General features: G+C 43.9%; 1 protein-coding gene across 1 annotated transcript; it reads right to left on the reverse strand.

Moving 5' to 3' along the window:
• Positions 1 to 24,313: 24,313 nt before the first annotated feature.
• Positions 24,314 to 95,425, reverse strand: snapc3 (small nuclear RNA activating complex, polypeptide 3). Its single transcript, XM_063040132.1, has 9 exons — positions 95,161 to 95,425; positions 83,256 to 83,333; positions 61,767 to 61,851; positions 49,883 to 49,987; positions 42,855 to 43,004; positions 40,265 to 40,347; positions 37,940 to 38,104; positions 32,964 to 33,071; positions 24,314 to 26,179 (listed from the first exon to the last, which is right to left on the reverse strand). Exons 1-9 carry the CDS (start codon positions 95,406 to 95,408, stop codon positions 26,032 to 26,034), a joined length of 1,170 nt encoding a protein of 389 aa, XP_062896202.1. The 5' UTR covers positions 95,409 to 95,425; the 3' UTR covers positions 24,314 to 26,031.
• Positions 95,426 to 144,179: the final 48,754 nt, after the last annotated feature.

Below are 144,179 nucleotides of genomic sequence, written 5' to 3' on the forward strand. Positions count from 1 at the left end.
CCTCGGGGTGCGTCATTCTATATAAACACACACGACAGCGATGAGGACCCTGAGGGGCATTCTATGTAAACGCACGCGACAGCGAAGGGGACCCTGGGGGGGAGCATTCTATATTAACGCACACGACAGCGACGAGGACCCTGTGGGGTAGCATTCTATATAAACGCACACGACAGCGACGAGGACCCTAGGGGGAGCATTCTATATAAACGCACACGACAGCGACGAGGACCCTGGGGGAGTATTCTATATAAACGCACACGACAGCGACGAGGACCCTGGGGGGCATTCTATATAAACGCACAGGACAGCGACAGGGACCCGGGGGGGGGGCGTATTCAACATAAACGCACACGACAGCGACGAGGACCCGGGGGGGTGCATTCTACAGAAACGCACACGACAGCGAAGGGGACCCTGGGGGGAACTTTCTATATAAACGCACACGACAGCAACGGGGACCCTGGGGGGGAGCATTCTATATAAACCACACGACAGCAACGAGGACCCAGGGGGCCATTCTATATAAACGCAAACGACAGCGACGGGGACCCTGGGGGTGATCATTCTATATAAACGCACACGACAGCGACGAGGACCCTGGGGCGGAGCATTCTATATAAACGCACACAACAGCGACGAGGACCCTGGGGGGGGAGCATTCTATATAAACGCACACGACAGCGACGAGGACCCTGGGGGCCATTCTATGTAAACGCTCACGACAGCGACAAGGACCCTGGGGGGCCATTCTATATAAACGCACACGACAGCGACGGGGACCCTGGCGGGGAGCATTCTATATAAACGCACACGACAGCGACGGGGACCCTGGGGGGGAGCATTCTATATAAACACACACGACAGCGACTGGGAACCTGGGGTGGAACATTCTATATAAACACACACGACAGCGACTCGGACCCTGGGAGGGAGCATTCTATATAAACACACACGACAGCGACGAGGACCCTGGGGGCCATTCTATATAAACGCAAACGACAGCGACGGGGACCCTGAGGGGGATCATTCTATATAAAAGCACACGACAGCGACGAGGACCCTGGGGGGAGCATTCTATATAAACACACACAACAGCGACGAGGACCCTGGGGGGGAGTATTCTATATAAACGCACACGACAACGACGAGGACCTTTGGGGGGAGCATTCTATATAAACGCACACGACAGCGACGAGGACCCTGGGGGGGAGCATTCTATATAAACGCACACGACAGCGACGAGGACCCTGGGGCGGAGCATTCTATATAAACGCACACGACGGCGACGAGGAGACTGCGGGGGGATCATTCTATATAAACGCACACGACAGCGACGGGGACGCTGGGGGGAGCATTCTATATAAACGCACACAACAGAGACGGGGACCCTGGTGGGGAGCATTCTATATAGACGCACACGACAGCGACGGGGACCCTGGGGGGGAGCATTCTATATAAACATACACGACAGCGACGAGGACCCTGGGGAGCATTCTATATAAACGCACACGACAGCGACGGGGACCCTGGGGGGAGCATTTTATATAAACGCACAGGACAGCGACGAGGACCCTAGGGGGCATTCTATATAAACACACACGACAGCGAAGGGAACCCTGGGGGGCATTCTATATAAACGCACACGACAGCGAAGGGGACCCTGGGGGGGAGCTTTCTATATAAACGCACACGACAGCAACGGGGTCCCTGGGGGGGAACATTCTATATAAACGCACACGACAGCGACGAGGACCCTGCAGGCCATTCTATATAAACGCACAGGACAGCGACGGGGAACCTGGGGAGAGCATTCTATATAAACACACACGACAGCGACAGGGACCCTGGGTGGATCATTCTATATAAACGCACAGGACAGCGACGAGGACCCTGAGGGGCATTCTATATAAACGCACGCAACAGCGATAAGAACCCTCGGGGTAGCATTCTATATAAACGCACACGACAGCGACGAGGACCCTGGGGGGAGCATTCTATATAAACGCACACGACAGCGACGAGGACCCTGGGGGCCATTCTATGTAAACGCTCACGACAGCGACAAGGACCCTGGGGGGCCATTCTATATAAACGCACACGACAGCGACGGGGACCCTGGCGGGGAGCATTCTATATAAACGCACACGACAGCGACAGGGACCCTGGGGGGGAGCATTCTATATAAACACACACGACAGCGACTGGGACCCTGGGGGTGAGCATTCTATATAAACACACACGACAGCGACTAGAACCCTGGGGGGGAGCATTCTATATAAACACACACGACAGCGACGAGGACCCTGGGGGGGAGCATTCTATATAAACGCACACGACAGCGATGAGGACCCTGGTGGGGAGCATTCTATATAAACACACACGACAGCGAAGGGGACCCTGGGTGGGAGCATTCTATATAAACGCACACGACAGCGACGAGGACCCTGGGGGGCGTCATTCTATATAAACACACACGACAGCGACGAGGACCCTGAGGGGCATTCTATATAAACGCACGCGACAGCGACTAGAACCCTGGGGGGAGCATTCTATATAAACGCACACGACAGCGAAGGGGACCCTGGGGGGAGCATTCTATATAAACGCACACGACAGCGACGAGGACCCTGTGGGGTAGCATTCTATATAAACGCACACGACAGCGACGGGGACCCTGGGGGGAGCATTCTATATAAACGCACACGACAGCGACGAGGACCCTGGGGGGAGCATTCTATATAAACACACACGACAGCGACGAGGACCCTGCGGGGGAGCATTCTATATAAACGCACACGACAGCGAGGGGGACCCTGGGTGGATCATTCTATATAAACGCACAGGACAGCGACGAGGACCCTGGGGGGCGTCATTCTATATAAACACACACGACAGCGACGAGGACCCTGAGGGGCATTCTATATAAACGCACGCGACAGCGACTAGAACCCTGGGGGGAGCATTCTATATAAACGCACACGACAGCGAAGGGGACCCTGGGGGGGAGCATTCTATATAAACGCACACGACAGCGACGAGGACCCTGTGGGGTAGCATTCTATATAAACGCACACGACAGCGACGTGGACCCTGTGGGGGAGCATTCTAAATAAACGCACACGACAGCGACGAGGACCCTGGGGAGAGCATTCTATATAAACGCACACGACAACGACGAGGACCCTGGGGGGCATTCTATATAAACGCACACGACAGCGACGAGGACCCTGGGGCGGAGCATTCTATATAAACGCACACGACGGCGACGAGGAGACTGCGGGGGGATCATTCTATATAAACGCACACGACAGCGACGGGGACGCTGGGGGGAGCATTCTATATAAACGCACACGACAGCGACGGGGACCCTGGGGGGGAGCATTCTATATAAACGCACACGACAGCGACGGGGACCCTGGGGGGAGCATTCTATATAAACGCACACGACAGCGACGAGGACCCTGGGGAGCATTCTATATAAACGCACACGACAGCGACGGGGACGCTGGGGGGAGCATTCTATATAAACGCACAGGACAGCGACGAGGACCCTAGGGGGCATTCTATATAAACACACACGACAGCGAAGGGAACCCTGGGGGGCATTCTATATAAACGCACACGACAGCGAAGGGGACCCTGGGGGGGAGCATTCTATATAAACGCACACGACAGCAACGGGGACCCTGGGGAGCATTCTATATAAACGCACACGACAGCGACGAGGACCCTGGGGGGGAGCATTCTATATAAACGCACAGGACAGCGACGGGGACCCTGGGGGGAGCATTCTATATAAACACACACGACAGCGACAGGGACCCTGGGTGGACCATTCTATATAAACGCACAACGCACAGGACAGCGTTGACGGACAGCCTGGGGGGGGTCATTCTATATAAACACACACGACAGCGACGAGGACCCTGGGGGGGAGCATTCTATATAAATGCACACGACAGCGACGAGGACCCTGGGGGCCATTCTATGTAAACGCTCACGACAGCGACAAGGACCCTGGGGGGCCATGCTATATAAACGCACACGACAGCGACGGGGACCCTGGGGGGAGCATTCTATATAAACGCACACGACAGCGACGGGGACCCTGGTGGGGAGCATTCTATATAGACGCACACGACAGCGACGGGGACCCTGGGGGGGTGCATTCTATAAAAACGTACACGACAGCGACGAGGACCCTGGGGAGCATTCTATATAAACGCACACGACAGCGACGGTGACCCTTGGGGGGAGCATTCTATATAAATGCACACGATAGCGATGGGGACCCTGGGGGGCAGCATTCCATATAAACGCACACGACAGCGATGGGGAGCCTGGGGAGCATTCTATATAAATGCACACGACAGCGACGGGGACCCTGGAGAGCATTGTATATAAACGCACACGACAGCGACGAGGACCCTGGGGGGGAGCATTCTATATAAACGCACACGACAGCGACAAGGACCCTTGGGGGGTGCATTCTATATAAACGCACATGACAGCAACGAGGACCCTGGGGGGTGGCGTTCTATATAAATGCACACGACAGCGACGAGTACCCTGGGGGGCATTCTATATAAACGCACACGATAGCGACGAGGACCCTGGGGGGCAGCATTCTATATAAACGCACACAACAGTGATGGGGTCCCTGGGGGGGAGCATTCTATATAAACGTACACGACAGCGACGAGGACCCTGGGGAGCATTCTATATAAACGCACACGACAGCGACGAGGTCCCTTGGGGGGGATCATTCTATATAAACGCACACCACAGCGACGAGGACCCTTGGGGGGTGCATTCTGTATAAACGCACATGACAGCGAAGAGGACCCTGCGGGGGGGCGTTCTATATAAACGCACACGACAGCGAAGAATACCCTGGGGGGCATTCTATATAAACGCACACGATAGCGACGAGGACCCTGGGGGGCAGCATTCAATATAAACGCACACAACAGTGATGGGGTCCCTGGGGGGGAGCATTCTATATAAACGCACACGATAGCGACGGGGACCCTGGGGGGGAGCATTCTATATAAACGCACACGACAGCGACGAGGACCCTGGGGGGGAGCATTCTATATAAACGCACACAACAGCGACGAGGACCCTGGGGGGGAGCATTCTATATAAACGCAGACGACAACCACAGGGAGCCTGGAGAGCATTCTATTTCAATGCACACGACAGCGACACGGATCCTGGAGAGCATTGTATATAAACGCACATGACAGTGACGGGGACCCTGGAGAGCATTGTATATAAACGCACACCACAGCGACGAGGACCCTTGGGGGGTGCATTCTATATAAACGCACACGACAGTGACGAGGACCCTGGAGCAGTCTATATTAACGCACATGACAGCGACGAGGACCCTGGGGGGGGGAGCGTTCTATATAAACGCACACGACAGCGACGAGTACCCTGGGGGGCATTCTATATAAACGCACACGATAGCGACGAGGACCCTGGGTGGCAGCATTCTATATAAACGCACACGACAGCAACGGGGACCCTGGAGGGGAGCATTCTATATAAACGTACACGACAGCGACGAGGACCCTGGGGATCATTCTATATAAACGCACACGACAGCGACGGGGACGCTGGGGGGAGCATTCTATATAAACGAACAGGACAGCGACGAGGACCCAAGGGGGCATTCTATATAAACGCACACGACAGCGAAGGGGACCCTGGGGGGCATTCTATATAAACGCACACGACAGCGAAGGGGACCCTGGGGGGGAGCTTTCTATATAAAGGCACACGACGGCGACCAGGAGACTGCCGGGGGATCATTCTATATAAATGCACACGACAGCTAAGGGGACCCTGTGGGGGAGCATTCTATATAAATCCACAAGACAGCGACGGGGACGCTGGGGGGGAGCATTCTATATAAACGCACACGGCAGCGACGAGGACCCTGGGGAGCATTCTATATAAACGCACACGACAGCGACAAGGACCCTGGAGGGGAGCATTCTATATAAATGTACACGACAGCGACGAGGACCCTGTGGAGCATTCTATATAAACACACACGACAGCGAGGGGGACCGTAGGGGGGAGCATTCTATATAAACGCACACGACAGCGACGAGGCCCCTGGGGGGGAGCATTCTATATAAACGCACACGACAGCGAAGGGGACCCTGGGGGGAGCATTCTATATAAACGCACACGACAGCGACGAGGACCCTGGGGGGAACATTCTATATAAACACACACGACAGCGACGAGGACCCTGGCGGGGGGAGCATTCTATATAAACGCACACGACAGCGACGAGGCCCCTGGGGGGGAGCATTCTATATAAACGCACACGACAGCGAAGGGGACCCTGGGGGGAGCATTCTATATAAACGCACACGAGAGCGACGAGGACCCTGGGGGGAAAATTCTATACAAACGCACAGGACAGCGACGAGGACCCTGGGGGGCGTCATTCTATATAAACACACACGACAGCGACGAGGACCCTGGGGGGGGAGCATTCTATATAAACGCACACGACGGCGACGAGGAGACTGCGGGGGGATCATTCTATATAAACGCACACGACAGCGACGGGGACCCTGGAGAGCATTGTATATAAACGCACACGACAGCGACAAGGACCCTGGGGGGGAGCATTCTATATAAACGCACACGACAGCGACGAGGACCTTTGGGGGGTGCATTCTATATAAACGCACATGACAGCGACAAGGACCCTGGGGGGGGGGGCGTTCTATATAAACGCACACGACAGCGACGAGTACCCTGGGGGGCATTCTATATAAACGCACACGATAGCGACGAGGACCCTGGGGGGCAGCATTCTTTATAAACGCACACAACAGTGATGGGGTCCCTGGGGGGGAGCATTCTATATAAACGTACACGACAGCGACGAGGACCCTGGGGAGCATTCTATATAAACGCACACGACAGCGACGAGGACCCTTGGGGGGGATCATTCTATAAAAACGCACACCAGAGCGACGAGGACCCTTGAAGGTGCATTCTATATAAACGCACATGACAGCGACGAGGACCCTGGGGGGCGGCGTTCTATATAAACGCACACGACAGCGACGAATACCCTGGGGGGCATTCTATATAAACGCACACGATAGCGATGAGGACCCTGGGGGGCAGCATTCTATATAAACGCACACAACAGTGATGGGGTCCCTGGGGGGGAGCATTCTATATAAACGTACACGACAGCGACGAGGACCCTGGGGAGCATTCTATATAAACGCACACGATAGCGACGGGGACCCTGGGGGGGAGCATTCTATATAAACGCACACGACAGCGATGGGGACCCTGGGGGGGAGCATTCCATATAAACGCACACGACAACCACGGGGAGCCTGGGGAGCATTCTATATAAATGCACACGACAGCGACGGGGACCCTGGAGAGCATTGTATATTAACGCACATGACAGTGACGGGGACCCTGGAGAGCATTGTATATAAACGCACACCACAGCGACGAGGACCCTTGGGGGGTGCATTCTATATAAACGCACACGACAGTGACGAGGACCCTGGAGCAGTCTATATTAACGCACATGACAGCGACGAGGACCCTGGGGGGGGGAGCGTTCTATATAAACGCACACGACAGCGACGAGTACCCTGGGGGGCATTCTATATAAACGCACACGATAGCGACGAGGACCCTGGGTGGCAGCATTCTATATAAACGCACACGACAGCAACAGGGACCCTGGAGGGGAGCATTCTATATAAACGTACACGACAGCGACGAGGACCCTGGGGATCATTCTATATAAACGCACACGACAGCGACGGGGACGCTGGGGGGAGCATTCTATATAAACGAACAGGACAGCGACGAGGACCCAAGGGGGCATTCTATATAAACGCACACGACAGCGAAGGGGACCCTGGGGGGCATTCTATATAAACGCACACGACAGCGAAGGGGACCCTCGGGGGGAGCTTTCTATATAAAGGCACACGACGGCGACCAGGAGACTGCGGGGGGATCATTCTATATAAATGCACACGACAGCTAAGGGGACCCTGTGGGGGAGCATTCTATATAAATCCACAAGACAGCGACGGGGACGCTGGGGGGGAGCATTCTATATAAACGCACACGACAGCGACGAGGACCCTGGGGAGCATTCTATATAAACGCACACGACAGCGACAAGGACCCTGGAGGGGAGCATTCTATATAAATGTACACGACAGCGACGAGGACCCTGTGGAGCATTCTATATAAACACACACGACAGCGAGGGGGACCGTAGGGGGGAGCATTCTATATAAACGCACACGACAGCGACGAGGCCCCTGGGGGGGAGCATTCTATATAAACGCACACGACAGCGAAGGGGACCCTGGGGGGAGCATTCTATATAAACGCACACGACAGCGACGAGGACCCTGGGGGGAACATTCTATACAAACGCATAGAACAGCGACGAGGACCCTGGGGGGCGTCATTCTATATAAACACACACGACAGCGACGAGGACCCTGGTGGGGGGAGCATTCTATATAAACGCACACGACAGCGACGAGGCCCCTGGGGGGGAGCATTCTATATAAACGCACACGACAGCGAAGGGGACCCTGGGGGGAGCATTCTATATAAACGCACACGAGAGCGACGAGGACCCTGGGGGGAAAATTCTATACAAACGCACAGGACAGCGACGAAGACCCTGGGGGGCGTCATTCTATATAAACACACACGACAGCGACGAGGACCCTGGGGGGGGAGCATTCTATATAAACGCACACGACGGCGACGAGGAGACTGCGGGGGGATCATTCTATATAAACGCACACGACAGCGACGGGGACCCTGGAGAGCATTGTATATAAACGCACACAACAGCGACAAGGATCCTGGGGGGGAGCATTCTATATAAACGCACACGACAGCGACGAGGACCTTTGGGGGGTGCATTCTATATAAACGCACATGACAGCGACAAGGACCCTGGGGGGGGGCGTTCTATATAAACGCACACGACAGCGACGAGTACCCTGGGGGGCATTCTATATAAACGCACACGATAGCGACGAGGACCCTGGGGGGCAGCATTCTTTATAAACGCACACAACAGTGATGGGGTCCCTGGGGGGGAGCATTCTATATAAACGTACACGACAGCGACGAGGACCCTGGGGAGCATTCTATATAAACGCACACGACAGCGACGAGGACCCTTGGGGGGGATCATTCTATAAAAACGCACACCAGAGCGACGAGGACCCTTGAAGGTGCATTCTATATAAACGCACATGACAGCGACGAGGACCCTGGGGGGCGGCGTTCTATATAAACGCACACGACAGCGACGAGTACCCTGGGGGGCATTCTATATAAACGCACACGATAGCGATGAAGACCCTGGGGGGCAGCATTCTATATAAACGCACACAACAGTGATGGGGTCCCTGGGGGGGAGCATTCTATATAAACGTACACGACAGCGACGAGGACCCTGGGGAGCATTCTATATAAACGCACACGATAGCGACGGGGACCCTGGGGGGGAGCATTCTATATAAACGCACACGACAGCGATGGGGACCCTGGGGGGGAGCATTCCATATAAACGCACACGACAACCACGGGGAGCCTGGGGAGCATTCTATATAAATGCACACGACAGCGACGGGGACCCTGGAGAGCATTGTATATTAACGCACACCACAGCGACGAGGACCCTTGGGGGGTGCATTCTATATAAACGCACACGACAGCGACGAGGACCCTGGAGCAGTCTATATTAACGCACATGACAGCGACGAGGACCCTGGGGGGCATTCTATATAAACGCACACGATAGCGACGAGGACCCTGGGGGGCAGCATTCTATATAAACGCACACGACAGTGATGGGGTCCCTGGGGGGGAGCATTCTTTATAAACGAACACGACAGCGACGGGGACCCTGGGGGGCAGCATTCTATATAAACGCACACAACAGTGATGGGGTCCCTGCGGGGGAGCATTCTTTATAAACGCACACGACAGCGACAGGGACCCTGGGGGGCAGCATTCTATATAAACGCACACGACAGCGATGGGGTCCCTGGGGTGGAACATTCTATATAAACGCACATGACAGCTAAGGGGACCCTGGGGGGGAGCATTCTATATGAACGTACACGACAGCGACTGGAACCCTGGGTGGAGCATTCTATATAAATGCACACGACAGCGACGAGGACCCTGGGGAGCATTCTATATAAACGCACACGACAGCGACGGGGACCCTTAGGGGGAGCATTCTATATAAACGCACACGACAGCGATGGGGACCCTGGGGTGCAGCATTCTATATAAATGCACACGACAGCGACGAGGACCCTGGGGGGGAGCATTCTATATAAACGCACACAACAGCAACGAGGACCCTGGGGGGGAGCATTCTATATAAACGCACATGACAGCGACGAGGTCCCTGGGGGGGAGCGTTCTATATAAACGCACACAACAGCGACGAGGACCCTGGGGGGGAGCATTCTATATAAACGCACACGACAGCGACAGGGACGCTTGGGGGGAGCATTATATATAAACGCACACGACAGCGATGGGGACCCTGGGGGGGGAGCATTCCATATAAACGCAGACGACAACCACGGGGAGCCTGGGGAGCATTCTATATAAATGCACACGACAGCGACGCGGACCCTGGAGAGCATTGTATATAAACGCACACGACAGCGACAGGGACCCTGGAGAGCATTGTATATAAACGCACACCACAGCGACGAGGACCCTTGGGGGGTGCATTCTATATAAACGCACACGACAGCGACGAGGACCCTGGAGCAGTCTATATTAACTCACATGACAGCGACGAGGACCCTGGGGGGGGGAGCGTTCTATATAAACGCACACGACAGCGACGAGTACCCTGGGGGGCATTCTATATAAACGCACACGATAGCGACGAGGACCCTGGGGGGCAGCATTCTATATAAACGCACACGACAGCAACGGGGACCCTGGAGGGGAGCATTCTGTATAAACGAACACGACAGCGACGAGGACCCTCGGGGGGAGCATTCTATATAAACGCACACGACAGCAATGGGGACCCTTGGGGAGCATTCTATATAAACGCACACGACAGCGACAAGGACCCTGGAAGGGAGCATTCTATATAAACGTACACGACAGCGACGAGGACCCTGTGGAGCATTCTATATAAACACATACGACAGCGAGGGGGACCGTGGGGGGGAGCATTCTATATAAACGCACACGACAGCGACAAGGACCCTGGAGGGGAGCATTCTATATAAACGTACACGACAGCGACGAGGACCCTGTGGAGTATTCTATATAAACACACACGACAGCGAGGGGGACCGTGGGGGGGAGCATTCTATATAAACGCACACGACAGCGACGAGGCCCCTGGGGGGGAGCATTCTATATAAACGCACACGACAGCGAAGGGGACCCTGGGGGGAGCATTCTATATAAACGCACACGACAGCGACGAGGACCCTGGGGGGAACATTCTATACAAACGCACAGAACAGCGACGAGGACCCTGGGGGGCATCATTCTATATAAACCCACACGACAGCGACGAGGACCCTGGGGGGGGAGCATTCTATATAAACGCACACGACGGCGATGAGGAGACTGCGGGGGGATCATTCTATATAAACGCACACGACAGCGACGGGGACGCTGGGGGGAGCATTCTATATAAACGCACACGACAGAGACGGGGACCCTGGTGGGGAGCATTCTATATAGACGCACACGACAGTGACGGGGACCCTGGGGGGGAGCATTCTATATAAACGTACACGACACGACGAGGACCCTGGGGAGCATTCTATATAAACGCACACGACAGCGACGGGGACCGTTGGGGGGAGCATTCTATATAAACGCACACGACAGCGATGGGGACCCTGGGGGGGAGCATTCCATATAAACGCACACGACAACCACGGGGAGCCTGGGGAGTATTCTATATAAATGCACACGACAGCGACGGGGACCCTGGAGAGCATTGTATATAAACGCACACGACAGCGACGAGGACCCTTGGGGGGTGCATTCTATATAAACGCACACGACAGCGACGAGGACCCTGGAGCAGTCTATATTAACGCACATGACAGCGACGAGGACCCTGGGGGGTGGGGCGTTCTATATAAACGCACACGACAGCGACGAGTACCCTGGGGGGGAGCATTCTATATAAACGCACACGACAGCGACGAGGACCCTGGGGGGCAGCATTCTATATAAACGCACACGACAGTGATGGGGTCCCTGGGGGGGAGCATTCTATATAAACGCACACGACAGCTAAGGGGACCCTGGGGGGGAGCATTCTGTATAAACGCACACAACAGTGATGGGGTCCCTGGGGGGGAGCATTCTATATAAACGCACACGACAGCTAAGGGGACCCTGGGGGGGAGCATTCCATATGAACGTACACGACAGCGACTGGAACCCTGGGTGGAGCATTCTATATAAACGCACACGACAGCGACGGGGACCCTGGGGAGCATTCTATATAAACGCACACGACAGCGACGGGGACCCTTGGGGGGAGCATTCTATATAAACGCACACGATAGCGATGGGGACCCTGGGGGGGAGCATTCCATATAAACGCACACGACAACCACGGGGAGCCTGGGGAGCATTCTATATAAATGCACACGACAGCGACGGGGACCCTGGGGTGGAGCATTCTATATAAACGCACACGACAGCGACGTGGACCCTTGGGGGGTGCATTCTATATAAACGCACACGACAGCGACGAGGACCCTGGAGCAGTCTATATTAACGCACATGACAGCGACGAGGACCCTGGGGGGGGGCGTTCTATATAAACGCACACGACAGCGACGAATACCCTGGGGGGCATTCTATATAAACGCACACGATAGCAACGAGGACCCTGAGGGGCAGCATTCTGTATAAACGCACACAACAGTGATGGTGTCCCTGGGGGGGAGTATTCTTTATAAACGAACACGACAGCGACGAGGACCCTGGGGAGCATTCTATATAAACGCACACGACAGTGATGAGGTCCCTGGGGGGGAGCATTCTTTATAAACTAACACGACAGCGACGGGGACCCTGGGGGGCAGCATTCTATATAAACGCACACGACAGTGATGGGGTCCCTGGGGGGGAGCATTCTATATAAACGCACACGACAGCGACGAGGACCCTGTGGGGGAGCATTGTATATAAACGCAGACGACAGCGACGGGGACCCTGGAAGGGAGCATTCTATATAAACGCACACGACAGCGACAAGGACCCTGGGGGGGAGCATTCTATATAAACGCACACGACAGCGACGGGGACCCTGGGAGGGAGCATTCTATATAAACGCACACGACAGTGACGAGGACCCTGGGGGGGATTCTATTTAAACGAACACGACTGCGACGAGGACGCTGAGGCAGGTTTTGGGAAGGTGTAAAAATTGTTATAGGTGGCTGTCATGGGTGACTTCAAATTCACGAAATTCATTGGCACCTCCTTACTACAGAAGGATTACAGGGGATGAAATGTGATAGGTGTGTCCAGGAAGGATTACTGATACAATATGTAGGCAGTCTGACTAAAGGAGAGGCCATACAGATTCCTGAAAGATGGGCATTTTAACAACAGTAACTTTTACTTTAGCCTTGGATAGGGATTGGTGAAGGTGAATTATGATGCTATTAGGTAGGAACTTGAATGTAAATTGGGAACAAATGTACTCAGGGAATTGTGGAGGTTGATTAGGGAGTACTTGCTGCAGGTTCGGGATGAGTTTGTCCCACTGAGACAAGGAAAGTTTGATGATGTGAAGGAACTATGGGTCTGCTCCCATATCTCTTTAGTTTGAGGAAGCAAAGAGCAGACAGGGCTCCAACAACAAGTTGCAGTGTTACCAGGAAAGAGCTTAATGGACTGAGGAGAGACAGGGGAACATTCAAAGGACTTGGGAAGTAGGATTAAGCCAAACCCGAAGGCATTCTAGACGTAAGTGAAGAACAGAACGATGACTAGAGTGAGGATAGGATTGATCAGAGAAGAGAAGAAAATGCCTGGTGTTAGGAGATGAATTTGCTTCAGTATTCACCAGTGAGAGGAACTTTGAATATGAGGTTAGCATAAAACAGCCTGATATACTGGAACATGTCAAAGTAAGAAAGAGTATGTGCCAGAACTTTCAAAAACCATTCCCATAAGACTATAAGCTATGGGACCAGAATTAGGCCATTTGGCTGAGGGTTTCCCACCATAGGAAACATCCTCTCCACATCCACTCTATCACAGCCTGTCACCATTTGATAAGTTTTAATGAGGTTACTCCTCATTCTTCTGAATTCGAGTGAATACAGGCCCAGAGCTGTCAAATGCTCTTCACATGACAAGCCATTCAATCTCAGAATCATTTTCGTGAACCTCCTTTGAACCCTCTCCTGTTTCAGCACATCCTTTCTAAGGGGCCCAAAACTGTTCATAATACTATGAGGCCTCACCAGTGCTTCATAAATTCTCAACATTACATCCTTGCTTTTATATTTGAGTTCACTGAAATGAATGCCAACATCGCATTAGACCCAACCTGCAAATTAACCTTTAGGGAATCCTGCACAGGACCCAAGTCTCTTTGCACCTCAGATTTTTTGTACTTTCTTTCCATTTAAAAAATAGTCAACCCCTTCACTTCTTCGATCAAGATGCATGACTAAACCCTTCTCAACACTATTCCATCTGCCATTTCTCCAAATCGAAGTCCTCTCTACTTTCTCAAAAGTACCTGCCCCTCCACCTATCTTCATATCATCTACAAACTTTGCAACAAAACCATCAATTCCATCATCCAAATCATTGACATACAATGTAAAAAGAATCAGTCCCAACACAAACCCTGTGGAAAAGGCTCCCTTTATTCCCACTCTTTGCACCTGCCAATTAGCCACTGCTTTATCCATTATGATAGAGAAATCCCCAGGAGTGAGGGAAGAAATTGCTGTGTTTTTTCTTGTTATTTTTCCTTGTTTCCATTCCTGTAGAATTAGGTAGCATGCCTGCAGGGTTAGTGCTTTGTTCAGGGTGTCAGATGTGGGAATCCTGGGAGGTCTCCAGCCTCCCTGATGGCCACATCTGCGCCAGGTGCACCGAGATGCAGCACCTCAGAGTTAGGGATCTGGAGCTGCAGCTTGATGACCTACTGCTTATCAGGGAAAGTGAAGAGGTGATAGACAGGAGCTACAGGGGTCAGAAAACTGGGTGACTGTCATCAGAGGGAAGGAAAATGCCCAGATAGTGGAGAGCACCCCTGTGGCTGTCCCCCTCAGCAACAAGTATCTTGTTCTGGATGCTGTTGAGGGGGATGACCTGACAGGGGACGCCCACGGTGACCGGGTCTCTGGCACTGAGCCTGGCACTGTTGTGCAGGAGAGAAGGAGGGAGAAGAGGAATGCGGTAGTTGTAGGGGATTCCATAGTCAGGGGAACAGACAGGAGATTCTGTGAGCCTGATAGAGATACCCTCATGGTGTGTTGCCTCCCAGGTGCCAGGGTACGGGATGTCACGGATCGGGTCCTGAATATCCTGAAGGGAGAGGGTGAGCAGCCAGTTGTTTTGGTACATGTTGGTACCAATGACATAGATAGGACAAAGGAGGTGGTCCTGAAGAGAGATTTCCAGGAGTTAGGAAGGAAGCTGAGAAGCAGGACCTCCAGGGTAGTAATCTCGGGATTGCTACCTGTGCCACGTGCTAGCAAGGGCAAGAATAGTCGGATCAGGCAGATGAATGCGTGGCTGAGAGACTGGTGTAGGGGGCAGGGCTTCAGATTCTTGGATCATTGGGATCTCTTCTGGAGGAAGTATGACCTGTTCAAAATGGACAGGTTACACCTGAACCCGAAGGGGACCAATATCCTGGTGGGAAGGTTTAATAGAGCTGTTAGGGAGGGTTTAAACCGGAATGGGAACCGGAATGATAGAGGGGAGGAAGGGGAAAACAGAAATAAATCAGGGTCCTTTTACCCCTGCTATTTCTTAGCTCAACCGTAAAGATTCTGCACCTTCTGATCCTATTTCTAATGATTTAATATCATTTCTTACCAATAAAGCCACGCCTCCCCCTCTGCCTACCTTCCTATCCTTCCGATACACCGTGTATCCTTGGACGTTCAGCTCCCAGAGACATGCATCCTTTAGCCACGTCTCAGTGATGGCCACAATATCATACCTGCCAATCTGTAGCTGTACAACAAGATCATCCACTTTATTCCTTATGCTGCGTGCATTTAAGTACAACACCTTAAGACCAGTATTTGATACTTTTTTCTTTGATTTCACTGCAACTTTATTGCACTGCAACTCATCCCAATGGCTACAAATTTGCCCCATCACCTGCCTGTCCTTCCTGCCATCTTTACTGCTCACTATCTTAGATTTCTTTCTGTTTTCCCCTTCCTCTGCTCTATCATTCCGGTTCCCATCCCCCTGCCAAATTAGTTTAAACCCTCCCTAACAGCTCTATTAAACTTTCCCACCAGGATATTGGTCCCCTTCGGGTTCAGGTGTAACCTGTCCATTTTGAACAGGTCATATTTCCCCCAGAAGAGATCCCAATTATCCAAGAATATGAAGCCCTGCCCCTACACCAGTCTCCCAGCCACGCATTCATCTGCCTGATCCTACTATTCTTGCCCTCGCTAGCACGTGGCACAGGTAGCAATCCCGAGATTACTACCCTGGAGGTCCTGCTTCTCAGCTTCCTTCCTAACTCCTAGAAATCTCTCTTCAGGACCTCCTCCTTTGTCCTATCTATGTCATTGGTACCAACATGTACCAAGACAACTGGCTGCTCACCCTCCCCCTTTAGAATATTCAGGACCCGATCCGAGACATCCTGTACCCTGGCACCTGGGAGGCAACACACCATGCGGGTATCTCTGTCAGGCTCACAGAATCTCCTGTCCATTCCCCTGACTATGGAATCCCCCACGACTACCGCATTTCTCTTCTTCCTCCTTCTCTCCTGCACAACAGCGCCAGGCTCAGTGCCAGAGATCCGGTCACCGTGGGTGTCCCCTGTCAGGTCATCCCCCTCAACAGCATCCAGAACAAGATACTTGTTGCTGAGGGGGACAGCCACAGGTGTGCTCTCCACTATCCGGGCATTTCCCTTCCCTCTCTTGACAGTGACCTAGTTTTCTGACCCCTGTAGCCTAGGGATGACTACCTCCCTGTAGCTCCTGTCTATCACCTCTTCACTTCCCCTGATAAGCAGTAGGTCATCAACCTGCAGCCCCAGATCCCTAACACGGTCTCTGAGAGCTGCAACTCGGTGCACCTGGCGCAGATGTGGCCATCAGGGAGGCTAGAGACCTAAGGATTGAAGGACGCCCATTCAGAACAGAGATGCGAAGAAATTTTCTCAGCCAGAGGGTGGGAGTCTGTGGAATTTGTTGCCACGGGCGGCAGTGGAGGTCAAGTCATTGGGTGTATTTAAGGTATCTCTGGATTGATAGGTATCTGAGTAGCCAGGGCATCAAAGGTTATGGTGAGAAGGCAGAGGAGTGGGACTAAATGGGAGAATGGATCAGCTCATGATAGAATGGTGGAGCAGACTCGATGGGCTAAATGGCCAACTTCTGCTCCTTTGTCTTATGGTTTTTGGTGATGATGTTTCCTCCCTCACAGGCCACAGTAGTAGTAGAAGACTGGAAAGTGGCAAATTTTATTCCTTTGGTGAAGAAAGGGAGTAGAGATAATCCTAGAAATTATAATCCTATATGGGCAATCTTGGAGAAATTCTTAGAGACAGGATTTACAAGCATTGGGAAAAGTACAGCTTGATTAGTGATAGTTGGCAAGGCTTTTGGGGAGGGGTGAACTTAACTGAATTCTTTGAAGAAGCAACAAAAAAATTTGATGAAGATAGAAGAGTGGATGTGGTGTAATGAATTTTAGTAAAGCATTTGACAAGTTTCCCTATAGTAAAGCAACACACGTCAAAGTTGCTGGTGAACGCAGCAGGCCAGGCAGCATCTGTAGGAAGAGGTGCAGTCGACGTTTCAGGCCGAGACCCTTCATCAGGACTAACTGAAGGAAGAGTGAGAAAGGGATTTGAAAGTTGGAGGGGGAGGGGGAGATGCAAAATGATAGGAGAAGACAGGAGGGGGAGGGATAGAGCCGAGAGCTGGACAGGTGATAGGCAAAAGGGGATACGAGAGGATCATGGGACAGGAGGTCCGGGAAGAAAGACAAGGGTGGGGGAACCCAGAGGATGGGCAAGAGGTATATTCAGAGGGACAGAGGGAGAAAAAGGAGAGTGAGAGAAAGAATGTGTGCATAAAAATGAGTAACAGATGGGGTACGAGGGGGAGGTGGGGCCTTAGCGGAAGTTAGAGAAGTCGATGTTCATGCCATCAGGTTGGAGGCTACCCAGACGGAATATAAGGTGTTGTTCCTCCAACCTGAGTGTGGCTTCATCTTTACAGTAGAGGAGGCCGTGGATAGACATGTCAGAATGGGAATGGGATGTGGAATTAAAATGTGTGGCCACTGGGAGATCCTGCTTTCTCTGGCGGACAGAGCGTAGATGTTCAGCAAAGCGGTGTCCCAGTCTGCGTCGGGTCTCACCAATATATAAAAGGCCACATCGGGAGCACTGGACGCAGTATATCACCCCAGTCGACTCACAGGTGAAGTGTTGCCTCACCTGGAAGGACTGTTTGGGGCCCTGAATGGTGGTAAGGGAGGAAGTGTAAGGGCATGTGTAGCACTTGTTCCGCTTACACGGATAAGTGCCAGGAGGGAGATCAATGGGGAGGGATGGGGGGGGGGCGAATGGACAAGGGAGTTGCGTAGGGAGCGATCCCTGCGGAATGCAGAGAGAGGCGGGGAGGGAAAGATGTGTTTAGTGGTGGGATCCCGTTGGAGGTGGCGGAAGTTATGGAGAATAATATGTTGGACCCGGAGGCTGGTGGGGTGGTAGGTGAAGACCAGGGGAACCCTATTCCTAGTGGGGTGGTGGAAGGATGGAGTGAGAGCAGATGTACGTGAAATGGGGGAGATGCGTTTAAGAGCAGAGTTGATAGTGGAGGAAGGGAAGCCCCCTTCTTTAAAAAAGGAGGACATCTCCCTCGTCCTAGAATGAAAAGCCTCATCCTGAGAGCAGATGCGGCGGAGACGGAGGAATTGCGAGAAGGGGATGGCGTTTTTGCAAGAGACAGGGTGAGAAGAGGAATAGTCCAGATAGCTGTGAGAGTCAGTAGGCTTATAGTAGACATCAGTGGATAAGCTGTCTCCAGAGACAGAGACAGAAAGATCTAGAAAGGGGAGGGAGGTGTCGGAAGTGGACCAGGTAAACTTGAGGGCAGGGTGAAAGTTGGAGGTAAAGTTAATAAAGTCAACGAGTTCTGCATGCGTGCAGGAAGCAGCACCAATGCAGTTGTCGATGTAGCGAAGGAAAAGTGGGGGACAGATACCAGAATAGGCACGGAACATAGATTGTTCCACAAACCCAACAAAAAGGCAGGCATAGCTAGGACCCATACGGGTGCCCATAGCTACACCTTTAGTTTGGAGGAATTGGGAGGAGCCAAAGGAGAAATTATTAAGAGTGAGGACTAATTCTGCTAGACGGAGCAGAGTGGTGGTAGAGGGGAACTGATTAGGTCTGGAATCCAAAAAGAAGCGTAGAGCTTTGAGACCTTCCTGATGGGGGATGGAAGTATATAAGGACATCCATGGTGAAAATAAAGCGGTGGGGGCCAGGGAACTTAAAATCATCGAAAAGATTAAGAGCGTGAGAAGTGTCACGAACATAAGTCGGAAGGGATTGAACAAGGGGTGATAAAACAGAGTCGAGGTATGCAGAAACGAGTTCGGTGGGGCAGGAGCAAGCTGAGACAATAGGTCGGCCAGGACAGGCAGGTTTGTGGATCTTGGGTAGGAGGTAGAAACGGGAAGTGCGGGGTGTGGGAACTATAAGGTTGGTAGCAGTGGATGGGAGATCCCCTGAGCGGATAAAGTCGGTGATAGTGTGGGAGACAATGGCCTGGTGCTCCTTAGTGGGGTCACGATCGAGGGGTAAATAAGAGGAGGTATCCGCGAGTTGTCGCTGTGCCTCGGCAAGGTAGAGGTCAGTACGCCAGACTACAACAGCAACCCCCCTTATCGGCGGGTTTAATAATAAGGTTAGGATTAGCGCGGAGGGAGTGGAGAGCAGAGCGTTCCGAGGAACAACACCTTGTATTCCGTCTGGGTAGCCTCCAACCTGATGGCATGAACATCGACTTCTCTAACTTCCGCTAAGGCCCCACCTCCCCCTCATACCCCATCTGTTACTTATTTTTATGACGGGGGATCTCCCATCCACTGCTACCAACCTTATAGTCCAACATATTATTCTCCATAACTTCCGCCACCTCCAACGGGATCCCACCACTAAACACATCTTTCCCTCCCCGCCTCTCTCTGCATTCCGCAGGGATCGCTCCCTACGCAACTCCCTTGTCCATTCGCCCCCCCCCCATCCCTCCCCATTGATCTCCCTCCTGGCACTTATCCGTGTAAGCGGAACAAGTGCTACACATGCCCTTACACTTCCTCCCTTACCACCATTCAGGGCCCCAAACAGTCCTTCCAGGTGAGGCAACACTTCACCTGTGAGTCGACTGGGGTGATATACTGCGTCCGGTGCTCCCGATGTAGCCTTTTATATATTGGTGAGACCCGACGCAGACTGGGAGACCGCTTTGCTGAACATCTACGCTCTGTCCGCCAGAGAAAGCAGGATCTCCCAGTGGCCACACATTTTAATTCCACATCCCATTCCCATTCTGACATGTCTATCCACGGCCTCGTCTACTGTAAAGATGAAGCCACACTCAGGTTGGAGGAACAACACCTTGTATTCCATCTGGGTAGCCTCCAACCTGATGGCATGAACATTGACTTCTCTAACTTCCGCTAAGGCCCCACCTCCCCCTCGAACCCCATTTGTTATTTATTTTTATACACACATTCTTTCTCTCACTCTCCTTTTTCTCCCTCTGTCCCTCTGAATATACCTCTTGCCCATCCTCTGGGTTCCCCCCCCCCTTGTCTTTCTTCCCGGACCTCCTGTCCCATGATCCTCTCGTATCCCCTTCTGCCTATCACCTGTCCAGCTCTTGGCTCCATCCCTCCCCCTCCTGTCTTCTCCTATCATTTTGGATCTCCCCCTCACCCTCCAACTTTCAAATCCCTTACTCACTCTTCCTTCAGTTAGTCCTGACGAAGGGTCTCGGCCTGAAACATCGACTGTACCTCTTCCTAGAGATGCTGCCTGGCCTGCTGCGTTCACCAGCAACTTTGATGTGTGTTGCTTGAATTTCCAGCATCTGCAGATTTGCTGTTGTTTCTCTATAGTAAACTCGTTCAGAAAGTTAGGAGGTACAGAATGCAGGAAAACTTGGCCATAGGTGGCATTCTGCCTGGGAATTGATGATGAATGGTGTTCTGCAGGATACCTATTCTGGGTCCATGTTCTTTGATTTTTATAAGTAACTTGGATGAGGTACTGGAAACATGGGTAAGTAAGGCTGTGAGGGTTGGTGGTGATGTGGCTAGTATAGAATGTTGTAGGTTACAATGTGATATTGAGAGGATGCAAAGAAGTGTTAGATGGAGCTCAACCCAGAGAAACGTGAAGTGATTCAATTTCTACCTTCCTAATTGAAGTCAGAGTACAGTTAACAGCAGGATTCCTGACAGGAGAACAGGGAGTATGGGGTCCACATCTTTAGATCTCTCTCAAAGTTGCAGTGCAAGTTCACAGGGTTGTTAGATTGAGAAGGGGTTTAGTGTTTTGTCCTTCATTAGTTGGGGCTTGAATTCAAGAGTAGCAAAGTAATGTTTCAGCTCGAGAAACTCCGTTTAGAGCAGACTTGATTTATTTGTGTTCAGTTCTAGTCACCTCCTTATAGCACAAAGGCTTAAAGGTAAACATCCAGAGGTAGATTGTATGCAGAACAGTGAATGATTCAGATCTTCATTTGCCATTGTACCCCCAAAGCTTCATCATGATTAACACTACTTCACCCTTTTTCCAGATGTCAACCTGATAAACTTGCCTGTGCTGGTTCCAATACAAGTATGTTGCCACTTACCAGCTTTGTCACCACCTTCGTAGAAACTTGTTTTTAATCTAAATAATGCATATTCTGCTTCTTTGTTATATATGTTATTTAGCTGGAATTTCAAATTGCACAGATCTTTGTATATTGTCTTGATAAGACCTTTTGCAATGTGGTTATTTCTGCTTCCAGCTTTTTTATTTGCTTCGTACTTTTCTTCCTTTTAGATGTTTGTGCTATTAATTTTCCTCTTATATACACCTTGGATGCCTCCCATACTGAGGACAGCTTTACTGTGGTCCCTACATTCAATTCAAAAAACTAAGTCAGATATTTAAATCAATTTGAATTTCAATTGGTGCATGGTCTGATAATGCTATTGGGCCAATTTTACCGTCTATCACCTGTTCTACAATGGAGTTGGATATTAGAAAAAAAATCTAGAGTTCTTTTCCGGATGGATTCACCAATTGCCATATATCCAGCAGACCGATATCCTCAATAAGTTGATGCAAGGCAGCCTTGTCCCTAGGTACTGGTGATGGTTGAAATTTGCTTTTTATCAGTAACAGGATCCATTACTTGGTTAAAGTCTCCTGCTAAAATTATTTTTCCTTCCCTGGTACCTAAAATTTCATTCACTTTGTTAAGAAAGTCTGGGTCTTCCTTATTAGGTGCATATATGTTACAAAGTACTACTTTCACCCCATGAATAAGTGCATCTATATAAATTATCCTGTCTTCCTTGTCTTTAAATTCCCCAAGCAATACAAAACTAAGTTTTTTGTTAACCAAAATCATTGTCCCATTTTGTTTGCTATTAAGTGATGAATAGAATACCTGGCCCACCCAATCTGTTCTAAATTTCAGTGCTTCAACATCTTCAAAATGTGTTTCCTGGATAAATGCAACATCAATTTGTTTACCTTTAAGGTATGATAAGATCTTTTTCCTCTTGATTGATTGATTGGGTTTCCACACCCATTAATGTTCCATGATATGAAATTAACCATTTTCATGCACACATGTTCAAAAATATACATTGACCGGGATGGCTGAATCTGGAACGCAATAAAATGAAAACTCCAAAAAGAAAACCTGCTGTACTCTATCCCCGTGCTCAATTATTGTCAACAAACACTGCAAATGCTGCGCTCTCAAACAAGTAAACGAACATAACTCAAAAACATAGAAATAATATATTCCTGCCAGATTAACTAACAAATAAAAACAAACAGGCAGGATAAACTCCACAAAGAAACAGAAAAGAGAAAGACATGACATGGTTCGCAAAGTGCCGTGCCAGCTAGTAAGCCTAGCCCTAATCAGACCACTTTAACCAGCTCCCCACCCACCCTGTTATACCTGAAAAGTTATCTCCACCTATTACTGTAATCATATCCTGTCTCTCAGTCAGTGCCAGCACCGCAGTTTTCCTGAATGAATTTCTCTGCTTCTGCAGCAGTAGTAAGGATCTTGTTTTTTCCTTTCCACATGAAGCGTAGAACTGCTGGATAACCAAGTGTATACCTCAAGTTGACTTTTTGCAGCATTTTCCGAGCTGTAGTAAATGCCCTCCGTTTTTCAGCCAATTCCCTGGACATATCTGGAAAGAAGGAAACTTTGCATTCCTCCCACTCAACTCTTCTCTTTGCTTTGGCCGCTTGCAGCACTTTCTCTCTGGCCGAAGAGCACAAGAATCGTATTAGGACCTAGAAGCCGAGGCCCGATGCGCCCCCTCAATCTCAAACTCTGCGTTCAGTTCGATGCCAAATCCTTCGGACATGATTCTTTGCACACACTTAATCAGACCACTCGTTTCTGCACCCTCCTTTAGACCGATCAGCCTGACGTTGCGTCTGCTCCTATTCTCAAGCTCCTCAACACGGTCCAAGCAGGACCAAGCGTTTATTATTTTGCTCGCTAGCACCCACCAGTTGCACTGTGGTGTCCTCCACACTAGGGAGGCGGCCCTCGGCTTCTGTCAGCCTCTTTTGAATGGCATTGACTCCGTTGTCATTTCCTTAATCGTAGATACATTAGCAGCCACCGCGGATGGAGTGGAACTCATATGACTAATGTTACGTACCCCGTAACTGGGTTGCCAAACCAGCAGAAATGGATCACTCAGTTGGAGTCTGGAGTACTAGAACTAAGAAAGTTTTATTAAAGAAACAAGCAACACAGTAATCGAAAGGATAATAAATGCAACAGTTCAGCGATGATAAACACACGTGCACAGAATTAAGATAACAGCATCAATCAAGCTCTATCGTTGTCTAGGGGTAAATGACCAAATTTCAAAGTGACTCAAAGTTCAGTCAAGTTTAGTAGTTCAGTTCGCAGTAATCGTTGCCATGGCGATGGACAACGTGGGGGAAGAGAGAGATAGAACAGGAACAACTGATCATTCAGACACTGCTTCACTCACAGACCGGCGAGATTGCTCACAAGCAACTTTTGGGCGGGTCCTTGGTGATGTCACCTGAGGTCACCGACTGTGACCCCTCTTCCAGATGCGGTCGATCCTCTGCAGTGAACCCGGCACCCAGGCAAAGGCGGACACACACCGGGTTCCCGCTGATCGCACCTTTCCACCCTTGTCGTTGTCTGGTGCTTCTCACCCACTCGTGAGAGGCGCACCGCTTCCAGGGTCTCGTTACCTCGGGTGGCGTGTGTCCCTGTCTTAGCGAACCAGTCCCTTTTTATCCCCCTGCTGGGGTATCGCCTGTCCATCACTTTAAACAGTTTAAGGTTCAAAGGGGGGAGCCGCTCCAGACAGCTCTCTCTCCCCCGTTCCTTCATTACACATCTCCAGACGCTGCTCCATTGTTCCTTATCTCTCCTTCCCCTGAGGGCAGGTGGCAGACCACTTGCTGATGTCACTGATGCTAACCCAGGCCAGCAAACATCTTAATTTTATGTGTATTCTCGTCACACTAACCTCAGCCAGTAAATTCTCCATGTTGGAGCCTTGGTCCGCCTGTGTCGTTAGTGTGGCTTGAACTTCGGATTGTGGGCTCTGTCTTGTAGCCACGCAGCTCGTTGTAGCGCTCTTAGAAGGTCTTGACATTGTACAGTTATCTCACAAAGTTTTTATTAGCACTTAGTGAAGAAAACAAACAGTTTCTAACTGCAGGACAGCTGTATCCGGACAAGGCGGGATAAATATGCTCTAATTTACAGAATTTCATGGTGGGTTGTAGGAGCTCCGCTAACGTGCGACCATCTTGCCCGGCGCCCACATGGTATTATTTTAGATACCTCCCCATAAGGCAACTCGGGTAACATTTTCTCTACTTTTTAAAAACATCCTTCTACCTTGGTTTCAAAGGAATAAATAACTGAAATGGTGTAAAGTTCGATCACATCATGCTTGAGGTTTTTGATTACAGAAATATACTGGCCAGGCCCTGCAGAGGGTATGATCCAAAATCAGTTGACAGATGCCTGCAGTCCAGGCTGGGTTGACCGCTTATGACCCTCCTTAGATACTCCCTGACTTGCAGAGTTCCTTCAGCATTTACTGTATTACTCTGGGTTTGAAGCTTGTAGCACAAGTTAAATATGCTTCCAGCCCACTGTTAAATCCAGTTCTTCCAGCAAATATTTTTGTAAAATTAAGTTGGTTTGATGAAATGACAAATTTCCTTCAATAATACTTCAAAATCTGTCAGTTTAAAATTTTCAAGTTTACTACAAGAACAGTTACTCTGTAATTTAACATGAGCATTTATGCCATGTTGGCAATACTGAAGGTGGTTACATGCACGAGTGTTTAATTTTTTCACTTTACACTATTTGGCACAGTCAAAAGCTTTTCACCAGTCAGATAATACTTCATTATCCCACAGTAAACAGACTCTTAAGACAAGGTTTAATTAAACACTCCAGGATCAACATAGGGATATGCAAGAAATTCTCCCAATTTATTCCCGTCAGTGTCGTAGTGAAGCATTCTGAAACACGTGTCACAGAAAAAGCATGGATCCTGAGGGGCAAAACTATCATTGTTGGTCACCCACCTGAAGAAAAGAAATAACAAAATTATTGTTTATTAGAAGACTAACAAACTATTTTCTATATCCACAACTGAAAAAGCACCTGTAGTCCAATGAAAGAGATGAGGAGCAACTTCTTTCGCCAAAAGGCGGTGAATCTATGGAGTATATAGCTATGGACAGCTGTGGAGGCCAAGTCATTGAGTAGATTTAAAATGGAGGTTGATAGGTTCTTGCTTAGGGCATAAAAGGTTACAAGGAGAATGGGGTTGAGAAGGATAATAAATCAGCCATGATGGAATTATGGAACAGACACTTAGTGGCCTCATTCTGCTGCCATGCCTTATGGTTTTATAAAGACCGACTCTCACAACAACCATTTTCTCTTCCTCGCACCAATTAAAATGCAAAAGCAATATGGCATTACAGCTTTATTTCTGATTTTGAGGGTTTTTTTTACATGCTGTTGAAAAACATCCACACTGATGATCATCTGATAATCACAAGACAGTTTTTGAAACCTCTGCCTTAATTTCATAGATACTTCATGGTTTAACTGCAATGTGTTCTTAGTTAACAGCATCTCCATGAAGTAAAGTTTAGCTTGTAGGTTGATGTGGGTTACTGAGCACTACAACCAAAAGTTATTTTAATGTCTGAGCAAGCTAGATTTATTTGCTATTAAAAAAAATCAACCACAATAGCCTCTTCCAGATGAACTTTACATATCCAGGTGAAGCGGTTTCATTTAGTGTGATCATCCATTTGCAAAAGGTTTAAAGTTATTTGACAATCAAATTGTGCATCAAGGTTCAACACAATTTGAAGCAGAAAAGAATTGCTCCAGGAGTGATATGCTGTGTCCTTAAAAACACAGATGTATTGAGTGTGTTAAAGTTACTGATCTGGCATTCTCAGTATCTGAACCATAGAAAGATATTTTGGGTCGCCCCATCATTTCAGAATTCACTCCCAAGAACAGTATATCTTTCACCAAAATACTTTGCCCACATCCTCAGACCAAGCAGTGACAGTCATAAAAGTTGCTGGTGAATGCAGCAGGCCAGGCAGCATCTCTAGGAAGAGGTACAGTCGACGTTTCGGGCTGAAACCCTTCGTCAGGACTAACTGAAGGAAGAGTTAGTAAGAGATTTGAAAGTGGGAGGGGGAGGGGGAGATCTGAAATGATAGGAGAAGATAGCAACTTTTATGTGTGTTGCTTGAATTTCCAGCATCTGCAGATTTCCTTGTGTCAGTGTCAGTCATGTAGCATTTTGCTATACTATGATACCATCCTCCAGTACAAACCACATTTCCAGAAAAGTTGGGACATTTTCCAAAATGCAATAAAAACAAAAATCTGTGATATGTTAATTCACGTGAACCTTTATTTAACTGACAAAAGTACAAAGAAAAGATTTTCAATAGTTTTACTGACCAACTTAATTGTATTTTGTAAACATACACAAATTTAGAATTTGATGGCTGCAACACACTCAACAAAAGTTGGGACAGAGGCATGTTTACCATTGTGTTACATCACCTTTCCTTTTAATATCATTTTTTAATCGTTTTAGAACTGAGGATACTAATTGTAGTAGATTTGCAATTGGAAATTTTGTCCATTCTTGCTTGATGTAAGACTTCAGCTCCTCAACAGTCCGTGGTCTCCATTGTCTGATTCTCCTCTTCATGATGCGCCATAGATTTTCAATAGGAGATAGATCTGGACTGGCAGCAGGCCAGTCAAGCACACGCACTCTGTTTCTACAAAGCCACGCTGTTATAGCCCGTGCAGAATGTGGTCTGGCATTGTCCTGCTGAAATAAGCATGGACGTCCCGGGAAGAGACGTCACCTTGATGGCAACATATGTCTCTCTAAAATGATAATATACGCCTCAGAGTCAATGGTACCTTCACATACATGCAACTCACCCATGCCGTGGGCACTGATGCACCCCCATACCATCACAGATGCTGGCTTTTGCACCTTTTGCTGATAACAATCAGGATGGTCGTTTTCATCTTCGGCACGGAGAACTTGACGCCTGTTTTTTCCGAAAACTAGCTGAAATGTGGACTCATCTGACCACAGCACACGGTTCCACAGTCTTTCGGTCCATCTGAGATGAGCTCGGGCCCAGAGAACTCGCCGGCATTTCTGCATAGAGTTGATGTATGGCTTCCTCCTTGCATAATACAGTTTCAAGTTGCATTTCTGGATGCAGCGACGGACTGTGTTGAGTGACAATGGTTTTCCGAAGTACTCCCGAGCCCAGGTGGCTATAATTGTCACAGTAGCATGACGGTTTCTTAGGCAGTGCCGCCTGAGGGCTTGAAGATCACGTGCATTCAACAGTGGTTTCCGACCTTGCCGTTTACGCACTGAGATGTCTCAGAATTCTCTGAATCTTTTCACAATATTATAGAAACATAGAAAATAGGTGCAGGAGTAGGCCATTCGGCCCTTCGAGCCTGCACCGCCATTTATTATGATCATGGCTGATCCTCCAACTCAGAACACCGCCCCAGCCTTCCCTCCATACCCCCTGACCCCCGTAGCCACAAGGGCCATATCTAACTCCCTCTTAAACATAGCCAATGAACTGGCCTCAACAGTTTCCTGTGGCAGAGAATTCCACAGATTCACCACTCTCTGTGTGAAGAAGTTTTTCCTAATCTCGGTCCTAAAAGGCTTCCCCTTTATCCTCAAACTGTGACCCCTCGTTCTGGACTTCCCAACATCGGGAACAATCTTGCTGCATCTAGCCTGTCCAATCCCTTTAGGATTTTATACGTTTCAATCAGATCCCCCCTCAATCTTCTAAATTCCAACGAGTACAAGCCCAGTTCATCCAGTCTTTCTTCATATGAAAGTCCTGCCATCCCAGGAATCAATCTGGTGAACCTTCTTTCTACTCCCTCTATGGCAAGGATGTCTTTCCTCAGATTAGGGGACCAAAACTGCACACAATACTCCAGGTGTGGTCTCACCAAGGCCTTGTACAACTGCAGCAGTACCTCCCTGCTCCTGTACTCGAATCCTCTTGCTATAAATGCCAGCATACCATTCGCCTTTTTCACCGCCTGCTGTACCTGCATGCCCACTTTCAATGACTGGTGTATAATGACACCCAGGTCTCGTTGCATCTCCCCTTTTCCTAATCGGCCACCATTCAGATAATAATCTGTTTTCCTATTTTTGCCACCAAAGTGGATAACTTCACATTTATCCACATTAAATTGCATCTGCCATGAATTTGCCCACTCACCCAACCTATCCAAGTCACTCTGCATCCTCTTAGCATCCTCCTCACAGCTAACACTGCCACCCAGCTTCGTGTCATCCGCAAACTTGGAGATGCTGCATTTAATTCCCTCAGCCAAGTCATTAATATATATTGTAAACAACTGAGGTCCCAGCACTGAGCCTTGCGGTACCCCACTAGTCACCGCCTGCCATTCTGAAAAGGTCCTGTTTATTCCCACTCTTTGCTTCCTGTCTGCTAACCAATTCTCCATCCACATCAATACCTTACCCCCAATACCGTGTGCTTTAAGTTTGCACACTAATCTCCTGTGTGGGACCTTGTCAAAAGCCTTTTGAAAATCCAAATATACCACATCCACTGGTTCTCCCCTATCCACTCTACTAGTTACATCCTCAAAAAATTCTATGAGATTCGTCAGACATGATTTTCCTTTCACAAATCCATGCTGACTTTGTCCGATGATTTCACCGCTTTCCAAATGTGCTGTTAATACATCTTTGATAACTGACTCCAGCAGTTTCCCCACCACCAACGTTAGGCTAACCGGTTTATAATTCCCCGGTTTCTCTCTCCCTCCTCTTTTAAAAAGTGGGGTTACATTAGCCACCCTCCAATCCTCAGACACTAGTCCAGAATCTAACGAGTTTTGAAAAATTATCACTAATGCATCCACTATTTCTTGGGCTACTTCCTTAAGCACTCTAGGATGCAGACCATCTGGCCCTGGGGATTTATCTGCCTTCAATCCCTTCAATTTACCTCACACCACTTCCCTACTAACAAGTATTTCGCTCAGTTCCTCTATCTCACTTGACCCTCTGTCCCCTACTATTTCTGGAAGATTATTTATGTCCTCCTTAGTGATGACAGAACCAAAGTAATTATTCAATTGGTCTGCCATGTCCTTGCTCCCCATAATCAATTCACCTGTTTCTGTCTGCAGGGGACCTACATTTGTCTTTACCAGTCTTTTCCTTTTTACATACCTATAAAAGCTTTTACAGTCAGTTTTTATGTTCCCTGCCAGTTTTCTCTCATAATCTTTTTTCCCCTTCCTAATTAAGCCCTTTGTCCTCCTCTGTTGAACTCTGAATTTCTCCCAGTCCTCAGGTGAGCCACTTTCTCTGGCTAATTTGTATGCTTCTTCTTTGGAATTGATACTATCCCTAACTTCTCTTGTCAGCCACGGGTGCACTACCTTCCTTGATTTATTCTTTTGCCAAACTGGGATGAACAATTGTTGTAGTTCATCCATGCAACCTTTAAATGCTTGCCATTGCATATCCACCGTCAATCCTTTAAGTGTCATTTGCCAGTCTATCTTAGCTAATTCACGTCTCATACCTTCAAAGTTACTCCTCTTTAAGTTCAGAACCTTTGTTTCTGAATTAACTATGTCACTCTCCATCTTAATGAAGAATTCCACCATATTATGGTCACTCTTACCCAAGGGGCCTCTCACGACAAGATTGCTAATTAACCCTTCCTCATTGCTAAAAACCCAGTCCAGAATAGCCTGCTCTCTAGTTGGTTCCTCGACATGTTGGTTCAAAAAACCATCCTGCATACATTCCAAGAAATCCTCTTCCTCAGCACCTTTACCAATTTGGTTCACCCAATCTACATGTAGGTTGAAGTCACCTATTATAACTGCTGTTCCTTTATTGCACACATTTCTAATTTCCTGTTTAATACCATCTCCGACCTCACTACTACTGTTAGGTGGCCTGTACACAACTCCCACCAGGCTTAGTGTTACGCAGCTCTACCCATATCGATTCCACATCTTCCCGGCTTATGTCCTTCCTTTCTATTGCGTTAATCTCTTCTTTAACCAGCAACGCCACCCCACCTCCCCTTCCTTCATGTCTATTCCTCCTGAATATTGAATATCCCTGAACGTTGAGCTCCCATCCTTGGTCACCCTGGAGCCATGTCTCTGTGATCCCAACTATATCATAATCATTAATAATAATCTGCACTTTCAATTCATCCACCTTATTACAAATGCTCCTTGCATTGACACACAAAGCCTTCTGGCACTCTTTTACAACTCTCTTAGCCCTTACACAATTATGTTGAAAAGTGGCCCTTTCAGTACAGTACAGTAGATGTTGAAAGACCTAAATTCTCTGCAATCTTGTGTTGAGAAATATTCCTTTTGAACTGATACTTGAATATTCTGTGCACTTTCCAATCTTACTTAACTCTGTCCCAACTTTTGTTGAGTGTGTTGCAGCCATCAAATTCTAAATTTGTGTATATTTACAAAATACAATTAAGTTGGTCAGTAAAACTATTGAAAATCTTTTCTTTGTACTTTTGTCAGTTAAATAAAGGTTCACGTGAATTAACATATCACGGATTTTTGTTTTTATTGCATTTTGGAAAATATCCCAACTTTTCTGGAAATGGGGTTTGTAAATATACCTTGAATTCTCCTGGCTTTAGTTAAGTGTGTCCTCAAAGGGACATTGAACTAAGATTAATAAAATTCAAACTGACTCTCTCCATGCTTCAGTTTGAAACATCTGAATACCCCAAGGTTTCTGTACATGTCATACGCACACTTGACAAAAGAATAAAAAATAAATAGGTTCATAACCAGTGACGAGAGGTGTGCTGCAGGGATCAGTGCTACGTCCATTGTTTTTGATCATCTATATCAATGATCTGGATGATAATGCGGTAAACCGGGTCATCAAATTGGGGTGCATTGGAGAGTGAGGAAGGCTTGCGGCGATATCTGGCCCAGTTGGAAAAATGGGCTGAAAACAGCAGATGGAACTTAATGCAGACAAGTGGGAGGTATTGCACTCTGGGAGGACAAACCAGGGTAGGGCATTGAAGAGTCTGGTAGAGCTCTTCGTGGGAATACAGATCCATAATTCCTTGAAAGTGGTATCACAGGTAGGTAGAGCTTTTGGCACACTGTCCTTCATAACTCAAAACTGAGTATAGAAGTTGGAGTGCTATGTTGAAGTTGAATAAGACACTGGTAAGACCAAATTTGGAGTTTTGTTTGCAGATCTGGTCATCTACCTAAAAGAAAGATATCAATAAGATTGAAAGAGAACAAAGAAAATTTACAAGGATGTTGCCAGGACTTGAGTCATAGAGAAAGATAAATAGGTTAGGACTTTATTCCGTGGAGCATAGAAGAATGAGAGGGGTAGATTTGTTAGGGGTATATAAAACTATGAGGGGCACAGCTAGATTAAATGCAAGCAGGTGAGATTGGAATTAGAGGTCATAGGTTACGGGTAAACACTGAAGGGAACTTGTGCACTCAGAGGGCTGTGCGAGTGTGGAATGAGCTACCAGTGGAAATGGTGATGCAAGTTTGATTACAATTTTTAGGTTTGGCTAAGTACATTGGTAAGTGGGAGGGGTATGGAGCAGTATGGTCCAGGTGCAGTTGATGGAACTAGATGGAATAAGAGTTTGGCACAGACTAAGTGGGCTCTATGAGTCAATGACTTATTTTTCTGAGAAATAAACTGTAGATTGGCTTTAACAATGGCATACAACTCACCTGACTATAAATAACTTGCAAACTGAGCACTTCCGAGTCCACATCCAGGGTTTTTTGATAACGCACGGGTACAATGTCTTATCTAGGCAATCATCATGATGGACAAGTCTGTGAGCACAAATAGATGTAAATAAAACTTCATCACATAAGCACCAAGTATGGCCCTACTAGTTCTTTGGTGCCTTATTACATTCTATGTACTGTCTAGTGAATGCTTAACAACGTCTGAAAGAATCCCTAGATCTTTGTTGTCATTTAGCGTAATGGTTATCAGAGCACAGAAACAGGCGCTCCGGCCCACCCTGTCCGTGTTGACCATCAAGTAGCCATTATATTGATTCCTTTTATACAACACTTGCTCAGTAGTGTCCCATGCCTTAGAGATTCAAATGTAGGTATTCTCAGCTCTCAGCCAGTGCGCACAAATATCAATCTATCACTGGGTGAAAACAACTCTTAATAATATCCTCTTTGAACCTCATACCTTAACTCAGGCCTTCTTATTATAGGTCACACTTCTATGGGTTTATACATCACTATCAGATCTCTGCACTCAAAGGAAAATAAACTTAGCTTATATGGCCTCTCTTCATATCTGAGGCAGATTTATTAGTGGATTTACTTCACACTTCCTCCAAAGCAATTTTTTATATGGTAGCATCAAGATCTACACAATATTTTATAAGTTCCCTGCTCTTATATTCTATGCCCCAGCAAATGAAGGCTATCATTCCACACTGCATGATTTATCATTCTGTCTAGCATATCAACCTTCAGGGATCTGTGAATTTGTACCCCAAGGAACCTCTGATCTTCATGAATGGGTCCCATCATTCACCACACTTACTTTGCCTCCAAAGATGCATCACTTTGGAATAAACAGGATTAAATTACTGATTGGCGTGGCAGTATTCAAGAAAGAAAAAATCGATGAGGCAGCTGAAGGGAAAATACAAAGTGACATGGCAAATTTTCATCGTTCTGCACAAAGTTACAGAAAGGTTAAGTCGAACAATGCCACTCTAATTCCACGAGAGAGAGTCTTTGCCTCTTTTTAAAATTTAGTATGTTATTAAGTACTGAAGAGAGTAAAGACAATCTAAGAATATTGTTGAGCCTGCTGAATTTTATTTAAGAAGAAAGATCTTCTGAGATCTTTTCCATCAGCCGGAAGAAGCTGAGAGGAGCTTTAATGGTTGCATATAAAATCATAGGAGGCCTAGGATAGGATGAACAAGAAGAACCATTACCCTGAGCAAAAATTTTAACAAGAAAATATTCAGGATAAGATGTTGTAATTTGAGAGATCCAATGTAAAGTGAATTACAGTCCCTTAACAGTACTAATGCCCAGAGGGATCTTGGGTCCAAGTCTGTGATTCCCTCAGGTAGCTGCATGGGTTGGGCATATGTTTCTTGTGCAGCTGCATCAGGAAGACTTTAAAGCTCCCTGCTTCTTTCTATACAATAGACCTAATCAATCCCCCTCCGCCATCTGGCAGAACTGGTTCTCAAACGACAATTTTTCTTGTCTCCTCCCATGTTTTCCAAACCCAAGTTGTTGCCATGGCACCTGCATGGGCCCAGTTATACCTGCCTTTTCATTGGCTACATTGGTAACATTCCTCAGCTCTTCCTGCACTACATCAATGCCTGTATTGATGCTGTTTTCTGCACCACTTCTGAGCTCATCAATTTCATCAACTTTGCCTCCAACTTTCACCCTGCCCTCAGATTTAGAACCACAACTATTGTTGACTGCAGAACAGTTTTGGCTTCATAAGCTGAATCAAAAGGAAGGGTAGTCCATTTCAGCTTAATGATGCACTGACAAACCGTTTAGTTTACAAGAAAGTATTCAAAAACAGCCCATAACTGGAGGTCAACTTACAATTAAAAGAGCAGTGAAATAGCTGATCAATGGAAACAGCAGACAAATTGCAATGTCTAAACAAAATCCAGCCTGCCCAAACAAATTCTGTTATCATTGTGGCAGGGGCTCACATACAGCAGACAAATAAAGGCACTGCACAGAGAAAATAAAAAAGTCAAGCTGCAGTTTTAGTAAGAGCACTAAATCTGCTTGCTGTTGTTGAAAGTGTGATAATGATGAGAATGACACAGGACTGCGAAGCCTTGAGATTTACAATGTGAAAACTGCCAAGAGCCGAACCACAAGGCTTACAACCAGGATTAAATGGGAAATTAATGGTAGAGGCAGGTTCAATTTTGTCATTTAAAAAAATAATTGGATAGGTATATGGACAGGAAAGGTATGGAGGGCTATGGGCTGAGTGCAGGTAGATTGGACTGGGTGAGAGTAAACGTTCGGCATGGACTAGAAGGGCCGAGATGGCCTGTTTCCATGCTGTAATTGTTATACGGTTAATTAAAATGGAATTGGGCATGGTTTGGCTGTTTCAGTCATTCAACAAAATGAGCTTGAACTGTATTTCAAAAATACTTAACTGAAACCTGCAGATATCCAACTAAGAATTTATATTGGAGAAAAGATTAACTCCCACGGGAATGGCATTTATAACAGTGAAATACAACAACCAACAAGCCACAATGGCACAAATGTGGCAAAAACAAGAGGGTCAGCATTGTGGGGACGCGGCTGGCTGAGGCAACTCCAACTTAATTGGAGATCCATCCACTATTTGCAAGCCATAACCCAGTAAGTCAACTGAAGGTGAATTTAAAAAGGTACTGGATGATGCCACAAATGTCTCAATGCTGTACACCATGAACCGTTTCCCAACAGAAGGCAACAGGTATTGGTACCAACTTCTGTGCCTCTGGTTGGAAAGCATAATGGACCACACTGCTCGAGGAAATGTGAAGGTGATGAAAACACTGGTCCAACTACAACAGTTTTTGAAGGAAACATATCCAAAAAAGCTTCTGATATGTTAATCAGGCAATTACTTACGGAATGTGCCTTGTTTTTAAACTGAAAGAGAGTTCCAGGTGCTTCAGGAAATTTGCAAGCATTCAGCTTTTGTGAGTATAAAGACCATAAGCATAGGAGTAGAATCAGGCCATTTGGCCCATCAAGTCTGCTCCACCATTCAATCATAGCTGATCCTTCTTCCCCACTTCCTAACCTTGATCCCATATCCAATCAAGAACCTATGAAGCGCTACCTTAAATACACCAAATGACTGGCCTCCACAGCTGCCTATGGTAATAAATTCCACAGATTCACCAACCTGTGGCTAAAGAAATTTCTCCACATCTCTGATTTCAATGAAGACCCCTCTATCCTGAGGCCGAGCCCGCTTGTCCTAGACTCCCCTGCAATGGGAAACATCCTTTCCACATCTACTCTGTCTAGGCCTTTCAACATTCGAAAGGGTTCAATGACCGCACTCCCCCCCCATCCTTCTAAATTCCAGTGAGTACAGACCCAGAGCTATCAAACGTTCCTTGTAATGATAACACTTTCATTTCTGGAATCATCCTTGTGAACCTTCTCTGAATCCTCTCCAATGCCAACACATCTTTTCTTTGATGAGGAGCCCAGAACTATTTATAATACTCAAGGGGAGGCCTCACCAGTGCCTTATAAAGCCTCAGCATCACATCCTTGCTCTTGTATTCTAGACCTCCTGAAATGAATGCTAACATTGCATTTGCCTTCCTCACCACTGACTCTATCTGCAAGTTAACCTTTAGGGTGTTCTGCACAAAGACTCCCAAGTCTCTTTGCATCTCAGATTTTTAGATTTTCTCCCCATTTAGAAAACAGTCTGCACATTTATTGTTTCTACCAAAGTGCATGACCATGCATTTTTTAAGTGCATTTCATTTGCCACTTTCTTACCTGTTCTCCTAATCCAAGTCCTTCTGCAGCCTACCTGCATCCTCAATAGCACCTGCTCCTCCACCAATCTTCGTATCATCTGCAAACTTGGCAACAAAGCCATTTATTACATCATCTAAATCATTGATATACAGCATAAAAAGCAGTGGTCCCAATACTGACCCCTGCAGAACACCACTAGTCACTGGCAGCCAACCAGAAAAGGATCCTTTTATTTCCACTTGCTGCCTCCTATCAATCAGCCAATGCTCTAACCATGCCAGTAACTTTCCTGTAATTCCTTGGGCTCTCAATTTGATAAGTAGCCTCATGTGGCACCTTGTCAAAGGCCTTCTGAAAATCCAAATATACAACATCCACTGCATCCCTTTATCTATCCTACTTGTAATCTCCTCAAAGAATTCCAACAGATCCTTCAGGCAAGATTTTCCCTTAAGGAAACCATGCTGACTTAGTCCTATCTTGTCCTGTGTCACCAAGTACTCCATAACCTCATCCTTAACAATCGACTCCAACATCTTCCCAACCACTGAAGTCAGACTAATGGGTCTATAATTTTCTTTCTGCTGCCTTCCTCCTTCAAACATGAAGGTCCCAAGATCATTCTTGCATCAAACTACTACACACAGGATTATAAAAGCTTCTACATTCAATTCAAAAGGAAATATTAGAGAATTCTTTCTTTAACTTCTATCTGATAGCCCGTGCTGGTTACAGCATAGTTATGGATATTGCATGAGGAGGTGATCTATGTTAACTGTGAAAAATTTTGACAGTAGTGAACAGCAAATCAGAAACAAGCTAATAGAAAGCACTTGGTACTTCTGGAATTATATTTCATGTTGGGAGTGAGTGGATGAGAGAGGAGAGGTAACAAGGAAATTAATCTCTCTAAACATGCATCATTGTTTAAAAATAATTCAGTTTATAACTGAACTGCTTTTCACTGAACGCTTCAGGGAGAAATTAGTTGTGAGAATATTATTATAAGATAATCATCGCGTGAAGGGCATTTTATTTTCTTATGGAAAAAAAATCAAATCAAAATAAAAACTAAGGCTTATACATAAATGTTCTTGAGCCTTCAACATCTTGAACATTATGAAATTCTTTATAGAATGTGTCAGAACAGGAATTCATTAAAATACCTGATATCTGTGATGATGACGAGATGCTCACAATCACCTTGGTGACAATACAAGTATGGGTAGCCAACTTTAATACACATTTCATTGAAAGTGTAGTTCTCCATTTTAGCTGTACGAAACTTGCCATAACCTCTGTCGTGAGACTCTACCCAGTCAATAATGGTTCTAAGGACAGAAAGTATAATCACTACAATCAAGAAATTGTTGCTGTTTAAAATGAGGACAGCTATATTTAACCAACTGCAAGATGCTTTCATCCAAAGGAGTTGCTGGTTTGCATCAGTTATGAAGGAAAAGCACTTCGAATGACCAAACATATTTCCCACAAAAACCTAATTATCTATGGTAACAACTTTCACTTTCCAGGCACTTGGTATCAGCTGTCAGTGTCTCAGATATCCAGAAGTTATATCATCAAGTTAACTGCACAGTCAAGTACATTATAAATAATTCAGAGGAAATAAGAAGGCAAATTTTAACCTTTAAATCAGAACACATTAATGAAATAAGATGTTAAAAATGAAAAAAAAATTAGAAGTTGTTATTTTATTCATAAAAAAACACATCATTCTTTAGACCTCCCTGAATGTTTGTTAAACAACATTTATGGTCAAGGATATCATTAAAAACTGATAAGGGCTCTACGTTATGTGATGCATATTTTTATAATACTTTACAGTGGGACTGTTAACAGATTAAATTTTTGCCAGGTCAGCTGATTTCAGCTTCATTACCGTTAAGAAAGATGAAAATAGTGCTGTTTATTCTGGACTATTGATAACTTCAGAATTTCTACTGAAATTCAAATATCCCTAAGATTCTGGCAATTTTACAAAGTAATGAGTATAAACACACTGTTAGCTTTGCTGTCAATATTACTACAAAATCAGTACAATTATTATGACAATTCTAATGGAAATTAGAATTGGGCAGAATGAAGATGGCACTAGACAGCAACTTCTTTGAGCTCATCTGCAGAAACAGCTTATTTCAATCTTTAATGTCTCTTTTTTTCCTTTTCAAGGGGGATGGGGATCTGTAGGAGACCCTAACCTACAGTCACACTCAAACATTGGTTCTTTGCGGCGAAGGGACCCGCTTGTGGGGCTCAGCGATTGGCAATTTTTCGATATCTCAAGAATGTAGCCTGGAAGACGAGTGTGCCTTTAGGGTTCTGAGGTTTTTCAGCCCTGGGGACGGCTGATTCTATGGCAGCGCTGCCAAATGAAGCATCACAGGAGAAAATGGAACATCAGATCAACTGTCGGGGGCTCTGTACTCAGATCATGCTCTCTCTCTCTCTCATTGGTGGGGGAAGAGTTTGTTGCCGATTTTCGAGTCGGAGAACCGGGGGTAAAAAAGGGGAAAGTTTATGTGGTACGGTCTTTCTTGGGGTCTTTACTATTGCTTGCTTGGTGGGTGGAGGGTGCTAATGCATTTTGCTGAAGTAAATGGGGAGGGGAAGGTCAATGCTTGCTGCTGCTTGTGGGTGGAATGAGGGAAGTTAAGGAGACTTTGGGGTTCTAACATTTTTTACTATCACTCACTCTTTGGGGAATTCTGTTTTCATGGATATTTGAACAACAAGAATTTCAGGTTGCATACTGTATACATTCTCTGATACTAATTGGAACAACTGAAATTGTAACCATAACTTCAGTTTATTGAATCATCAAAAAGAGGTTGTGAAGGTTGAATGTGCATATTCCAGATATCCTAGTCAATAATTATCCATCATTACATTTAAAAAAATACTGATGCTCAAATTGCCAATGTTTGTGGAATTCTCCTGTGCAAGACCAATATTATTCTTTTGCCTAGGACTGGTGGACGAAAGAATTGGATGCAATTACCTTTAAAATGAATTTCAAGGTGACTGCATTTAATTAAATCACTTAAATTACCAACATCTCATAAATGACTGGAGTGCAAAGGAGTATATTAATTTTCTCCCTACATTTCCTCATATCCTTAAAATTCTGACACTGTTCAGTGCCACCTAACATCTCTTCCTGATGAAGGGCCTTGGCCCAAAGTGTTGGCTGTTTAATTCTCTCCATTTATGCTGCTTGACTTGTTCAGGTTCTCCAGCATTTTTGTGTGTTGCTCAGTATTTTGTACATTCCTTTCAAAATTCACTACATAACCAGATTTGTCTACAAATATTACACTTGGATGCACTGGACATATCAATTCCTTAAAAAGCAGATTGATGCAAAAAATAGGTCAGAAGTAGCTCATTTAGAACTTGAGCAAACTAAATCACAGACTTGTTGTGATTTGATTGTACATTCATACTATAGAAGCAATTATTGCAATTGATACCTGCTCAGATCTCTGCATTCAGAATATCTCAAGTCATTATAGAAGGTTTCTTCAAAGAAGAAAAATGCTGATTTATACAAGTCCTATTTAAAAAGAAAGCAGAAAATTTTGATCATTATGTAGCAACTAAAATAGCAACTGAAATGCCTAACATTAACCTTCTTGCTAGCAAAGTTCAAACAGAGATATAGAATAATACCGCACAGAAAAAGGCCCTTAGAACCAACTGATCAAGACCAAACACAATATGCTAGTCCTGGTTCCCTGGTTAGGCCCAGAAACTTTCAAGTCAATCCCATACTCATCAATACCTCTTAAATGCAGCAATTATTCCCACTCAACCACTTCCTTTGAAGCTCATTCCAGGTACTCATTACCCTCTATATAAAGTTACCTCTCAGATCTCTTTAAAATCTTTCCCCTCTAATTTTCTACCTGCCCTCCAGCTTTAGACTTTACAGCTCTGGGAGAGTCAGTTCAGCGTGAGGCGAATAAAGCCTCACAGAGTAGCAAGCTGAACACTGGCTCATCCTTTGCCCTCAGCCTTGATGCCTTAATCTTTTTTATCTGGCTTGGTGCCAAACATTGGTTCGTTATCTGCCCTCGGGCCAGGCCTTGCCATTTCAATCTGGCTCCAGGTATGGCTGTTGCAGTCGTATCTGCAGTCTTCAGAGTCCAATTTGCTGAATCCTTCAAGATACCACAAAAATACCAGGTTCAAAAGCACACCTCCCGAATGGAAATTACCAGCTGCAGGTTATAGTGATCGTAGTCCCAGAAATGTATATTTGGTAGATTTGCTAGTTGCCACAACTCTCCAGCACTATCCTCGCGGACCTCAGATCCCCCTATGCCATAACACTTGCCAGTGCCCTGCCATTTATCTTACAGGTTCTACCCCGGTTTGAAAATACAAAATGCATCACCTCTTACCCATGCTGAAAACTATGTCATTCATTAGTCCATCTCTCTAATTGATCAAGAACTCTTTACAGTTCCCTGTAACCTGCATCACCATCACTAAAAGCCCCCTAATTTAGTATCATCAGCAATCTTGCTAAATGTACTAAATACAATCACATCCAAAACATTTACATAAATAATAACAGAGGACCCAGCAGTGAACCCTGGGGCACCCCACTAGCACAAGCCTCCTGTTGGAGAATCCAGCTTCAGACATAACCCTCAGCTTCCCATCATTACACCAATATTAATCCACCTTGCTAGCTCCCCCGAATCTCCTATGATCAGCTTGTCATACTAAACCTTGACAAAGGCCTTTATAAAGTCTGTAGAGACAACATCCACTGCCTGACCTTCATATATTCCCTTACATACCTCTTTGAAATACTCCAAAAGATTTGTCAGACATGAACTCCCATGCACAAAACTATGATGACTAGTCCTTATCTTGGTTCGTAAAGGTTGTGATAGTCTGGAGTGGTAATGGGGGCAAGCTCCCACTACCTATTAAATGCTTCCAATGGCGAATGACTCAGATAGCCTCGGACAACTGAGTCCAGCTCCTGGCCTTCACGTGTGGCTTAGCTACTAAGAAAGGAGAAGGGGCAAAGGTGAGCCACTGGCGCCTTAAAACCAGTCGCTTTGGGCAGATGGGGCTCGTCAGCTGAGGTTGACAGCTCATCTAGGAGAAACAGAACTCTGATCTCAGACCTCTGCTGCCTAGTGGCTATACCCACTTATGGGGAAGGGTTTGCGAGTAAACCCCAAGGGAGAATTCCAGAGCCGGAGTCACTAAGGCAGTCCTACGTTGAGTCCAATGCTAACTAGCAACTCCTGCGATGCTGCTGGTGCCAAACTGTATTGGTCTCTGCCATTCCTTTGCGTTCATCAGATGTCTGGAGAGGGGGAGCTTGCTACATGAGCTCCACATTGTACTACCCCGGCTTGCATATTTATTTATTTCCTCTTCTATATTATGTATTGCATTAAACTGCTGCTGCTAAGTTAATAAATTTCACGTCACATGCCAATGATAATAAACCTAATTCTGATATCTAGACAGCTAGGACGTGACATCTGTTGTGGTTGACTCTGATCAACGGGGGCCTCAGCTCATTCCTAATCAGGCCTTGATTATCTAAGTGATGGTAGATCTTATTCCTCAGAATTCCCTCCAGTAATCTGCCTACAACTGAAATCAGCCTCACCAGCCTTCTAATGCTAGAACCAGAACAAGAATTTTGTTAAACTTTTGCCTGTACTGCTTCTGCTCTGTCTGTTGAGCATGAAATAATTGAACAGCAGGACAATGAAACACACGAGCCTGTTTCATTGAGAAAACTAAGTACAATTAGGGATTTAAACAAATATCAATGGCTGAAAACAGACACTAAAAAGAAACTGCTAGCAAAATCAGCAAATTAAAGTGGGCAGCATCTGCAGGGAAAGATTTTAGTTGAAAACCTTGAGAAATTATCAGGGTGGTTTGTTTTATAATCGCACTTTCAATACTTACACATGCAAGGTATAAATACCTGCAACAATTTGACATGCCTCCTTGTTTGGAACTTGATCATACATTTCCCTTCAGCTTTTACATTTTGAGTCTAAAATAAGAGAAACATACCTTGCTAATATGTTCTGGAGCTAGATCTGGTGTGTTGCTGCACTCCCCACCAATCTGAAGATCACTGACACATGAAATAGCATCCCTTAGTTCTGTAAGTTTCTGACTACCCAGAACAAGCATGGTATGATGGGGTTTCTTCTCTCTGTGCTGTCAGAAAATAAATCAAATATTTCAGCTCATTACAGTATCTTTAAACACCCCATGTCCCCAGTGAGCTGCTGATCACAGTAAGTAAGTTGTCCTTCAGGATCTCTGCTAAATGATCAAGTCAGCTCATGGTGACAATAGGGTACAAAATTCAACCTCAGTATTCAGCAGTAGTTTTACAGTACAATTGTAAATGTTAATTTGGATGTACTGTATAAAACCCAACATCATCACAAGTGGTACTCGTGACATTTTTAAAGTCTGTTATTAGAAAACTACCGTATATCATTGTAATATAGAATCACTTAAACAAACTTAAATGCTAAATTCAAGCTTTTGAATCTCTTCCAATTAAATACTTTCATATAAAGAATGTGTTTTCCCATTTTCTACTTCAAATAACAAAGTTTCTTCTAAAGTAGATTCATTAAGCTATCATCTGCAGCTATTAGGTAATCTTAAATAATTGCATAGAAAATACCCGCAAAATTTTGACACCCAGTGCACTTCACATATGAATGTTTCCAGTCAACAAAGTGAAGCATAAATTACTTCCCTCCACCACACCAGAGGTTTGCTGTTCATAAGTTGATTTTTCCAGCATGATGTGCATTTAAAGCCTTTGTTGCTTAACACCAATTACTAAACCAATATTTGAGCATCGCCTAGTAAGACCGTAACACCATAAGACACAGGAGCAGAATTAGGCCATTCAGCCCATCGAGTCTGCTCCACCATTCCATCATGGCTGATCCCAGATCCCACACAACCCCATATACCTGCTTTCTCGTCATATCCTTTGATGCCCTGACCGAGAAAACTATCAACTTCCGCCTTCAATAAACCCACGGACTTGGCGTCCACCGCAGTCTATAGCAAAGCATTTCCACATCCTTTCCACATCCACCTATCCAGTCCTTTCAACATTCGGTAGGTTTCAATGAGATCCGCACCCTTCCCCCAACATTCCTCTAAATTCCAGTGAGTACAGACCCAAAGCTGCCAAACGCTTCTCATACGTTAACCCATTCATTCCCGGAATCATCCTCATGAACCCTCTCTGGACTCTCTCCAATGACAACACATCCTTTCTGAGATATGGGGCCCAAAACTGTTGATAATACTCCAAGTGTGGCCTGACTAGTGGCTGACAAAGGCTCAGCAGTTCTGACGAAGGGTCTCGGCCTGAAACATTGACTGTACCTCTTCCTAGAGATGTTGTCTGGCCTGCTGCGTTCACCAGCAACTTTGATGTGTGTTGCTTGAATTTCCAGCATCTGCAGGATTCCTCGTGTTTACACTCAGCATTAATTCCTTGCTTTTATATTCTATTAAAATAAATGCCAATATTTCATTTGCCTTCTTCACCACAGACTCAACCTGTAAATTAACCTTCTGGCTGTGTTGCACAAGGACTCCCACATCCCTCTGCACCTCTGATGTTTGAACCTTCTCCCCATTTAGATAATAGTCCGCACTATTGTTCTTCTTTCCGCAATACATTATCATACATTTCCCAACGCTGTATTCCACCTGCCACTTTTTTGCCCATTCTTCCGCTTTGGTCCAGTTTACACCATCTGGTCCAGCTGACTTATGAACCTGCTGTCTAGTTGTGGTAACTTCACACATTTCATGATCTTAATTTGCAGGTTATTGTTGGTAAAGAATGGATGTAATACTAAGAGTTTAGAAGGCATTGGTCAGATAACACTTGGAGCATTGTGGGGGGGGGGTCTCATTGAAACTTTGCCCGGAAAGAATAGATGTGGAGAAGTTGCATCTATTAGTGGGGGAAGTCCAGGACCAGAGGGCACAGCTTCAGAATGGAGGGATGTCCATTTAGAACACAGTTGAGGAGTTTATTTAACTAGAGGGTGGTGAATCTGTGAAATTCATTGTCATAGATGGCTGAAGAGGCCAAGTCATTGGGTATATTTAAAGCGAAGGTCGATAGGTTCTTGATTAGTAAGGGCAACAAAGGTTATGGAGAGAAGGACAGACAGGTGGGGCGGGGGGGGGGTGGAGTGGCTCTGTTGCTGAAGAATGAAATTCAGTCCCTTGCGAGGGTGACATAGAATCAGGAAATGTACAGTCAGTATGGATAGAACTGAGAAATTATAAGGGTAAAAAGACCCTAACCGGGAATTACCTGCAGGCCCCCAAACAGTAGCCTGGATATAGGGTGCAAGTTGAATCAAGAGTTAAAATTGGCATGTCGCAAAGGTAATGCTACAGTTGTTATGGGGGATTTCAACATGCAGGTAGACTGGGAAAATCAGGTTGGTACTGGACCCCAAGAAAGGTAGTTTGTGGAATGCCTGCGAGATGGATTCTTACAGCAGCTGGTACTGGAGCCTACCAGGGAGAAGGCAATTCTGGATCTAGTGTTGTGTAATGAACCGGATTTGATAAGGGAACTCGAGGTAAAGGAGCCTTTAGGAGGTAGTGACCATAATATGATAAGTTTTAATGTACAATTTGAGCGGGAGAAGGGAAAATCGGAAGTGTCAGTATTACAGTTGAGCAAAGGGGACTATGGAGCCATGAGGGAGGAGCTGGCCAAAGTTGACTGGGAAGATACCCTAGTAGGGATGACAGTGGAACAACAATGGCAGGTATTTCTGGGAATAATACAGAAGGTGTAGAATCAGTTCATTCCAAAGAGGAAGAAAGATTCTAAGGGGAGTCAGGGACAACCGTGGCTGACAAGGGAAGTCAAGGACAGTATAAAAATAAAAGAGAAGTATAACATAGCAAAGATGAACGGGAAGCCAGAGGATTGGGAAACTTTTAAAGAGCAACAGAAGATAACTAAAAAGGCAATACAGGGAGAAAAGATGAGGTACGAAGGTAAGCTAGCCAAGAATATAAAGGAGGATAGTAAAAGCTTCTTTAGGTATGTGAAGAGGAAAAAATTAGTTAAGACTAAAGTTGGGCCTTGAAGACAGAAACAGGTGAATTTATTATGGGGAGTAAAGAAATAGCAGACGAGTTGAACAGGTACTTTGGATCTGTCCTCACTAGGGAAGACACAAACAGTCTCCCAGATATAACAGTGGCCAGAGGGCCTAGGGTAACGGAGGAACTGAAGGAAATTCACATTAGGCAGAAAGTAAACACAAAATAATCTGCAGATGCTGTTGTCAAAGGAACACTCACAATCCGCTGGAGGAACTCAGCAGGTCAGTCAGCATCAGTTGAAAAGATTAGTCGACGTTTCGGGCCGAAACCCTTCAAAGGACTGAAGGAAGAACTTTGGGGAGGGTTTGAAGAATGCTGGTAGTTGAAAAAAACAGTAATTTTAAAGACAAAGGGGTGGGGGAGGGGAAGCAGGGAGGTGATTGGCAGGAGAACAATGCGAAGTAGTAGAAGGAGGCGGAACTATGAGGGAGGTGATGTAAAATAGGGATAGAGGAAGGGAGGAGGAAGGAATTACTGGAAGTTGGAGAATTCTATGTTCATACCAAGGGGCTGGAGACTACCTAGACGGTATATGAGGTGTTGCTCCTCCAACCTGAGTTTAGCCTCATCATGGCAGTAGAAGAGGCCATGTATGGACATATCTGAATGGGAATGGGAAGCAGAGCTGAAGTGGGTGGCTACCGGGAGATCCTGTCTGTTGTGGCGGACGGAGTGGATGTGCTCAATGAAGCGGTCCCCCAATCTGCGTCAGGTTTAGAGGAGGCCGCACCGGGAGCACCGGATGCAATAGATGACCCCAACAGATTCGCAAGTGAAGTGTTGCCTCACCTGGAAGGACCTGAATGGTGGCGAGAGAGGAGGTGTAGGGACAGGTGTAGCACTTATGCTTACAGGAATAAGTGCCAGGTGGGAGATCCGTGGTATGAACATAGAATTCTCCAACTTCCGGTAATTCCCTCCTCCTTCCTTCCTCTATCCCTATTTTACATCACCTCCCTCATAGTTCCACCTCCTTCTACTACTTCGCATTGTTCTCCTGCCAATCACCTCCCTGCTTCCCCTCCCCCACCCCTTTGTCTTTAAAATTACTGTTTTTTTCAACTACCAGCATTCTTCAAACCCTCCCCAAAGTTCTTCCTTCAGTCCTTTGAAGGGTTTCGGCCCGAAACGTCGACTAATCTTTCCAACTGATGCTGACTGACCTGCTGAGTTCCTCCAGCGCATTGTGAGTGTTCCTTCAAATTAGGCAGAAAATAGTGTTGGATAGACTGATGGGACTGAAGGCTGATAAATCCCCAGGGCCTGATGATCTGCATCCCGGGGTACTTACATTGGTAATCATTTTCCAATGTTCTTTAGATTCAGGATCAGTTCCTGTGGATTGGAGGGTAGCTAATGTTATCCCACTTTTTAAGAAAGGAGGGAGAGAGAAAACAGGGAATTATAGAACAGTAAGCCTGACATTAGTGGTGGGGAAGATGCTGGAGTCAATTATAAAAGATGAAATAGCGGCACATTTGGATAGCAGTAACAGGATCGGTCTGAGTCAGCTTGGATTTACAAAGGGGAAATCATACTTGATTAATCTTCTGGAATTTTTTGAGGATGTAACTATGAAAGTGGACAAGGGACAGCCAGTGGATGTAGTGTACCTGGACTTCCAGAAAGCCTTTGATAAGGTCCCACATAGAAGATAAGTGGGAAAAATTGGAGCACATGGTATTGGGGGGTCCTGACATGGATAGAAAATTGGCTGGCAGACAGGAAACAAAGAGTAGGGATTAATGGGTCCCTTTCAGAATGGCAGGCAGTGACTAGTGGGGTACCGCAAGGCTCGGTGCTAGGACCGCAGCTAGTTACAATATACATTAATGATTTAGATGAAGGGATTAAAAGTAACATTAGCAAATTTGCAGATGACACAAAGCTGGGTGGCGGTGTGAAATGTGAGGAGGATGTTATGAGAATGCAGGGTGACTTGCACAGGCTAGGTGAGTGGGCAGATGCTTGGCAGATGCAGTTTAATGTGGATAAATGTGAGGTTATCCACTTTGGTGGCAAGAACAGGAAGGCAGATTACTATCTGAATGATGTCAAGTTAGGAAAAGGGGAAGTACAACGAGATCTAGGTGTCCTTGTTCATTAGTCACTAAAAGTAAGCATGCAGGTACAGCAGGCAGTGAAGAAAGCTAATGGCATGTTGGCCTTCATAACAAGGGGAGTTGAGTATAGGAGCAAAGAGGTCCTTCTGCAGTTGTACAGGGCCCTGGTGAGACCACACCTGGAGTATTGTGTGCAGTTTAGTCTCTAAATTTGAGGAAGGACATTCTTGCTATTGAGGGAGTGCAGCGGAGGTTCGCAAGGTTAATTCCCGGGATGGCGGGACTGTCATATGTTGAAAGATTGGAGCGACTGGGCTTGTATACACTGGAATTTAGAAGGATGAGAGGGGATCTGATTGAACCATATAAGATTATTAAGGGATTGGACACGCTAGAGGCAGGAAACATGTTCCCGATGTTGGGGGAGTCCAGAACCAGGGGCCACAATTTGAGAATAAGAGGTAGGCCATTTAGAACTGAGTTGAGGAAAAACTTTTTCACCCAGAGAGTTGTAGATCTGTGGAATGCTCTGCCTCAGAAGGCAGTGGAGGCCAATTCTCTGGATGCTTTCAAGAAAGAGTTAGATAGAGCTCTTAAAGATAGTGGAGTCAAGAGATATGGGGAGAAGGCAGGAAAAGGGTACTGATTGTGGATGATCAGCCATGATCACAGTGAATGGCGGTGCTGGCTCAAAGGGCCGAATGGCCGACTCCTGCACCTATTGTCTAAGGCAAAATAGGGTTGAGAGGCGTAATTAAACCAATCATCGTTTAATAGGCTCAGCAGAAGCGAGAGGCCAAATGGCTTAATTCTGCTCTTATGTCTTATAATCTTAAGGTCTTAATTGCCTATGCATAATGTAATCTTCATAGGAAGTGAAGTGCAGTGCTGAAAGCACACACAAAAAAATTTACAAGACCAGAACTGAAAGATTACAGTAAAGAAGAAAGGGGAGCTAGAGAGAGATGGAACTGGAGTTAATAATTCAGATTGAAGTCCTCTCATCAATGACCTATCATAATATTTTCTAGCAGTTTTCTTTGGCTTTCCAACAAGCAATTTTTCAGCAGATGTGAAAGGTTCTCAGGTGCACAATGATCAGTAAAATAGTGTAAATAATACAATTGGGGGTTAATTTATTTCGCATGGTTAGAATGAGAAACTCTGCTATACAACAACTAAGTTAAATATCCTCAATGCTAATAAATGTAAAGTGGTGAACTTAATGGTGAAAAAGAATTGGAACAATTTACTTGAAGGCTGTGATGACACAGAGTTAAAAGGGGAAAAAAACACACTACATTCAGAAGCCACTGTATTAGACATTTCCTGAACCAATAAAGTGGCCACTGAATGTATGCTTCTGGTCTTCTGCTACTGCAGCCCATGTACTTCAATGTTTGACATGTGTGTTCAGAGATGCTCAGCACACCACTCTTGTAACGTGTGGTTATTTGGGCTACTGTTGCCTTTTCTTCCCCAATCTGATGTTTGGTCTGAACAACTGAACTTCTTGACCATGTTTGCATGCTTTTATGCATTGAGTTGCTGCTACATGATTGGCTGATTAGACATTTGCATTAACAAGTAGGTGTACAGGTGTACCTAAAAAAGTGGCCACTGAGTGTATAACCACTGGTATTAAATTAAGATAAATGGTCCACAGAATACCTTTTATCAAACTCACAAATTCAACTTTTGTGTTTTAGCATTTTACAACTGTGCCCACTTACAAATATTGACATGCACAATAGCTTTGTCTATTATTCATAATTATTAATCAAAACTCTATAATAAACCAGTGGCATGAACCAATAGATGGAAACCACTAGTTTAGACACACAAACGCACCTTGGTACATATAACAGGGGAGTACACATTAATAGTTAGGATGATCTCTCCCACTGGAACTAAATCTTCTGGATTATTGGGCTTCCTTCCCACAGTCCGCATTTCCTGAATTACATAAAAATAAAATCCACATAGTAAACAATGGCATGTTATTCTTATAAGTAAATGGAAACATGGAAAATTCTAGTTATATTTTGTCTCTCATTTAGATCATGTATATTGTATATAGTAACATTGAAGGCCACTTCAGTTCTGCCTCTCATAACCTTATATTCCAGCTTGCTTGATTTAAAATGCAGAAGATTTAACAAGAAATTTTTGAAAATTAGTTAAAATGTTATTTATGGACAGTGATATTGTTCTCACCATTGGTAAAAAGACGGAAGCCTCAAGGACACAGTCTTTATAATTGAATATCAAAATGAAGACAAAGAATACCTTCACTCTTGTGTGACAAAACTGATCCTGAACACCTAACACACTTCAATATAATAATGGCTACATAAAAGTGCTCCCTCCAAGCATGGTGATAATGGTATTGATAATTTCTTCAGCTTTCTACTGTTTCTGTTAAGCAAATGGATACACCGAAAGACAAACTGGCTGTGGAAGAACAGCTTGTTGTTCTGGCCTTGTTTTAACATGAAATACAAAACACAGTGGGATTATTGATTACTCATTTAAAAAGTCATCTGTTATAGTCATAGAATACAACAGGACAGAAACAGGCCCTTTGGCCTATGCTGAGTTATTTATCTATCTGGTCCCATTGACCTGCAACCGGATCATAACCTTCCATAACCATGTACCTATCCAAATCTCTCTTAAATGTTGAAATTGAACCTGCATCTACCAATTCTGTTGTCAGTTCATCCCACACCATCACCAACCTGCATAAAGAAAATGCCGCAATGTTCTCCTCAAACATTTCACCTTTCACCCTAACCCATGGCCTCTACTTCTGGTATATCCCAACCTTAGTGGAAATAGCCTGCTTGCATTTACCTTATCTATATCCCTCATAATTTTATATACCTCGATCAAATCTCCCCTCACTGTTCTACGTTCTAGGACAGGGGCTCCCAACTTTTTACATGCCATAGTCCACTATCATTAACCGAGGGGTCTGTGGATTTCAGATGGGAACCCCTGCTCTTGGGTGTAGTCTTAACCTATTCAACCTTTCCCTATTGCTCATGTCCTCAAGTCCTGGCAAACTCGTAAATCCTTGTAAATTTTCTCTGTACTCTTTCAATTTTATTGACATTTTTCCTGTAGGTCGATGACAAAAACTTCACACAATACTACAAATTAAGTCTCACCAACGTCTGATACAGCTACAACATATCACCCCAACTCCTGTACTCAAACTTTAGATTTATGAAGGCAAATAAGCCAAAAGCCTTTTTTTGACAACCCTATCTACCTGTGATGCCATTTTCAAGGAATGATGGATCTGTACTCCCAGATTTCTCTACTCTACCGCACTCCTTAGTGCCCTATCACTCACCATGCAAGTCCTAATCTGGCTTATTCTCTCAAAGTGCAACACCTCACGCTTGTCTGCATTAAATTCCATCTGCCATTTATCAACCCATTTTTTCCAGGTGGTCCAGATCCTGCTGCAAGCTTTGATAGCCCTCCACACTATCCATTACACCCCCAAACTTGGTGTCATCTAAAAATTTACTGATCTAGTTTACCAGATTATCATCCAGATTGTTGATGGATCTAGGATTGTTCCCTGTGGCACACCATTAGTCGCGGGCCCCCAGTCAGTTATCTACTAACGCTCTCTGGCTTCTCCCACAAAGCCAATGTCTAATTGAATTTACTATCTCATTTTGAATGAGAAGCTATTCAACCTTCTTGACCATGTGGGACTTTGTCAAAGGCCTTGCTAAAGTCCACGTAGACGACATCCACTACCTTGCCTTCATCAATTTTCCTGGTAACTTCCTCCAGAATCTCTATACAAGATTCAGAATCAGTTTTAATATCACTGGCATGTGATAAAGTTTGTTGTTATGTAGCAGTACACTACAATACATAATAATAAAAACTGTAAATTACAGTATATATTGCAAGAAAAAGTTTGTGATCCGTTTTCAATTACCTGGTTTTCTGCATTAATCACTCATAAAATGTGATCTAATCTTCATCTCAATCACAATAAGACAAACACAATCTGCCTAAACTAATAACACACTTCTTCTCGTCAATAATAGATACACTATTTAAATAATCATAGTCTATGTTCAGAAAAATATATGAACCTCGGGGTTACAGGTATCCCCTACTTTTCGAAAGTTCACTTTACGCCACTTCGCTTTTACAAAAGACCTACATTAGTACCTGTTTTCGCTAACCGTAAGAAATCTGAAGAGGATTTTTGCTTTTACGAAAAAAGGCGAAAAGCGAGAATACTGTTCAGCATTTGTTTTGCAGCAAGCCGTTACAGAGGCAGCGTGCACACCGAGCAGCGAGAGTGGCCCTGGGCACTACACTCAGCATCAAACCGCTATAGCTTTGAACTGCGTGAGATTTTCGCTACAATTGACAGTGCTGCAATGATTGCAGAAAAGTATGACTGTAACTTTGAAAGTGCACGTAGGTTTAGGGCAGGTTTGCAGGATGTTTTGAGCGCTTACAAAGAACTGTATGATAAAAAAATGCATGAACCTTCCAGTGTGCTCGCTGTCTTCCCAATTCTGGTAAGTGAAACTACACTGTAAGTACATTATTTCTACTTTATATAGGCTGTGTATTTATCATATCATTTTTGCTTTTACTATATGTTAGCGTTATTTTAGGTTTTATGTGTTATTTGGTATTTGGTATGATTTGGTAGGTTATTTTTTGGGTCTGGGAACACTCAAAAATTTTCCCCATATAAATGAATGGTAATTGCTTCTTCGCTTTACGCCATTTTTGCTTACGAAAGGTTTCATAGGAACGCTCTACTTTCGGATAGCGGGGGAAACCTGTAATGCCTTCTGCAAAAGATATTTGGATTCAGATATTCCAATCAGTGAGATGAGATTGGAGGTGTGGGTTGTGGAGGTGTGGGTTGTAGAGGTGCTTGCCCTATAAAAAACACACACAAAGTCAGTTACTGACAGAGCCTGCTCTTCTCAAGAATATATGTGGACCAGGCCTCAATCAAAATAACTTTCAGAGGACCTTAGAAGAAGAATTGTAGAGATGCATGAAGCTGTAAAAGGGTACTAAAACATTTCTAAAGAACTGAGCGTTCATCAGTCCACCGTAAGGGAAATTGTAAGGGAAAAAGGCGGCACGCCTGCGTGTGCACAGCCCTCCAGTGAAAAATGATATTGTATCTGTTAAATAGGGGCCATGGACAATTCTGATTTGGTGGAGAAAGCACAGAGGAACATCTGGAGAAATTTCTGAAACGCCCGTTCGCTGTTGTCATTACTGTGTGGTCGGGAATCTTTCGGAGGGTAGCCTCAAAATCCCCGGCCTTGCCTGCTTTTGGCGACTGAGAAGGAGGTCGAATCATTCGGACAGAGATGGCGCTCAGTACTCCGTGTCGGAGAGCTGATCAGAGCTCGAAGTTTTCGGATGACTCAGAGTCGGATTGAGGTCGGCATGGCAGATAGAGTTTTTCTTCCTTCTCCTGTCTGCATGAGATGTGGGACATTTGAGAAACTTTGAATTTTACTGTGCTCATGGACTTCATCAAGTTATGGTATTGTTGCACTGTTGTAACTATATGTTATAATTACGTGATTTTGTCAGTTTTTTCAGTCTTGGGTCTGTCTTGTGTTTTGTGATATCACACCGGAGGAAATAATGTATCATTTCTTAATGCATACATTATTAAATGACAATGAAAGAGGACTACATGTCTTCATAATCTAAATGGAGGAAACTCAGTAGTGTTGCTACTCTTTCCTAGGAGTGGGCATCCTACAAAGATCGCATCAAGAGCACAACATGCAATACTAAAGGAGGTGAAAAAGAAGCCAGGGTAACAGCAAAGTACCTACAGAAATCTCTAGAACTTACTATGGTCTGTTCATATATCCACAATAAGAAAAATATTGAACAAGAATGGTGCTCATGGAAGGACACCATGGCCACAGAGGAAACCAATGTTCTCCAAAAAAATACTGCTGCACTTCAAGTTTGCAAAAGACCACCTGGATGTTCCATAATGCTTCTGGAACAATATTCTGTGGACAGATGAAATGAAAGTTGAACTTTTTTTCACCAGAAATGCAAACCTCTATGTTTGGTGGAAAAAGGACACTGTACAGCAACACCAAAACCTCATCTCAACAGTGAAGCATGTGGAAGGAGCATCATGCTTTGCTGCCTCAGGGTCTGGACAGCTTGCAGTCATTAAGGGGATAATAAATTCAAATTTGTATCAAGACATTTTACAGGAGAATGTCAGGGTAGCGGTAAGTCACCTGAAGCTTCATAGAAGTTAGATGATGCAACAAGACGATGATGCAAAACACAACAGTAAATCAACAACAAAATGGTTGAAAAAGAAGAAAATTCGTGTTTTGGAATGGCCAAGTCAGAGTCTGGACATTAACCCAATTGAGATGCCGCAGGATGCATGACCTGAAGAGAGCTGTTCAGCAAGCTATTCCAGAAATATTGATGAACTGATACAGTTTTGTATGGAGGAATGGTCTAAAATTCCTCCTTGCCACTGTGCAAGTCTGATCAGCAGTTACAGGAAACGTTTGGTGGTGGTTATTGCTGCTAAGGGAGGTTCTACCAGTTATTAAATATAAAGGTTCATATACGTTTTCCAGCCTGGACTGTGAATGATTAAACAATATTCAATAAAAATATGAAAAGTACAATTGTTCGTGCTTTATTCATTTAGGCAGATTGTGTTTTTCTATTATTGTGACTTAGATGAAGATCAGACCACATTTTAAGAGTAATAAATGCAGAAAACCAAGTAATTGCAAAGGGTTCACAAACTTTTTCTTGCATATAAAAAGTTGATTTAAATTAGAATAAAAATAGAAAAACATAGTGAGATAGTGTTCCTGGGTTCAATGTCCATTCAGAAATCTGATAACAGAGGGGAAGAAGCTATTTTTAAATCATTCAGTGCATCTCTTCAGGCTCCTGTACTGCCTCCCTAATGGGGCCATACTCGTGGCAATGGGATCCTTAATGATAGATGCCGCCTTTTTGAAGCATCGCACCTTGAATAAAGTCAATTCAATTCAATTGAAGATGCTGGTGAGGCTAGTGCCCGTGATGACTGAGTTCACAGCTGGAAAGTTGGAAATTGGCAGAGGGATGCTTTATTCCAAAGGAAGAGGATTCTTCCACAATTGCCCAGTTTAGGACAATTTCTCTCCTGGATGTGGAATGTAAGATTTTCTTTTCTGTGCTCACAAGAAGGCTGACTTCTTATATTACGCAGAACCGTTATATCAACACATCCATCCAGAAAGGCGGTATTCCAGGCTTTTCGGGGTGTCTGAAACACACCTCAATATTTAGCCATTTGATCCATGAGGCCAAGCAGAAAAAGGGCAACCTAACAGTTGTCTGGTTAGACCTCGTGAACGCCTACGTGTCTATTCCACGTGACCTCATCCTAGAAGTACTCGACCACTACTACATCCCAGTGGCTATTCAAGACATGATCACCAGCTACCTAGGAGGATTCAAACTCAGACTTACATCAACCCATTTCACAACTAGTTGGCAGGACCTCCAAAGGGGATTCCAACAGGGTGCACCATTTCCCCCATCCTATTTATTATGGGAATGAACCTCCTATTATCAGCAGAAGATATAACCCGCGGCCCGATGCTGGAGTCGGGTATTGTTCAGCTGGCAGGCTCTACGAGAGTTCAAGGACAAGATCACTGTAACAACTGTGTCACATGTCCAAGCAAGATGGGTATTGGAAACCCTGGGTAATGTAGCCACTTGGGCGAAGATGTCCTTCAAGGCCAAGAGGTCCAGGTGCATGGTGATCAGAAAGGGTAAAGTTACTAGCAAGTTTAGCCTCCAAGTTCAGGGTGAGGTCATCCCTTCCATCGAAGATTACCCGATAACATGCTTGGGGAAGTGGTTTAATGTGTCACTGACAGATGGAGCCAATGTCACCAATGCTGTGAAGCAGACAGACGAATGGCTGAAGAAGATTAACAAATCTCGACTTCCTGGTAAATTCAAGCCCTGGCTGTACCAATACGGCATTCTGCCCAGGCTTCTGTGGCTCTTCACACTTTATGAGCTCCCCATGACTGCCGTAGGGGGCATCGAGAGGAAAACCAACAAGCACCTGCGGAGATTGTTGGGAGTTCCCCCAAGCTTCTCTTCAGTGGCCTTTACATTCGTTCTGGGCAACTGCAGCTTCCCCTGTCAGCTGCTGTGGAGGAATTCAAGGTGGCAAAATGCAGAGCCTTATTAAGCTTGAGCGATTCTAATGACATCTTGGTAAAGCAAGCAGGCGTTACAACCAGATCTGAGCTCAGGTGGGCAGCCAACGCAGCTGTGGAGGAGGCAGTGTGTTCTCTGAAGCTGCGAGATATCATCGGCAACCCCTGCGTCGGGCAGCAAGGCCTCGGCTCAGTTCACTTCCAGCAGTGGGGAAACGCAAGCATAAGGAACAGGCGAGGCATGGTACAGGCAGAAGTATGGATCCGTGAGGAAGAGAAGCGGATGTCACAAGCAGTGGAACAAGGGTCCCAGGGTGCCTGGACAGAATGGGATCTGCAAGATCTCATGGGCAGAGTTATGGAGACTGGAGCCCTTCCATATTTCCTTCCTCTTGCAATCCGTGTATGACACCCTTCTTTCACCATTACATCTGTACACATGGGGGATGAGAGAGGACCCGAACTGTAAGCTCTGTGGTCAAAAGGAGACACTGGCTCATATAACACACATCAAAGTTGCTGGTGAACGCAGCAGGCCCGGCAGCATCTCTAGGAAGAGGTACAGTCGACGTTTCCGGTCGAGACCCTTCGTCAGGACTAACTGAAGGAAGAGTTAGTAAGAGATTTGAAAGTGGGAGGGGGAGGGGGAGATCCAAAATGATAGGAGAACACAGGAGGGGGAGTGATAGAGCCAAGAGCTGGACAGGTGATAGGCAAAAGGGGATATGAGAGGATCATGGGACAGGAGGCCCAGGGAGAAAGACAAGGGGCAGGGGGGAACCAGAGGATGGGCAAGGGGTATAGTCGGAGGGACAGAGGGAGAAAAAGGAGAGTGAGAGAAAGAATATATGTATAAAAATAAATAACGGATGGAGTACGAGGGGGAGGTGGGGCATTAGCAGAAGTTAGAGAAGTCAATGTTCATGCCATCAGGTTGGAGGCTACCCAGACGGAATATAAGGTGTTGTTCCTCCAACCTGAGTGTGGCTTCATCTTTACAGTAGAGGAGGCCGTGGATAGACATGTCAGAATGGGAATGGGATGTGGAATTAAAATATGTGGCCACTGGGAGATCCTGCTTTCTCTGGCAGACAGAGCATAGGTGTTCAGCAAAGCGGTCTCAGGAAGATCAGCGCAGACATCTAGTCTAGCTAATGGACTGCTTTCAGATAGTGCTTTTGACAACTGAATTCTGCTGCTTTGCCTCCCTATTATAGATGCTGCATCCATCTCCTGAGTAAGTGCGGTTGCAAAAAATTGATTTAAGTTCAGCTGAACTCTTTTGGCTCCATTCAGAGATGGCCACTCTGATCTCCCAGAGGATCATTTCTGTCCCTTGCTATCCTTTTACTCTTATCTCGGGATTCTCCTTCACCTTGTCTGCCAGAACAACCTCATGCCTTCTTTTAGCCCTCCTGATTTACTTAAGCATTCTCTGCATTTCTTATCCTCAAGTATTTTATTTGCCATTCCTATCTTTTTTTTCTATACACCTTTTTCTAGTCAGGACCTTAATATCTCTCGAAAACCTAAGTTTCCTAAGCCTTTTATTCTGCACTCAAAATTTCACTTTTTAAGGCCTCCCGCCAACCAAGTACAGCTCTGCCAGAAAACAACTTTTCCCAATGTTTGCTCAATCCTTTCTGATACCATCAAAATTGGCCTTTCTCCAATTTAGAATCTCAACCCAAGAATCAATCCTATTTTTTTTTCCATATTTATTTTGAAACTCTTGGCATTACGACTACTAGATGCAAAGTGTTCTCCTACACAAAATTCTATCACCTGCCCTGTTTCATTCCCTCATAGATCTTGTATCACACTCTCTCTATCTGGGACCTCTATGTACTGATTAAGGAAACTTCCCTGAAAAGATCTGACAAACTCTATCTCATCCGGCCCTTTTACAATGTGGGAGTCCCAGTAAATATGTGGAAAGCTAAAATCACTGTTATCACAACCTTTTGTTTCATTGCAAGTGTCTGCAATCTCTCTACAAATTTGCTCCTCTAAATCCTGTGGATAGTAGGGTGATCGATAAAATCCCATTGATGTGGTCATGTTATTCTTATTACAAAGTTCCACCCATATAGCCTCAGTAGATGAACTCTCCAGTGTCCTGTCTGAGCAGTGGTGTGACATATTCCCTGTCTAGTAAAGCCTCTTCTCCCCCCCTTAATCCCTCCCACTCTATCACGTCTGAAGGAAAAGAACTCAGGAACAGTGAAGCCCCTCCTGCCTCTCCTACAACCAAGTCTCACTAATGGCTACAATGTCCCATGTGTTGATCTAAGCTCAGCTGCCTTTCCCACTATGCTCCTTGCATTGAAGTATACACAACTCAGCGTTAGCCCCACAGTGGTCAACCTTTTGATTCATGACTTTGTATGTAGGCTTAACATCTTTCCCCACAAGCACTCTATTATCTGCTCTTGCACCCAGGTTCCCATCTCCCTGCAACTCCAGTTTAAACACACAGCCTTTGCAAGACTAGCAAACCATGCTGCAAGGATATTCGTCCCCCCCCCTCCAGTTCAGGTGCAAACCGTCTCAACTGTACAGGTTTCACCTTCCTTTGAAAAGTCCAATGATCCAAAAATCTGAAGCCCTCTCTCCTACACTTTCCCCTTAGCATCTATGGAAAAGAGTAAACAGTCGATGTTTCGGGCCGAAACCCTTCATCAGGACAGATAACTGATTATTTCCATAGATGCTGCCTGGCCTGCTGGGCTTCTCCAGCATTTTGTGTGTGTTGCTTTGGATTTCCAGTGTCTGCAGATTTTCTCATGTTGTGACCCAACTCCCTGAACTCACCTTGCAGGATCTTGTCACCCTTCCTAGCCATTTCATTAGTCCTGATGTGGACCATGACCTCTGACTACTCACCCTCTACTTCAGAATGTTGTGGATTCACACCTAGATGTACCGCGGGAGGCAACACACGATCCGAGAACCTTGTTTTCATTGACAGAACCTCCTGTCTGTTCCCCTAACCAGGGAATCCTCTTTTACGACAGCTTGCCTCTTCTCCTCCTTCCCTTCTGAGCCACAGAGTCAGACTCAGTGCCAGAGACCTGACAGTTGTGGCTAGTTCATCCCCCCCACTCCACAACAGTATCCAAAGTGGTATAGGTTGTTGAGAGCAATGGCAACAGGAGTACTCTGCACCGGCTGACTATCCTCTCCTCCACCTCAATAGTCACTCAGTTTCCTGTGCCCTGCTCCTACGGGGCAACTAACTCTCCATATGATCAATCCCTCAGCCTCGCAAATTTTCTGGAGGTTATCCAGTTCCAGTTCCAGTTCCAATTCCTTAACATGGTCTGAAAGAAGCTGCAGCTGGATGTATTTTTTGTGGGCATAGTCGTCACAGTTTCTAGAGGTCTCTCTGCCTTCCCGCATCCTGCAAGAGAAGCATTCCACTATCCTGCCTGCCATCCCCAGTGTTCCAACTGTGCAGAAAGAAAGAAAAGTTAAACAAAAAGTCTTCCTATAGCCTTCGCCTCTCCTCACCAAAACCTGAACTCTCTGCGGCTCTAACACTGGCCCACTCCCAAGATGGTCATTCTGTTGAAACACAAGCTTCTTTTTATTGGCTTTGCATCTGTCCTCACTGTGGAAGACACACCAGTGTGCCAGAGGTCTGTGAGTGTCAGGGGGCAGGAGTGAGTGCCATTGCTATTACAAAGGAAAAAGTGCTAGACAAACTCAAAGGTCTTAAGGTGGATAAGTCACCTGGACCAGATGGACCTCATCCCAGAGTCCTGAGAGAGGCTGGTGAAGAGATAACGGATGCATTGGTCATGAGCGTTCAAGAATCACTTGATTCTGGCATGGTCACAGAGGACTGGGCAATTGCAAATGTCACTCCACTCTTTAAGAAGGGAGGAAAGCAAAAGAAAGGAAATTATAGGCCAGTTAGCCTAACCTCAGTGGTTGGGAAAGTGTTGGAGTCTATCATTAAGGGTACGGTTTTGGGATACTTGGAGACTAATGATAAAATAAGTCAAAGTCAGCATGGTTTCTGTATAGGGAAATCTTGCTTGACAAGGAAGTAACAGGCAGGATGGACAAATGAGAGGCAGTGGATGTTATTTACTTGGAATTTCAGAAAGCATTTGATAAGGTGTGACATGAGGCTGCGTAACAAGATAAAATCCTATGGTGTTACAGGAAAGATATTGGCATAGATAGAGGAATGGCTGACAGGCAAGAGGCAGTGAGTGGGAATAAAGGGAGCCTTTTCTGGTTGGCTGCCAGGGACTAGTGGTGTTCCTCAAGGGTCAGTATTGGGACCACTACTTTTCACATTGTTTGTCAATGATTTAGATAATAGAACTGATGGCTTTGTAGTAAAGTTTGTGGATGATACAAGGATAGATTAGTGCTGAGGAAGCAATGCTATTGCAGCAGGACTTAGACAAATTGGAAGAATGGGCAAAAAGTGGCCTATGAAATACAGTGTTGGGAAATGTATGATAATGCATGTTGATCAAAGGAACAACACTGCAGACTATTATCTAAATGGGGAGAAGGTTCAAACATCAGAGGTGCAGAGGGACTTAGGAGTCCTCATACAAGAATTCCAGAAGGTTAATTTACAGGTTGAGTTTGTGGTAAAGAAGGCAAATGCAATATTGGCATTTATTTCAAGGAGAATTGAATATAAAAGCACAGAGATAGTGCTGAGACTTTATAAGACACTAGTCAGGCTGCTCTTGAGAGTATTGTCAACAGTTTTGAGCCCCATTGCTCAGAAAGGATGCATTGAAGAGTCCAGAGAAGATTCAGAAGGATGATTCCAGGAATGAAGGGGTTAACATATGAGAAGCGTTTGGCAGCTTTGGGCCTGTACTCACTGGAATTTAGAAGAATGCGGGAGGGATCTCATTGAAACCTACCAAATGTCAAAAGGACTCGTTAAGTTGGATGTGAAGAAAATGTTTCCTATGGTTGGGCGACCCTTTAGAACCGAGGTAAGGAGGAATTTTTTTAGCCTCTGTGGAATACTCTGCCACAGATTGCAGTGAAGACCAAGTCTGTTGGTATATTTAAGGTGGAAGTTGATAGTTTCCTGATTGGTCAAGAAATGGCAAGATGACAGGTGTATGGAGTTGAGAGGGATCCGGGATCAGCCATGTCAGAATGATGGAGCAGACTTAATGGGCTGAATGGCCTAATTCTGCTCGAATGTCTTATGGCTCCTGCAGATTGCCCAATTATACACAACCCAACATCTCATCGGGTACTGTGGCACACAGACCATCCTAATTACCTCTGTTCCCTTCTTTTGAACTCTTTCCTGCTACACAATCCAATGTCTTTTTGGGAACTGTGGCGTTGGAAAGCATGAATAAAGAATAGCTTTGACTTTGAAATAAAAATCAAAGATCTTTATTTCTTATTCAATTTTTATTGCTTTACAGCAGTCAGGCAACCACCACTAACCTACTAAAAATATTGTAAATATCTTTAAGAGAAATACTTACATGTTCATGTGCAAACATTTCTTGCCGACAAGTACGGTCACATACCAATCGTTCCTCTCTCTTTTCAATTACTTTCTTTCGAATTCTGTAAAAGTAACCATTTCACAATAAGCTGAAACTGCTCCACAGGAAAGCGAGCAATTATGACTTTCATAAACTCCAAATGTTTCCACATTCTCTGCAGAAGTGCATTCTAAATGTTACTCATTCTTCAGAAGGAAGTTTTAACAATGCTTGCTTTATTTTGGCTAATAGCTTATGTCAACCTGCATATATTAATCTAAACAATCTGTGTTTCTCTTCTACATTCCATTTATTTTACATAATTTGTTAGTGGTTCCCAAATTTTTTGGGGGTTTACCACCTCTTTGGCTCCAAGGGCACATCCCCTGTGCTCCTTCGGCCTTTCCGGCCATTACATAAAAACTGGAAAGAATTTTGAGTTATGATGCACAATGGAAGAAAATAGGAACTGCTAAAATGGGCTGAAAAATGGCAGATGGAGTTTAATACAGACAAGTGTGAGGTATTGCACTTTGGAAGGACAAACAAAGGTAGAACATACAAGGTAAATGGTAGGACACTAAGGAGTGCAGTAGAACAGAGGGATCTGGGAATACAGATACAAAATTCCCGAAAAGTGGGGTCACAGGTAGATAGGGTCGTAAAGAGAGCTTTTGGTACATTGGCCTTTATTAATCGAAGTATTGAGTATAAGAGCTGGAATGTTATGATGAGGTTGTATAAGGCATTGGAGAGGCCGAATCTGGAGTATTGTGTTCAGTTTTGGTCACCAAATTACAGGAAGGATATAAATAAGGTTGAAAGAGTGCAGAGAAGGTTTACAAGGATGTTGCCGGGACTTGAGAAACTCAGTTACAGAGAAAGGTTGAATAGGTTAGAACTTTATTCCCTGGAGCGTAGAAGAATGAGGGGAGATTTGATAGAGGTATATAAAATTATGATGGGTACAGATAGAGTGAATGCAGACAGGCTTTTTCTATTGATGCTAGGGGAGGAAAAAAAAAGAGGACAATGGTTAAGGGTGAAGGGGGAAAAGTTTAAAGAATATGGGGGGGGGCTTCTTCACACAGAGAGTGGTGGGAGTGTGGAATGAGCTGCCAGATGAAGTGGTAAATGCGGGCTCATTTTTAACATTTAAGAAAAACTTGGACGGTTCCGGTGACGTCATCGTTCAGAATGGCAGCTTAAATCAATAGCTCCTCCGGAAAAACGCAATATTTTGCCCCGTTAATCCATCAAATATAAGATCTTTCGAAAATATCTGAATTGATAAAGGGGGCAAGAATGGGGAAAAAGAATGGAGATAAAAAAAAGCATCACTGCGGAGCCTATGGAAGAGAGAGGTGCAGTGCGCGGCTCTCCTACACATGCGCGTGGCGGCGAAGCTGACGCGGGGCCTCGTGCAGACAAAGCGGCAAATATGATAAAGATTCTGGAAGAGATAAGGGAAGTCCAAAAAGATATAAAAGAGCAACTCAATGATATAAAGCTCGCCAACGTCAATCAGAAAATAGTGGCAGAGAGTCGAATTGAGAAGGTGGAAGATCGCGTGCAAAATGTGGAACAGATACTAAGTATGACGATAAAAATATTAAATCAACAGGAAAGTAAATTGCTTGACCAGGAGGGAAGATCGCGATGGAAAAATATCAGGATTTATAATGTTCCCGATGGAGCGGAGGGATTGTCGATGATAGACTTTGTAGACAAGCTGCTGTGGGGCGCGCTGGAGATTCCCCCGACTATGGAGATTGAAACTGAGAGGACACATCGTTCGCTTGTCCCACAGCCTCCCGGAGACAGAGAAAGTAAACCGCGCTCAATAGTACTTAAATTCCTTCGATTCAAGAGCAAGGCGGAGATTCTACGAAGGGCCTGGGGTAAGAGGAGGGTGTTTTGGAACGGGAAGTTAATATACTTCGATCATGAGTACCCTGTGGTCCTACAGAAATGGAAGGAAATTTCCGAAGCAAAACGAATATTAAAGCAAAAAACGATTAAATTCCAAACCTCGTACCCTGCTAAACTGAGGGTATTTTACCAAGGGATACAGCTGTATCAGACTGTGGAAGAGGCGACTACAGATATGAACAACAGAGGACTGCCTGTTAGCGTGGTCAAACCAAGGGAAAGTCTGGCTGAGCAGTTATCCCGATCCGCTTGGGAAATAATAAGAGAACCGAGGAAGCTGGGGACGGGAACGAGAGAAGGATATTAGGAAGAGACTGTGAGTTCTCCGAGGACAGCCCTTGCCTCCTCCGGAAGAGCCATAAGGTTTAAAAGTGCTGATAAACTAAATGGAAGCAAAAATATACCTATCTCGAGAAATAAATATTATTATGTGGATTTTATATTGCTCAATTTTTAAAAATTCATTCATTCATTCCTTTTTCCCCACCTAAATGAGAGTATGTACATGGGAGGAATACACAGGGAAATCATTTCTGTGTAATGGACATAGATTTTTTAACTTACTTTTATAGGTACTGCAACGGGGGCCCTCAACTCACAGGTAGGAGGGGCTATCCCCAACGGCTAGACGTTTCCTCCACCTCAGCCCAGGGTCATCTAGAGACCCCAGCCTTGGAATCACACTTTTGTTACCTTTTTTTTTATTATTCGTGTTTCTTGGTTCTTATTTGTTCAGGGAGTAGATCGATTAAGCTATATTCTGCAAATTTCAATGATATTCTAACAGATGGCTAACACATGGCGAAGGACAAAGTAAAATTCATTTCTTTTATTATCAATGGGCTGTTGAATCCAGTCAAGCGCAGCAAAATTATACCAAAATTGAAAAAAAAACAAGCCCATGTAGTATATTTACTGGAAACTCACTTAAGTGATAACTAGTGGGGTACCGCAAGGCTCAGTGCTGGGACCCCAGTTGTTTACAATATATATTAATGACTTGGATGAGGGAATTAAATGCAGCATCTCCAAGTTTGCGGATGACACGAAGCTGGGTGGCAGTGTTAGCAGTGAGGAGGATGCTAGGAGGATGCAGGGTGACTTGGATAGGTTGGGTGAGTGGGCAAACTCATGGCAGATGCAATTCAATGTGGATAAATGTGAAGTTATCCACTTTGGTGGCAAAAATAGGAAAACAGATTATTATCTGAATGGTGGCCGATTAGGAAAAGGGGAGGTGCAACGAGACCTGGGTGTCATTATACACCAGTCATTGAAAGTGGGCATGCAGGTACAGCAGGCGGTGAAAAAGGCGAATGGTATGCTGGCATTTATAGCGAGAGGATTCGAGTACAGGAGCAGGGAGGTACTACTGCAGTTGTACAAGGCCTTGGTGAGACCACACCTGGAGTATTGGCTGCAGTTTTGGTCCCCTAATCTGAGGAAAGACATCTTTGCCATAGAGGGAGTACAAAGAAGGTTCACCAGATTGATTCCTGGGATGGCAGGTCTTTCATATGAAGAAAGACTGGATGAACTGGGCTTGTACTCGTTGGAATTTAGAAGATTGAGGGGGGATCTGATTGAAACGTATAAGATCCTAAAGGGATTGGACAGGCTAGATGCGGGAAGATTGTTCCCGATGTTGGGGAGGTCCAGAACGAGGGGTCACAGTTTGAGGATAGAGGGGAAGCCTTTTAGGACCGAGATTAGGAAAAACTTCTTCACACAGAGAGTGGTGAATCTGTGGAATTCTCTGCCACAGCAAACTGTTGAGGCCAGTTCATTGGCTATGTTTAAGAGGGAGTTAGATATGGCCCTTGTGGCTACAGGGGTCAGGGGGTATCGAGGGAAGGCTGGGTTCTGAGTTGGATGATCAGCCATGATCATAATAAATGGCGGTGCAGGCTCGAAGGGCCGAATGGCCTACTCCTGCACCTATTTTCTATGTTTCTATAACGAGCATGGAAAATTAAAGAGAATGGGCTTCACTAATTTGTTTTTCTCCTCATATAAATCAGGACATAGAAGAGGAGTTGCTATTCTCATCTCAAGCAAGCTAAATTTTGAAAAAGTATTCGAAATGGGAGATAAGGAGGACAGATATATTCTGGTAAAGGGGAATATAGATGGAAATCCAGTTACTTTATTGAATATGTACACACCCCCAGGAAGTGATATTAGTTTCTTCCAGAAAATTACTACTAATATGGTAACAGAAACAGGAGGTCTCTTGATACGTGGGGGAGACTTCAATTGACAATTACAACCAAAGTTAGACCCTTCCAATAGAAAAACTTATGAAACAAAGTCCTTACATAAGGAAGTTAACACTCTTTTTGAGGATGTTGCTCTAATTGATAGATGGAGGGACCTTTTCCCCGACAGAAGGGATTACACTCATTATTCCGCCCCCCATTCCGTATATACAAGAATAGACTATTTCATAATATTTGGAAAAGACAGAGACAAAATAATCACCTGTGGAATTGGGACAATAGATGTAAGTGACCATGCACTTACACTTATTTTTATCTGTTGATTGTGACTTACAACCAAAGAATACTATTTGGAAACTAAATTCAAGTCTACTCAATGATCCCTATTTTAAGGAACAAATTAAAAAAGAAATTGGTCTTTACTTAGAATTCAATAATAATGAAGAGGTTTCATCTCCTATTCTATGGGATACTCTGAAGGCTGTCTTGAGGGGAAATTATAGCGATATCTTCATATAAGAAAAAAAATAAGGAATAAAACATTAGAGGAATTACAAAATAAGCTGAAGGAACTAGAAAAAAAAACACAAATTGAGTTTAGCACAGCATATACTAGAGGAAATTTAAAAAATTAGGAATGAAATTAATAGTTTGGCTACACAAGAAATTAGAAAAAAATTAATGTTTCTGAAACAGGGGCACTATGAAAGTGGATCTAAATCTATGAAAATACTGGCGTGGAAACTAAAAAAAAAGATAGCAGAAAATACAATTAGGGATCCAAGAACAAAAGTGATAAAAAAAAATAAGCTAAGTGAAATTCAAGAAGCTTTTGAAATGTTTTACAAAACTCTAAATTCCAAAGTTCCAGGAGGAAGCATAACCCAAATTGACACCGTCCCTGAATCCTTTAGAGTTACCCACTTTAAGCAAAGAACAAAATAGAACAATGACTGCTGACATAACTGAAGCTGAACTAAAAACTGTAATTAGTAGGCTTAAATTAAGCAAGTCACCAGGATCAGATGGATATATGGCAGAGTGGTATAAAGAGTTTAGAAGTGAGTTAATTCCTGTTTTACTCCCCACACTGAACTGGACCCCAAAAAAGGCGCAAATGCCACCCAGCTAGAAGGAGGTGATAATCTCAGCTATACCGAAAGAAGGCAAGGATAAACTGAAATGTGGGTCGTTTAGACCAGTGGTCCCCAACCACCGGGCCGCAAAGCATGTGCTACCAGGCTGTGAGGAAACAATATGATTTGGCGATGTGAAACGATATGAATCAGTTACACCCTTCCTCATTCCCTGTCATGCCCGCTGTTGAACTTTAACGCACGCGAGGTCATCAGTGACCCAAGACGCAAATGATCCAAGACGTGCAAAGGAATGGGTCCGTGACCCATTTGTGAATGTCCCCGGTGAATCATCCATGTCAGCGCGGGAAAAAGCTCAACTCCTCGAGCTTGCAAATGACGGTGGGCTGAAAAGTATGTTTGACATAACATCTCTGCCGGCATTCTGGATCAAAGTCAAGGCTGAATATCCTGAGAAAGCCACAAAAGCACTGAAAACGTTGTTTTCATTTCCAACATCATATCACTGCGAAGTGGAGTTTTCTGCAATGAATATAATGAAAACTAAATTGTGGAATAGACTGGACATAAGAAACCCCCTTCGAGTGTCGCTGTCTCCCATCACCCCTCAATGGGACTGTCCTGTTGCAGGAAAACAAGCCTAGGGCTCCCACTGATTCGGCAATATTGGTGCGTTGCAATGATTTTATATTTTCATACGAGGAAAATATGCGCTGTATGTTTAATATCCAAATGTTACTTAAAATGTTATGATTCTATTGACTTATAATTCAGTGGTCCCCAACCTCTTTTGCCGATTGCGTCACCTCTGATCTGGGCCAACATTTACGTGCCAGGCAGCACCTAATCAATTAGCTTGTTTATTTTGGCTTTTTTCTTTAAGGTGTGTTGGGTGTGTTCCGGCCACTGCTGTACCGCTGCATCCTTCGCGGCCCGGAGGTTTGGGACCACTGTTACAATTGACTTATCACTATATTCATGCGAGGAAAATATGCGCTGTGTGTTTAATGTTAAATTTGTTAGATAAACCCCTTTAGAAACGAAATTGAGCATATTAGCCACTTATAAGTGACTTATAGTTGACTTATCACCTATATTCCGGTCGTGATTAACACCACCACCACCCCGCCCTCCCCCCACCCCCGGTCGGTCCGCAAGAATATTGTCAATATTAAACCGGTCTGTGGTGCAAAAAAGGTTGGGGACCCCTGATTTAGACCAATATCTGTTCTTAATGTGGATTACAGAGTATTTACCTCCATCATGGTCAAACGATTAGAAGAGTTTCTACCCACACTGATACATAATGATCAGACAGATTTTATACAACAACACCAAACACAAGACAATATACGAAGGACACTTCACATTATGGCTCATATAAAAAAAATGAAATTGAAGCAACAGTGTTAAGTATAGACGCTGAAAAGGCATTTGATTCAGTTAATTGGAATTTTCTTTAGAGTTTTACATAGATTTGGTCTACATGACACAATTATTAAAACTATACAGGTACTATACGACAATCCTACTGCCAGGATTAAAATCAATGGATATTTATCTAATAGTTTTACCCTAGAAAGGGGCACGTGCCAGGGTTGTGCATGGTCATCGCTACTCTTCGCATTACATCTGGAATCATTAGCTCAATACATCAGACAAAATAAAGATACCAGGGGAATTACTATTAAAGGGACAGAGCATAAATTGGCCTGTTACGCGGATGACATTTTGATCTATCTAGGGCAACCAACATACTCTTTACCTAAATTGATGCAATCCTTTGAACAATATGGCCAATTATCAGGATACAAGATCAACATAGATAAAACCTAACTACTTTCATATAACTATAGCCCACGAAGAGAAATTGAAAGTAGATATCCTTGGACATGGCAAACAGAGTCCGTCAAATATTTGGGCATCATTATGCCAAAAGATTTGGCAAAGTTATCAGGATGGAATTATCAGCCTATATATAAAAAAATTAAGGAAGATATAACAAGATGGAACCTAATTCCTTTTCTTGGTCTCAGTTCAAGGATGAATCTATTAAAATGAATATACTGCCCTGACTACCATATCTCTTTCAGACCCTACCAATAGAGATTAACCAAAATCAACTCAATGAATGGAACAAGAGGCTATCAAGATATATATGGCAAGGTAAAAGGCCTAGGGTTCATCTCAAAACTTTGCAATTAGCCAAGGAAAAGGGGGGATGGGGCATTGAGAGAGAGAGAGAGGTGGCGAGGGAGACATTGCAATTCTTAAATGGTGTGCATATGACTTGGATTTTACACCAAACAAACTGGATGCTAGATTTAAGGGCTGGACACCTAAAGGAATAACAGCTATTTGCAATATAATGAAAGAAGGAACACTGTTCAGTTTTGAAATGCTCAAAGAGAAACACTTATTAGAAAAATAAGGCTTTTATCGATATTTACAGATGCAACAGTATGTTAATAGGACAGTTAAAAATGTAACCAAGGCAAGTACATGTCTGCTAGAGCTATTTAGAAAAGTATATAATTCAGACAACAGTAGTAGAATAATTTCAGGCGTGTATAGGGGTTTGTCAAATCTTAAAACATATTCGACTTCATGCATGAAAACAAAATGGGAGAAGGAAGAAGGGATAATTATATCAGAGGACGAACGGACAATAATATGGAGGTATCAATGGAAGTGTACCAGTTCACAGAAATGAAGGGAGTTTGGGTGGAAAAACTTGATAAGATATTTTATTACACCCTCTCAGAAATCCCATGATGATAGTAACCCCCCCCACCCCCATTTGCTGGAGAAATTGTAGAAATCAAAATGCAAACCATTATCATATTTTCTGGGAATGCCCCGTTATCAAAGACTATTTGGAGTGGGATACATAATGCCCTACAAGACATCTTTAAATGTGAAATACCCTTAGAGAGTAAGACCATATATTTTGGGTATATACCTCAAGAATGGTTGAAAATAGATAAATATTTAATGAATGTACTGCTGGTGGCTGGTAAAAAGACCCTTACCAGGAAATGGTTATCGCAGGAGAGCCCAACTTTAAATATATGGATGGAAATTACAATGGACATTTACAAAATGGAGAAGATAACAGCACATGTTAATCATAAGTTGGAACAATTTTATTCATAATGGAAAAAATGGTTTAACTACATAACACCTCATAGGCCTGATTTTATTCTCACAAGACAATGAATATGTTGTAAAAAAAAATCACTCCCTACTCTGTACATAGTTTTCTTCTTTCGATTGTTCTTTCTTTCCTCTCCTTTCTATAAGTATATACCTCAGATAAATATTATATGGAGATTTGTGACAAATATGATGATATATATGTACAGTATCTGAAGTACATCTTATGGAAATGTTTGTTTGATGCTGAAATATAATAAAAAATAAATTACAAAGAAAAAGAAAAACTTGGACAGGTACATGGATGAGAGGTGTCTGGAGGGATATGGTCCAGGTGCAAGTCAGTGGGACTAGGCAGAGAAATGGTTTGGCACAGCCAAGAAGGGCCAAAAGGCCTGTTTCTGTGCTGTAATGTTCTATGGTTCTATGGTATTTCAAAGCAGTGACAAATAATTGCAAAACTAATTCAAATCTATTTAAAACTATAAATAAAGTTAGATAATTACTGTAAAAACAGCTTCCTTTTTAAATCTTTTTATTAATTTTTCAAAATTATAAACTCAATGACAAAGTTGGTACAGAGATTGGAAAAATGTTCATCAGCATATATAAAATGAATTTTAAGTAACATAGATATAAAAGACTTCCAAACTCATAATGAGATTAAACATTAAAAAAGAAATAAAAAGAAAAAAATATATATAAACAAAAAAATACCCAAAAAGAGAAAAAAAAAACCCCCAAGAAAAAAAATCAGGGCTAGACCAACAGCTTGTATCAGACATGTACAATAATGTCGTTAACTCCGCTCCTCTCACGGAAAGGTCAAATTTGAAAATGTTGCATGAAAGGTTTCCAAGTTTCTTCAAATTTAACCGAAGAGTCAAAAATATCACTTCTAATTTTTTCTAAATTTAAACTTAATATGGTTTGAGAAAACCATTGGAATATAGTTGGAGGATTAGTTTCCTTCCAGTTCAACAAAATAGATCTTCTCGCCATTAAAGTAACAAAAGCTATCATTCGACAGGCTGAAGAAGACAAAGATCTATGTTCTACCACTGGCAATCCAAAGATTGCCGTAATAGGATGGGGTTTTAAATCGAAGCATAGAACTATTGAAATAATATCAAAAATGTCTTTCCAATATTTTTCCAAAAGAGGACAGGACCAAAACATATGAGTTAAAGAAGCCACCTCAGAGTAACATCTATCACAAGTAGGGTTTATATCGAAATAAAAATGAGCTAGTTTACCTTTGGACATATGAGCTCTGTGTACTAGTTTAAATTGTATTAAAGTATGTTTAGCACATATAGAAAAAGTACTAACTGAATGAAAAATTTTATCGCATTTCTCTGTAGGTAGGGAAAGTTGAAGTTCCCTTTCCCATTCATTTTTAATTTTATCAGATATATTTGGCTGTAATTTCATAATTATATCATAAATTATTGCTATTGATCCCTTCTGCAAAGGATTAAAACCTAAAATTTTATCAAGAGTGCCAGAAGGATTTGAAGTCGGAAAGGTAGGCAACGTAATATTTAAAAAATTTCTTATTTGTAAGTATCTAAAAAAATGGGATCTAGGCAAAACAAATTTCTCAAATAACTGCTCAAAAGACATAAAGCAATTATCCAAAAATAAATCACAAAAACATATTATGCCTTTCGTTTTCCATATCAAAAAGGTTTGGTCCATTACTGAAGGTTGGAAAAAAAATTAGATATAATAGGACTTGATAACATAAATTCATTCAGGCCAAAAAATTTACAAAATTGAAACCATATTCGCAATGTATGTTTAACTATAGGGCTGAAAATTTGTTTATTCAATTTAGGTAGTGCAAAAGGCAATGAAGTTCCTAAAATGGAGGCTAAAGAAAACCCTTGTACAGAATGACCTTCAAGGTTTACCCAATGTGGGCTTGGAGTTATATTCCAATCTTGCATCCAAAATATTAAGTATCGGATATTAATTGCCCAGTAGTAAAATCTTAGGACAGACAATGCCAAACCACCCTCTTTCTTAGATTTCTGTAAGTATTTTTTACTTAATCTGGGATTTCTATTTTGCCATATATAAGAAGAAATTTTAGAGTCAGTAATATCAAAAAAAGATTTAGGAATAAAAATCGGTATCGCTTGAAATAAATATAAAAATTTGGGTAAAATAATCATTTTAAAAGCATTAATACAGCCAATCAATGATAGAGACAAAGGGGACTATTTAGTAATCAGTTGTTTAACCTGATTAATTAATGGTAAAAGGTTGAAATTGAATAGATCCTTATGTCTCTTAGTAATTTTAACTCCCAAATAAGTAAAATAATCAGTAATCAGTCTAAATGGAGAATTTCTATAAATAGGAACCTGCATATTTAATGGAAAGAGTTCACTCTTACTTAGGTTCAGTTTATAACCAGAAAAGCTACTAAACTGAGCAAGCAAAGTTAGTACTGCCAGAATAGATTTTCCTGGGTTAGAAATATATAATAGTAGATCATCTGCATATAGTGATAATTTATGAGTCTCATTTCCACGGGTAATACCAAATATATTAGGGGAGCCATGAATGGTAATAGCTACCGGTTCCAAAGCAAAGTAATGGACTAAGAGGGCAACCCTGCCTAGTACCACGGAATAAATGGAAAAAAAGGGGATCTTTGGTTGTTAGTAAATACCGCGGACCGGTTTATTGACAATATTCTTGAGGACCGGGCGAGCCGGGGGGGGGGGGGGGGTTGCCAACGGATGAGTAGCAGTCAAATACGTGTGTTTATCCCGAGCAAGACTACAATGACCATGAAGCCTTGCGCAGGCACCAGTGTGCATGCGTAACTTGCGCATGCGTGCACATGCCGATTTTTTTTCTACAAATTGTTTTTGGCGATTCGGTTCGGGGGGGGGTGTTAATCACGACCAGAATATAGGTGATAAGTGGCTAATAAACTCAATTTCATTTCTAAAAGGGTTTATCTAACAAATTTAATATTAAACACACAGCGCATATTTTCCTCGCATGAATATAGTGATAAGTCAATTATCAGGGGAGGACAGGGGAGCTTGAAGTAAGTGTTGAACGAACTTCCAGTAGAAGTGGTAGAGGCAGGTTTGAAATTATCATTTAAAGAATAATTGAATAGGTATATTGTCAGGAAAGTAATGGAGGGTTATGGGCTGAGTGCAGGTCGGTGGGACTAGGTGAGAGTAGCGTTCGACGGGACTAGGAGAGAGTAGCGTTCGGCACGGACTAGAAGGGCAGAGATGGCCTGTTTCCGGCCGTAATTGTTATGTGGTTATATAAGTCAATAGCATTATAACATTTTAAGTAACGTTTGGATATTAAACACATAGCACATATTTTCCCCATATGAACATATAAAATCATTGCAACACACCAATATCGCTGAATCAGTGGGAGCCCTGGGCTTGTTTCCCCTGCAGCAAGACGGTGCCATCGAGGGGTGATGGGAGACAGCGATACTCAAAGGGGGTTCCTTATGTCCAGTCTATTCTGCACTTTAGTTTTTGTTTCATTCATTACAGAGATATGGTGGAAATGGAAGCAACATTTTCAGTACTTTCGTGGCTATCTCAGGATATTTAGCCTTGACTTTGATCCAGAATGCCGGCAGAGTTGTTACGTCAAACAAACTTTTCAGCCCGCCGTCATTTGCAAGCTGAAGGAGTTGATCTCGCTGACATGGATGACGCGCGGGTAATGACCTCGCATGCGTAATGGCTCAACAGTGGGCGTGACAGGGAATGAGGAAAGGTGCAGCTGACTCATATCCCCAAATCATATCGTTTCCTCGCGGCCCGGTAGCACATGCTTTGCGGTCCGGTACCGGTCCGCGGCCCGGTGGTTGGGGACCGCTGATCTCTCCAGACCTTTCAATATTTGATAGGTTTCAATGAGATCTCTCCACATTCTTCTAAGCCCTAGCAAGTACAGAGCCAGGGCCATCAAAAGCACCTCATACTTTAACCCTTTTATTCACAGGGTTATTCTTGTGAATTTCCTCTCTTTCCTTGTATAAGGGGCCCAAAACTACTCACGATACTCTAAGGCATATAGGAACAATGTGAAAGCTTTACAGAGGGTGCAGAGGAGAATAACCAGGATGCTGCCTGGGTTATACTTTATACTTTATTGTCACCAAACAATTGATACTAGAACGTACTATCATCACAGCGATATTTGATTCTGCACTTTCCGCTCCCTGGATTACAAATATTAAAAATTTAAGTTATAATCATAAATAGAAAATAGAAAAATTGAAAGTAAGGTAGTGCAAAAAAACCGAGAGGCAGGTCCGGATATTTGGAGGGTACGGCCCAGATCCAGGTCGGGATCTGTTCAGCAGTCTTATCACTGTTGGAAAGCTGCTGTTCCCAAATCTGGCCGTATGAGTCTTCAAGCTCCTGAGCCTTCTCTTGGAGGGAAGAGGGACGAAAAGTGCGTTGGCTGGGTGGGTCATATCCTTGATTATCCTGGCAGCACTGCTCCGACAGCGTGGGTTAAGTGGGTCCAAGGACGGAAGATTGGTTTGTGTGATGTGCCGCGCCGGGTTCATGATCTTCTGCAGCTTCTTTCGGTCTTGGACAGGACAACTTCCATACCAGGTTGTGACACATCCTAGAAGAATGCTTTCTGCAGTGCATCTATAAAAATTAGTGCGGGTTTTAGGGGACAGGCCAAATTTCTTTAGTTTTCTCAGGAAGTAAAGGCGCTGGTGGGCCTTCTTGGCAGTGAACTCTGCTTGGTTGGACCAACTCAGGTCATTTGTGATATTGACCCCGAGGACTTAAAAGCTTTTGACCTGTTCCACTTGCGCACCACCGATGCAAATTGGGTCGTGCGGTCCGCTACTCCTTCTGAAGTCAACAACCAATTCCTTCGTCTTGCTGACGTTGAGGGATAGGTTATTGTCTTCGCACCATGCCACCAGGTTCTTAATTTCCTCTCTGTGCTCAAACTCATCATTACCCGAGATACAGCCTACAATTGTTGTGTCATCAGCAAACTTAGAGAGCATATCTATGAGGAACAACACACACAAAATACTAGAGGAACTTTCTCCCAGCTTCTAAGGAAATGAAGAAACAATTGACATTTCGAGCCAAGACTCTTCATCAGGATTGGAAAGGAAAGGGGAAAGTGCCAGAATGAAAAGGTGGGGTTGGGGATGGAGGACAAGCTAGATAGTGATAGGTGAAGCCAAGTGTGTGGGAAAGGTAAAGCGCTGGAAAAGAAGAAATTTGACTTGAGAGAATGACTACAGTACATTGTGATAGTACATAACTACACAAGGATATACAGTTGCAAGAAAAAGTCAGTGAACGCTTTGCAATTACTTGGTTTTCTGCATTAATCACTCATAAAATGTGTTCTGATCTTCATCTTAGTCACAATATTAGACAAACACAATATGCCTAAACTAATAACACACAAACAATTGTATGTCTCGTCAATACTGAGTACACCATTTAAGCAATAATAGTCTAGGTTCAAAAACTATGTAAACCTCTGGGTAATGCCTTCTACAAAAGCTATTTGAAGTCAGCTGTTCTAATCAATGAGAGGAGACTGGAGGTGTGGGTCGTAGAGGTGCCCTGCCCTATAAAGAAGTCAGGTTACTACAGAGCCTGCTCTTCTCAAGAAAGATCTGTTTACGTGCACCGTGCCTCAATCAGAACAACTTTCAGAGGACTTCAGAAGAATTGTAGAGATGCATGAAGCTGGAAAAAGCTACAAATGCATTTCTGAAGACCTGAGTGTTCATAAATCCATAGTAAGAGAAATTGTTTACAAATGGAGGAAATCCTCAACTGTTGTTACTCTCCCTAGAGTGGGCATCCTGCAACAATTACACAAGAGCACAATGTGCAATGCTGAAGGAGGAGAAAAAGAACCCAAGGGTAACAGCAAAATACCTTCAGAAATCTCTAGAACTTGCTAAAGTCTCTGTTCACGTGTCCACTATAGGAAAGTGAATGGTGTTCATGGAAGGACACTATGGAGGAAACCACTGTTCTCCAATAAAAAAAATTGCTACATGTCTTAATTTGCATAAGACCACCTGGATGTTCCACAATGCTTCTGGGACAATGTTCTGTGGAGAGATGAGATAGAAGTTGAACTTTCTGGCAGAAATACAGCTACATAGGACCCTTGTCAGACCCCACTTGGAGTACTGTGCTCAGTTCTGGTCATCTCACTACAGGAGGGATGTGGAAACTATAGAAAGGGTGCAGAGGAGATTTACAAGGATGTTGCCTGGATTGGGGAGCATGCCTTATAAAAACAGGTTGAGTGAACTCGGCCTTTTTTCCTTGGAGCGACGGGGGATGAGAGGTGACCTGATAGATGTGTACAAGATGATGAGAGGCATTGATAGTGTGGATAGTCAGAGACTTTTTCCCCAGTGCTGAAATGGCTATCACAAGAGCGCACAGTTTTAAGGTGCTTGGAAGTAGGATATGAGGGGTAAGTTTTTTTTTTACGCAGAGAGTAGTGAGTGCGTGGAATGGGCTGCCGTGATGGTAGTGGAGGCAGATACGATAGGGTCTTTTAAGAGACTCCTGGATAGGTACATGGAGCTTAGAAAAATAGAGGGCTGTGGGTAACCCTAGGTAATTTCTAAAGTAAGTACATGTTCAGCACAGCATTGTAGGTCGAAGGGCCTATATTGTGCAGTAGTTTTTTTATATTTCTAAATACACACCGCTATGTTTGGAGGAAAAAGGGCACTGCGCACTGACACCAAAGCCTCATCCCAATTGTGAATCATGGTGGAAGGAACATCATGATTTGCAGCTGCTTTGCTGTCTCAGGTCCTGGACAGCTTCAATCATTGTGAGAACAAGGAATTCAAAATTATATTCAAACATTTTACAGGAGAAGTCAGGGTGGCAGTCCATCACCTGAAGTTTAATAGAAGTTGGATGATGCAACAAGACAGTATGGTGGAACAGAAGAGTAAATCAACAACAGAATGGTTTAAAAAGAAGAAAATCCGTGTTTTGGAATGGCTAAGTCAGAGTCCAGACCTTGAGCCATTTGAGACGCTGTGGCAGGACCTGAAAAGGGCTGTTTATCCAAGGTATTCCAGAAATACTGATGAACTAGAACAGTTTTGTATGGAAGAATGGTCCAAAATTCCTCCTCGCCGCTGTGCAAGTCTGATTAGCAGTTATAGGAAATGTCTGGTGGAGTTTACTGCTGCTAAAGGAGGTTCTACCAGTTATTAAATACAAAGGTTCACATACTTTTCCCAGCCTGAACTGTGAATGATTGTTATTTACCACCGATATGTTGCTTTTCAAAAGAGAGAGAGAGAGACGAAGATTAACGGTTGGACTCTCACTTTAAGGCATTGGAAGCAACTTTGGATTTCTACTGAGTTGGGTTTGGAGACAGCACCGAGCAGCTCGAAAGTTGCTATGGTGACCGACAGGACATTATTGATGTTACTTTCAAGGACTTGTTGCCTGCTTGCATTTCTTTGCGGACAAAGGAAGGAGAGACTCTTGAATGACAGGTGATGCTCAGCACAGAGAAATAAATAGGAGGTCAGATGATACAGACCTTAGACACATAATCTGGACACTGAATGAGCATTGTTGTGCCCACAGAGAAAGTGGGTTTGGAAGATCGATCAGGCGGATCGATCCAAATTGCTGTTCCAGTGAAGGAGAAGGGGTTGACTGGTGGGGAGTTGTCTATGTGTCCACCCTTGCCGGGGTGATAACTTCACCACAGGAAAACCAGTCCCCCGGTTAAAGTCACAGTCGGTGACTTGTGAAGGATTTCGGAGGATGACGAGAGGATTGACGGCATCAGCTCACCTGAAGACTCAACTCTCTCTCTCTCTCTCTCCATCACTACTCAACTAAATACCACGAACTGAACTGAACTTTACTCAACATCGTAAGACTGTAGCTTTTTACCCCTAGACTTAAAGAACCTTGGTTTTTCATACCTATTTTTCCACACTTACTGATATACGTACATATATATGATGATAGCTAACCTGTTTGATTTATCTACAATTATATTACTGTATTGCATAGTTACTAATAAATATTAGTAGTTTATAGCAATTCGAGACTCCAAAGTGGTTTCTATTTCTGCTGGTTTCTTTATCCCCGTCATGGGGTACGTGACAATATGTTAAGGCACAGGTAATTTGAGGAAGTACAAGAGAATGGGCAAAGAAATGGTAGATGGAATAGTATTGGGAAGTGTATGGTCATGCACTTTGGTAGAAGAAATGAAAGGGACGATTATTTTCTAAGTAGAGAGAAAATACAAAAAACTGAGGCGCAAGGGGAATTGGGAGTCCTTGTGCAGGATTCCCTAAAGGTTAACTTGCAAGTTGAGTCAGTGCTGAGGAAGGCAAATACATTAGCATTCATTTTAGAGGACTCAACTATAAAAACAAGGACGTAATGTTAAGATTTTTTAAGCACTGGTGAGGCCTCACAGAGTGAGCAGTTTTGGGCCCTTCATCTTAAAAAGGATGTGCTGAAACTCAAGGGGATTCAAAGGAGGTTCACAAAAATAATTCTAAGCTTGTATTCACTAGAATACAAAAGAATGAGGGTGACCTTATTGAAACCTATCAAATGGTGAAAGGCCTTTATTGAGTGGATGTGGAGAGGATGTTTCCTATGGTGGGAGAGTCTAAGACCAGAGGACACAGCCTCAGAATAGAGGTATGTCCTTTTAAAATGCAGATGAGGAGGGATTTCTTTAGCCAAAGAGTGGTGAATCTGTGGAATTCTTTGCCACAGGGAGCTGTGCACACCAAGTCTTTAAGGTAAAGGTTGATTGATTCTTGATTGGTCAGGGCATGAAGGATTATGGGGAGAAGGCAAGAGATTGGGGCTGAGAGGAAAATTGGATCTACCACGATGAAATGGTGGAGCAGGCGATGGGCCAAATCCTGCTCCTATATCTTATTTACCGCTTTGAAGAACCAAGGGATGCTGGTGTGGGTCCAAGATTTGTACAAGCTAGCAGTGCTACCAGCCCAAGGAACCGGTGACCATAAGATATTTGACGCCAAGGACTAAGTGAATTTTTGTGGTTAAGAAGGGCGCTACTTGGGCCATCATTGGACAGGAGTGTTGCACATACATTCCTGATATACCTGGGAGCTAGAAGCTGATAGGGTTAGGAAGACAGGGCACGAGTTAAATAAGACTCCAAAATCACCATGAGAACCCTTCAGCTGGTGTTTATTAGTTGTAATATTCCCTGCAGCTTCTAATATCTTCCCTGAGATCACTCTGCAGAGCAATGGCCCACAGAGCAGTTGCATCCATCATGGTACAACAGCCAGTTGCTCTGATAAAACACCAGTTTCCTAACACTCGATCTGCTTCTTAATTTGGAACATGGAAGGTCCAGAAAAGAATGCAGTATAAGAACAATCATGTAAACAAAAATAATCTAAAACAAAAACCTGAGGGAATAATCTTGGATTTAAAAACATATTTATTTAACTAAAAAACCTCAAGTGTTTTGGATTATCAGACTTCCTCCCTTCACTAAATATTTCACAGAAAAGCTGCACATCATTTTCCTAGGCTAGCTGTTGGCAGTTTAATGACAGGGATAAAGCAAGTCCTGAGAATGGGGATTTAAGGAACCGAATTAGAGACCAAGAGATACATCAGAGACTGAGAGGCCATTGAATGGAAAAAGTAAGGGATAAAGCTGACCGTTTTCAAATCATTGCTTATCCTCAGGTAGCCTCCTTGCTCTTGAAAAATCTCACACAACAGCTGCTGCTACAAAACTACAAAAATTTAATTACAGGGGATTAAACTACATTACTATACTTACATTAACAAAAATTACATTATTGGAACATTGCCAAAATCAACAAGCACAAGTGTCCAATGTTACCAGTCCTGTTCAACTACGAATTCCTAATGCTAACAACCCTGCACCTTCACCCTGCCACTGCCTCATTAGACTTGCAGCACAGAGAGAAAGGGGATCCCAGATACCTGTCAAACATTAATTTCAGCCTTTAATCCCAGGTAATTTGCTGGAATCCAGACAAAACAGTCTCTGAGCAATCACATTTTCTATGTAATAGGGAAGAGGATTAAAACGTGCTCTCCATATAATACATAATATACAGGGATGACAGTGATTTAAGAAACTCTGTCAACAAAAAACAAATCAAGATCACATCCTGCTTGCAGGATTGAGAAATATCCACTACTACTGAGAAGATGAAGGCAGGGAAACAGCAGGTTAAACAAGCAATCTTACAAACCCCATTTCCAGAAAAGTTGGGATATTTTCCAAAATGCAATAAAAACAAAAATCTATGATATGTTAATTCACGTGAATCTTTTTTTAACTGAGAAAAGTACAAATAAAAGATTTTCAATAGTTTTACTGACCAACTTAATTGTATTTTGTAAACATGCACAAATTTAGAATTTGATGGCTGCAACACACTCAACAAAAGTTGGGACAGAGGCATGTTTACCATTGTGTTACATCACCTTTCCTTTTAATAACACTGTTTAATCATTTTGGAACTGAGTTTACTAATTGTAGTAGATTTGCAATTGGAAATTTTGTCCATTCTTGCTTGATATAAGACTTCAGCTCCTCAACAGTCCGTGATCTCCATTGTCTGATTCTCCTCTTCATGATGCGCCATACATTTTCATAAGGAGATAGATCTGGACTGGCAGCAGGCCAGTCAAGCACACGCACTCTGTTTCTACAAAGCCACGCTGTTATAGCCCGTGCAGAATGTGGTCTGGCATTGTCCTGCTGAAATAAGCATGGACATCCCGGGAAGAGACGTCGCCTTGATGGCAACATATGTCTCTCTAAAATGATAATATACGCCTCAGAGTCAATGGTACCTTCACATACATGCAACTCACCCATGCCGTGGGCACTGATGCACCCCCATACCATCACAGATGCTGGCTTTTGCACCTTTCGCTGATAACAATCTGGATGGTCGTTTTCATCTTTGGCACGGAGAACTGGACGCCCGTTTTTTCCGAAAACTAGCTGAAATGTGGACTCATCTGACCACAGCACACGGTTCCACAGTCTTTCAGTCCATCTGAGATGAGCTCGGGCCCAGAGAACTCACCGGCATTTCTGCATAGTGTTCATGTATGGCTTCCTCCTTGCATAATACAGTTTCAAGTTGCATTTCTGGATGCAGCGACGGACTGTGTTGAGTGACAATGGTTTTCCGAAGTACTCCCGAGCCCAGGTGGCTACAATTGCCACAGTAGCATGACGGTTTCTTAGGCAGTGCCGCCTGAGGGCTCGAAGATCACGTGCATTCAACAGTGGTTTCCGACTTTGCCGTTTACGCACTGAGATGTCTCTGAATTCTCTGAATCTTTTCACAATATTATGTACTGCAGATGTTGAAAGACATAGTCATAGTAGTCATAGTTATACTTTATTGATCCCAGAGGAAATTGGTTTTCGTTACAGTTGCACCATAAATAATAAATAGTAATAAAACCATAAATAGTTAAATAGTAATATGTAAATTATGCCAGTAAATTATGAAATAAGTCCAGGACCAGCCTATTGGCTCAGGGTGTCTGACCCTCCAAGGGAGGAGTTGTAAAGTTTGATGGCCACAGGCAGGAATGACTTCCTATGACGCTTTGTGTTGCATCTCGGTGGAATGAGTCTCTGGCTGAATGTACTCCTGTGCCCACCCAGTACATTATGTAGTGGATGGGAGACATTGTCCAAGATGGCATGCAACTTAGAGAGCATCCTCTTTTCAGACACCACCGTCAGAGAGTCCAGTTCCATCCCCACAACATCACTGGCCTTACGAATGAGTTTGTTGATTCTGTTGGTGTCTGCTACCCTCAGCCTGCTGCCCCAGCACACAACAGCAAACATGATAGCACTGGCCACCACAGACTCGTAGAACATCCTCAGCATCGTCCAGCAGATGTTAAAGGACCTCAGTCTCCTCAGGAAATAGAGACGGCTCTGACCCTTCTTGTAGACAGCCTCAGTGTTCTTTGACCAGTCTAGTTCATTGTCAATTCATATCCCCAGGTATTTGTAATCCTCCACCATGTCCACACTGACCCCCTGGATGGAAACAGGGGTCACCGGTACCTTAGCTCTCCTCAGGTCTACCACCAGCTCCTTAGTCTTTTTTACATTAAGCTGCAGATAATTTGGCTTACCCCATGTGACAAAGTTTCCTACTGTAGCCCTGTACTCAGCCTCATCTCCCTTGCTGATGCATCCAACTATGGCACAGTCATCCGAAAACTTCTGAAGATGACAAGACTCTGTGCAGTAGTTGAAGTCCCAAGTGTAAATGGTGAAGAGAAAGGGAGACAAGACAGTCCCCTGTGGAGCCCCAGTGCTGCTGATCACTCTGTCGGACACACAGTGTTGCAAGCACACTAAGCACACAAAGACCTAAATTCTCTGCAATCTGGCGTTGAGAGATGTTCCTTTTGAACTGACTTACAATTCTCTCACAAATTTTAGCTCAAAGGGGTGAGCCACGACCCATCCTTGCTTGCAAAGACTGAGCCTTTGATGGACGCTACTTTTATACGCAGTCATGATACCTCACCTGCTACCAATTAGCCTGCTTAATGTGGAGTCTTCCAAACTGGTGTTATTTGAATATTCTGTGCACTTTTCAATCTTATTTTAACTCTGTCCCAACTTTTGTTGAGTGTGTTGCAGCCATCAAATTCTAAATTTGTGTATATTTACAAAATACAATTAAGTTGGTCAGTACAACTATTGAAAATCTTTCTTTGTACTTTTGTCAGTTAAATAAAGGTTCACGTGAATTAACATATCACAGATTTTTGTTTTTATTGCATTTTGGAAAATATCCCAACTTTTCTGGAAATGGGGTTTGTAGAAAGAATGGCTAACTTGGCTCCCCGACTCTTAAGAATGCATGGATATTAAACATTTGCCCTCAATTTCCTTCACCATGTTAGGATTGAAGATTTCCTCCAAGTCAATAGTTAGAATTACTAATGTTTTTAAACACTAAAAAGTAAACTCAAACATACTGTAATGTGATCAAATCTGTATCTTGTGGAATGACATCTGTACTGGGTGTCTTCTCTGAGCAATCCAGCGTATCTATGCTGTTCAAAAGAAACAAAATATTACAAGTAAGTCATTCCAAATACAAAACTACTAATGGAAACTCTATTAGTTATGTCCTGTTGAGATAACAACTGTTTTGAAATTTGTCCTGATTGAGGAAACTGGGAGTGAGTGAGACAGGTGATCTCCAACGTGAGTTAAACAGCCTTCTCATAAACTTACTGAAAAAAGGTAACACCATGCTACTGTACTTTGAAGGATATTGCCAAATTAGATCATACTCGTTTTCTGGAATACAAGGAATCTTTATTTTGTCTCCAATGTTTGTGATTAGCAGGGCAAGCACCAACGAATGGCAAAATTTAATTTTATGGGATAAAGTAGCACAGTAACAGACTGGTAATCTACCCACCCATTAGGAAACTCTGATTAAAATTAATTTGGCCTGGTACTAATGTCCAAATCATGGTGGATTATCAGAGATTTGTTGTAGAACGCTTTAAGGGAGACAACAATCTGTTCCCATAGAAAGTTAACAGTGAAATTTATCATTGACATCATTTGTTAAAAAAACACGAAGCAGAAAAGATCTTTCTCTTTTAATTGATTCTTCATGAGTATTTCCCTCCCATTTCAGTTTTTGTATCATTCTATTGCGAAACATAGCAAACATTTCTGCATTCAGTTAATTTAGTTATTATCCTGATTACCAATCATACTTACATCTGATAATAAAAGTAGTTTCATTCAATCATCACTACTTCCAAGTTTCAATACCAGTAATCTACTAACATTACTAAAGACTGAAAAAGTACGGGATTCCTAAAATCCTATTTAGTGGAGGCTAAATAATTGAGATTAATTTTTATTCTTCAAGTATTGGTAGGCCAATTCTACTCTTATAAGAACAGAAGCATTAACTCTCTTCATGATCTATTGAATATTTCCATTTTCAATTTTTGGGAACCCAAAAGATTTGCCAATTTCTGTGCTGAGAAATAGAAATATTATTGTAACTTACTCTCCCGCTGATCAACTCATACAACACCCACCACCTCAACAATCATATTGGTATTCTCTAACTGGAAATCCTACCAGAGCTATGACCTTTTGATAACTTCCTTTCATTCCAAGCAACCTTATCAATTGCTCCACTCAGACTATCAGCACACTTTCCCAGTTGCCACCAAAGGCCATGGTCATTACTAGTATTGTTGATATAGGCTGGAAAGCAGAAGAGATCCTGCAAAGTGATTTTCAGGAAATACATAGTAAAAACTAGTTTACAAGGTTGTAATCTCAGGATTAGTTCCCATGCAGCAATCTGATGAAGAAATAGAAAGAGAGCAAAGTTCAGTGGTTGGTTAAAGGACTGGTGCAAGAGGGAGGGGTTCAGACATATAGATCATTGGGCTCCATTCCAGGGCAGATATGACCAGTACAAGAGGGTACTGAATGGGACTAGCACGCAGCAGCACAGGACACAAAACAGCAAGCGGAGGGACTGAGTGGAAGGAAGATAGTATGGTGAAGGTAGACAGTATGGTGAGAACATTTAAATGGAAGGACAAAATGTGCTAGATTAATGACTGATAGTCTGAAGAGTGTTCATTTTAATGCATGAAGTATTATGGGTAAAATAGATGACCCATAGCTGTGGATCAGTACTTGAAATTTTTGCTGTGCCAATTACGGAGACTTGGTTGAAAGAGCAACAGACTGGCAGCTCAACACTCTGTATGTTTTACATGACAGAGATAGAGAGGGAGAACAAATTCACAGATGCACTCAAAGAGGACGTAGGTGGACTCATCCACTGGGGCAATATTGGTAGAGCTCAAAACAAATGTTCAATTAATAATACAGTATAACTCCATTAGATTTGGCTATACTATATGCCTCCCAAGAGCCAGCAGGAGAAAGAGAAAGAGATATGTAGACTGATTATGGAAAGATGTAAAAAGTAACAGGTTTGTCGTAGAGGGTGACTACAACTTCCACTATTTTAACTGGGATTTCCTTAGTGCAAGAGGTTTCGATGGAGCAGAATTTCTATTGTGTATTCAAAATGGTTTCATGAAACAAAGTGGACCAACGGGATCTTGTTTTGTGAAATGAGCCTAAACAAGTCATGGGGGAACATGTAGAAAATGCCCACAACCCCATAAGTTGCAAATTAGTTATTAGTCTGGGCCTTGTGAGAAAGTACTACATTAGGAGAGACCAAATTACAACATTATTAAACAGGAACTGGGAAGTGTTAGTTGGGAACAGCAGTTATTGGCATGTCCACAGCTCTCATGTAGAGGGCTGGTTGGTCTGACCAGTTGGTCAGAGCTCAGGATTTGCATGGTCCATTAATGTGAATGGGCAAATATGGCAGGATAACTGAACCTTGGCTAACAAGAGCAGTTACGAATTTAGTCAAAGAGAAAAGAAGCGTATGCAAGGTTTGGGAAGCTAAAATCAGATATGGTCCTTAAGGAATACAGAGACAGCAGGAAAGAGCTCAGGCAGGTGATTAAGAAGGCAAAAGAGCTATGATAGATCACCGGGAACTACAGGGTTAAAGTGGCATTTTGTATTTACATTAAAACAAGGATATATAGGGAAAGAATAAAGGAGGGAATTTATGCTTGGAGTCAAAGGGTGTGGAGGATGAGGTGCTGAAAAGTACCTTGCATCAGTATTCACCAAGAAGGACAAGGAAGATAGGGAGCCCAGTGTGAAGAATACTAACGTGGCAGGCCATTGTTAGATCTGGAAGGAGTTGCTGCTTGGTCTTGGTCCTTTGAAGAGCATCAAAGTGGAATCAGTCCCCTATGGGACATATCCTGGTTACTCAGAGGCAAGAGAGGTGACTGCTGGGGCCTTTACAGGGATCTTTGTATCCTCACTAACAACAGGCAAGGATCTGGAGGACTGGAAAATAAACAATGTTGTTCCTTTGTAAAATAAAAATGGGGATAATCCAAGAAATTATAGGCCAGTGAGAACCTCATCAGTGTTTGGAAAACTACTGGAGAAGATACTTAAGGGTAGGATTTACACATAATTGGATAAACATGAAATGACTAGAGTTTGTCAGCAAGTTTTACGTGGGGTTTCCACATGTTTTTTAAGCTGAAGATGGTTGGGCATTGGATTTCATTGAGGCATTTGAATAGGTATCGTATGGGGATTCAGAAGGCCAAGCGACATGGGATCCATGAGTTGGTAGCTTGAATTCAGAAATGCCTTGCCCATAGAAGACAGAAGATTGTGGTGGAAGGGTGTTATTCTGCCTGAAGGTCCATAACCAGGATGTTCCACAGGGACTGGTGCTAGGGCCTCTATTGTTTGTGATGTGTTCACGTAACATGACTTAATATATACAGTACTGTGCAAAAGTCTTAGGCACATGTAAAAAAATTGTAAAGCAAAGATGCTTTCAAAATAATGAAAAGTTTCTAAACATCAAAGAATTTACTCTGAAGAGCAGTAAACAGTAAATAACTAAATCAGATCAATATTTAGTGTGGCCTTCCTTCGCCTTTAAAACTTCTTCAATCCTCTTAGGTACACTGTCGTGCAGTTTTATATGAAAATGTGCTGGCCGGTTGTTCCAAGCATCTTGGAGAACTTACCACAGTTCTTCTGCAGACTTTGGTTGTCTCTCCAGCTAATCCCAGACAGCCTCGATGATACTGAGATCAGGGCTCTGTGGAAGCCAGTTGCTGAACTCCTCGTTCTTCTTTTCGCTGAAGACAGTTCTTTCTGACCCTGGCCATGTGTTTAGGATCATTGTCCTTCTGCAGAATGAAGCTGAGACCGATCAGACACCTCCCTGATGGTATTACATGATGGATGAGAACCTGACAGTGCTTCTCAGCATTGAGGATTCCATCAATCCTGTCCAGACGACCAACTCCACTTGCAGAAATGTAGCCCCAAACCTGCAGGGTAACACCACCATGCTTCACTGCTGGCTGCAGACAGTCATCCATGTAGCACTCTCCAGCTATTGCACGGACAAACTACCTCCTGTTTCAGTAAAAGATGTCAAATTTTGACACGTCAGTGCAGAGCACTTGCTGCCATTGTTCAGCACCCAAGCCCTTGCTTTTGTGCGCAGATGAGTCTTATGGCTTCGTTTCCACTTCTGAGGAATGTTTTTTCAGTAGCAACTCTTCTATAAAGATCACTTCTCATAGAACTTCTTCGACTGTAGAGGGTTATGCTTGAATTCCAGTGGTTAGGTGAGTTCAGAGCTGACGGCAGTGCTGGACCCTTTGATTTAGAGGAATGTGTTTGATATCTCTCATCTGCTGCGCTCAGGTTCTTGGCCCATTTCTTTATGCTTCTTTGGAAGAGTTTGAACAGCATCTTGATACTCCTGACTGACGTGAAATTTCTGTTTGGGAGAGATCTTACTGATGCAGGATGACTACCTTGTGTCTTGTTGCTATGCTCACTCTTGCCATGGTGTAAGAATCGATGGTTTGAAGGTTAAAGTGTCACATCTGCCACACCCTCGGCTTTTAGTTTGTGTAGTCCTTCACTCAGTTTGATTCCTTCTATATCTGTTTGTTTCTGTTAATCAGTTTAGTTCATTCAACTCGTTATGTCATTGATCATTAACACTTGTTTAATCCTGCACTGGGCTAGATATCTACAAAGTAATCAAGTTTCTATTTGAAGTGGTCTATTACTTCATATTACTTTCTTTAATGAAATACATTTTTCTGCAGCAATTAATTTTTTCTAAAATGAATGTTTCAAAATCTAAGATTTGCTCATTTCAACTGATAATGCGGAAGACAAAACAAACAGCTAAAACAATATGTATATACAAAGACTTTTGCCCAGTACTGTAGATGGGTGGGTTAGTAAGTTTGCAGATGATGCATATTGGTGGAGCTGTGGATGGTGTAGTCATCTGACAAGTGATACAGCAGAAATTGTTCGGTTATAGGTACGAATGGAGAAACAGCGGGAGTTTAATCTGAGGTGTTGCACGTCGGGAGATAATAAGACCCATTGGGATGAGGTTGGAAAATGACAGTCAGTGACAGCAAGCTGAGTATACATGACAGGCAGAAAAACAGCAGGAAGCCAGGAAAGCCAAGTGAACTATATGCACTTACTTCAATACAAGAGGTCTGACAGGTATCGTGGGTGAATTTAGGGTTTGGATACCTTCATGGGACTGTGGTATTATTGGCATTATAGAAAATGGCTATGGAAGGAATAGGACTGGCTGCTTAATGTTCCAGGGTACAAGTGCTTTAGGTAGCGTAGAAGCGGGAGGGGGTGGGAAATTGTATTTTTGATTAAGGGGATTGGCACAGTAGCACACAGATGAAATTACCGATGGATCATCCAATGAGGATCTATAGCTGAACCTGTGAGTAAGAAGCAGATAATCACTTTGCTGGGGTTCTACTATGGGCCCCCAAATAGTCAACAGGAATTAGAGGAGTAAAATTGTAGTGAGACTGTGGAGTATTGCAAGAATAATAGGGTTTAGGTTCTCTAACATATACCGTGACTGTCGTACTATTTAGGGCTTAGATGGGGTGAAATTTGTTGATCGCATTCAGGGAAGTTTCCTTGGACAATATATAGTGGGCCCTAGAAAAGCATAGCTCAACCTACTTTAGGGTAATAGAACAGGACAAGTGACTGTGGTGACAGTAAGGAGGCACTTTGGGACCCATTACCTCACTTCTATTAGTTTTAAGACAGTTATGGAAAGGGACAGAACTAATCAATAGGTTTAAGTTCTAAATGGAGATTTTGACAATATGAAACAGTAGATTGCTAAGTTTCTTTGGAGTAGGTTGTTTCAAAGCAAAGGAACTATAAGCTGGTAGGTTCCCCTCTACCACCACTCTCCTCCGGCTAGTAGAATTTGTCCTCACTCCAAATAATTTCTCCGTTGGCTCTTCCCACTTCCTTCAAACAAAATACGTAGCCATGGACACTTGAAATGGGTCCCAGCTATGCCTTCCTGTTTGATGGCTACGTGGAACAGTCTATATTCCAAGCAAACACTGGTGACCATCCACCACTTTTCCTACATCACATCGACGACCGCATTGGTGCTGCTTCCTGCGCCCATGCTGAACTCATAGACTTCATCCACTTTGCCTCCAACTTCCACCCTGCCCTCTAATTTACCTGGTCCATTTCTGACACCTCCCTCCCCTTTAACTTGTCTACTGATGTCTATTGCAAACCCAGGACTCTCACAGCTGGAGGAACACGGACTCTCACAGCTACCTGGACTACCAGCCTGTTACTTGTAAAAATGCCATCCCTTTTCTTAATTCCTCCATCTCTGCCACATTTGCTCTCAGGGTAAAGCTTTTCATTCCAGAACAAAGGAGATGTCCTCCTTCTTCAAAGAAAGGGGCTTCCCTTCTCCCACCATTAACGCTGCCCTCAACCACACCTCTTCCAATGTGCACACCCCATCAGGGATAGGGTTCCTCTTGTCCTCACCTACCACCCCAGCAGCCTCAGCATCCAGCACATAATTCTCCGCAACTTACGCCATCTCCAACGGGATCCCACCGTCAAGCACATCTCCCCACCCCCCCTCCACTTTCTGCTTTCCGCAGGGATCGCTCCCTACATGACTCCCTTGTCCATTCATCCCTCCCCACTGATCTCCCTCCTGGCACTTACTGTTGCAAGTGAAACAAGTGCTACAACTGCCCCTACACTTCCTCCCTCACTACCATTCAGGGCCCCAAACCGTCCTTCCAGGTGAGGCAACACTTCACCTGTGAGTGTTGGGGTCATATATTGTGTCCGGTGCTCCCTGTGTGACCTCATATATAGCAATGAGACCACTTCACTGAGCATCTACGCTCGGTCCGCCAGAAAAAGCAGGATCTCCCAGTGGCATTTTAATTCCACTTCACATTCCATTCCCATTCTGACATGTTCATCCAGGGCCTTCTCCACTGTTGTGATTGAGCCACACTCAGGTTGGAGGAACAACACCTTATATTCCATCTGGGTAGCCTCCAACCTGATGGCATGAACATCGACTTCTCTAACTTACGATAATGCCCCTCCCCCTTCACCATCTCTTTTTCCCTCCCACCTTATCTCCTTGCCTGCCGATCGCCTCCCTCTGGTGCTCCTTCCCCTTTTTCTCCCCATGGCCTTCTGTCTTCTTTGATCAGAACCCCCCCCCCCCCAGCCCTGTATCTCTTTCGCCAGTCAACTTCCTGGCTCTTTACTTCATTCTTCCTTCTTCTTCACCTCCCACCATCCCACCGCCCCCCCCCGCCTTTGAAATCTACAGGTCAGCTACAAGCAGCCAGGATCAGTGAATCCCTGGAGGAGTATGGGGATAAAGGAATGTACTCAAGGAGGAAATCAGAAGGCTATGAAGCCTCTTTGGCAAAAAATATAGAGAATCCATAGAGATTTTATCACAATATTAAGGAAACAGGAGTAGGGAGAGAAAACAGTGCACCTCAGAAGACCAAATGGGTGAATTCTGTGTGGCACTGCATGGGATGGGCAAAGTCCAATGGATACAACAGCCATATTGGTCACTTGAGCAGACAAATGACAAAAGAGTTCAATCTGGACAAGTGTAACGTGTTGAATTTTGGGAGGTCAAATGTAAAACAAAAGCATAAAATTCAACTAGGGTTATTGATATAGAGAGGGAAATTTGGGTGCGTCCATGAAAATGCAAGATGAGTAGATACACTGGGGCATGCTTTCCTTCATCAGTCAGGACTTATTATAGAAGTACATTACAGCTGTAAAAAACTTTGATTAGGCCACTTTTAGATTACTGTGCTGTGCTACATTACAGGGATATTGAAGTGGCTCACTAGGAATACGTAGAATAGTACAGCACAGTACAGGCCCTTCGGCCCACAATGTTGTGCCGACCCTCAAACCCTGCCTCCCATATAACCCCCCACCTTAAATTCCTCCATATACCTGTCTAGTAGTCTCTTAAACTTCACTAGTGTATCTGCCTCCACCACTGACTCAGGCAGTGTATTCCACGCACCAACCACTCTCTGAGTAAAAAACGTTCCTCTAATATCCCCCTTGAACTTCCCACCTCTTACCTTAAAGCCATGTCCTCTGTATTGAGCAGTGGTGCCCTGGGGAAGAGGCGCTGGCTATCCACTCTATCTATTCCTCTTATTATCTTGTACACCTCTATCATGTCTCCTCTCATCCTTCTTCTCTCCAAAGAGTAAAGCCAGAGCTCCCTTAATCTCTGATCATAATGCATACTCTCTAAACCAGGCAGCATCCTGGTAAATCTCCTCTGTACCCTTTCCAATGCTTCCACATCCTTCCTATAGTGAGGCAACCAGAACTGGACACAGTACTCCAAGTGTGGCCTAACCAGTGTTTTATAGAGCTGCATCATTACATCGCGACTCTTAAACTCTCTCCCTCGACTTATGAAAGCTAACACCCCATAAGCTTTCTTAACTACCCTATCTACCTGTGAGGCAACTTTCAGGGATCTGTGGACATGTACCCCCAGATCCCTCTGCTCCTCCACATTACCAAGTATCCTGCCATTTACTTTGTACTCTGCCTTGGAGTTTGTCCTTCCAAAGTGTACCACCTCACACTTCTCCAGGTTGAACTCCATCTGCCACTTCTCAGCCCACTTCTGCATCCTATCAATGTCTCTGCAATCTTTGACAATCCTCTACACTAGCTACAACATCACCAACCTTTCTGTCGTCTGCAAACTTGCCAACCCACCTTTCTACCCCCACATCCAGGTTGTTAATAAAAATCACAAAAAGTAGAGGTCCCAGAACAGATCCTTGTGGGACACCACTAGTCACAATCCTCCAATCTGAATGTACTCCCTCCACCACCACCCTCTGCCTTCTGCAGGCAAGCCAATTCTGAATCCACCTGGCCAAACTTCCCTGGATCCCATGCCTTCTGACTTTCTGAATAAGCCTACTGTGTGGAATCTTGTCAAATGCCATACTAAAATCCATGTAGATCACATCCACTGCACTACTCTCATCTATATGCCTGGTCACCTCCTCAAAGAACTCTATCAGGCTTATTAGACACGATCTACCCTTCACAAAGCCATGCTGACTGTCCCTGATCAGACCATGATTCTCCAAATGCCCAGAGATCCTATCTCTAAGAATCTTTTCCAACAGCTTTCCCACCACAGATGCAAGGCTCACTGGTCAATAATTACCTGGACTATCCCTACTACCTTTTTTGAACAAGGGGACAACATTCGCCTCCCTTCAATCCTCCGGTACCATTCCCGGGGACAACGAGGACATAAAGATCCCAGCCAGAGGCTCAGCAATCTCTTCCCTCGCCTCGTGGAGCAGCCTGGGGAATATTCCGTCAGGCCCCAGGGACTTATCCGTCCTAATGTATTTTAACAACTCCAAAACCTCCTCTTCCTTAATATCAACATGCTCCAGAACATCAACCTCACTCATATTGACCTCACCGTCATCAAGTTCCCTCTCATTGGTGAATACCGAAGAAAAGTATTCACTGAGGACCTCGCTCACTTCCACAGCCGCCAGGCACATCTTCCCACCTTTCTCTCTAGTCGGTCCTACCTTCACTCCTGTCATCCTTCTTTTCTTCACATAATTGAAAAATGCCTTGGGGTTTTCCTTTACCCTACTCACCAAGGCCTTCTCATGCCCCCTTCTTGCTCTTCTCAGCCTCTTCTTAAGCTCCTTTCTTGCTTCCTTATATTCCTTAATAGACCCATCTGGTCCTTACTTCCTAAACCTCATGTATGCTGCCTTCTTCCACCTGACTAGATTTTCCACCTTACTTGTCACCCATGGTTCCTTCACCCTACCATTCTTTATCTTCCTCACCGGGACAAATTTATCCCTAACATCCTGCAAGAGGTCTCTAAACATCGACCACATGTCCATAGTACATTTCCCTGCAAAAACATCATCCCAATTCACACCCGCTAGTTCTACCTTGCCCAATTAAAAATTTTCCCGTCCTCTCTGATTCTATCCTTTTCCACGATAATTATAAAGGCCAGAGAGTGGTGGTCACTGTCCCCCAGATGCACACCCACAGAGAGATCTGTGACCTGACCCAGTTCATTACCTAGTACTAGATCTAGTATGGCATTCCCCCTCGTCGGCCTGTCCACATACTGTGACAGGAATCCGTCCTGGACACACTTAACAAACTCTGCCCCATCTAAACCCTTGGAACTAATCAGGTGCCAATCAATATTAGGGAAGTTAAAGTCACTCATGATAACAACCCTGTTACTTTTGCACCTTTCCAAAATCTGCCTCCCAATCTGCTCCTCTGTATCTCTGCTGCTACCAGGGGGCCTACAGAATACCCCCAACAGAGTAACTGCTCCCTTCCTGTTCCTGACTTCCACCCATACTGACTCAAAAGAGGATCCTGCTACATTACCCACCCTTTCTGTAGCTGTAATAGTATCCCTGACCAGTAATGCCACCCCTCCTCCCTTTTCCCCCCTCTCTATCCCTTTTAATGCACTGAAATCCAGGAATATTGAGAATCCATTCCTGCCCTGATGCCAGCCAAGTCTCTGTAATGGCCAACACATCATAATTCCATGTATGTATTCAAGCTCTCAGTTCATCACCATTGTTCCTGATGCTTCTTGCATTGAGGTACATGCATTTCAGCCCTTCTACCTTACTGTCTTTACACCGTTTATTCTGCTTCTCTTTCCTCAAACCCTCTCTATATGTTAGATCTGGCTTTACTCCATGCACTTCTTCCACTGCTCTATCGCTCTGGGTCCCATCCCCCTCGCAAATTAGTTTAAACCCTCCCGAACCATGCTAGCAAGCCTACCTGCAAGGATATCGCTCCCCCTTGAGTTCAGGTGCAACCCATCCAATCTGTACAGGTCCCACCTTCACCAGAAGAGATCCCAATGATCCAAAAATCTAAAACCCTGCTCCCTGCACCAACTCCTCAGCCATGCATTCAACTGCCATCCCCTCCAATTCTTACCATCACTGTCACGTAGCACTGGCAGCGATCCTGAGAATGCCACCCTTGAGGTCCTGTTCTTCAGCCTTCTGCCTAGTTCGCGAAACTCACACTTCAGGACCTCATCCCTCTTCCTGCCTATGTCATTGGTCCCAACATGTATCACGACTTTTGGTTGCTTTCCCTCTCATACCAGGATGTCGTGCACCCGGTCAGAGACATCCCGGACCCTGGCATCCAGGAGGCAACAAACCATGCGGGTGTCTTTCTCACGTCCACAAAATCTCCTGTCTGCTCCCCTGACTATAGAGTCTCCAATGACGACACCAATGACAAATGCTGTTTGTATTTGAAACTATTAACTATATTTGGGTAAACGGTCCTGATGCAGGATCTCAGCCCACAATGTCGACTGTACTCTTTTCCATAGATGCTGCCTGGCCTGCTGAGTTCCTCCAGTTTGTTGTGTGTGTCACTTGGATGGCTTTGACTGGAGCATACGAGGTTGAAAGCCAACATGATGTAAGTATATAAACTGAGAGTCTTTTACCCAGGACTGAAATATTTTGCCCATATTTAAGGCGAGAGTAGGCAAGTTTAAAAGTGATCTACGAGCTGGTTTTTCAGAGGGTGGCAGATGTCTGGAAGACGCTGCCAGGGGATGTTCGTAGAAGCAAATCTGAGAAGAAGGTTTCATGTAAAGCGATGTGGACTTTGTACAGACAGATGGCAGTCAATAGACATTTTAGACCGAAAGGATGTTTCTGTGCACTATCCTGAGTTCGCTCCCACATCTTAAGTTCTATCACACCAAATCAACAGTGTTATTACCATTCACTCTCCAGTCACCCTAGCCCTGTGTTTGGATCCCGCTCTCACCCGCACACCATCTGCAGTTCTTCCACCATGTCCATCGGGAGGCCCAGCTCGTCAACCATCTGCTGCCCCATCTCCACTTCCTCGTTATTATCCAGTGCTAGATCCATCTTCTTCAGTTTCTCTCGCCACAGACTGCCGAAGGAACCGACGTTGAAAGATTTTGTATTTATGTCTGTCAACTCATAGTCAGGAGCGGTGTTGAAAACCGAGACCGAGCCGGTGCTGACCTGGCTCGACCCTGCCGCCATGTTTTGATTTGGTTGGAATGTGGAGTGGAACACAAAGGATTGTGGGAATTCAACTGTCTCCCTGGAAACGATTGCGTCATCCAACCGCGCCAGGATCCGCTGATGACGCTTTTCCTTTGAAAACTCGTGGCTGCGTTTTGGTCAGAGTCATAGTCATAGTTTATTGATCCCGGGGGAAATTGGTTTTCGTTACAGTCGCACCATAAATAATAAATAGTAATAAATAGTTAAATAGTAATATATAAATTATGCCAGGAATAAGTCCAGGACCAGCCTATTGGCTCAGGGTGTCTGACCCTCCAAGGGAGGAGTTGTAAAGTTTGATGGCCACAGGCAGGAATGACTTCCTATGACGCTCTGTGTTGCATCTCGGTGGAATGAGTCTCTGGCTGAATGTACTCCTGTGCCCAACTAGTACATTATGTAGTGGATGGGAGACATTGTCCAAGATGGCATGCAAATTAGACAGCATTCTCTCTTCAGACACTACCGTGAGAGAGACCAGTTCCATCCCCACAACATCACTGGCCTTACGAATGAGTTTGTTGATTCTGTTGGTGTCTGCCACACTCAGCCTGCTGCCCCAGCACACAACAGCAAACATGATAGCAGTGGCCACCACAGACTCGTAGAACATCCTCAGCATCGTCCGACAGATGTTAAAGGACCTCAGTCTCCTCAGGAAATAGAGACGGCTTTGACCCTTCTTGTAGACAGCTTCAGTATTTATGGCCAAGTTTGATGGCCACAGGCAGGAATGACTTCCTATGACGTTCTGTGTTGCATCTCGGTGGAATGAGCCTCTGGCTGAATGTACTCCTGTGCCCACCCAGTACATTATGTAGTGGTTGGGAGACATTGTCTTTTCAGACACCACCGTGAGAGAGTCCAGTTCCATCCCCACAAAATCACTGGCCTTACGAATGAGTTTGTTGATTCTGTTGGTGTCTGCTACCCTCAGCCTGCTGTCCCAAGGTGTAATTAAAGTGAAAAACAATTTAAAATATAGTTGGAATATTGATGCAGAATTTGAAACAGACACTGTTGTAAATGCTGGTGTCGCAGCATCTGTGGAGCAAGAACCAGTTAACGTGTCGTGTTGAAGAGCCGACAGCACGACATGATCCAGGTTACAGAAGCGAAACATTCCGCCACGTTAATACAAGTCTTGCATCACCCCCCCACCCCCACCCCCGGCTTGCCACGTTCCTTGCTTGATAACTTTCATCGTGATTTTTTTAAAAATCAGCAAGAGCAACAGTTCTAATGTGACTAACTGAACAATGAAGAACGGCTTCAGTTTAATATGACTGATGTGAAATTTGTTTTGCAGCAACAGTACGGTGCAATACAAAAACTATAAACTAAACAAGAAAGGTATTAAAAATTAAATGAGTAGTGATAAAATAGTCAGGTAGTGTCAGACATCCCACCCTGCAAAAACTCATTTCAGGGAGGTAGCACCATCAATCTGCCGGAGACTTCCGGGAGAGGTGGGATGTCTGCAGTAGAGTAGCTCCTTAGCTGCTAGCCAGCTAGTTTAAATAACGTTAGCTATGCAAATGAACGAATGACACCTGTTAAACTCACCTCAACATGTCTTTTACAGTCTTAACCCACCATGGGCAATAGAAAAGTCACTGTTGCAAACAGTGCAGCGAGCAACACTGTCATTATTTTGATCCCTATTAGGCAGGGGCACACTTTAGTGTAGTCTGGGGTGACATGTTTTTTTTTGGAACACTCTGCCATGGCGCGCTCTCGCTCGCAGCTCTCCCCTCTAGTGTTCGCTCGCGCGCTCTCAAGCGCTCTTGCTTGCTCTCAAAAAAAATTGATTTCCGTGATATTGTATATAATTTGCAGGCATCAGGGAGCCAATATTAATATGTGGGAGACTCCCGGACCTTCCGGGAGAGGTGGGATGTCGGTAGTGTTGAAGGGTTTGTTCATAGGCCATTCACAAGTCCTGCCAGCAGAAGGGGAAAGTGTGTTCCAAAAACAAGGAACATACAATGGCATGCAAAAGTTTGGGCACCCCGGTCAAAATTTCTGTTACTGTGAATAGCTAAACGAGTAAAAGATGAACTGATTTCCAAAAGGCATAAAGTTAAAGATGACACATTTCTTTAATATTTTAAGCAAGAAAACTTTTTTTATTTCCATCTTTTACAGTTTCAAAATAACAAAAAAGGAAAAGGCCCTGAAGCAAAAGTTTGGGCACCCTGCATGGCAGTACTTAGTAACACCCCCTTTGGCAAGTATCACAGCTTGTAAACGCTTTCTTTAGCCAGCTAAGAGTCTTTCAATTCTTGTTTGGGGGATTTTCGCCCATTCTTCCTTGCAAAAGGCTTCTAGTTCTGTGAGATTCTTGGTCCGTCTTGCATGCACTGCTCTTTTGAGGTCTATCCACAGATTCTTGATGATGTTTAGGTCAGGGGACTGTGAGGGCCACGGCAAAACCTTCAGCTTGCACCTCTTGAGTTAGTCCTTTGTGGATTTTGAGGTGTGTTTAGGATCATTATCCTGTCGTAGAAGCCATCCTCTTTTCATCTTCAGCTTTTTTACAGATGGTGTGATGTTTGCTTCCAGAATTTGCTGGTATTTAATTGAATTCATTCTTCCCTCTACCAGTAAATGTTCCCCGTGCCACCGGCTGCAACACAAGCCCAAAGCATGATCGATCCACCCCTGTGCTTAACAGAGGTGTTCTTTTCATGAAATTCTGCACCCTTTTTTCTCCAAACACCCTTGCTCATTGCGGCCAAAAAGTTCTATTTTAACTTCAGTCCACAGGACTTGTTTTCAAAATGCATCAGGCTTGTTTAGATAAGCAACACACATCAAAGTTTCTGGTGAACGCAGCAGGCCAGGCAGTATCTCCAGGAAGAGGTGCAGTCGACGTTTCAGGCCGAGACCCTTCATCAGGACTAAGTGAAGGAAGAGTGAGTAGGAGATTTGAAAGTTGGAGGGGGAGGAGGAGATCCAAAATGATAGAAGAAGACAGGAGGGGGAGCCAAGACCTGGACAAGTGATTGGCAAAAGGGATACGAGAGGATCATGGGACAGGAGGTCGGGGAAGAAAGACAAGGGAGGGGGGAACCCAGAGGATGGGCAAGGGGTATATTCAGAGGGACAGAGGGAGAAAAAGGAGAGTGAGAGAAAGAATGTGTGTATAAAAATAAGTAACTGATGGGGTACGAGGGGGACTTGGGGCATTAGCGGAAGTTAGAGAAGTCGATGTTCATGCCATCAGGTTGGAGGCTACACACATGGAATATAAGGTGTTGTTCCTCCAACCTGAGTGTGGCTTCATCTTTACAGTAGAGGAGGCCGTGGATAGACATGTCAGAATGGGAATGGGATGTGGAATTAAAATGTGTGGCCACTGGGAGATCCTGCTTTCTCTGGCGGACAGCGTGTAGGTGTTCAGCAAAGCGGTCTCCCAGTCTGCGTCGGGTCTCACCAATATATAAAAGGCCACATCGGGAGCACCGGACGCAGTATATCACCCCAGCCGACTCACAGGTGAAGTGATGCCTCACCTGGAAGGACTGTTTGGGGCCCTGAATGGTGGTAAGGGAGGAAGTGTAAGGGCATGTGTAGCACTTGTTCCGCTTACACAGATAAGTGCCAGGAGGGAGATCAGTGGGGAGGGATGGGGGGGACGAATGGACAAGGGAGTCGCGTAGGGAGCGATCCCTGCGGAAAGCAGAGAGAGTGGGGGAGGGAAAGATGTGTTTAGTGGTGGGATCCCGTTGGAGGTGGCGGAAGTTATGGAGAATAATATGTTGGACCCGGAGGCTGGTGGGGTGGTAGGTGAGGACCAGGGGAACCCTATTCCTAGTGGGGTGGCGGGAGGATGGAGTGAGAGCAGATGTACGTGAAATGGGGGAGATGCGTTTAGGAGCAGAGTTAATAGTGGAGGAAGGGAAGCCCCTTTCTTTAAAAAAGGAGGACATCTCCCTCGTCCTAGAATGAAAAGCCTCATCCTGAGAGCAGATGTGGCGGAGACAGAGGAATTACGAGAAGGGGATGGCGTTTTTGCAAGAGACAGGGTAAGAAGAGGAATAGTCCAGATAGCTGTGAGAGTCAGTAGGCTTATAGTAGACATCAGTGGATAAGCTGTCTCCAGAGATAGAGACAGAAAGATCTAGAAAGGGGAGGGAGGTGTTGGAAATGGACCAGGTAAACTTGAGGGCAGGGTGAAAGTTGGAGGCAAAGTTAATAAAGTCAACGAGCTCTGCATGCGTGCAGGAAGCAGCGCCAATGCAGTCGTCGATGTAGCGAAGGAAAAGTGGGGGACAGATACCAGAATAGGCACGGAACATAGATTGTTCCACAAAGCCAACAAAAAGGCAGGGATAACTAGGACCCATACGGGTGCCCATAGCTACACCTTTAGTTTGGAGGAAGTGGGAGGAACCAAAGGAGAAATTATTAAGAGTTAGGTCTAATTCCGCTAGACGGAGCGGAGTGGTGGTAGAGGGGAACTGATTAGGTCTGGAATCCAAAAAGAAGCGTAGAGCTTTGAGACCTTCCTGATGGGGGATGGAAGTATATAAGGACTGGACATCCATGGTGAAAATAAAGCGGTGGGGGCCAGGGAACTTAAAATCATCGAAAAGTTTAAGAGCATGGGAAGTGTCACGAACATAGGTAGGAAGGGATTGAACAAGGGGGGATAAAACCGTGTTGAGGTATGCAGAAACGAGTTCGGTGGGGCAGGAGCAAGCTGAGACAATAGGTCTGCCAGGACAGGCAGGTTTGTGGATCTTGGGTAGGAGGTAGAAACGGGAAGTGCGGGGTGTGGGCACTATAAGGTTGGTAGCAGTGGATGGGAGATCCCCTGAGCAGATAAAGTCGGTGATGGTGTGGGAGACAATGGCCTGGTGCTCCTTGGTGGGGTCACGATCGAGGGGTAAATAAGAGGAGGTATCCGCGAGTTGTCGCTGTGCCTCGGCAAGGTAGAGGTCAGTACTTGTTTAGATGTTCCTTTGCAAACTTCTGACACTGAATTTTGTGATGAGGACGCAGGAAAGGTTTTCTTCTGATGACTCTTCCATGAAGGACATACTTGTGCAGGTGTCGCTGCACAGTAGAACAGTGCACCACCACTCCAGAGTCTGCTAAATCTTCCTGAAGGTCTTTTGCAGTCAAACGGGGGTTTTGATTTGCCTTTCAAGCAATCTTATGAGCAGTTCTCTCGGAAAGTTTTCTTGGTCTTCCAGACCTCAACTTGACCTCCACCATTCCTGTTAACTGCCATTTCTTAATTACATTACGAACTGAGGAAACGGTACCTGAAAACGCTTTGCTATCTTCTTATAGCCTTCTCCTGCTTTGTGGGCATCATTTATTTTAATTTTCAGAGTGCTGGGCAGCTGCTTGGAGGAGCCCATGGCTGCTGATTGTTGGGACAAAGTTTGAGGAGTCAGGGTATTTATAAAGCTTTGTAATTTGCATCACCTGGCCTTTCCTAACGATGACTGTGAACAAGCCATAGCCCTAACAAACTAATTAAGGTCTGAGACCTTGGTAAAAGTTATCTGCGAGCTCAAATCTCTTGAGGTGCCCAAACTTTTGCATGGTGCATCTTTCCTTCACCCCCCCCACTCTAAAATCGTACAAAACAAAAATAATACACTAACCTTGCTTAAAATGTTGAAAATAATGTTTCATCTTTAACTTTATGACTTTTGGAGATCAGTTCTTCTACTCACTTAACTATCCACAGTAACAGAAATTTTGACTGGGGTGCCCAAACTTTTGCATCACTGTATGTCCTCAGACTCCTACATCTCCTCTCTGATGGTAGTAATAAGGTGAAGATCCTTAGCAATGGAATCAGAATCAGGTTTAATATCACTGCCATATGTTGTTCAATACATAATAGAAAAAAACTAATATATATTTTCCATATATAATTAAATTAGGTGTGCAAAAAAAATATTGAGGTAGTGTCCATATCGGAATTGAATGGCAGGGGAAGAAGCTGTTCCTGAATTGCTGAGTGTGTGCCTTCAGGATTCTGTACCTCCTTCCTGATGGTAACAGTGAGAAAAGGGCATGTTCTGGGTGATGGGGGTCCTTAATAATGGACTCTGTCTTTTTGAGGCATCATTCCTTGAAGATATCTTGGATACTACAGAGGCCAGTGCCCATGATGGAGCTGACTGAGATTACAATTCTCTGCAGCTTACTTCAATTCGGTGCAGGCGGTGATGCAACCAGTTAGAATGCTCTCCAAGTTACATCTGTAGAAATTTGTTTGTTTTTTAAGTGACATGCCAAATCTCCTCAAACTCTAATGAAATATAGCCACTGTCATGCCTTCTTTATAGCTGCATTGATATGTTGGGTCCAGGTTAGATCTTCAGAGATACTGACACCCAGGAACCTGAAATTGCACACTCTCTCCACTCCTGATCCCTCTATAAGGACTGGTGTCTGTTCCTTCATCTTGCCCTTTCTGAAGTCCACAAACAATTCTTTGGTCTTACTGACATTGAGTGCCAGGTTGTTGCTGTGACATCACTAAACCAGCTGATAAATCTTACTTCTGTCACCATCTGAAATTCTGCCTACAACGGTTGTATTGTCAGCAAATTTATAGAAGCTGTTTGAGCTGAGCCTAACCACACAGTCATGGGTGTAAAGAGAGTAGAGCAGTGGGGCATCCTTGAGGTACACCAGTGTTGATTATCTCTGAGGTGAGGATGTTATTTCCAATCTGCCCAGATTGTGGTCTTCCGGTTAGGAAGTCGAGGATCCAGCTGCAGGTGATACAGAGGTCCATGTTCTGGAGCTTTTCAATCAGAACTGCAGGAATGTTTGTGTTAAATGCTGAGCTGTAGTCAATAAACGGCATCTTGACATTGGTATTTGTACTGTCCAGGTGAAGAGCCAATGGGATTATGTCTGCCATGGAGATTGTGATGATAGACAAATTGCAGTGGGTCCAGGTCCTGCTGAGACAGGAGTTAATTCTATCTATAACCAACCTCTCAAAGCATCGTAGATGTGAGTTCTACTGGACAATAATCATTAAGGCAGCTTACCGTGCTCTTCGAGGGAACTGGTATAATTGTTGCCCTTTTGAAGCGGGTGGGAACTTCCGACTGTAGCAGTAAGAGATTGAAGATGTCTTTGAACAATCCTGCCAGTTGGCTGGCCCAGGTTTTCAGAGCATTACCAGGTACACCACTGGGGCCTGTCATCTTGCCAGGGTTCACCCTCTTGAAAGGCAGCCTGACATCAGCCTCTGAAACAGAGATGGCAGGGTCTCCGGGTGCTGCAGGGATCCTTGTAGCTGTAGTTTCACTCTCCTTTCCAAAGCCAGCATAAAAGACGTTGAGCTCCTCTGGGAGCAAAGCATCACTGCCATTCATGGTTAGGTTTCACTTTGTAGGAAGTAATGCCTGCAAACCCTGACAGAGTTGTCTTGCATCCGATTCTGCCTCCAACCTCACTTGGAATTGTGCCTTAGCTCTTGAAATAGCCATCCACAAGTGGTAGCAACACACCCAAAATGAAAGGGGGACACTTCACCTATGAGTCGGCTGGGGTGATATACCATGTCCGGTGCTCCCGATGTGGCCTTCTATATATTGGTGAGACCCAACGCAGACTGGGAAATCATTTCGCTGAACACCTATGCTCTGTCCGCCAGAGAAAACAGGATCACCCAGTGGCCACACATTTTAATTCCACGTCCCATTCCCATTCAGATATGTCCATCCATGGCCTCCTCTACTGTCAAGATGAAGCCACACTCAGGTTGGAGGAACAACACCTTATATTCCGTCTGGGTAGCCTCCAACCTGATGGCATTAACATTGATTTCTCCGTTAACTTCCGTTAATGCCCCTCCTCCCGTTCTTACCCCATCCCTAATTTATTATTTATTTATTTGTTCTCTCTTTCCCTCTCACAATAACTCCTTGCCTGTTCTCCATCTTCCGTGTGTGTTGCTTGAATTTCCAGCATCTGCAGATTTTCTCGTGTTTGCGTCTTTAGATCCACAACGGTAGTTGGTTTTCTTGTACAGATCTGGGTCGCCAGACTTGAATGCTACTGATCTAGCCCTCAGTGTGGACTCGAAATCTTCTGGTTCAGCCATGGTTTTTATATGTACAGCAAGTTCTCATAGGCACACACTCATCCACACAGGTTTTAATGAAGTTGGTGACAGCTGTGGCGTATTCATTCAGGTTCGAAGATGAATCCTTGAACACAGTCCAGTCCACCGACTCAAAGCGCTCCTGCACCTCCCTTGTCAATACCACCCTCTTCCTCACTACTGGTGCTGCAGTCTTCAGTCTCTGAAGTGATCAGACTTTCCAAAGTGTGGCCATGGGATAACATGGTAAGCACTCTTGATAGTGGTGTAACAGTGGTGGTGGTGGTGTGTTGATTCCTCTGGAACTACAAAAGATTTACTGGTAATAATTATTTTGGGACTTTTTCAAACTGACCTGGTTAAAATCCATCAAAATGATAGGGAAGTGGTGTTTTGTGTGTCTTGATTACATCGCTCAGTTTGTCTAGAACCAATTGTACACTGGGCTGAGGTGGGATTTACACTGCTATCAAAATGGTCACTGAAATCTCCTGCTGCAGATAAAATGGACGATACTTGATCAGTAGCGGTTCCAAGCCCGATGAACAGGGCTGAGACAGAACCAGCACGTTTGTACACCATGAGGAGTTAGTCATGAGGCTTACTGTACCTCCCCTAGCTTTGAAAGACTAGGTGGATGTCGCCTTTTTGAGGAATCTCCTTTTCTCAGGGTGTCGTGAATGCTGGAGAGGCTAGTGCTCATGATGGAACTGGTTAAAATTGTCACCCTCTGTAACTTTTTCTGATCTGTGCAGTGGCCCTTCCATGGCCATGGAGATGTAGCCAATTAGAATGCTCTCCACAGTACATCTGTAGAAATTTGCGAGAGTCTTGGATGGCATACCAAATCTCTTCAAACTCCTCATGAAGTACAGCCACTGATGTGCCCTCTTCATTATTGCATCAGTAAGTTGGGCCCAGGATAGGTCTTCAGAGATGTTGACACCCAGAAAATTGAAACTGCTCACCCTTTGTACTATTAAATCCTCAAAGAGGACTGGTGTGTGTTCCCTCGACTTCTCCTTCCTGAATCCACAATTAACTAGCTGGTATTACTAGTATTGAGTGCAGGGTTATTATTGTGATAGCATATCTAAATTGAAGTCCGAATGAATTTCTTCAGCTGAAGGCTTAAGTATTCAAAAGTTCTACCCCTATGGATTGTAGGTACTTACTAGAATATTAAAGGTTGAAGATGATAAACCTTGAACACCAGATTGTCTGGGAAAGTGGAGGTGAAGTAGAGAAGGTCCAACAGGTTACTCCTGCTGTTATTTTTTAAAGTAATATTCAGTCAAGAAATATGATGGAGAGATAGAACCAAGTGTTAACACCACATACAGTATGTGGAAACTGCTCCTGGTATCTGGATGTCGTTGAGAGGCAGAGTGTGTGTAAGAAACTTGCGGAAGTTAATTAATGTCTCATGATTTTTCTGCTGCAGAGCTAAGAATGTAACTGGGAGAATTCTGTCCCACACAAGATGGATAACGCTGGAGAAAGTTTTATAGCTGTCAGATTGACCAGCTCTAACAGTGGTGGCTGCAGCTACAATCACAAAAGTGACTTTGATGACAATAAATTGTTGGATATAGAAGTATTTTTATCTGACTGGTGAAAAACTCTGACTGTGCCAAAGTATAAATAGTGTGAAGTGAAAAAAATAAATACTCATGCATACAACAACCTTCAGAATTGCCAAAACAGCAGAAATGCTCATGCCTTTAAATCTGGAGTAACTATTTTTGTAGTAAACTTGACAAGTTTAAACAGACAGCTTTTGAAATATTATTGATGGAAATCAGTCATATCATCAAAACAACTTAATTTTACAAAAAATATTTTCTGGAGGAACTGGATTTAACAGAGGAATGGAAGCATATTTAACTTGTGGAACCAGTGTCAAACTCAGAGTAACATAAAATGCTGAAGGGACTCAGCAGGTTAGGCAGCATCCATGGAAATGAATTAAAACCATAAGGAGAGGAGCTCAATCAATCGTGGCCATTCAATCGTGGCTGATTCTTTTTTCCCATCCTCAGCCCCACGCCCTGGTCTTCTTCCCGTAACCTTTGATGTCATGTTCAATCAAGAACTCAGCCTTAAATACACCCAACAACCCGGCTTCCACAGTCACCTGCGCCAACAAATTCCACAAACTTACCACCCTCTGGCTGAAGAAATCTCTCTGCATTTCTATTTTAAACGGATGTCCCTTTATCCTGAGGCTGTGCCCTCTTGGCCTAGACTCCCCCACCATGAGAAACATCCTTTCCACATCTACTCTATACAGGCCTTTCAACATTTGAAAGGTTTCAATTAGATCCCCCCTCATCCCTCTAAATTCCAGCGAGTACAGACCCAGAGCTATCAAATGTTCCTCATATAACCCTTTCATTCCTAGAATCATCCTTGTGAACCTCCTCTGGACCCTCTTCAATGCCAGCACATCTTTCCTTCAATGAGGAGCCCAAAACTGTTCACAATACTCTGGTGAGACCTCACCAGTGCCTTATAAAGCCTCAGCATCACATCCCTGCTCTTGTATTCTAGACCTCTTGAAATGAATGCTAACATTGCATATCCCTTCCTCACCACCAATTCACTCTGCAAGTTAACCTTTAGGGTGTTCTGCACAAGGACTCCCAAGTCCCTTTGCATCTCAGATTTTTGAATTTTCTCCCCATTTAGAAGGTACTATGCCAGAGTCCAATGATTTTTGAAAGAGCATAGCTAATACATCTACAATCTCTACCACTACCCTTTCAGAACCCTAAGGTACAGTCTATCTGGTCTGGGTGTCTCATGTATCCTTAAGTCTTTCAGCTTTTTGAACACCTTCTTCCTTGTAATAGTAACTGCACTCACTTCTCTTCCTTCACACACTACAACATCAGGCATACTGCTAATGTCTTCCACAGTGAAGACTGATGCAAAATACTCATTTACTTCATCAGCCATCTCCTTGTCCCCATTATTATTTCTCCAGCCTTGTTTTCTAACAGTCCTATATCCACTCTCCTCTTTTTTATTTTAATATACTTGAAAAACCTTTTTCTATCCACCTTGATATTGTTTGCTTTCATATTTCATATTTTCCCTCTTAATGGTGTATGATTTTAGTAGCTTCCCTATCTTTTGCATGCCCTCTCTTTTGCATTTACATTAGCTTTGACTTCCCTTGTCAGCCATGGTTGTACTATTTTGCCATTTGAGTATTTCTTCATTTATGGAATATATCTATCCTGCACCTTCCTCATTTTTCCCAGAAAATCACACCATTGCTATTACAAAGGAAAAACTGCTAGGCAAACTCAAAGGTTTTAAGGTGGATAAGTCACCTGGACCAAATGGACTACAGCCCAGATCATGAGCTTTCAAGAATCACTTGATTCTGGCATGGTCCTGAGGACTGGAAGATTGCAAATGTCACTCCACTCTTTAAGAAGTGAGGAAGGCAAAATAAAGGAAATTATAGGTCAGTGGTTGGGAAAGTGTTGGAATCTATTATTAAAGATGAGGTTTCAGGGTACTTGGCGACAAATGATAAAATAAGTCAAAGTCAGCATGGTTTGTGTAATGGGAAATCTTGCCTGACAAATCTATTGGAGTTCTTTAAGGAAATAACAAGCAAGGTGGACAAAGGAGAGGCAGTGGATGTCATTTACTTGGATTTTCAGAAGGCGTTTGATAAGCCACACATGAGGCTGCTGACCAAGATAAAACCCTATGGCATTACAGGAAAGATACTGGCACGGACAGAGGAATGGCTGACAGGCAGGAGGCAGCGAGTGGGAATAAAAGGGACCTTTTCTGGTTGGCTGCCGGTGACAAGTGATGTTCCTCAGGGGTCAGTATTGGGACTGCCACTTTTCACATTGTTTGTCAATGATTCAGATAATAGAATTGATAGCTTTGATGCAAAGTTTGCGGATGATACGAAGATGAGTGGAGTGATCAGTAGTGCTGAGGAAACAATGTGATTGCAGGAGTTAGACAAATAGAAGAATGGGCAAAAAAGTGGCAGATGGAATACAGTGTTGGGAAATGTATGATAATGCATTTTGGTAAAAAGAACAGTAGTGTGGACTATTATCTAAATGGGGAGAAAGTTCAAACATCAGAGGTGTTGAGGGGACCTAGTAGTCCTCGTGCAAGACTCCCAGAAGGTTAATTTACAGGTTGAGACTGTGGTAAAGAAGGCAAATGCATTGTTGGCATTTATTTCAAGGGGAATAGAATATAAAAGCAAGGAGATAATGCTGAGCCTTTATAAGACACTAGTCAGGCTACACTTGGAGTATTGTCAATAGTTTTGGGCCCTGTGTTGTCATTGGAGAGAGTCTAGAGGAGCTTCATGAGGATGATTCCAGGAATTAAGGGGTTAACATATGAGGATCATTTGGCAGCTTTGGGCCTGTTCTCACTGGAATTTAGAAGAACATGTGGGGATCTCAATGAAACCTACTGAACGTTGAAAGGACTAGATAGGGTGGATGTAGAGATGATGTTGGGGATATCCAGAACTAGAGGGCACAGCCTCAAAATTGAGGGGTGATCTTTTAGAGCTGAAGTAAGGAGGAATTTTTTTTAGCCAGAGTTTAGTGAATCTCTGGAAGTCTCTGCCACAGAATGTGGTGGAGGCCAAGTCCAAGGGCATACTTAAGGCAGAAGTTTCCTGATGGGTCAGGGCATTAAAGGATATGGCGAGAAGGCAGGTGTATGGGGTTGAGTGGGTTCCGGGATCAGCCACGATGAAATGGCGGAGCAGGCTCGATGGGCTGAATGGCCTAATTCCGCTCCAATGTCTCATGATCTTATTGCTGCTCAGCTGTCATCCCTGCCAGCAACTCCTTCCAATTTACTTTGGCCAATGCTTCTCTTATACCACTGTAATACCCTTTATTCCATTGAAATACTGCCACATCAGACTTTCCTTTCTCTTTATCAAGTTTCAAGTTGAACTCAATCATATTGTGATCATTGCCTCTTAAGGGTTCTTTTACCTTAAGTCCCCTAAGCTCCTTCGGTTCATGACCTAACAGTCAATCCAATATAGTTGATCCCCTTATAGTCTCAATAACAAACTGCTCTAAAAAAGCTAACTTGTAGGCATTCAACAGACTCACTCTCTTGAGATCCATTAACAATCTGATTTTCCTACTCGACCTACATCTTGAAATCTCCCATAATTATCATAATATTGCCCATGTGACATGCCTCTTCCTATTTCCTGTTGATATCTGTGTTCCACATCCCAACTACTTTTGGGAGACCTGTTTATAACTGCCATCAGGGTCCCTGTACCCTTGTAGTTTCTTAGCTCAACCTACAAAGATCCAGCGGACAGGATTAAGGAAAATCGCAAGGCATTCCACAAGTATGTGAAGAGCAAAAGGATAAGATGTGAGAGAATAGGACCAATCAAGTGTGACAGTGGAGAAGTGTGTATGAAACCGGAGGAGATAGCAGAGGTACTTAGATAGATAGATAGATAGACAGACATACTTTATTGATCCCGAGGGAAATTGTGTTTCATTACAGTTGCACCAACCAAGAACAGAGTATAAATATAGCAATATAAAACCATAAATAATTAAATAGTAATATGTAAATTATGCCAGATGGAAATAAGTCCAGGACCAGCCTATTGGCTCAGGGTGTCTGACCCTCCAAGGGAGGAGTTGTAAAGTTTGATAGCCACAGGCAGGAATGACTTCCTATGATGCTCAGTGTTGCATCTCGGTGGAATGAGTCTCTGGCTGAATGTACTCCTGTGCCCACCCAGTACATTATGTAGTGGATGGGAGACATTGTCCAAAATGGCATGCAACTTGGACAGCATCCTCTTTTCAGACACCACCGTCAGAGAGTCCAGTTCCATCCCCACAACATCACCGGCCTTACAAATGAGTTTGTTGATTCTGTTGGTGTCTGCTGCCCCAGCACACAACAGCAAACATGATAGCACTGGCCACCACAGACTCGTAGAACATCCTCAGCATCGTCCGACAGATGTTAAAGGACCTCAGTCTCCTCAGGAAATAGAGACGGCTCTGACCCTTCCTGTAGACAGCTTCAGTATTCTTTGACCAGTCCAGTTTATTGTCAATTCGTATCCCCAGGTATTCGGCACAGGGACGAGGCAGGACATCTTCCACAGCACAGGAACTCTCTGGAGACTCAGGCTCAGGTTGAAGTCATGGTGAAGTACTCCACATAGCTGAGGGGCACAGGCTTTGAGCACCCTGGTACTGACACCATCCGGTCCTGCAGCCTTGCTTGGGTGGAGACGTTTCAACTGTCTTCTCACCTGTTCAGCCGTGAAGCCCACCGTGGTGGTTTCATGTGGGGAAGGGGTGTAGTCATGAGAGCAGGGTGGGGGGCTGTGAGGAGGGGTAGGAGGGGAGAGTGGAATATGTGTTGGTAGGGGGCCGACAACAGATGGCTCACGTGTGGGATGGGCAGGGGCCACAATGTCAAATCTGTTAAAGAACAGGTTAATTCATTGGCCCTGTCCACACTGCCTTCCGCTCCTCTGTTGCTAGTTTGCTGGAACCCAGTGATGGTCCTCATCCCCCTCCAGACCTCTCTCATGTTGTTCTGCTGGAGTTTCCACTCGAGTTTCCTCCTATACCTGTCTTTAGCCTCTCTGATCCTGGCTGTCAGGTCCATCTGTATTGCCCTCAGCTCCTCCCTATTTCCATCTCTAAACACCCTCTTTTTAGCGTTCAGGATATCCTTAATGTCCTTTGTCACCCATGGCTTGTTATTTGAATAACAAAGGACAGCTCTTGCCGGAACATTGCAGTCCACACGGAAGTTGAGCCCATCAATAATGAATACTTTGCTTCAGTATTCACTATGGAAAAGGATCTTGGCGATTGTAGGGATGACTTACAGAGGACTGAAAAGCTTAAGCATGTAGATATTAAGAAAGACAACGTGTTCGAGCTTTTGGAAAGCATCAAGTTGGATAAGTTACCGGGACCAGATGAGATGTACCCCAGGTTCCTGTAGGAGGTGAGGGAGGAGATTGCTGAGACTCTGGCGATGACTAAACACATTGATGAATGTAGAGCAGTAGATGTAGTGTATATGGATTTCAGCAAGGCATTTGATAAGGTTCCCCATGCAAGGCTTATTGAGAAAGTAGGAGGTATGGGATCCAAGGGGACATCGGTTTGTGGATCCAGAACTGGTTTGCCCACAGAAGGCAAAGTGTGGTTGTAGATGGGTTATATTCTGGAGGTCGGTCACCAATGGTGTGCCTCAGGGATCTGTTCTGGGACCCCTACTCTTCGTGGTTTTTATAAATGACCTGGATGAGGAAATGGAGGGATGGGTTAGTAAATATGCCGATGACACAAAGGTTGGGGGTGTTGTGGATAGTGTAGAGGGCTGTCCGAGGTTACAGTGGGACATTGATAGGATGCAGAGTTGGGCTGAGAAGTGGCAGAGGGAGTTCAACCGAGATAAGTGTGAGGTGGTTCAATTTGGTAGGCCAGATATGATGACAATATAATATTAATGGTAAGACTCTTGGCAGTGTGGAGGATCAGAGGGATTTGGGGTCCGAGTCCATAGGACTCTGTGGTTAAGAAGGCCTTCATCAATCGTGGGATTGAGTTTAGGAGCCAAGAGGTAATGTTAGAGCTGTATAGGACCCTGGTCAGACCCCACTTGGAGTACTGTGCTCAATTCTGTTGCCTCACTACAGGAAGGACATGGAAACCATAGAAAGGGTGCAGAGGAGATTTACAAGGATGTTGCCCAGATTGGGGAGCATGCCTTATGAGAATGGATAAAGTGAACTTGGCCTTTTTTCCTTGGAATGACGGAGGATGAGAGGTGACCTGATGGAGGTGTATAAGATGATGAGAGGCATTGATCATGTCAGAGGCTTTTTCTGAGGGCAGAAATGGCTAGCATGAGAGGGCACAGTTTTAAGGTGCTTGGAAGCAGGTACAGAGGAGATGTCAGGGGTAAGTTTTTTTATGCAGAGTGGTGAGTGCGTGGAATGGGCTGCCAGTGACGGTGGTGGAGGCGGATACGATAGGATCTTTGAAAAGACTCCTGGATAGGTACATGGAGCTCAGAAAAATGGAGGGCTATGGGTAATGCCAAGTAACTTCTAAGGTAGAGACATGTTTGTCACAGCTTTGTGGGCTGAAGGGCCTATATTATGCTGTAGGTTTTCTATGTTTCTATCTTCCGACCCTATGTCACATCTTTCTACTGATTTGATGCCATTTTTTACCAGTAGAGCCACACCACCTCCTCTGCCTACTTTCCTATCCCTCCGATACAACGTGTAACCTTGGACGTTCAGCTCCCAACTACAACCATCCTTCAGCCATGATTCAGTGATGGCCACAACATCATACCTGACAAATCTCTGACTAGCTCTTCCTTCCATTAGTCCTGACGAAGGTTCTCGGCCCGAAACGTCGACTGTAACTCTTCCTAGAGATGCTGCCTGCCCTGCTGCGTTCACCAGCAACTTTGATATGTGTTGCTTGAATTTCCAGCATCTGCAGAATTCCTTGTGTTTGCGATCATACCTGACAATCTGTAATAGTGCAACAAGATCAGCCACCGTATTTCTTATACTCTGTGCATTGGGCTATAACACTTTGAGTACTGTATTTGTTACCCTTTATGATTCTGCATTCCTAATGCACTGAAACTCAGCTTGCTGGCTGCAATTTTGTCCTATCATCTGCCTGCCCTTCCTGACAGTCTGTCTGCATGCTATTTTTGATTTTTTTTACCATTCGTTCTATCCTGAGTCACCCACCCCCTCCGCCAAATGAGTTTAAACCTCTCCCCAACAGCTCTAACAAACTTGCCCATGAAAATGTCAGTCCTCCTCGAGTTCAGGTGCAACCCGTCACTGTTGAAAGGGCATACCTCCCCCAGAACAGATCCCAATGATCCAAGATCCTGAAGCCCTGCCCCCTGCACCAGCTTCTCAGCCGCGCACTTATCTACCAGATCATCCTGTTTCTACCTTCACTGGCGCGTGGCACAGGCAGCAATCCAGAAATTACTACCCGGGACGTCCTACTTCTCAGCTTTCTACCTAGCTCTCCAAATTCTCTATTTAGGACCTCTTTGCTTTTCTTTCCTATGTTATTGGTACCAATATGTACCAAGACATCTGGCTGCTCCTCCCCACCCCCACCTCGAAAATGCAGTGGAGGCAATCCAAGATGTCTGTGACCTTGGCAGCTGGGAGGCAACACACCATTCGGGTGTTCTGTTCACGTCCACAGAATCTTTTGTCTGTTCCCCTGACTACTGAGTCCCCTATCACTACTGCTCCCCTCTTCTCCCTCTTTCCCGTCTGTACCACAGACCCATGCTCAGTGCTAGTAACCTGGGTGGTTACTGTATCTAACTCCATGGCATTCCCTGGGCCACCCCCCACAACAGAACTTGATATCATGAACCACATAAATCTAGAATATAAGTATGAGGGCAAATAAAGAAGCTGAAGAATTCAGAAAAGGATGCCTTTTGAGAAATTACATTCTTTGTGTTGGGAGCGGGATGTCATGACAGAGACTTCCATCAAACATTCTTACGTTCCGTTTCAGAAGCCCATGAGGTACGCAGCTTTGTTGTTTCAGAATGGAATTAACACAAATATAGTTTGTAGTTTGCCATTAGAGACATTCTGCATTTGTATTCCTAGAAATAGCTGGCAGTTATGACAGAGCAGGACAGGGCACACCTTAACGTAGATGAACGTACCACAGTGCTTAATACAAGTGTAGTCTTGCACAAATTGATGGAGATAAAGAATACATACGTACTCAGCAATCTGACTTCAAAGTGATAAGTGGTTACTGAAACAGGATTTAATATGAGCAAATAAAAATGCGGAGGTTTTCTTGCTAAGATTCCTAGAAAACTGATTTTAAATGGTTGAAAGGACGGCCTCCATTGGGGCAGTATTAATTATTATTTAGAAATACATCATAATCAGGGACAGTCATTTTGAATTTGTACCACTTATGCTGGCAACTCGTTCCACACTCTCGTGACCCTTTGAGTGAAGAAGTTTCCCCTCATGTTCCCTTTACACTTTTCACCTTTCACCCATATCCCATGACCTCTGGTTGTAGTCCCATCCAACCTCAGTGGAAAAAGCTTGTGTTTGTTTACCCTATTGATATCCCTCATAATTTTGTATACCTCTAACAAATTTCCTCTCAATCTGTCTTTTTTGAATCAAAAGAAAAAAGGCATTGTGGAACAGCACATTTAATGTATACTGCATGAACGTTAGTAAATCTTTTAACAAATTGATACATGGCATACAGGTCAATAAAAATGAAAATCCGTTAAGATTAAGGAAAGGTGTGGTTCAAAACAAATTCAGAAACAAACAGTAATGGCTAACTGGTGTTTATGAATGGAAGGCTGTATACATTGGGATTAAAGTTTAGCATCAAGTTGTTTGTTTTACGTTGATGTAATTTTGATTTAAATCAAAAGGGTGACTAAGAAGTTAAACAATGATATGAACTCAGGCCAACTTGGCTATAATTTCCTTCTTTCTGCCTCCCTCCCTTCTTAAAGAGTACAGTGATATCTACAATTTTCTAGTCCCCCAGAACCATTCCAGAATTTAGTGATTCTTGAAAGATCATTACTAATGCCTGCACTATCTCAACAGCCACCTCTTTCAGAACCCTGGGGTATATTCCATCTGGTCTGGCTGACTTATCTACCTTTAGATCTTTCGTTGATTGTCTGATCCCAAGCACTTTGTCCTTTGTAATAGAAACTACACTTAATTCTGCCCCCAATACTCTTGAACTTTTGGCATACTGCCACACTGAAGACTGACGTAAAGTACTTAATAAATTTTTCTGCCATTTCTTTGCCCCCCCATTACTGCTCTCCAGCATTATTTTCCACCAGTCCAATATCCACCCTTGCCTCTCATTTACTCTTCACATATCTGAAAAAAAGTTCTGGTATCCTCTTTTATATTATTGGCTTGCTTGGCTTCATATTTCATCACCTCTCTCCTTCTAGCTTTTTTAGTTGCCTTCTGTGGGTTTTTAAATACTTGCCAATTCCTTAACTTCCCACTAATGTTTGCTTTATTATATACCTCTCTTTTGATTTATGCTGTCTTTGATATTCATGGTCAGCCATGTTTGCCTCATCCTCCCATTAGAATACTTCTTCATCTTTGGGATGTATCAATCCTGTGCCTTCCAAATTGCTCCAAGAAACTCCAGTCATTGCTATTCAGCTGTCATTCCTGCTAGTGTCCCTTCCGATCAACTTTGGCCAGCCCAGCTCCTCTCTCACGCGTCTGTATTTCCCTTCACTCCACTGTAACACTGACACATCGGACTTTAGCTTCTCCCTCTCATACTGCAGGGTGAATTCGATCATATTATGATCACTGTCTATCAGTGTTACTTTACCTCATGCCCCCTAATAAAATCTGGTTCATTATACAACACACAATCTAGAATTGCCTTTCCCCTAGCGGGTTCAACTAGATGGTGCTCTAAAATGCCATCTTGTGGGCATTCTACAAATTCCCTCTCTTGGGATCCAACTTGATTTTCCCAGTCTACTTGCATATTGAAAATCCCCCATGTCTATCATAACATTGCCCTTTTTACAACGGCTATGCCATGGCAACTTACATTGTAATGTTTATCCAGCATTCTGGCTACTGTTGAGAGACCTCTACATAACTCCCATCAGGGTCTTTTTACCCTTGTAGTTCCCTAAATCTACCCACGAGAATTCTAGCTCTCCTAATTCTATGTTACCTCTTTCTAAGGATTTGAATCGTTTGTTACTAACTGAGCCAAATCATCTCCTTTGCCAACCTGACTGTCATAGAAAACCATAGAAACCATAGAAAAACTACAGCACAGAAACAGGCCTTTCGGCCCTTCTTGGCTGTGCCAAACCATTTTCTGCCTAGTCCCACTGACCTGCACATGGACCATATCCCTCCATACACCTCCCATCCATGTATCTGTCCAATTTATTCTTAAATGTTAAAAAAGAACCCGCATTTACCACCTCGTCTGGCAGCTCATTCCACACTCCCACCACTCTCTGTGTGAAGAAGCCCCCGTAATGTTCCCTTTAAACTTTTCCCCCCTCACCCTTAACCCATGTCCTCTGGTTTTTTTCTCCCCTTGCCTCAGTGGAAAAAGCCTGCTTGCATTCACTCTATCTATACCCATCATAATTTTATATACCTCTATCAAATCTCCCCTCATTCTTCTATGCTCCAGGGAATAAAGTCCTAACCTATTCAACTTTTCTCTGTAACTGAGTTTTTCAAGTCCCGGCAACATCTTTGTAAACCTTCTCTGCACTCTTTCAACCTTATTAATATCCTTCCTGTAATTTGGTGACCAAAACTGAACACAATACTCCAGACTTGGCCTCACCAATGCCTTATACAACCTCATCATAACATTCCAGCTCTTATACTCAATACTTCGATTAATAAAGGCCAATGTACCAAAAGCTCTCTTTACGACCCTATCTACCTGTGACCCCACTTTTAGGGAATTTTGTATCTGTCATAGAGTTATAGAACACTACAGCACAGAAACATGTCCTTCAGTCTACTTAGTCTGTGCTGAACCATTAACCTGTCTAGTCCCACTGACCTGCACCAGGACCATAGCCCTCCATACCCCTCTCAATCATGTACCTATCCAAATTGCTCTGAAATGTTGAAATCAATGCCACATTCACCACTTCTACTCTCACCAACTTCTGAGTCAAGAGATTACCCCTCATATTCCCCTTAAGTATTTCACCTTTCACCTTAACCTATGACCTCTAGTTGTAGTCTGACACAGTGGAAAAAACCTATTTGGATTTACCCTATATCCCTCATAATTTTGTATATCTGTATCAAATCTCCCTTCAATCCCTACATTCCAGGGAATAAAGTTCTAACTTATTCAACCTTTCCCTATAACTCAGGTCCTCAAGTCCCAGCAACATCCTTTATAAACTTTCCCTGTATTCTTTTGATCTTATTTACATCTTTCCTGTAGGTAGGTGACCAAAACTGCTCACAATACTCCAAATCACCAACGTGTTATCCAATTTCAACATATCATCCCAACTCCTGTACTCAATACATTGATTTATGAAGGCAATGAGCCAAAAGCTTTCTTTATGACCCATTGAGTGTGTGACAGTACTTTTAAGGAATTATGGACCTGTATTCCCAGATCCCTCTGTTCCACTGCACTCCTCAGTGCCCGACTGTTCATGTAAAACTACCCTGTTTGGACCTCCTAAACTGCAACACCTCACACTTGCCTGCATTAAATTTCAAATGCTCCAGATCCCGCAACAAGCTTTGATAGTCTTTATCACTATCTACTACACACCCAATCTTGGTATCATCCACAAATTTACTGAACTAGTGGACTACGTTATTATCAAGATCCTTGATATAGGTGACAAACAACAATGGACCCAGCACCAATCCCTGCACCATAAGTCATAGGCCTCCAGTCCGAGAGGCAACTACTACAACAACCACACTCTGACTTCTTCTTTGAAATCAAAGTCTAGTCCAATTTACTACCACATCTTGAATGCCAAGCAAACAAAACTTCATCACCATCTGGGACTTTGTCAAAAGCCTTGCTAAGCACATATAGACAATATCCACTGTTTTGCCTTTATTAACTTACCTGGTAGCTTCCTTGAAAAACCCTGTAAGATTGGTTGGACGGTACTAAACATGCACAAAGCCATGTTGACTATTCCCTAATCAGCCCCTGTCTATCCAAATACTCTTACTGTCTATCTGGTCCCTTAGAATACCTTCCAATGCTTTCACACTGCTGATGACAGGCTCACCAGCCTAAAACTTCCTGGCTTATTCTTAAAGCCTTCCTTAAACAACAGGACAACATTAGCTATACTCCAGTCCTCTGGCACCTCACTTGTGGCTAAGGATGTTCTAAATATCTCTTTTAGGGCTCCTGCAATTTCTGTACTAACCTCCCACAAGGTCCAAGGGAACACCTTGTCAGGCCCTGGGGTCTATCCAGCCTCATTTACCTCAAGACAGAAGACACCTCCTCCTCTGTAATCTGCATTGGGTCCATGCTGCATTTCCTCACATCTGTAGTTCCTGCCTTCCAATATGCACCTCCTTTTTCTTAACCAGAGTCTCAATAGCTTGAAAACCGAGGTTCCTTCGACATGTTATCCTTGCCTTTTATTCTGACAGGAACATACAAAATCTGTTCTCTCAAAATTTCACTTTTGAAGGCCACCCACTTCCCAGGTACACCTTTGCCAGAAAAGAATCTGTCCCAATCCACACTTGCCAGATACTTTCCGATACCATCAAAATTGGTCTTTCTCCAATTTAGAATCTCAGCGGAAGGACCAAGGCCATCCTTTTCCACAATACCGTGAAACTAATTAAATTATGATTATTAGATGCAACATATTCCCCTGCACAATCGTCTGTCACCTGCCTGTCTCATTCCCTAAGAGGATGCACTATTCTATTTGGGACTACTATATACTGATTAAGGAAACTTTCCTGAACACAATTGACAAACTCTTTCCCAACTAGAGCTTATACAGTATGGGAGTCCCAGTCAATATGTGGAAAGTTAAAAAAATCATTTTCTATAGTAACCTTATGTTTATTGCAACAGTCTCTGATCTTTCTACAAATTTTTTCCCTTAAATCCCTCAGTCTGTTGGATGGTCTGTAATATAGCCCCATTAACATAGACATACCTTTCTTACCATAAAGATTCACCAGAGGAGTTCTCCAGTCTGTCCTGACTGAGCACTGCTGTGATATTTTCCCTGACTAGTAATGCCACCCCACCCCCTTTAATCCCTCCTGCTCTATCACATTTACATCCCTTTTGATTCAAAGTGTATTTTTGGATGTTAAGCTCCCAAGTATGATCTTTTTTCAGCCATGTGATGTTCTTAATATCATACCGGCCAATCTCGCTAACTGCTCTACAAGATCCGTATACCTTATTCCATATACTGTGGGCATTCAAATATAACACCTTCAGTCCTGTATTCATCACCCTTTTAGATTTTGCCCCGATTTTACATTTCAACTCATCCCACTGACTGCAATTTTGCCTGTCCTTTCTCTCAATATCATTACACACTGCTTCCCCTTGCCCAAACCCCAGTCCTCTTACTCCAAATCCCATGCCTTGCCAAATTAGTTTAGACTGGCAGCTCAACACTCTGTATGTTTTAGATGACAGAGATAGAGAGGGAAGTTGCATTACTAATCAGGGAGAACTAATTCACAGAAGCACTCAAAGAGGACATAGGTGGACTCATCCACTGGGGCAATATTGGTAGAGCTCAAAACAAATGTTCAATTAATAATACAGTATAACTCCATTAGATTTGGCTATACTATATGCCTCCCAAGAGCCAGCAGGAGAAAGAGAAAGAGGTATGTAGACTGATCATGGAAAGATGTAAAAGTAACAGGTTTGTCGTAGAGGGTGACTACAACTTCCACTATTTTAACTGGGATTTCCTTAGTGCAAGAGATTTCGATGGAGCAGAATTTCTATTGTGTATTCAAAATGGTTTCATGAAACAAAGTGGACCAACGGGATCTTGTTCTGTGAAATGAGCCTAAACAGGTCATGGGAGAACATGTAGAAAATGCCCACAACCCCATAAGTTGCAAATTAGTTATTAGTCTGAGCCTTGTGAGAAAGTACTACATTAGGAGAGACCAAATTACAACATTATTAAACAGGAACTGGGAAGTGTTAGTTGGGAACAGCAGTTATTGGCATGTCCACAGCTCTCATGTAGAGGGCTGGTTGGTCTGACCAGTTGGTCAGAGCTCAGAATTTGCATGGTCCATTAATGTGAATGGGCAAATATGGCAGGATAACTGAACCTTGGCTAACAAGAGCAGTTACGAATTTAGTCAAAGAGAAAAGAAGCGTATGCAAGGTTTGGGAAGCTAAAATCAGATATGGTCCTTAAGGAATACAGAGACAGCAGGAAAGAGCTCAGGCAGGTGATTAAGAAGGCAAAAGAGCTATGATAGATCACTGGGAACTATAGGGTTAAAGTGGCATTTTGTATTTACATTAAAACAAGGATATATAGGGAAAGAATAAAGGAGGGAATTTATGCTTGGAGTCAAAGGGTGTGGAGGATGAGGTGCTGAGAAGTACCTTGCATCAGTATTCACCAAGAAGGACAAGGAAGATAGGGAGCCCAGTGTGAAGAATACTAACGTGGCAGGCCATTGTTAGATCTGGAAGGAGTTGCTGCTTGGTCTTGGTGTTTTCTCTTTCAATATTTTTATTAGTTTCTACATAGAAGAATACAGAGTACAAGAAAGTATATATAGAAGGTCAAAAACAATAAGAAAAAAACTACCAATTACATTGTATCTATTCATAATAACAATCTCATTACCCCATATTCATGTAGGTTAATCAATAGTTATATTGAAATATACTAATTTATTACAAAAAAAGAGTCCAGCCTCTACCAAGACCGAAGCTGTTTATTAAGAAGAAAAAAAGGAAAAATACTTTCTGGTATAATAAAAAATTAATAATAGCCAACATCTAAATTTAAACAACAAATTGAGGGTTTTGAAAGTTTTGAAAATAATTCAGAAAGGGTCCCCATAATGTTGGAAAGTCTTGACAAGATTCAGAAGTTGAACAACGAATCTTCTCTAAATCTAAGCATGACATAACGTCACATAACCATTGAGCATGAGTAGGAGGAAAAACATCGTTCCATTTAAACAAAAGCGCCCTCCTAGCTATAAGAGAACTAAAGGCCAAAACATGTAAATCAGATGTCTTCAGCTTGATATCTTGTCCTGCAACAATACCGAATAGGGCAGTCAGAGGATTAGGCTTAAAATTGACTTTGAAAAGTAAAGAAAAAGTTTGAAAAACTTCCTTCCAATATTTTTCAAGACATGGACAAGTCCAAAACATTTGAATTAATGACGCTTCTCCATTATTACATCTGTCACAGTAGGGAGATACAATATATCTGAATAAAAACGGGATAGTTTATCTTTAGTCATATGGGTTCTATGTACCACCTTAATTTGTATGAGGGATTGGCGAGCACATAGCAATTAAGTATTAACCAGTTTAAAAATTTCATTCCAAGTTTCCTCAGATATTGATGTCTGTAAATCTTGTTCCCAGAGATTCTTAATTTTGTCTAAAGGAACATTCCTCGTCTCCAGTAACATACCATAAATATTAGATATTGAACCTTTATGAAAGGGCATCAAATTAAAAATTTCGTCTACTAAGTTCTTATCTGAGCCTATGGCAGTGGTCCCCAACCTCTGGGCCGCGGACCGATACATTGCCACAAAGAATGCAGCGGTACAGCGGTAGCCAGAGCGCACCCAGCACATCTTCAAGAAAAAAGCCGAAATAAACAAGCTAATTAATTAGGTGCCGCCTGGCAGGTAAATGTCGGCCCAGATCAGAGGTGATTGCTGATTGCGTCGCCACTGATCTGGGCCGACATTTATGTGCCAGGCGAAACCTAATTATCTTGTTTATTTAGGCTTTTTTCTTAAAGATGTGCTGGGTGCATTCTGACTACCGCTGTACCGCTGCACCGCTGCATTCTTCATGGCAATGTACTGGTCTGCGGCCCGGAGGCTGGGGACCACTGGCTTATAGGAAATATGCATAACTGAGATCTTAGGAAGTCTCTGATTTGTAGATATCTAAAAAAAGTGAGTTTTGGGTAAACTATATTTAGCTGACAATTGCTCAAATGAAAAAAGATTTCCTCCAACAAACAGATCCCAAAAACATTTAATACCCAACCTATCCCATTCTTTAAAAACTAAATCAGTCATGGAGGGTTTAAAAAAATTAGAATAAATGGGACTAGAAAGGGAAAATCTCAATAAACCAAAATGTTTTCTAAATTGTATCCAGATCCTCAGGGTATGTTTAACTATTAAATTATCAGTTAGTTTACTTACAAATAAAGGAAGTGAGGATCCAAGAAGAGAAATAATAGAACATTTATTAACAGAGTTACCTTCTGAAGAAACCCATACCGGACAGTCCACACAATTAATATAATATAGCCAAAACATAAGATATCGTATATTATCTGCCCAGTAATAGAACCCAAAATTAGGTAGGGCTAAACCTCCAGACTTTTTAGGTTTTTGAAGATGGACTTTATTTAAACAAGAACGATGATTTTTCCATATATAGGAGGATAAAATAGATTCAATAGAATCAAAAAAGGATTTAGGAATAAAAATGGGTACAGCCTGAAAAAGATAAATAAATTTAGCTGGAATATTCATTTTAATAGAATTAATTCGTTCAATCAACAATATTGAAAGAGGTGACCAACTTAATGATATCTTTTTTACATAGTTCAATAAAGTAAGGAAGTTTTCTTTAAACAAGTGTTTGTAATTCTTAGTGACTGTTACACCCAAATAAGTAAATTGATTCCTTACAATTTTAAAAGGGAGATTAGTATTAATTGATACCAAATTATTTAAAGGAAATAATTCACTCCTATGTAGGTTCGATTTATATCCTGAAAACTGGCTAAAACGGGAGAGTAAAGAAAGTACGTAAGGTAACAAGGTCTCAACATTAGAGATAAAAAGCAATATATCATCAGCGTAAAGCGAGATTTTGTGGGTGATACCTCTCCGTAAAATACCACAGATATCATTAGATTCTCGAAAAGCAATGGCAAAGGGTTCTAATGCTAGATCAAAAAGCAAAGGACTCAATTGACAGCCTTGTCTAGTTCCGTGGTGAAATTTAAATGGTTTGGAATTTTGAAAATTAGTAAGAACCCGAGCAGAAGGAGATAAATAAAGTAATTTAATCCATTGAATAAAATCTGGTACAAAATTAAATTTTTCCAAGGTTTTCAGTAAATAATTCCATTCAACCTGATCGAAAGCCTTCTCAGCATCTAAGGATATCACACATTCTGATATCTCCTGAGAAGGAGAGTAATTAACATTTAATACTCGGTGTATATTAAAATGGAAAAATCGGTTTTTAATAAATCCAGTCTGATCTTCAGAAATAATAGAAGGTAAAATATTTTCAATTCTACGAGCCAGAACTTTAGAAAGAATTTTAGTATCAACATTGAGTAATGAAATTGGCATTTATGAAGAGCATTCATGTGGGGTCCTTGTTCTTTTTTAGGATAAGCAAAATAGAAGCTTCATAAAACGACTGAGGCAAACTATACAATTTGAAAAAATCCAAAAAGACTAAGTGTAACTGCGGTATAATTAATGAAGAAAAAGCCTTAAAAATTCACCAGAAAATCCATCTGGTCATGGAGCCTTCCCCGACTGTAATGAACATATAGCTTCGGCGATTTGTTCATAAGAAATGGATTGATCCATCTGTTTGCAATTATCTGCAGAAAGTGCAGGCATGGTCTTGGTCCTTTGAAGAGCATCAAAGTGGAATAGACCTCAGTCCCCTATGGGACATATCTTGGTTACTCAGAGGCAAGAGAGGTGACTGCTGGGGCCTTTACAGGGATCTTTGTATCCTCACTAACAACAGGCAAGGATCTGGAGGACTGGAAAATAAACAATGTTGTTCTTTTGTAAAATAAAAATGGGGATAACCCAGGAAATTATAGGCCAGTGAGACTCTCACGAGTGTTTGAAAACTACTGGAGAAGATACTTAAGGGTAGGATTTACATATATTTGGATAAACATGACATGACAGTAAAGCTTTGTGACATGAGGTGATGAAGGTGACTGATGAGGGTGAGACAATGGATTTTATGAAGGCATTGGAAGAGGTCTCTCATCATATGGTGATTCAGAAGGTTAAGATGCATGGGATCCAAGACTTGGCAGTTTGGATTTAGAAATACCTTCCCTATGGATGACAGAAGGTTGAGGTGGAAGGGTGTTATTCTTGCTGGAGGTCCATAATCAGGGATTGGTGGCGGGGCTTCAGTTATTTGTGATGTGTACAAATGGCATGGATTAATATGTGGAAGTGTGGCTTCGTAAAATTGCAGATGATGCATATTGGTGGAGCTGTGGATGGTGTAGTCATCTGACAAGTGATACAGCAGACATTGTTCGATTATAGGTACGAATGGAGAAACAGCAGGAGTTTAATCTGAGGTGTTGCACGTCGGGAGATAATAAGACCCATTGGGATGAGGTTGGAAAATGACAGTCAGTGACAGCAAGCTGAGTATACATGACAGGCAGAAAAACAGCAGGAAGCCAGGAAAGCCAAGTGAACTATATGCACTTACTTCAATACAAGAGGTCTGACAGGTATCGTGGGTGAATTTAGGGTTTCGATACCTTCATGGGACTGTGGTATTATTGGCACTATAGAAAATGGCTATGGAAGGAATAGGACTGGCTGCTTAATGTTCCAGGGCAGCGGTCCCCAACCACCGGGCCGCAGAGCATGCGCTACCGGGCCGCGAGGAAGCGATATGATTTGGTCAGCTGCACCTTATTCCCTGTCACGGCCACTGATCAGCCACTACGCATGCGAGGTCATGACCTGCGCGTCATCCGTGTCAGGGCGGGAAGGCGATCAACTCCTCGAGCTGGCAAATGACGACGGGCTGAAAAGTATGTTTGACATAACATCTCTGCCGGCATTCTGGATGAAAGTCAAGGCTAAATATCCTGAGATAGCCATGAAATCACTGAAAACGTTGCTTTCATTTCCAACATTTTTCTGCTAAGCGGAGTTTTCTGCAATGAATGCAACGAAAACTAAATTGCAGAATAGACTGGACATAAGGAACCCCCTTCGAGTATCGATGTCTCCCATCACCCCTCGATAGGACCGTGTTGTTGCCGGGAAACAAGCCCAGGGCTCCCGCTGATTCAGTGATATTGGTGTGTTGCAATGATTTTATATGTACATACGGGGAAAACGTGCTGTGCGTTTAATATCCAAACGTTATTTAAAATGTCATGATGCTGTTGACTTACTTATATAACCATATAACAACTACAGTATGGGAACAGGCCATCTCGGCCCTTCTAGTCCGTGCCGAACTCTTACTCTCACCTAGTCCCACCAACCTGCACTCAGCCCATAACCCTCCATTCCTTTCCTGTCCATATACCTATCGAATTTTCTTTAAATGATCATATCGAACCTGCTTCTGCCACTTCTACTGGAAGTTCCTTCAACACTTACTTCAAGCTCCCCTGATAATTGATTTATCATTATATCCATGCGAGGAAAATATGCGCTGTGTGTTTAATATTAAATCCGTTAGATAAACCCTTTTAGAAACGAAATTGAGCGTATTAGCCACTTATCACCGATATTCCGGTCATGATTAGCACCCCCCCCCCCCCCACCACGGACGGAATCGCCAAAAAGGATTTACTTTGGGGGGGGGGAAGAATCGGCGGGTCACGATGCGCATGCGCGGTGGTACACGCGCAAGGCTTCATGGTCATTGTAGTCTTAAGGGTAAACAACGCATTTGGCTGCTACTCTTGTCCTTTGGCAACCCTAACCCCCCCCCCCCCCGGTCGGCCGGTCCGCAGTGCAAAAGAGGTTGGGGACCCCTATTCCAGGGTACAAGTGCTTTAGGTGGAGTGGAAGCGGGAGGGGGTGGGGAATTGTATTTTTGATTAAGGGGATCGGCACAGTAGCACACAGATGAAAGTACCGATGGATTATCCAATGAGGATCTATAGCTGAACGTGTGAGTAAGAAGCATATAACACACATCAAAGTTGCTGGTGAACGTAGCAGGCCAGGCAGCATCTCTAAAAGGATCATGGAACAGGAGGCCCAGGGAGAAGGAAAAAACCCAGAGGATGGGCAAGGGGCATAGTGAGAGGGACAGAGGGAGAAAAAGGAGAGCGAGAGAAAGAATGTGTGTATATAAATAAATAATGGATGGGGTACAAGGGGGAGGGAGGTGGGGCATTAGCGGAAGGTAGAGAAGTCAATGTTCATGCCATCAGGTTGAAGGCTACCCAGATGGAATATAAGGTGGTGTTCCTCCAACCTGAGTGTGGCTTCATCTTTACAGTAGAGGAGTCTGTGGATAGACATGTCAGAATGGGAATGGGACGTGGAATTAAAATGTGTGGCCACTGGGAGATCCTGCTTTCTCTGGCGGACAGAGCATAGGTGTTCAGCAAAATGATCTCCCAGTCTGTGTCGGGTCTCACCAATACTGTATATAGAAGGCCACATCGGGAGCACCGGACGCAGTATATCACTCCAGCCGACACACAGGTGAAGTGTCGCCTCACCTGGAAGGACTGTCTGGGGCCCTGAATGGTGGTAAGGGAGGAAGTGTAAGGGCATGTGTAGCACTTGTCCGGCTTACAAGGATAAGTACCAGGAGGGAGATCAGTGGGGAGGGATGGGGGGAGGAATGGACAAGGGAGTCGTGTAGGGAGCGATCCCTGTGGACAGCAGGGGTGGGGAGGCAAAGATGTGCTTAGTGGTGGGATCCCATTGGAGGTGGTGGAAGTTGCGGAGAATAATATGTTGGACCCAGAGGCTGGTGGGGTGGTAGGTGAGGACCAGGGGAACCCTATTCCTAGTGGGGTGGCGGGAGGATGGAGTGAGAGCAGATGTGCGTGAAATGGGGGAGATGCGTTTGAGAGCAGAGTTGATGGTGGAGAAAGGGAAGCCCTTTCCTGCTCCGTGTAGCGGAGTTAGTCCTCACTCTTAATAATTTCTCCTTTGGCTCGTCCCACTTCCTCCAACCTAAAGGTGTAGCTATGGGCACCTGTATGGGTCCTAGCTATGCCTGCCTTTTTGTTGGCTTTGTGGAACAATCTATGTTCCAAACCTATTCTGGTATCTGTCCCCCACTTTTCCTTCGCTGCATTGGCGCTGCTTCCTGCACGCATGCTGAGCTCGTTGACTTCATTAACTTTGCCTCCAACTTTCACCCTGCCCTCAAGTTTACCTGGTCCATTTCCGACACCTCCCTCCCCTTTCTAGATCTTTCTGTCTCTATCTCTGGAGATAGCTTATCCACTGATGTCTACTATAAGCCTACTGACTCTCACAGCTATCTGAACTATTCCTCTTCTCACCCTGTCTCTTGCAAAAATGCCATCCCCTTCTCGCAATTCCTCCGTCTCCGCCGCATCTGCTCTCAGGATGAGGCTTTTCATTCTAGGACGAGGGAGATGTCTTCCTTTTTTAAAGAAAGGGGCTTCCCTTCCTCCACTATCAGCTCTGCTCTTAAACGCATCTCCACCTCCCCCTCGCACTCCATCCGTTATTTATTTATATACACACATTCTTTCTTTCTCTCTCCTTTGTCCCTCTCACTATACCCCTTGCCCATCCTCTGGGTTCCCCCCCCCCTTTTCCTTCTCCCTGGGCCTCCTGTCCCATGATCCTCTCATATCCCTTTTGCCAATCAACTGTCCAGCTCTTGGCTCCATCCCTCCCCCTCTCCCCCTCCTGTCTTCTTCTATCATTTTGGATCTCTCCCTCCCCCTCCCACTTTCAAATCTCTTACTAGCTCTTCCTTCAGTTAGTCCTGATGAAGGGTCTCGGCCCGAAACGTCGACTGCACCTCTTCCTACAGATGCTGCCTGGCCTGCTGCGTTCACCAGCAACTTTGATGTGTGTTGCTTGGATTTCCAGTGTCTGCAGAATTCCTCGCGTTTGAGTAAGAAGCAGATAATCACTTTGCTGGGGTTGTAATATGGGCCCCCAAATAATCAACAGGAATTAGAAGAGTAAAATTGTAGGGAGACCGTAGAGTATTGCAAGAATAATAGGGTTTAACTTTTCTAACTTATAGCATTACTGACATACTATTGAGAGCTTTGATGGGGTGGAATTGGTTCATCTCTTTCAGGAATGTTTATTTGGCAGTATATAGTAAGCCCTATTCCCAGGGAGCCTACTCTTCGGAAATAGGATAGGATAAGTGATTGTGGTGACAGTAGGGGAGCACTTTGGGGCCAGTGACCATACTTCTATGAGTTTTAAACAGTTATAGAAGGAATAGAACTGGAATATAGGTTAAGACAATCTTTTGGCAGTATGAGACAGGAGATTGCAAAGGTTGTTTGGAGTAGGCTGGTAGGAGTAGGGAACACTGGATAATGGGAGATACTTAGGCCCTAGTCAGGGAAAAGAAGGAGGCATGGGCCACCTCACACAGCAGGGATCAGTTGAATCGCTGGAGGAGTATAGGGGATAAAGGCGAGAGGAGAGATAGCAGCACGCCACGTGTGCGCAACCCTCTGCTGAAAATGATATTGTATCTGTTTAATAGGGGCCGTGGACAATTCTGATTTGATGGAGACAGACGTGAAAGCACAGAGGAACATCTGGAGAAATTTTTGAAACGCAGGTTTGCTGCTGTTGTTACTGCGCGATCGAGAATCTTCCGGAGGGAAGGCCTCAAAATCCCCGGCTTTGCCTGCTGTTGGCAACCGAGATTGAGGTCAAATTGTTCGGATAGAGATGGTGCTCGGTACTCGGTGTCGGAGAGCTGATCGGAGGCTCGAAGTTTTCGGACGACTCAGAGTCGGACTGTGGTCGGGCATGGCAGGGAGAGTTTTTCTTCCTTCTCCATCTGCGTGAGATGTGGGACATTTGAGAGACTTTGAACTTTTTACTGTGCTCATGGACTGTTCTTCAAGTTATGGTATTGTTGCACTGTTGTAACTATATGTTAAAATTATGTGGTTTTGTTAGTCTTTTCAGTCTTGGTCTGTCCTGTGTTTTGTGATATCACACTGGAGGAAATATTGTATCATTTCTTAATGTATGCATTACTAAATGACAATAAAAGAGGACTGCGTGTCTTCATAATCTAAAAGAATGTACTCAACAAGGAAATCAGAAGGGTGAAAAAGGGGCTTGAGATATCTTTGGAAAAGAGACTTCAAAGTTTCACTAAAAGCCTTCTTTGAGGATATCTGAGTTTCCAGGGACCTATTCGCTAGTGATCCTGGGATCATGATTTGTTGGTTCTATTTCAATGTTCACTAACTTTGCAGGGGAAATGATTGAGCCTACTACCAGCAATCTTAAATTGTTAAAGTTTGAAAGTCTGTCCCGAGCCTTGTGGCCCATCAGGCCAGTGCTTATGCCGGTTTCTGTGGCGTGAAGCGACCGAGAGTACGAGACTCCCCCCTGGATGGGACGCCAGTCTATCACGAGGTTAACCCCCAGCATTTGCCAGTGCCCATTTTCAGGTGGGTGGACTGGAGCAGTGTGTGGTTAAGTGTCTTGCTCAAAGACACAACACACTGCCTTGGTCGAGACTCAAACCCACGACCTTCAGATCGTGAGCCCAATGCCCTAACCACTTGGCCACATGCCATGCTTAAATTGATGCCTCCCAATAGTTAACCAGTCTTCTGACATCTCAGTCTAGTCCTCTCAATTTTGTACAGAGACAGGGTGAATAGTCAAAAGCTAGAGGGAGGGGAGGGGTGGGGAGGAAGGAATTTAAAGGCGATCTCCATGGCAAGTATTTCTCAGAGGTCAGTACCTGGGATATGCTGCCAGGGCAGCAGTTGCAGGGAACATTTAAGAGACATTGAGATGGTAACATGGGCAGGCAGGAGATGGAGGGATATAAACAAAATGCAGTCAGAGGTGCATTTTAAATTGGCATTAGGGTCAGCACTGACTGGGTTAAAAGACCTGTTCCAGTTCTGTAATCCAAATTAATCACATCTGTCTGCACACAGCCTCTATCCCTCTATTCCTTGCCTGTCTAAATACTTCCTACATGTTGCTCTCATAACTTTTTTACCACTTCTCCTGGCAAGTGCATTCCAGGCACCTACTGCTTAACAAAAAAACTTGTCTCGTAAGATTCCTTTAAACCTTCCCCTTTCTCAAGTTAAAGCTAAAATTTCCCCTTATTCTCCTCTGCTCTAGGGAATAAAGTCCTAACGTAGTCGAAATTTCTTGATAACTAAGATCCTCAAGTCCTGGCAACATCATTGTAAATTTTTGTATGCACTCTTTCAAGATTATTATCTTTCCTGTAGGTAGGCGACTAGAACTGCACACAGTAATCTAAATTCATACTTACCAATGTTTACGCAGCTCCAACACAACATCACAATTCCTGTAATCAGTGCCCTGATTTATGAAGGCTGATATGCCAAAAGCTCTCTTTATGACTATCTACCTGTGATGCCACTTTCAAGGACCTATGGAACTGTATTCCCAGGTCCCTTTATCTGACCACACACCTCAGAGTCCTATCTTTCACGGTTCTATGTAAGTCTTACTCTGGTTTGTCCTCCCAAAGTGCAATACCTCACACTGTCTGTATTAAATTCCAACCCATTTTCAGTCTATTTTCCTCACTGGTCAAGATGAGTTTCCCCACTGACCACTATGTCACTCCCCCGCTGCCCCCGCCTGCCACAGCATCTGGGCATCTGGAATTTTGCCATTTCAGATTTTCTTATCATCATCTAAATACATGGTAAACAACAATAGACACACCACTAATCTCCGTGGCACACCAATAGAGTCAGAGCTCCAGCCAGAGAGACAACGATCTACTACCACTCTCTGGTTTGTCCCTCTAAGCCAAAGATGCATCTAACTAGCTGCTTCAACCTGAATGGCAAGTATTCCATGTCCCTGACATCTACACCTGCAAGTAGTGTATCCAGCTGGATGAACACTAGATAATTTGGGTGGCTGATATGATTTACAGGAGATTCAGAGAGGTAGTTAACCTTGAGGACACAGCTAAGGGTGACCATCAGGAGAGGGAAAGGGGATAGGCAGCCAGTGCAGGGTACACACGTGGACCTTCCCTTCAACAACAAGTAAAACTTTGGGGTGGGGGGAACAACCTGGCAGAGGAAAGCCACAGCAGGTGGCTCTCTGACACTGGCTCTGGTCCTGTGACTCAAGGGAATTGGGAAGAACAGGTGAGCAGTAGTCTTGTTGGGCAGGTGGGATATATACAAAAGAAATGGTTTTCACTTGAGCTAGAGCAGGACCTATATCCTTGCAGGAAGGTTTGATAGTGCTGCCCTGAGGGATTTAAGCTACAGTTGCTGAGAGATGGGGACCAGAGTGCCGGGGCAGATAGTGGAGTAGTTGTGGTGAAAGATGTTAAGTCTTAATACTGTACAGAAATGTTCAGCATGGTGGGTGTGTCTATTTCAGTACCAGGACTATGGTAGGTAAGGCAAATGAACTTAGAGCCTGGACCAGCATGTGGAATTATGATACAGTATTGTAGCCATTAATGAGACTTGGTTGAGGGAGGAGCAGGATTGGATGCTCAGTGTTCCGGACTTCCACTGGTTCAGACATGATGGAGGGGGAGGTATTAAAGGGGGATGGTGGCATAACTAGTCAGAGAAAATACCATGGCAGAGCTCAGACAGGACAGACTGCAGAGCTCGTCTACTTGAGGCTCTGTGGGTCGAACTAAGGCACAAGAAAGGCATGACTGGACCTTGGGTTGAATTTCCAAACTTGAGAAAGGTGGGTGTGGATTGGAATAGGTGGTTTTCTGGCAAAGTGATGCTTGGTAAGTGGGGAAGCCTTCAATAACAAAATACTGAGAGTTCACTGTATATGTTCCTGTTCGAATGAAAGGCAAGACTAACAAGTTTCAAGGGGCATTGGAGACCTCCTCAAGAAGAAGAAGGAGGTGCATAGCAAGTATAGGCAGCAAGGAGCAGATGAGGCCCTTGAGGAGTGTAAGAGAACAAGAGAGGAAAATGAGGCACAAGATTACTCTTAACGAAAAATCTGCAGATGCTGGAAATCCAAGCAACACACATAAAATACTGGAGGAACTCAGCAGGTCAGGCAACATCTAGGAAAAGATACTTACTCATTTGCATAGATGTTGCCTACCTGCTGAGTTCCTCCAGCATTTTGTGTGTTTCAACAAGATTATTCTGGCAGGCACGTTGAAGGAGAATCCCAAGAGTTTCTTCAGATGAGCAAAAGGATAGTAAGGGACAAAACTGGTCCACCGAAGCTCGGCCTGTTCATTTATGTATAGAGCTGAAAGAGACAGGGAAGATTTTACATAGATTTTTTTGCATCTGTATTCATTCAGAAGATAGGCACAGATCCTACAGAACTGTGGCAAAATAGCCGTGAGGTCTTGGATCCTACCCAGATGACAGAAGAGGATGCTTGCTGTCTTGAGGCAAATGAGGGTGGATGGCCCTAGTGACTGACAAGGTATCTCCTTGGACCTTGTAGAAGGCATGTGCAGAAATTGCACAGGCACCAGCAGATTACTTGAACTGTTCTTAACCATGGGTGAAGTGCTGAAATACTTGAGGATAGTTAATGTTGTTTCGTTGTTCAGGAAAGAAAAGTGAGCAGGATTTTTCAGGACTTTTTTGCGGACTTGAAGTATTGTCTGGCAAAATTAAGCCAAGTGGCCATTAAGGGAGCAACCATTGTTAGAATGGGACAGGATTAGAGTGGGGGAGCTTGAGACTTGGGAGGAGCCCAGAGGCTAAAGTAGGTTTCTGTTATGTTTCTTTCTTTCCTTGTCTATTAGTGAGTAGCTAGAATAGTGAGAATGGATCTAGGCTCAGTAGTGTTTTCTTCATGTCGGATGTGGGAGATCTGGGAGTCATCCAGTCTCCCTGATAGTTATGTCTGTGAGGAGTACATCCAACTGCATCTCCTTACAGACCATGTTAGGGTACTGGATGACCTTCAGCTCATACAGGAGAATGAGAAGGTGAAAGAAAAGAGCTACAGGGAGGTAGTTACATGTATGTTGCAGGAGGCAGTTAGCTGAGTGACTGACAGGAGAGAGAAAGGGAATAGGCTGACAGTGCCAAGTACCTCCACGCCTATTCTCCTCAGTAACAAGTATACTTTGCGTACTGTTGGGGGAAAGATCTACTGGGGAAAGCTGAAAAGACCAGGTCTCTGGCTCTGAGCCTGGTTCCTTGGCTCAAAAAGGAAGAGAGAAGAAGAGGAATGCGGTGGTAATAGAGGATTTACTAGTTAGCGCAGCAGACAGGAGGTTCTATAGATGTGAAAGAGGCACCCGGATGGTATGTTGCCTTCCAGGTGCCAGGGACAGTGACATCTCAGATCAGGTCCACAGTATTCTAAAGGGGGAGGATAAGCAGACAGAGGAAGAGGTACATATTGGTACCAACAATGTAGGTGGGAAAAGGGACCGGGTCCTGAAGAGAGAACATAGGGAACAAGGTAATAAGATGAAAAGCAGGATTTTAAGTGAAGTAATTTCTGGATTGCTACCTGTGCCGTGCACAATTGAGAGTAAGAACAGGATGCTTTGACAGATGAATGTGTGGCAGAGGAATTGGTGCAGGGGGCATAGTTTCAGGTTTGTGGATCATTGAGATCTTTTCTGGAGAAAGTATGACCTCGACAAAGAGGACATATTACACCCGAACTTGAGAACCAAGCAGGTTTGCTGGAGCTGTTGGGGAGGGTTTGAATTGATCTGCAAGAGTGATAGGTCAGTGGATGGGGTAGTTGGTGAAAAGGTAGATGCAGCAGAGAGAGAGAGAGACCGTGAAGAAGGGTAGCCAATTGATCGGACAAAATTGCAGTTAGTTGGATGGGTTGAAGTGTGCCTCTTTTAATGCAAGAAGTATTAGGAACAAGAAGGATGAATCTAGAACATTGTCCAGTACTTGGAACTATGACATTGTGGCCATTATAGAGACAAGGTGGGAGTGACTGCTAGATGTTCCGGGGTTTGGATGTTTCAGAAGGGATAGGGAAGGGTGGGGTAAAAGGGGTGGAGGAATGGCATTGCACTTGCAGGAAGGGAGGACATCATGGAGGGATTGCTTACTGAGTCAGTGTGTGTGGAAATCAGAAAAGGGAAGGGAACAATCACTCTGTTGGAAGTATTCTATAGATGTCCAAATACAGTCACTGAGGAACAGATTGGGAGGCAGACTTTAGAAAGGTGCAAAAATAGCAAGGTTATTGTCACGGGTGACTCTAGCTTCCCTAATAGTGCTTTGCACCTCATTAGTACAAAAGGTTTCAATGGATCGGAGTTTGTTAGCTGTGTTCAAGAAGGATTCCTGACAGGACAACCAGAGGAGAACCCCTACTGGATCTGGTTCTTGGCAATGAACCTCATTACGTGTCAGATTTTTCGCTGTTTAAGTATTTCAGAGAAAGTGATCATAACTCTCTGACCTTTACCTTGGTCTTGGAGAGAGATGGAAGCAGGCAGTATGGGGAAGTATTTAATTGGGGGAGGGGGAATTAAGCTGCTATTAAGCACAAACTTGGAAGCATATGTTGGGAACAAATGCACTCAGGGAAAAGCACAACAGAAATGCAGAGGTTGTTAAATGAGAACTTCCTGAGGGTTCTGGATAAGTTTGTCCCATTGTGCCAGGGAAAGGGAGGGTGAAGGAACCCTGCTTCACAAGAGAAGTAAAACATCTAATCAAGAGGAAAAAAAATAAGTTTACTTAAGATTTAGGAAGCAGTCAGGGTCCACAAGGTAGCCTGGAAGGAGCTGAAGAATGGACTTAGGAGAGCTAGAAGAGGGCACAAAAAGTCCTTGGTGAGTAGCATTAAGGCAAACCCCAAGGTTCACTACAGATATGTGAAGAACAGGAGAATGACTAGAGTGAGGTTAGGGCCAGTGTGGGAAAGAGGAGGAACCATGTGCCCGGAGTCAGCGAAGGTAGGGGAGATCCTTAATGAATACCGTTCTTCCGTATTCACCAGTGAATGGGACCGTGACGTTTGTGAGGACCGTGTAAAACAGGCTGATGTATTCAGCAGTGAGTGGGACCGTGTAAAACAGGCTGATGTGCTGATGTATTCACCAGTGAGTGGGACTGTGTAAAACAGGCTGATGTGCTGATGTATTCAGCAGTGAGTGGGACCGTGTAAAACAGGCTGATGTATTCAGCAGTGAGTGGGACTGTGTAAAACAGGCTGATGTGCTGATGTATTCAGCAGTGAGTGGGACTGTGTAAAACAGGCTGATGTGCTGATGTATTCAGCAGTGAGTGGGACCGTGTAAAACAGGCTGATGTATTCACCAGTGAGTGGGACCGTGTAAAACAGGCTGATGTGCTGATGTATTCAGCAGTGAGTGGGACCGTGTAAAACAGGCTGATGTATTCAGCAGTGAGTGGGACTGTGTAAAACAGGCTGATGTGCTGATGTATTCACCAGTGAGTGGGACCGTGTAAAACAGGCTGATGTATTCAGCAGTGAGTGGGACCGTGTAAAACAGGCTGATGTGCTGATGTATTCAGCAGTGAGTGGGACTGTGTAAAACAGGCTGATGTGCTGATGTATTCAGCAGTGATTGGGACTGTGTAAAACAGGCTGATGTGCTGATGTATTCAGCAGTGAGTGGGACTGTGTAAAACAGGCTGATGTGCTGATGTATTCACCAGTGAGTGGGACCGTGTAAAACAGGCTGATGTATTCAGCAGTGAGTGGGACCGTGTAAAACAGGCTGATGTGCTGATGTATTCAGCAGTGAGTGGGACCGTGTAAAACAGGCTGATGTGCTGATGTATTCAGCAGTGAGTGGGACCGTGTAAAACAGGCTGATGTGCTGATGTATTCAGCAGTGAGTGGAACCGTGTAAAACAGGCTGATGTGCTGATGTATTCACCAGTGAGTGGGACCGTGTAAAACAGGCTGATGTATTCAGCAGTGAGTGGGACCGTGTAAAACAGGCTGATGTGCTGATGTATTCAGCAGTGAGTGGGACCGTGTAAAACAGGCTGATGTGCTGATGTATTCAGCAGTGAGTGGGACCGTGTAAAACAGGCTGATGTGCTGATGTATTCAGCAGTGAGTGGGACCGTGTAAAACAGGCTGATGTGCTGATGTATTCAGCAGTGAGTGGGACCGTGTAAAACAGGCTGATGTGCTGATGTATTCAGCAGTGAGTGGGACCGTGTAAAACAGGCTGATGTGCTGATGTATTCACCAGTGAGTGGGACCGTGATGTTTGTGAGGACCGTGTGATGTGCTGATGGTAAGAAAGAAGATGTACTAGAACTTTTGAAAAACATTAGAAAAGCCAAGTTCCCGGGGCCAGACGGGATAAAGCTCAGATTTCTTGGGGAAGCATTACCACACAGTTGGCAATGAGCTTTATGTTCTTGCTGGCCACAGGAGTAATACCAGGTGATTGGAGGGCAGCAAATGTTATTCCTTTGTTCAAGAAAGGAACTAGGGACCGGGGATACCCCTGGAAATTATACATCAGTAAATCTTGTGCCACTGGTGGGCAAATTATTAGAAACGGTTTTTAGAGACAGAATATTTGAGTATTTGGGAAAGTCACTGTGACTTTGTGAGGGGAAAGCCTTGCCTCTTGAGCCTGATACCGGAAGTCATGGGGGTAGTTTTAGCGCTTGCTTCTTTCTGGCGGGTCTGCTTTAGATTTTGCCTTGGGGTCTTGGGGTGGGGGGTGGTGGGAGGGGCTTCACGTTTTAGTTTGTTTTTCTTTGGGCTATATACATTATTGAAGTACTGGTTGCGTCCTTTTCCCCGGTATCTTTTGTATGTTCTGTTTCCTCTCCGGGTTTGTGGGTCGCGCCTATTGTCAATCCTCCTTGTTGTGGGTTGACTTTAGGATTTATGGAGTCTATTATTAATTTTGTCTCCTGGAATACTAATGGTCTTAATCATCCTATTAAAAGAAAAAAAGTTTTTAAAGTGTTCCGGAGACTTAAAGCACAAATTTTATTTTTACAAGAGACCCATGTACGGAGGGGGGACAGACTACGTTTTTTCAAATTCTGGAAGGGACAACAATTTCATTCGAACTCCAATGCTAAGATTCGAGGCGTCTCTATTTTTATAGATTCCTCAGTTACTTTTATACAACAGGATATTATCTCTGATCCGAATGGTAGATTTTTATTGGTTAGTGGTTTACTATTTAATAAAAAAGTAGTTTTGGTTAATGTTTATGCTCCTAATATGGATTGTCCGGAATTTTATAAATCATTGTTTGATCAGTTTCCGAATTTGAACGAGTTTTCATTGATTTGGGGCGGAGATCTTAATACCTGTTTATCTCCAGCTTTGGACCGTTCGGCTCCTTTACGGACTTTACCTAATAAATCTGCAAATTTGATTAATTTTTTCCTTTCTGATTCTGGGTCGACGGACATTTGGCGTTTTCTGCATCCTCAGGAAAAAGATTTTTCCTTTTTTTCACATGTTCATCATTCCTATTCAAGAATTGATTATTTTTTTATTGATTCTCGTCTCATTCCTTCAGTGATTAAATGTGATTATGATTCTATAACCATTTCGGATCATGCTCCACTTAAGCTTTCTATTAAAATTATGGCCAATATACCAAACAATAGACAATGGCGTTTTAATTCGCTGTTGCTTCAGGACTCGGACTTTGTTAATTTTATGAATGAACAGATTGAGCTTTTTTTTACAATTAACCATACAGAAGATATTTCGGTTAACACTCTTTGGGACACTTTTAAAGCCTATATTCGGGGTCAGATTATTTCGTATTCCGTTGCTTTGAGGAAGAAACAGAAGCAGGAGGAGATGGCAACTGTGGACAAGATTAAAGAAATTGATAAGAAATATGTTATGGCTCCTTCTGAGGAGCTATACAAACAAAGAACTGAACTTCAAATGGAACACAGTTTACTACTCTCGTCCTCGATTGTAAACCAATTAAAGAAAACAAGAAGTGATTTTTATGTTCACAGTGATAAAATTGGCAAGCTGCTGGCTAATCAATTGAAATCTAATTATGTTAAATCTCAAATCAATCAGATTTATAACCAAAATGATCGATTGATATTGGATCATGTGGGGATTAATCAAACCTTTTGTGATTTTTATTCTTCTTTATATCAATCAGAGTCTCCTCGAGATTCTAAATATATGAATGATTTTTTAGATAAGTTAGACTTCCCTCAGATTTCACAGGATATGTCTTCTTTATTAGATACTTCCATTACAATGGATGAGATTAAGAATGTTATTTTTTCTATGAATCTGGGGAAAGCTCCTGGCCCTGATGGGTTTACCGTTGAATTTTATAAATGTTTTGCTTCTTTATTGATTCCTTGGCTCTATAAGGTTTTTGAGGCTTCTTTGAAACTTGGTAAACTTCCGGAATCTTTTAATAGAGCATCAATTTCTTTAATACTAAAGAAGGATAAAGACCCTGCTCAATGTGCATCTTATAGACCAATATCTTTATTAAATGTTGATTCTAAAGTTTTTTCTAAGTTATTAGCAAATAGACTAGAAAAAGTACTTCCTTCTGTTATTTCGGAAGACCAAACGGGTTTTATTAAAGGTCGTTACTCTTTTTATAATATTCGTACATTGTTAAATATCGTTTATACTCCCTCACAAAATGTTCCTGAGTGTGTTATTTCTTTAGATGCCGAGAAAGCTTTTGATAGAGTAGAATGGCCTTATTTATTTAAGGTGCTTGAAATGTTTAATTTTAGCTTGAAATTTATATCCTGGATTAAACTGTTATATCACTCCCCTGTAGCCTCGGTTCGTACTAACTCTTTAAACTCACCTTTTTTTCCTCTCTTTCGTGGTACTCGACAAGGCTGTCCTCTTAGAGGCTGTCTATTATTTGATATTGCATTAGAACCTCTTGCAATTGCTATTCGAGAATCTTCAAATATTACTGGGATAACTCGGGGATTAAAGTCCCATAAATTATCACTCTATGCTGATGATTTACTTTTATATATTTCTAATCCTGAGAGATCTATTCCTGCTGTTTTAGAGTTATTAGCACAATTTGGTCTTTTCTCAGGTTATAAATTAAATCTTAGTAAGAGTGAACTTTTTCCGATTAATAAACATCTTCCCTTATATTATAAATTTCCATTTAAATTGATTAATAATTACCTTTCATATCTTGGGATTAAAATTACTTGTAAACATAAAGATTTATTTAAGACTAACTTTTTACCATTAATAGACCATATTACTCAACTTTCATCTAAATGGTTTCCCTTATATTTAACTTTGATTGGTCGTATTAATGCAGTTAAGATGTTTTTTTTGCCAAAATTTTTATATGTGTTTCAGGCATTACCAATTTTCGTTCCTAAATCTTTTTTTGATAAAGTCGACTCTAAAATTTCTTCATTTATTTGGCAGAATAAGAATCCGAGACTGGGTAAAATACATTTACAGAAAGCTAAGAGAGATGGAGGTTTAGCATTACCTAACTTTAGATTTTATTATTGGGCTATTAATATTCGACATATGAAATTTTGGTTACTTGACCGGGACATACTATCTATTCCTAAATGGGTAGCATTGGAATTACAATCTGTTCAGGGTTATACACTTGGTTCTATTTTAGGTTCATCTCTTCCTTTTGATTCGAAACGCCTTAAGCAGGTCTCTAACCCGATCGTTAAATATGCTTTGCGTATTTGGTTTCAATTCAGAAAATTTTTTGATCTTAATCAATTCGGGTTAGCGATTCCTATTTTAGGTAACATATTTTTTCCTCCCTCTTTTACGGATCGCGCTTTTCAAACTTGGAAGACTAAGGGTATTTTACGGTTTTTGGATTTATTTTTAGATGGTTCCCTTATGTCTTTTGAACAATTATCTAATAAATATAACTTATCAAGAATACATTTTTTTAGATATTTACAAGTTAGAAATTTCCTAAGTACTATACTTTCTTCCTTTCCAATGCTTCCTCCTATATATATTTTAGATTCGATAATTAACCTTAATCCATGTCAGAAAGGTGCATCGGCTATGATTTATAATATTATTATGAAACTTAGGAAAGCTCCATTTGATAAGATTAGGGTAGATTGGGAACAGGAATTGGGGCTTACCATTTCTGTGGATGATTGGGGGCAGATTTTACAATTAGTTAATACTTCCTCTATTTGTGCTAAACATTCCCTAATTCAATTTAAAGTGGTTCATAGAGCACATATGTCCAAAGATAAGTTAGCGCGTTTTTACTCGCATATTAATCCTTTCTGTGATAGATGTTCGGGGCAGATAGCCTCTTTAACTCATATGTTTTGGTCTTGCCCTACTTTGGAAACTTTTTGGAGAGATATTTTCAATATTATTTCTAAGGTATTAAATATAGATATCTCTCCTCACCCTATTACTGCTATCTTTGGACTACCTAAAATTTCTAGTAATCTTTCCCCTTCAGCCCGTAGAATGATTGCATTTCTTACTTTAATGGCGAAAAGATGTATTTTACAACATTGGAAAGAGCTTAATGCTCCAACTACCTTTTTTTGGTTTTCTCAGACGATTTTATGTTTGAATCTGGAGAAAATTAGAAGTAACCTTTATGATTCTTCATTTAAATTTGAACAGATTTGGGGACCTTTTATTCGATATTTTCATTTAATGTAATATTTACCCTTCTTGTTTTTTTTTCACTGTTTTAATGGAGGTCGGGATTGAGGACGTGATTTTAAGTTTAACTCTGTTTGGTTTCAAGTTAGCCCATTGCTTTGCTTTGCTTTTAGTTAGTTGCAGGGTGGGTTTTTTTGGGGGGTTTTTTTTTTCTTTTTTTCCATTGATATATATAAAATCTAGTATACTATTATGTTATCTTGGTTTCTTATGCTTAAATTACATTGTTTGTAGTATTTTCTTTTTGGTATTGTTATCTTTTGGAATTTTATTATACTTTAACATTGTATTAATGTTTATATGGCTTACCTTTTTTGTATACTTACTCAATAAAAAGATTTAAAAAGAAAGAAAGAGCCTGATAGTTTGCTTTGAGGATGTGACAAAGTACATTGGTGAAGGTAGAGCAGTGGATGGATATCAGCAAGATGTTTAATAAGGTGTCCCAAGGTAAGTTCATTCAGAAAGTCAGGGAGCATGGGGTCTTGGGAAACTTGGCTGTGCAGATAAAGAATTGGCTTGCCCATAGAAAGCAGAGAGCGATACAAGATGAAGCATAATCTGCCTGGAGGTCGGTGGCCAGTACTCTTCCTCAGGGATCTGTTCTGGGGACCCCAAGTATGGACTAACCAGGCAGCTCTTGATCTCAATGAAGGCCAACACACCATACTCCTTCTTAACGACCCTGTAAACTTGTACAACAACTTTAAGGAATCTATGGACTTTAGACACTAGAATACTACATCACAGTACAGGCCCTTTGGCCCTCGATGTTGTGCCGACCCGTATATTCCTCAGGTTCGATGTTGTCATTTAAATTTAAATTGGATAGATATATGGACAGGAAAGGAATGGAGGGTTAAGGGCTGAGTGCAGGTCAGTCGAACTAGAGGGGCCGAGATGACCTGTTTCCATGCTGTAATTGTTATATGGTTATGTCTACCGCCCTACCCTCATCAATTTGTTACCTCTTCAAAAAACTCAAACCCTAATGTTTTAGGGCACGACAAAGCCATGAGTAGACTGTACTTCTCCAAATGCTCGTAGATCCTATCCTTCAGAATCCTTTCCAATAGTTTACAGACCATTGACGTAAGACTCACCGGTCTATAGTTCCCAGGATTCTCCCTATTACCTTTTTTAAACAAGGGAACTACACCTGCCATTCTCCAATCCTCCGACACCTCCCCTGCAGCCAAAGAGTATTCAAAGATCATAGCTACTGCTCCAGCGATCTCTTCTGTCACTTTCCCCAGCAACCTGGCTGGGGTATATCATGTCCGGCCCTGGGGAACTATCAATCTTGATGTTTTTAAGAAGATCCAACACTTCTTCCTTTATCTCCACATTGTCCAGCACACAGGCTTGTTCTATTTCGACCTCACCCTGATCAAGCTCCTTTTCACTTGTGAATACTGAAGCAAAGTATTCATTTAGGACCTCTCCAACCTCCTCCATCTCCAGGCACGTGTTGCCTTCTTTATCCTTTAGTGGCCCCACTTTCATTCTTGTCATCCTTCTGCTCTTCACATATGCATAGAACACCTTGGGGTTCTCCTTAATCCTACTTGCCAAGGCCTTCTCATGCCCCCTTCGAGCTCTCCTAAGTCCCTTCTTAAGCTCCTTCCTGGCTACCCTATATTTCTCATGAGCCCCTCCTGCTTCCTGCTTCTGATATCTAACATATGCTTCCTTCTTCCTCTTGACGAGTTGCCTCATGTGTTTTGTCAGCCACAGTTTCCTTTTCCTCCCATTTTTTCCTTGTCTCAGTGGGACAAACCTATCCTGAACCCAGCACAAGTGGTCACTAAACTTCCTCCACATTACTTCTGTGCTTTCACCCTTGAATGTGTTTCCAATTTACTCTCGTTAGTTCCTGCCTCATCCCTTCATAGTTAGCCCTTCCCCAGTTAAGCACTTTCCCATTTTGTCTGTTTTCATCCTTTTCTATAGCTATGCTGAAGCTAAGGGAGTTGTGGTCACTTCACCAAAATGCTCCCCCACCAAGAGGTCTGCCACCTGACCAGGTTCATTACCCAGAACTAGATCCAGAATGGCCTCTCCTCTCGTCGGCCGGTCCACATACTGTGTCAAGAATCCTTCTTGAACACACCTTACAAATTCAGTCCCATCTATCCCCCTTGCAGTCAGGAGGTGCCAGTCAATATGAGGAAAGTTGAAATCACCCATAATTACAACCCTGTATTTCCTGCACCATTCTAAAATCTGCCTGCTTATCTGCTCCTCCGTGTCTCGAGGGCTATTTGGGGGCCTACAGACTACTCCCAGCACAGTGATTGATCCTTTCCTATTTCTGACTTCCACTCACACCGACTCAGTGGACAGTCCCTCTGCAGCGTCCTCCCTTTCTATGGCTGTGATACTATCCCTGACCAGTGATGCTACTCCCTGCCCCCCCTTTTCTACCTCCCATCCTACTCCTTTTAAAACACCTAAACCCCAGTACCTGCATCAGCAAATCTTGCCCTTCCTCCAGCCAAGTTTCAGTAACGGTCACAACACCGTAGATCCACATACTGATCCATGCTCTAAGTTCATCCCCTTTATTCGTCATACTCCTAGTGTTGAAATAGACACATTTCAACCCCTCTAACTGGCTACATTTATGTTTTGTCACCTGCCTGTCCTTCCTCACCAACTCAGAACACATAGCATCATGCCCTTGTCCTTCTACCCTAATCTCTGCACTCACATTCTGATTCCCACCCCCGCCCCCGCCCCCGCCAAACTAGTTTAAACCCTCCCCAACAGCTCTAGCAAACCTGCCCACCAGAATATTGGTCCCTTTCCAGTTCAGGTGCAGCCCTTCCTTTTTGTAAAGGTCAGACCTTTCCCAGAAGAGATCCCAATGATCCAGAAATCTGAACCCCTGCCCCCTGTACCAACTCTTCAGCCACGCTTTCATCTGCCATAACCTCCTGTTCCTACCCTCTCTGTCTCGTGGCACAGGTAGCAATCACGAGATTACCACCCTTGAGGTCCTGCTTTTTAACATTTCCTAACTCCCTATATTCCTTCTTCAGGACCTTATTCCTACTCCTATCTATGTCATTGGTCCCCAGGTGGACCACAACATCTGGCTGCTCGCCCTCTCTCCTGAGAATACCGAGAACTTGATCCGAGATATCGCGGACACTGGCACTGGGGAGGCAACAGACCATCCGGGATTCTCGATCTATCCCACAGAACCACTTATCTGTGTCACACTGGTAGCAGACCCAAATGCAAGACACAGACACTGAAGTACAAGGAACAGGACTTGACTAGGGTAGGGACGTGACAGGATACAAACAAGGAGCAGGGACAAGAACACAGACTTGGTCTAGGACATGGACTAGACACAGGGAACCCGGACAAAGAACTATGAACTAGGAGCCTGGGCTTGTACTCCGAGCCAGAGACTGGACAAGGACCCAGGACCTGGGTCTTGCCTCGGGCTCGGACCCCAGAACTAGGCAAGGATATGACATGGCTATCGGGCAGGACGTGGCTGGGGTCTTGGCGCTTGAGGCTGAGGTCTTGGCTCTTGAGGCTTGAGGCTGGGGTCTTGGCTCTTGAACTTGGAGACAGACTGGGAACTGTACATCAACATAGAGCCAGGATTTATCCTTCGAAAAGCTGGGACTCATCTTTAACACGACACCAACATGAGACAGGACAGTACATAGACATAGAGCTGGGACTTATACTTAGACAAGCCAGGACTCAACTTCTTCTCCACACCAAGGTGGGACAGGACCATCCGTCAGGTAATGGCAGAATGGCCGAACTTACCCAACAGAGGCAAGGACATGACAAGACAGATCTCCCCACAGGGCAACGGCAGAATGGCCTGACTTACCCACTGAGGCGAGGACAAGAAGAGACAAACACCGAAGAATGACAGACAGTTCCATCTCTGCATCAGGGTTGCTCCGAGTCGCAGTTCGGCCAGCAACCTCAGCTGGCTACGGAAACAGCTGAATCCATACCGCAAAGACAGCTCCGACTACTGACAGAAAGGCTTCATGAAGTGATGGTACTCCAACACGGCCTAAAGATGGCAAGTAGCCACTCTAGCCTTCCACCAGCAGGTTGCTCCCAAGACAAGACAAACCAGCCGCCCACACGCAACCCCAAGGCTACTTATATTCCAAGCCCCAAGATGGGAATCAGGTGCCTATGATTAACTAAACCAAAACAAGGGATAGCTGGAAGACCCAGAGTCCTGAGT

This window comes from Mobula hypostoma, unplaced genomic scaffold, assembly GCF_963921235.1.
Source record: "Mobula hypostoma unplaced genomic scaffold, sMobHyp1.1 scaffold_158, whole genome shotgun sequence".
NCBI lineage: Eukaryota > Metazoa > Chordata > Chondrichthyes > Myliobatiformes > Myliobatidae > Mobula > Mobula hypostoma.

Bases quoted from the DNA above. Each gene is read 5' to 3' on its own strand.
- snapc3 (XM_063040132.1), bottom strand. From the start codon at position 95,408: ATGGCGGCAGGGTCGAGCCAGGTCAGCACCGGCTCGGTCTCGGTTTTC. The intron at 43,005-49,882 runs GTGCGTTTGTGT...ATTTTCTGACAG, and splicing joins CCCCTGTTATATGTACCAAG to CACAGAGAGAAGAAACCCCA. The intron at 26,180-32,963 runs GTGAGTTGTATG...TCTTTTCTTCAG, and splicing joins TGCAAGTTATTTATAGTCAG to GTGGGTGACCAACAATGATA.